Source organism: Prionailurus viverrinus, chromosome B3 (genome assembly GCF_022837055.1).
Source record: "Prionailurus viverrinus isolate Anna chromosome B3, UM_Priviv_1.0, whole genome shotgun sequence".
Classification (NCBI taxonomy): Eukaryota; Metazoa; Chordata; class Mammalia; order Carnivora; family Felidae; genus Prionailurus; species Prionailurus viverrinus.
Genome location: NC_062566.1, coordinates 10,713,744 through 10,857,922, shown reverse-complemented (window position 1 = coordinate 10,857,922; position 144,179 = coordinate 10,713,744). Strand labels below are relative to the sequence as shown.

Sequence of the window (144,179 nt, the reverse complement as noted above, 5' to 3'; positions counted from 1 at the left end):
ATCTCACAGTTTGTGGGTTCAAGCCCCGCCTAGGGCTTTGTGCTGACCACTTGCTCAGAGCCTGGAGACTGCTTCAGATTCTGTGTCTCCTTCTCTGCCCCTCCCCTGCTCATGCTTTGTCTCACTCTGTTTCTCAAAAATAAATAAATGTAAACAAATTTTTTTAAAAAGAAAGAGTATTAGTCCTTTGTGGGTTTCCAGTTTTTTCTTAAGCAAAGCGAGAAAATACAATAGTAGCATTTATTGAGACATATCTGAGTTATTCCACCAGATGAGAATCAAGAAGGACCCACCATCAGATAAGCTAAAATAAGGAAGGAATCCGGATTCCTGTCCGCTGAAGGTGCAACAGCCCTACCTGTGGGGATTTTCCATGGAAGAGATGGAAAGTCTGAACAGACCAGCAAAAGGTTAACTCCAAGGTGGAAGGCTGCAGAAGAATTGTCCTAAAAGAATGGAGGAGGCAGAGCTAATGGAGAAATATTCATACATAAGATGTAGAGAAGGAAGTTCCCATACGTCAGGAAATTTTGCATGTGGTAAAGGCAAATGACATAGTAAGGACTTTATGGATAACCTCCCTGTCTCCCAATATGCCTGATGATTTTTTTTTAATGATTCCACTTTATGGAAAAATTAAACTGAGGAAAGACTTAAAGAATTGGACGCACTTCTATTCAGGCGGAAACTGCACTTTCCAATTGGTTCTTGTTTGGATCACTTTCCACCTCTTCCTTTTCATATAGATACAGTTTCCCTTTGACAGCATTGGGAATGTAGAGAAAGTGACAAAAATCCGGAGGAAGATGAGATAATCTTAGGATGCTTCTCTGAGGAACATCCCTGCCAGCCGCCATCTTGATAAGGAAAATGTGGGCTCCCTGGAACTCCTCAGTGTTGATGACCTTGTTGGTTTGTCCACTGCCTGGCATAAAAGTAAGTGACAACCTTTCACTGAGTTAATGGATATTAATAGATTCAAACGGGTTAGGGTGCAATAGTCATTTCCACGCAGAAACGTATTACAGAAACAAACAAAAAAGACAGACCCCTTAGCAGTCATATAGTTTGGGATTATTCAATAGAATGCTTTGGGAATTAAAAACAACATTTAACCCACGCCCTTCTATACATGGATACACATTTATGTAAATATATCCTATTAGGTAGGAAGAGTTCATGTTTGGCGTGATTCTCTTCATCCTTCTTCTACAATAGTTGATCTTTGGAGAGAAAGTTATTAGCACGCATCCAAACTCTGGGTACAGAAATGTAGATAATGTATATGCCCAGGGGTTTGTGAACCTTAAAACACTACAGGTTTGAGTTGCGGTAATAGAATAGTTGCATGGCCCTCTTCACCCACAGGAAAGGTGATTCGAAAAGTTTCTGGATTTTGTTGAGTCGGGTGGGTAAGTTCAGGGATTCCTGTAAGGCTCTCTGTCCCGGATCCCTCAGCAAGGTCAGGAGGCCCCCGAGTCCCCAGGGAAATGGACCAGACACTATGCATCAAAAGAAAATATTAATGTAATTGTCTGGCCACCAAATAAATCTAGATGAGCTTTAGTAAAACGTGACTCTTGTTTAGGTAGAAGTGAAATATACTGACGATGAGAATTCAGATATTTTAATTTCATACTACATTACTTGTATATAGCAGTTTATCTTTACCTATGTTATATTACTTTATCATAATATCACTATAAGGTAGGTAAATAAAGGTTTGCTCGCCAGAATAGAAGTATTGTCAGTGATTTTGCTTTTCTCTCCTCTCTTCCTCCCTCCCTCTCTCCCTTCTCCCTTTCTCCCTCTTTCCCTTCCTTCCTTCCTCCCTCTCTTCCTTCCTCCCTCCCTCCCTTCTTTCCTTCCTTCCTTTCCTTCCTTTTTTTCCTTTCCTTCCTCTCCTCCTTTTCTTTTTTTTTTTTTTTGTCTCTCACTACCCCAATACCTGTGTAGCCAATTTAAATCAGCTTTGTTAAAACAACGTGGTATGGTTTCTCTTTTCTTGACAAGATATTGTACTTGGGACTCCCAGAGGAGGTATTCTAGGATTGACTTGGCCATGCCTTTGGTTGGGAGCACAGAGCTGAGTTAATTGCCAATGCAAGATGGAATCTGGTAACCCACATCACACGGGGACATCAAGATAATACAATTTATCAACTTCAGTCGTTTGGAATGAGGTAGCTTTCAAGGCAGGTGCTATGGAGAACTAAGTAGCTCATACACCTAGTGTTACTGAAATCACGATGACCCCAAGGATTGTGTGTTGGTTTGGCCGCTTTCAAATGCACAGAACTGTTTACAGAAAGCAACCTCGAGCTCCGCGCAGTGAACTACCAACTCAGGTATGAGCCGATCAGCAGGGTTATTATAGTAACAATAACCAAGAGGAAACCCCTGGAATCCCTTTCTTCATCAGAATGGTAAAGCAAAAGTATCACCGTCAACGGAATTCCAGGAGCCTGTATTATTATTAAAAATTGGGAAAATGCAGGCAAATTCCTACCACGTCCCTACTTAACTCCACCATTGGGCTAGTGCAAAAGACAGTGGGTCTTGGAGAATAACTATAGGTTTTCATAAAATGTATAAGGTAATCCAATTACAGTGGCTGTTCTAGATATAAATTATTTACTGGAGCAAATCAACATGTCTCCTAGAGTCTGACATACAGCTATTTATCTAGCACATTTTTTTCCTGTCTATACTGATTTGCAAGGACCACTAGCTGTTTGTTTTCACGTGTCAGGAACCACAGCACTCCTTGTCCAGGTTCATCTGTCAGGAATCTTCACTGTCTTGCCCCAGGGGTATATCAGGTCCCATGCTCTCTGACACAACCTAGTTCACAGAGGTCGTGATTGTAAGCACATCCCACAAAATGTCACACTTCTCCTCTTCATTGATGGCAGCATTGCTGATTGAATCTAATGAGCAGGTGGAAGCAAGTATTCTAGATAACTTATTCAGACACGTGCATGCCAGAGAATACAAAAGACATATCTCATGAACATTGGTGAGCCTGCCACCTTCGTGAAATTTCTGGACACCCAGTGATTTGGAGTATGATGGACTGTCCCTCTAGGCGAAAAACAGTTGCTATATTTCATGCTTACATGGCAGGTCTCTTTGGACTTTAGAGGCAAGGTAGGCCACCGTGAGTGTGCTAATAGGTTATTAAGTAACCTATAAAGTGGCCTGCTTTTAGAGAAAAGTCCTTAAAGTGGCAAGTAGTCTGTGAAAGTGAGAACAACCTACAAAGTGGCTGGTTTTAAGGAAAAAGTAAGCACTTTGTCACCTACTCTATAATACAGTTCACCCTGTTAGTTCATCCTTGTGACTTACAAGAGTCCCCAGTAGTCTACATATTTGAGGCAAATAGACATGTTTTATGGAGCATCTATAAGCCACAAGAGAGGAATTGCAGTGCAGACCCAGAGAGGTTTGTTAAAAAAAAATACAAACAAAGAAGAAGAAAAGAAAAAAGCCATGCCTTCCTGGGAAGATAACTTTTTTTTGGAGAAGTCCCACATTTTGTGCCTGGGTTCTGATAGTGTCGGAAAGCCTAATCATGAGACCTCATTGCTTATATAACCTGAGCTCTCTGTCATAAAACGGATGTTAGGGGCTTTACTAAACCATAAAGTTGGTTGTGCACAAGAGTTACTCCACCATCCAATGAGAATGGCACATAAGCGATCATCTTTGAGCAGATTTTGAAGTCATGTGTACATATCTGAGACACGTGTATCACCTACACGTGTTCCATTGTCTCCTCTTGCTCAATCTACACCTGTGATCTCACTAGACATTCAGCATTACCGAGGAGGAAAACAACCTTTGACCTTGATTACAAATGTTCCTCCACAATACATTGGTACAGACTACAAGTATTTTCAGTACCATTGTCCTCCCTTCCTTAGCCACAGCGACTAATTTCCAAGACCCCCGGTGGATATCTAAAACTCCAGATGGTGTGGAACCCTGTATGTACTGTCTTTTCCCAGACATCCACACCAATGATAAAGTTTAATTAACAAATTGGGCACAGTATCAGATCATCAATAATAACTGATAATAAAATAGAACTTCAATCATAACATACTGTAAAAAATATGTTATGTGAATATGGTTCCCTCTCTCTCCCTCTCAAAGCATCTATGGCCCTGTAGTCACTTCGTGCGATGATGTGAGATGACACAGTGCCTACATGAGGAGATGAAGGGAGGTGAATGATGGAGACATTGTGATGTAGCATTAGGCTATTATTGACCTTCTGACATATTGTCAGAAGGAAGATCATCTGCTGTGGACAGTGGCTGACTTCAGGAAATTGAAACCAGGGAAAGCAAAACCGTGGACAAGGGAGGGACGACTGTATGACAGCCACAAATAGGAAAGTTCCTGAAAGGTAGTAGTGAAGGAAAATCTTCACCGTGCAGAGAATTTTAAATTTATTTATTTTTGACAGAGATAGAGTGTGAGCATGAGCTGGGGAGGGCCAGAGAGACAGGGAGACACAGAATCCGAAGCAAGCTCCAGGCTCCAAGCTGTCAGCACAGAGCCCGATGCGGGGCTTGAACCCACAAACTGTGAGATCATGACCTGGGCCGAAGTTGGACGCTCAACCGACTGAGCGACCCAGGCGCCCCCGTGCAGAGAATTTTAAACAATGCATTTGGTGGTCCATTTTAGCTGGACTGAAAAATGGCCAAGGATATCGTTATACATTGATTCATCAGCGTAACTAAACAAAGACTTGAAGGAAAAAGACTGGCGATAAGGAGCTCTAGGGAAATCTTTACAGATGAAACTCTCCAGATAGACATAGAGACTGGATATTTTTGTCTTATGTGAATGTTCGTCGAATAACATCCATTTTACTCTCTCACGTGTCCACTCATCAAACAGCAAAGATTACAAAGTCCATGGATTAGGGCCAACTTTTCACACCAGGAATTCGGATTAACTCTCAGGACATCCCACCATTCTTGCTTCTGAGCAAGAAACACAGTTGTCAACAACAAAAATAGCTGTAGTGGATTTATGGACATAGAATTAACTAATTTTACCATATGTGTTAGCCAACTAGAATTTAAATAAAAACTTGAAATAAAAAAAAAGAGTTAACTCCTCTTCCCATGTACCCCATGACTCAGAAACACCTGGCCTGATAAAAAGGTGGAGTAACCTACTGAAATTTCAGGCTTATAATGTCAGTTGGGAGACGATATGATGAAAGATTGGGGATCTCATTTGTAAGATACAGTATGTTCTTTGGGCAGTAAGCCATATAAGATGTGGTTTCTCCCAAAGCCTAAATCCATGAGTTACAAAAATCACCAGGAGGAAATGGAAATAATTTCTCCCTCTATTAGCACTAAATAATCCACTCACAGAAATTGTGTTCTGAATTTTGCTGGCTTAGAAGTATCCATTCCCCCAAAGAGGTATGCTTCCATTAGGAGATACAACATCATTTCCTTGCGTTGGAATTTACGGCTGCCACCTGGCCAGTGTGGATTTCTCACATCACTACATCAATGGGCCACAAAGAGTGTGATTCTACTGGCTTCAGTAGACTGTCAAGGAGAAATTGGGTTGTTGTGAGGCAACGGGGGAAGGAAGTTATTGTCTGGACCCCAGGATATTCTGTGGCATGCCTCTTAGTACGTCCATATCCATCAGTAAAAGTTCACTGGTCACGACAGCAACCAATTAAATTCAGAACCACAGAGATTCAGTGCTGACATAGGAGAAGCTGGACAGGAAGTGGGTAATGGAAAAAGGATACTACGAATGCCAGCTATAGCTTTGTGACCAGTTACAGCAGCAAAGACTGTAGCAAACTGTTCCTTGCATGATTTTACATATACGTAAAATATATATAATATAAATATTAACAGTATCCATACAACATTAACATGGATCGACTAATTTTACTGTCCTCCACCCTCTTATCCTTTTATGACTTTTGTCTCCCCATTTGTATTTAGTTTATAAATTATTCAAATGGGGGATTGAAAGCAGCCCAGAAAAAGAATAAACATTTCTCAGATATGAGTTCAGTAACTTCTTCCATGGGGTGGGTACTATGACTATTGGGAACTTGAGCCTCTGCTTTGAAGATAGAGGTTGGGAGTACCTTTGTTTGCATGAGGGACCAGACCAAGGCATGAGACCGTTATTATTACACGGCAATACACACACCTGTAGGAGAGTGCACATGAATTCTGAGATTCCCAAAGGGTGAACATGCTAATTATCTGTCTCTGTCACTCGGCTACAAATCTACTCTTTCGTATTCCACTTTGTGATTCTAGAGCTTCGACTGAGGATATGACATTTTACAGACTTTCCTGAAACTAACTGCCTCTGTTTCCAACAACCAGAATCTCTAGAAGGAGAATGGAAAGTGAGAGAAGAAGGAAAGAGACTTTTTCAGCAGAAGTAGGGTCATGAACCTTTCAGAGTTTTGAGCACTCTCTTCCTGGGTCAACTTCTAAGTTCTTTGGCTCTGCAGTCATCATTTCTGATATACTAAAGTATCACCTTTTTTTTCTCTTTCAACCCTCCAATACCTCCTGATATGAAACCAATCCCCTACATTAAATTACATCTGTTAGAATGCCTAAGGTGGTTTCTGTCTTTCTGATCCAATCCTGAGTCATAAAATAACCAATAAAACATGTTATTATTTGGATTTGTGGATTGCTTTTAGAAGTATTCAATTTTTAAGTTACCTTTAGAAGGTCTTTTCTCGACCCAGTCAATCACTCATAATAAATGCTTAAGTTCAAAGTCATAGACTCAAATTGGGTAGGTGATACAATTTAGAACACTTAAAGTAAGAAGATGTTCTTCCAATAGACCCAAATGGAACTTTTTATGGCATGTGGTTGCTTTTTAAGCTTTGGTCTGTGAACTCCATGACTTCAAAACTATTTTCATGTTAGTAGTATGATATTATTTATTCTTTTCACAGTGTTAACATTCAACCTGGTGGTGGAAAAGACACAGCGATAAAAGTGCTGATACCAGTGCTTGAATCAAGGCAAATGACGCTAGACTGCATTATATTGTGCTCTTTACCACCCCACACACTCCCTGGTAAAAAGAAACAACAATTTCATTTAAGAAGGTCCTTGATAAGGCAGGAAAAATGACGGATGTTATTAAATTCTGCCCCTTGAGTACAGGTCTTTATGTTCCTTTTTAAATATTCTGTTTGACCAAATGGGAGCGTGCACAAAGTACTTCTTACGAATATCACACGGTTGTCTCCAAGAAAAGCACTAGTGTTTGAGGTGTGAGCTTAAGTGGCCACTTCTCCCCCCCGTCCCATGGAACGTTATTTTTAATTAAAGGAAATATGGATAGATAAAATATAGTTATTTAGTTTTAGATTATTTGGCAGAAAATGCTTCACAAATTAACTGGTTGAATGTATCCCTTCAAGAAAACCATTGACCACGTGTGTTAGCAAAGGCCAACTCGCGCTCTCAAGCAAATATAAAAATCATGGAAACTTTGTGTCCACCTCTATAGCTATGGTAGCTTCCCAAAACTTAAAGACATTTCTGATATCAATGGTAATTTTAATGAGCATGTGTTTCTTTTTAAATATATATTGTATGATAAGTTGTGTCCACATTTGGAATACCTACATAATTTAGCAAGGTAGCAGTTTACAAATGGCCAATACGTGATGATATAAAATCATGTGTGGCTGAGGCGCCTGGGTGGCTCAGTCGGTTCAGCCTCCGACTTCGGCTCAGGTCATGATCTCACAGTCCGTGAGTTGGAGCCCCGCGTCGGGCTCCGTGCTGACAGCTCAGAGCCTGGAGCCTGCTTCGGATTCTGCGTCTCCCTCTGTCTCTGCCCCTCCCCTGCTCATGCTCTGTCTCTCTCTCTGCCTCAAAAATAAATAAAAACATTAAAGAAAAATAAAATCATGTGTGGCTAAAACATCCAATCAACCTACAAGACATAACAAATCACTTTAATGTAACAGAGCTTTGATCTTTAAGATTCCACTTTCAATTAATATTTTTAAGACTACCATTTGTTGAGTTTGGGTGTAATGTCAAAGAAGAGTATTCACAATTGTCTTTTTTTTTAATTTTTTTTCAACGTTTATTTATTTTTGGGACAGAGAGAGACAGAGCATGAACGGGGGAGGGGCAGAGAGAGAGGGAGACACAGAATCGGAAACAGGCTCCAGGCTCTGAGCCATCAGCCCAGAGCCCGACGCGGGGCTCGAACTCACGGACCGCGAGATCGTGACTTGGCTGAAGTCGGACGCTTATCCGACTGCGCCACCCAGGCGCCCCTTCACAATTGTCTTAAAGGTCTATTAAAACACTTCCTCTTGCAACTCAAGGTCAATATGAAAGCTAATTGTTCTTTGTATACTTCAACCAAAAGAATATATTACAACAGGTTGATTTCAAAAACAGATATGACATCCAGTTGTCTTTTATTAAGCCAGACATTAAAAAGATTAGCAAAAATGAAAATCACTGATACCCTTTTCACTATTTTTTCATTTTGCCACCAAAAATGTTGTGTATGTGAGCAGGCACCTGGGTGGCTCAGTTGGTTGAGCATCCAACTCTTGATTTCAGCTCAGGTTATGATCCCAGTGTCGTGGGATTGAGCCCCACATCAGGCTCTGCCTGAGCGTGGAGCCTGCTTACGATTCTCTCTCTCTCTCTCTCTCTCTCTCTCTCTCTCTCTCTTCTCTTTCTCTCACTCCTTTTGCCCCTCTTCCCCACTCTCAGCCTTTCTCTCTCTCTCAAATAAAAAATAAAGTAAAAGGAATTAAAAAAAAATGTTATGTAGGGGCGCCTGGGTGGCTCAGTCCATAAGCGTCCAACTTCAGCTCAGGTCATGATCTTGTGGTTCACAGGTTCGAGCCCTGTGTCGGGCTCTGTGCTGGCAACTCACAGCCTTGAGCCTGCCTAAAATCCCGTGTCTCCCTCTCTCTCTCTCTCTGCCCCTATCCCACTCACACTCTCTGTCTCCCTCTCCCCATCTCTCTCAAAGATAAATAAACATTAACAAAATGTCATGTATGTTACCATGTAATGGGTTTGTGATAGTCATTTTTAAAATATATAATAAGAACTGCAAAATAATATTGGGTTTTAATTTCTACTATGGTAGATATGAATAAACACAATCCTTAGAAACAAAAGCCTTCTAGAAGCCTCAATAAATTTTAAGAAGGAAAGGGACAAGGAGACCCAAAGTTTGAGAATTGCTGAGATATGTCATTTTCCATGAAAATATAAATATAAATACTTCTTTAAATTGGGCAGTAGTACCACCAATCAACAGGAATCATTTTTTCGTTTATCCCCGTGCCTAGTTGAGAAGTCGACACCCTACTTGGGAGGCGGAGCCATATATAGGACTCAAGCGAAGTTTACGAATTGTGAGGATCCTGATGTTTCCTGACAAGATTTTATTACTCATTGGTATGCATTTTTAAGTGCATGTGCTTTCCTTTCTGAGATTCTTTTTAGAGGCTTCTGTTTTATTACCTGCTTTTTTGGCTCACATACGCACATGCTTTCATGCGCGTGTCACCGCCACAAATGAGAAGATTGTCCATAGCGGCACTGGCTCTCCACTCCTCGATTTGCCTTTTGAGTTATTTAAAAATCAGGCTGATGGCAGTATAGACTTATTACAACCCTCTCTTTAAAAGATATCTACGCAAAGGGAAATTTCCTTCCCAGTATCATGGAGTCACTCTACAGCCAAGAGTTCAAAAAAGTACTTCATCTATCTTTAAAGAAATCCGACTAATTATTGCAATCCAACCAAACTGTGAATTCACCTCTAAAAATAGCCTTTTTGGTGGCTATATTAGTTAAGATAAAACAATCCTTGCACATGTATATGTTCAAGGCTAACGAGAAGTGCCATCTGTAGAACTGGAATATTTTCACACTCCTCTCTATTATACAAAACAATAAACCCTCTCCAGCTGATTTCTCTCATTGTGAAATGCAAATTGCTTATAAAAGTCCTCAGGGCGCGAGAAGACACTTATCAAACAGACATTACACATGCATTCATAGAAACTCTGCAGCTCAGACTCCATTTTAGATGCATTAAGGACCAAAAAACATAGGTGCGAACCTGTTCTGGGAGCTATCATAATTACGGCCTGAAGTACGTATATTGGTTAAGATAAGTAGATTGCCCCACTGCTCCCACTAACTTTTGATCTACTATGCACCTGCCTCCTACCCAGAGAAGTAAAATCTTCAGCAGAGAAGAAAATAAAACAAAATACATTACGTGCAAGGTTTAAAAGACTACTCTAAATTATTAATCTGGTCTTTACCAGTCAACTACGTTTGACTCAATATTACACACTCAATATTACACATAACTGATAACTCAATATTACACACTGTTCTTACTCCTTGCTGGAGTTTTGCGCATTTGCCTGTGAGATACATTGACCGTTGGTAACAGGTAAAGCAAGTTCCATGGGGTTAACGAACTTGGAGAATCCACATCAACTTTCATCCTGAAATTCACTCTTGCCCATGGCACATGAATACCCAAACAGGAAAAAAAAAAAATTCACAGAAAAGGGCTCAGGCCTCAGTTTGCATAGAAATAGAGAAAAGAGGGCAAAGACATTCGAATCAAATTGAAATTGAAAATATGAGGAAGCTGTTAAGGTTCTGAAATAAAATTGAGGATATTCTAAATAAAATATCTTAGAAGCCAATAATGTGACATGTGACTATTTTTTTTATTTCCCATGATGCTTGGGTCTTAGATATTATAATAAAAATATACACTTGGGTATATTTTTACTAAATAATGAAAGAATACCTTAAGATACATAAACAACTATCTTTAAAAAGAAACAAAATAGAAATAGTCTTCACATAAGCTGTGAAATAAGGGGGGGGCTGGTTTAGAGAAAACCTTTAAATTCTGCTTTCTGAGGGAAATATTATGCATAATTACATCTCATCATGAGATTTCATTTCTTTTCAAAGGACCATTTCTAAAATTTGAATTTGCATACCAGCAAGCTAAAATTTTACAAACCTTACACTGAAATTCCGGTCCCTTGTTCTACCAGAGAAGCAATTAAGGACCAATCATTTTTAATGCATCATAAATAATCTTCACATTTGCTGTTAAGTTAATTAATATAATCAGTAAAGCCAATGCATCAAAATGAAGCTTATTTTGCAAACATGCAAAACGTTCTGCCTCATTGCCCCACCACCAAGATTAAATGACACTTTTCTAACAACTTTTTCCAAGTTGAGTCCAAATTTCATCTTTTCAGAAAGATCTCCAGAAGCAACACAGTGTATGTTCCAAACGATTAACCATCGGAAGCGGTGGTGATGCGTCTCGTTACCTAGCTAGCTAATTCAGATGCACTGGTACCAACCCAAAGTAAGAGGATTTGGTTCTTAAAAGTATATTATAAATAATAACATAATTAAGACAGTAACATGCGTGTTCATTTATACCTCACTTCTGCCAGTAAGGATCTGAGCCTGTTTACAAACACTCAACTAGCAAAAAGAAAAATATAGGTAAATAGATAGATCTATCTAGATAGATATAGATGGAGATGGAGATATAGATATAGATGATATAGGTATAGATATAGATAGATATAGATATAGATAGATAGATAGATAGATAGATATAGGTATAGATAGATAAAGATACGCTAGAAATCAGAACAAAGTTGGAAAAAGTCTCACCACAGCCGGGCTTATTAAACATCCACCGACCAACCAACGCATTAGTGTTTGGAGCTTTAATGTGATGTCTCCCAACCTGGTAGAATTCGCACCAATCAGTCTTCCTAATAGTTGTGTCCTCTAAGCTTTTCACTTTGTAGTGCTTGCCCAACTGCTAGTGATTTCAGAGGGAGATAAACAACCGGAAACATTTTGGTCTCATAATTATCCCATCTTGCCCTTTAAAGTGCCTGCCTCCCCCCCCCCCCCCCCTTCCCCATTCTCAGGTCTCCTTTCTGATGTCCCAGACTTGAATACTGGCCCTGGTGCTCATCAATCTCCAGCCCATTCATTGTAAGTCACGACGGTCTTTTGGGTGTTGAGTCTTTTCCCAGAGTATATTCTCTTCAGATCATTTTCCCAGAGAAGCCAGTATATTACCCCAGAACTGTTGGGCTAGTCTGTACTTCATTCTTCAGTTTTATCCATCCATTTGTGTGGTATCTGCAAATTACTAACCAAGGAACCATTTTACAGTAATCACAAATGCTTCTGTGGTCTCCAGCTCTGAGACATGTTGAAACACGCCCTCAATGAGATCGATTTCCTTTCCATAGAGTAAATACAGAGACAGAATTTCTAAGAACCGCTAGCAACATGAAGAGGGATGACTGTCTTTTTTTCCTCTTAATATCTAAAAATAATAATTATTATTATTACTATTGTTATTATTATTTATCAAAAGCAACCAAACCAGGAATAGAACATAGGTTGGTATCAAAATCTCAAAAGGTGAAATAATGAAAAGGAGCACAAGATTCTAGCGCAATTTGAGCAAGATGGGTGTGGTGCCCACCTCCAACCTATCTCTTTTGCAATTTTGGACTCAGGTTAAAATCAGAGATTCTGCACTGTGGGCGTGTCCTTCCTCATCCATTCCATCTGCCTGCAGAAAGGAAACAGTTCTTGGAAGAAATGAGCGAACGGGAGCAAGAGAACAGCCGGGACCAATTCTGACACATCCATAGATGTGGGGCGCCACACTGAGATGAGGGAGGGTCCTGGGTCCTGACTGAACCCAGCCCACCTTGCCACATCCCCCTGGCACAGGAAAGGCAAGAAAAATCAGAGAAGGCTGCAATGCGTCTTTCCAAAAGTAAAGCCAGGACTCCACTTTAGTTAAGGGGCGTAGCTTCTCCCTCTCCCTGAGCCCATAGTCCATTGGAATATTAGCTCAGAGAAAATAAACATGACTCAGAGAAGATTAGGTGTGACTCAAGGAGAAGTTCACCCACACCATATCAGAGCCATCAGAAGTCCAGACAGAGAGTCATCCAAAAATATGATAAAAAGAAATGCCATGGAAAATGTGCAAGCTTCCTAGCTACAAAAAAGACAAGAAAAGTTATACTTACCAGACAAGTGAAGAACCTAACCTATAAAAAAAAAGTTGGCAGGGGTGCCTGGGTGGCTCGGTCGGTTAAGCATTAACTGAAAGTCACTGAGGACTAAAGTCACGCCCTTAATGAATTAATAAATAAATTTGAGAACCAATGGTGGAGCACAGACGATGCTGAATGACAGGCATAATGGAAAGGAGAAGGAAACAATAATGAAAGCAGAAGGTACTAAGATACAAAGAAAGAAGATACTAATTAGGGAAGATGTGAAAAACGCAGTCTAGTATAGGTTGATCATGGTCCCCAACATTGGAAAAGAAAAACAATAAGATGGAACATACAAATTATACAGAGTCATAATCCAAGAATAACACACCGGGAGCATGTATCTTTTGACCCATGCATTCTCTTGTTTTAAAATTTTTATCTAGCTGTTTCAATACAGGGCATTCATGTTCTGGATCCCCCAGGGACACCATCACTCTTGAAGTTACCCAGCCTACTTTATGTATGCTTGTTATGCACCAGCCCTTTCTAAACCTTGAAGGGTATGACTCTTGACATAGAATAAGATTCTGTGAACCTAAGGAAAAACTTATTTGCCCATTTGAATGGCACAAAATAATTAGCTTGGAGACGGAGCCTGGTTAAATATTGAACTTGAAGGATACAGAATGATATATTCAAACACCCGGGCAAATAAAGCAAATCACTTACAAAAGAAGAGCAAAAAGGATCAGAATGGCTTCATACATTTTATACACATACACTCTTCAACATATGTATACATGTATGTGAATTTATATGCATATATGATATATGTATACATACACATACATGTGGCTATAGGCATATACTCTATGCCAGCTGATAATGAGGCAATGTCTACAAAGTCTTGAAGGAGGGGGGCACCTGGGTGGCTCAGGTGGTTAAGGGTCTGACTCTTGGTTTCAGCTCAGGTCATGATCTCATGGTTCATGAGTTCGAACCACACATCGGCCTCTGTGCTGACGGTGCGGAGCCTGCTTGGGATTCTCTCTCTCTCCCTCTCTCTCTCTCTGCCCCTCCCCTGCTCGCGTGCTCTGTCTCTCAAAATAAACACATAAACAACAATAACAGAAAGTCTTGTGGGAGAGAAAGTTTGGCAGCCAGATTTTATACCCAAGAACGAATTTGGCTTTCAAATATAAAATGTGGATACAATTGTCCTTTCAAAGTAAAAGTATCAGTCATGTGAACTAGCTACAGAAACATCACACCATTCACTCTTCTTTAAAAAGTTCCTTGAGGGGCGCCTGGGTGGCGCAGTCGGTTAAGCGTCCGACTTCATCCAGGTCACCATCTCGCGGTCTGTGAGTTCGAGCCCCGCGTCGGGCTCTGGGCTGATGGCTCAGAGCCTGGAGCCTGTTTCCGATTCTGTGTCTCCCTCTCTCTCTGCCCCTCCCCCGTTCATGCTCTGTCTCTCTCTGTCTCAAAAATAAATAAAACATTGAAAAAAAAATTAAAAAAAAAAAGTTCCTTGAAAACATAAGAGACTCTTAAAAACTGAGAACAAACTGAGGGTTGACGGGGGGTGGGAGGGAGGGGAAAGTGGGCGATGGGCACTGAGGAGGGCACCTGTTGGGATGAGCACTGGGTGTTGTATGGAAACCAATTTGACAATAAATTTCATATTTAAACAAAAAAAAAGTTACTTGACCGTGAAAAACAAGGAACAAATGAAAAAGCCCTGGGAGTTGTGATCAAAGGGTCAATGCCATTCTCACCCCCAGAGATAAATAATGCTTAAACAGTGATGGAAGAAACATTACCTTTAAAAAAGTGTATCCAGATGATTTGCCCTCTGAGCATAAGGACATGTGCAATTATGTAAAAGCTCAAGTAAGCAGCCCCCATGAGATTTTAATAACACCAAAACCAAACCTACATGGTGGTAAAATCCAGGGAAGTGCGACATGAAATTGGCGATCTTAAGTGGACTTGAACCCATTCGTGGATAGAATTAAGACTAAACAACTGTGAATAGCATGGCTAGGGTACAGAATCTGAATGGTATACATCCTGAAAAGAGAGGAACAATTCGATAGCTGGTCAAAGTGGGAGATGAACAATGAGGATTTCTCTTTAAATGTTACAGTACATTTTTTTTCCTTTTTTCAAAGCCAGGGGTCAGTTGCCTTCATCTAAAATTGAAACATGCCTTCAAAAGAGGGCTTCAACCTCTTTATGATTTCCTTTTTATTTTTTTTTCTCTCCTTAGAGATGTCATATAGAAAGTAATGAAAAATGGAATACTTATATGCATACAAAGTCCAGCAATTTCTCAAGTTTTTTTTCTTTAAGTTCTATTTATTATTTATTTTGACAAAGACAGAGAAGGGGAAGGGCACGGAGGGGGAGAAAGAGAGAATCCCAAGCATGTTCCCCACTGTCTGCCCAGAGCCGGACGTGAGGCTCGATCCCGCGAACTGTGAGATCATGACCTGAACCCAAATCAAGAGTCGGGCGCTTAACTGACTGAGCCACCCAGGTGCCCCTCTAGTTTCTTCTTATTCTATTAAATATTTTACCATGATTTTGTACAAGTAACGTGAATCCGTTTTTATAAAATGATTTCTCTCTTTATGCTATCGTATTTGAGCACTGACACATAAATATATGTGAAATAATAGTCATCAAATTACGGCAATTTCTAACACGTGCTTTGAAGTAATTTTCTCCCTTTTCTTTTTTTTAACTTTTTTGTTACTTTGAAACATTACTTAAATCACTAAAATGAGCTTGCATTGCACTTTTAAAAAATGCAACAAAATAACATAAAATAAGAATCAAGGCAAAAGTTTTTGGGCTTTTGCATTATGCCTTTAGGGTGTTGGTGTTTAGAGTTGTTGTTGTTTTCTTTAACCTGAATTTCAGATACAGCATATTCAAATATCCCAAGCTTCGAGTTCTTTTCATACAGCCTCAAAGGGATAATATTTGGTAGAGAAACTTTTAGGCAGCAACCACTGTTTTCTCAGACATGATCATGCAGCAAAAAAGGACAGATTTTAGCTGTCAAAATAAAACCCTGCCATTAGTTTCTCACGTGTGTGCTTCTTCCTTGTATTAAAATCCCCCCACCTCTTTGTTTTCCGGCATCTTGATATCGGCTGGTAATCTCCCTTTTCTCCACCATTGTTCTGTCATCTAACTCGCTGCTTCTCCATGACTTCCACACCTCGTTCCTTACCTTGGCCGCTTCTTGGCTAGGTGTCTTGCAACAGTTACCCTCACCAGCTAAGTCCTGATTTTTGTTCCAAGCATTGGTTCTTCCTAAATGCTTTTGCTGCAACCACCAAGGTATACAATGTACCAATGATGCCTGCAAGGCGATCTCACCCTTTATGGTACTGGGTAAGTTCGCTCATCAGCAGCAAGTTCCAGGTGAGCACACGCTTCTCAAGATACACGCTTATGCTTTAGTAGTCGTTGAAAACGTACATATTCTAGGGGTGCCTCGGTGGCTCAGTCGATGGGGCATCTGAACTCGGCTCAGTTCATGATCTCTTGGATCGTGGGTTTGAGCCCCATGTCGGGCTCTGTGCTGACAGGTCAGAGCCTGGAGCCTGCTTCAGATTCTGTGTCTCCCTCTCTCTCTGCCCCTCCCCATTCACACTTTGTCTCTCTCCCTCTTTCAAGACTAAATAAACACTAAAAAATTAGTAAAAATAAAAAAGAGAAAATGTATGTATTCTAAGGGGAATTATTTCACATATTTAGGAAAAACACATACAATGGGGAGCCATTATAGTATCACAGAGAAAAATGTGACTTTTAATGTTCCAAGTGAGTTTCCTAGGACAATAATCTGATGCCTAAATGTTTGAAATGAGAAAACAAACTGGGAGAGGAGTGTCACTTGGTAGAATACCAGATTTACCGATACCAGGATTGATTTGGGGCTTTGTCACTTACCAACCTGGAATTTCGGGCAAATCCCTTGCATGTTTTTGAGCCTCAGTTTTCCCATCTGTAAAATGAAGACTGTAACTCCTATCCGTGAGAAACATCACTAGGGTTCCCGGTGTCTGATTCTTGTTTTCATTCCAGAACCCATGGGACATGTGTTTCTTTCTCTTCATAGTGAGATGGGCCATGTGACTGGTCTGGTTCATGGGTGCAGGTCACACCCGCGCTGAGGCAGAGACACGCCCCACCCGCAACCTTCTAAGTGTCTTTCTTTCACGTAAAGAACTCAAATCCTTATTGACGGGGCAAGACACGAGACGGGAGAAGCCAGTATCTCAGATTTACAACATGGGTTTTTGCCTAAACTGTGGTGGACTTCACGTGAGTGATAAATTTCCTAAGTCTCCAAAAGCTTGAAATCGTTTGTCACACAGCACAAGCCTAGCCTGGCCTGACTAATACAGGGTGAAGGAATTATGTTAGATGCCGGAAAGTGAGGGTGGTGAGGAAACCAACGTGAACTGACTGTCCATGTTAGACAGCAGCCAAATAGACAGTAAACCAATGGATACCTGGAAAACAGACTCCTTGCCTAAGAATCTTGTCGCTCTGGAAGAAATGGGAAGGCACACCTTACTTGTAGGTGTTAGTGGCAAATAGCTACGTCTGGCAAGATATTACAAGAAAGAGATGAGCTTAGAAACGAACTGGCAAGTTTGCTAGCAGTAATAAGAATAGAGAGAGCCTAGAAATGTAGGGATCTTTCAGTATTGAAAAGTCATTTATATTTAGACACCAAAGAGTAAGAGATGAAATTTTAAAAGAATTTGAGGGACAAAGGCAGATGAAAAAGAAAAAAAAATTACATCATGTCAAAATTTCCCAGTTGACTATAATAACTCAGGAGAGAGATGAGATCAAGGGTGTGGCTTTCCGACAGAAGCCCCATGTAACATGGATGTGAGAGGTGATGGGGCGCAGCCACTAAGGGATTTTTTGGTGGGATCAGTAGTCTCTATGTCTGGGCAATAAAGGGGTACATTGTCAATACAGACTTTAAAAACAGTTCTGAAACCAACCCCGAATCAGCCTGCCTTTTTATCATCTCCATGTATCTGCAATTCTGTGGTACACCAGGGATAGAATTCTCATCTGTCCTGAGACCAATCATGCCTCCCTTTTTATATCATTAGCGTAAGGGCAGGGTAAGAGTAAGAAAGCAGATCAATATGTCAAATTAGAGAACTTTGTCTGTAACCAAATAGACAAGAGCTACTTTTGAGCTGTATTGGTTGAGAAGCTACAGGTCTGGAATAAAGGAGCCTGTGGCCGTTTGAGACTCAGTCCTGAGACAGGAATTCAGTAGCCAGGAACGAGACTTACAAAGGTGCTCAGCCCCCAAGAAGGAAATATTTCCTCACACCCACTTTAGAAGTGGCCAAGGGAAGGAGTAGACAAGGAAAAGCCACCCAGAGGGCACAATATCTACTACATAAAGAGAGGTATGCTTACATTACCAAAATGAGAAATACAAGGTCATAGAATGTGCCTTGAAAATGACAAGACCTTAGGTTTAGTGTTCTATGTAGCTGTTGGATTCAATGGTTATGATTATATACCATATTGTACATATGTTATATTAATTCATAATAAATATGTACGTTGGCTACGTTTGTTAACTGTACTTTAGATGTTCTATGGTTTTATGTGCTTTTTCTATCAGATATTGAAGTGTATGAAACTCTACTATTACCATGGATTGGTCTATCTCTCATAATTGCCAAGTTTGTTTCATGTACATTGAAGCTATGTGATTGTTCATACATGTAGTTTAAATTATTATATTTTTTGGCTCTGTTTTCACTTCAAAAACTTCCTCTTTTTTCCTAGTAATGCTTCCTGCCTTAGAATCTACTTGATCCGGTGGTAGCATAACAATTATTTTTCAATTAATGTGCGTATGGCATATCTTTTATTCCTTGGCTTTCAACTTTTCTATGTCCTTATATTTCATATGGTTTTCTTATAAGTTGCATTTATGTGGCCTTTGGTTCGTTATCTGTTTTGACTGGAGTATGTAATCCATTTACATTTAATGTAATTACTGTTGTATTTGGAGTTCTATCTATCAACCTACTGCATATGTTTTATTTGACCTAGTTCTTTTCTCTGTCTTTTTTGGGGGGATTAATCACGTTATTATTATTATTATTATTCTCTTCCTTCACCTCTCTTAGCTTATTATTATAATATTATTATACATTATATTATAGTGTATAATAATTTTATATTATATATATTATACATTATATTATACATATTAAAATTATTATACATTATTTTATTCCCCTCTAGTAGTTACCCAAATATTCCCATATAAATCTTTGACTCATTTGAATCAAATAGAAATGACGTCTTTTATCACTTCTCTTGTGATTCTAGAACCGTAGAAAACTATAACTGGGAACCTGCAAATAAAATGGTAGACCTACTGGGATTGGCACAGGAGCTTTGCCAGATAGAAATTGACCATCCTCAAACAGCTAAGGAGGGACGGACAAGAAGAAACAAGCATTTCCTTCTCCAGGACGTGCTGATTACATCCTCCCCTACTGAAAGTAAGAATGACTTGTGAATGGCCCCTCCCAGGCCACCGTGGTACCTCAGTACACACAGGGGCCTTTGAGCACCGCTGCCTGGGGAGGTAGTGTGCAGCATTTAGCCCATGGAAGAGCAGCCACAAGAAAACTAATTGGGACCTACATTAGCAGGGATTTTCTTAAGAACTCCAGCAATGGAAGTCCATTGTCTTCATGCTTTAGTGTTTGTGTGAATACTGCAGTACTGAACTTCCCATATGAAGACTTATTGTTGCTTGAATGTATCGACTGCCAACTAAATTGCAAGTGGAAATAACAGATTAAGGTAAAAGGTTTCAAACTGTGTTTTCAAAATTGTATTCTGAGTGTGAAATTATCTTCGCGAAAAACTGCATCAAAATGGATCCGATTCTCAGTGCATCTTAAGTAAAACACTGTTTAAAATATTTGAAAGGTCCCAACCCAGTTCCAAAGAGACACCAAAGATATTCTTTCACAACGGGGGGAGTTCAGTGCCTTACAATGCTTTATCCTAATATGATCAGGCATATTAGCTATTTTCTTATTCGGTCGAGAATAACAATACCGACAGGAGAAAGTACTTCCGTTACCTGAACCACCTAACTTATCACTAGTCGAAGCCTTTTAAAACCTGTAACAGCATTTGTTAAGTCTGACCAGTAAAATTAGCGCTTGACTAACTTCCTACCATATAGCCGAACTTTCTACCATACGGCAATATGATGCCATGAAAGACCTTAATATTTATCTGTCTACAACTCTGCAAACTTTTGATGCAAAGGGCCAAAAAATAAATGTTTTGGGCTTTGTCGTCTTGGTCATGATCCCTAAACTCTACCGTTCTGGCACAAAAGCAACCACAGACTTGCAAGTGAAGGAGCATGGCTATAGTCCAATAAAATTGAAAATCCAAAAAAAAATCCAACAAAAACGAACATTGGGCAGCAGCATATGGGATGCGCCTCCTTGTTTGCCAATCCCTGATCTAGTCCGGACTCCTCACTGAACATACAACAAAGCTGAGCCCCCAAACCATCATGGCATTTTGGTCGGAAACATTTTGGTCTCATAATTATCCCATCTTGCCCTTTAAAGTGCCTGCCCCCCTCCCTTCCCCATTTTCAGGTCTCCTTTCTGATGTCCCAGACCTGAATACTGGCCCCGGTGCTCATCAATCTCCAGCCTATTCATTGTAAGTCATGACTTGTCCAAGAACGCCCGATCATCAAGTTTCCCCGTACCTCATTAGAGGAATTTTTTCATGGTTGAACAATGTAACTAACTTCAGGAAGAGCTCTCTCATCTTCAATTTCTTCACCAAAAAACAAAAATAATGGTAATAATAGAACATAATTTGCCTCTCATACAGTATTTGGCCCAGCGGAAATTCTCAATGAGTGCACAGCAAGTGCTCTTGGCATAGAGTACTGATGTGGCATTTCCATAGGGACAAACCAAACCCACGTGATTCTTACCCCAATCAAGAGATGGGAATGTACACATATGAGTGTGCTTGTTCATGGAAACCTCAATCAGTGGTACTTGGACCCCCAGTGCCTTAATGAAAAGGGAAGAGAGATCCCGGGACAGTATTTGTATGTTTCATTGACAGCTACTAGCTGCCATATCTTTACATATTTTAGCCAGAAAATAGCAAACAGAAGTTACATGAGAATAAAAGGAATAACATTCCGGGGGCCATGCCACAGACAAATGTCAGAATTCAAAATTTGCTGGACAGGTTTGTTGACAAACCCAGTGGCTCCAGATGGAACCCCCTTGCATGACATCTTCATCCATGACGCCTGAGGTTTCTGAAGCCCTGTTGTGTGCCAAGCACCATGGTAAGATCGTCATGCCCATAAGCTCACTTAATGCTCACAAGCACAGCTGGAGGTCTCCATTCAGGCTTTCAGGCGGTAAACCCTCTCCTAAGCACCAGGTTGCAGCAGGGAAAAGTCACGACAAAGTCTCCACTCTTGGGTATTACCTTCTTACACAACGCATAGAATTCTGGGTGCTGATAAGTATTATTAAGAAAAATAAAGTAAGGTAAGAAGAAAGAGAATGCTGGGAGGATCTTTGGGAGGATGACCAAGAAAGCTGCCTCCTTCAGATCACCGGGGTGGCTCAGTCGGTTATGCGTCCGACTTCAGCTCAGGGCATGATCTCGGGTTCACGAGTTGAGCCCCATGTCAGACTCTGTGCTGACAGCTGGGAGCCTGGAGCCTGCTTTGGATTCTGTGTCTCCTTCTCTCTCTGCCCACCCCTCACCGCCCCACTCATGCTCTCTCTCTCTCTCCCTCTCTCAAAAATAAACATTAAAAAAAATTAAAAAAAAAAAAAAAAGAAATCTGTCTCCTTCAAGCAGAAGTCTGAATGAAGTAGGCCAGCAAGCTGGCGGCACTCCTGGAGAAGTGCCTTCCAGGCAGTGGGAGGAACATGTGCAGAGACCCTAGGTTAGGGGATGCTTGGCATGTGTGAGGAATCACAGAAAGGGCAGGATGCTTGAGACCAGGGAGAGCAATCGAGGCTCAGACCCCGCCCACACTGGGACGGTGCAGTGTCCCCTGTCTGAGCTGCACTTGGCTGCGGTCTCTCCCACTCTTAGCAGCAGTTTTCCTGGCCAGAGTCTCTCTCTCCACATTGGCTGTCATCTCTGCTTGGTGGCTCATCCGTCGCGGTAGAGTCTCCCCCCAAGGAATACAGCATTCCTGGGTTCTCATAGAAGACCACTCTCCCTCACCTTCAGAACCTCCTTCTCTGGATATTCGTCCATGGAGATATTTCTCCTTGTATCAGGAAGGGGGTTCTCCTGACCCACTAGGCCGCCACAGCAAGTACCACAGAAGGTGGCTAAAACAAGATATCTATTTGCTTCCAGAAAGGGAAGTCCAAGGCCAAGGCGTTGGCAGGATTGGTTTCTCCTGAAGCCTCTTCCCTTGGCTTACAGGTGGCCATTTTCTCACTGCGTCCCCACGTGGTCTTTCCACTGTACGTGCACACCCTTGGCCTCCCTCTGTGTGCCCAACTTTCCTCTTATAACACCAGTCAAATTGAGGTAGAGCACCCCCCCCCCCCCCCCCCCCGCCGCTAACAGCAACATTTTAACTCAATCACTTCTGTAAAGGCCTTACCTCCAAATACAGACCCATTCTGAGACACTGGAGATTAGGGCTTCACCATATTAATTTTGAAAGGACTCAGTTAAGCCTGGTACAGGGGCTTAATGGTCCAGGACCCCAAGTTTCTAGAGTAGAGCTTGGCTTCTCTTTTCTCCTTGCGGAGGACGACCAAAACCCCTGATTTCCCACACACCTGGCACAGAATCCCATCTGCGGCATGTGGACCAAAGGGCATCCAGCCTCCTTCCAAGGAAGTCGATCAACCTACGCTTTTCCCAAAGGAAATGACCAAGGGGATCCGCTGACCAGAGCCATCTGCTGGATTCTACACTCCCGGAGGAATTCGTGTTCTCCTGGCTCTTTACTCTGTCCTGAATATATCGCCGGACTCCTAGCCGGGCCTCAGTGCATCTGTGTCAAATGAAAGGAAGCTCTCAACTCTATCCAGAGAGGAAACTGGGAAAGTCGGTGCTCATAATTTGTTTTTGCAACCTAAAAGAACATGTATGTTGTCCCACGGGTGGGAGGGACACGGTCAAGGTTGAATCAGCGCGCAGGCTTTGACCTCCAGTGCTACCTGACAACTCGTTACGTTCTGAGACTCACTTGCCTCAGTTACAAGGAGGGTGACAGTGATTTGTCAGATTGAAGGAGGAAGGTGTGGTGGATTATATGTTGGAGTGTGGTCTCGTTGAGTGTTGGTTCTGGGATGGATGGTTTGAAAGGAAACTGTGGTGTGGCCTCTCAAAAAAAAAAGAAGGAAAATCAGAGCCCATCTGACACCCTGAGGGTAGACTTACTCCTCATGAGGAAAGCCACAGTTACCTGAGCAGAAAATAACAAATGATCACAAAGGGGGGGGGGGGGGGAGTGAACATTTTAGAGAGAAATTTTTAATGAAGGCATGGTGTCCATTTTACAGAATTTAGTTCAAACGGCAGGCTCTACATCTCCCAACTGGAACATTAGTTCTGTGTCCCCGCTGCCTTATCGTCATGTCTCTATTATGCCTCATCCTCAAGCTGCTTCCATCACATCGGAAATAATTTACCCCTGGCCAGGTTTTAAATCGAGGATATCCATCAACGCACGCTGGTTTTCCAACGACGATGTTATTTTAAATACAGGGGACTGCAAAGAAATGAGTTGAAAATGTTACACGTGGTTCAAGTTCTTGTCACACCACAAGGAAAACATATTCCACACCGAATTAATTTAGGAAGCGAGACATTCTGAAGCCTCCTCCAATCAACGGCAGGTTGACGTATTGAGATGGTCTGGATGAATCATGCCGCAGGATGCCAGCTTCTCAACCACGTTCTCCAGCGAATAGGAAACGAAGAGAAGGGGAGGTTCGAAACCCACAGCTCTTCAGACTTTGCCCCAAAGGGATACTGTTGGCGACAAGGTCCCAAAGGGACGGCAAGGCTGAGCGAGGCCATGGAGGGACCCTTGCCGGTCATTCCACGTCTAACATAAATTCGACTCTACTGATGTTGGCAGCCGGAGGCCAGCCCCTGACTGGAATTCTTCTGTTTTTCAGTCCTCCCTTTGTTCCGATGGCACTTCTCCCAACAGTGCTTGACAATGAGTGATGCTCTAAAACCCTGCTCTTTCACACCCTGTGGGTGACCTATAACTTTTCATGGGTAACCTTTGACCTGGGAACTGACAGTTTGATTTATTGTCCGGTGTTATGATTTATGAGTATCTTCTCAGAATAATTAACAGACAACAGGTGGCGGCATAATAATTTTGATTACCCAGCGGTTCATGAAGCCACCACAAAGGTGACTTCATTTTCTGAATAAGAGAAGGACAACAATTAGAAATTAAACAAAGAAATGCTTTTATGCCACAGTTTTTCAGCCCTTTGTCTGACACACAGAAGACTTATTTAGGGGGCCCTGCATTCCTCTTAGACACCAGGAAAAAATAAGGAACTTCTACTTTGTGAATGTAAGAAGACACTTTTCATCGCCGTATGGGTAGAGTTATTTTTCTTTCTTCCGTGAAGTCTTGATTAATTGAGCTACGTCAAACCTGTCAGCTAGATCATCTTTTAACATCCCGTTTTTGACAATGGCCATAGCCCAGGGAAAAATCGGTGGTCAAAGAGAGTTTGGGAAAGCGTTTAACTTTTGGTGAGGCATTCTAGCATAATTCTACCAACTGTCCTTCTAAATATCTCTTGCTAGGTAGGCAAGCAACACCCAAGAACACCTCCCCATGCAAAGCTTGTGTTTTATTTTAAAGCATGCAAATACGAATCTGTTTAAAAAAACAACAACACTGTTTTATTACGGTCTACATTAGCTTTAACTTCCTTCCCCATCTTCGTATTTCTGTGCTATTTTTCTCTGGCAGACCTCACCTCACTTTTATTCAAGTCAAGGCATCCTCATTAGAGATTTTACGTTACAGCCACCTCACTCTCCTAGAAATTGACATTTATTTCCGAGTGAATCGGCCATGCATTTAGGTGAGCACCTACCTTTAAGAATGCCCAGTGCCGTTGTTGTAATACCAAATAAAAATCAAGTCAGGTAAGATTTATCCCCCATAGCTCTCCATTTAATCTCTGCCGAAAATGGACCTAAGTGTTACTAATGTAATTGAAGTACACAGACCTCTGAATATGGAACAGTCCTGCCTCCCACCCAAATGCTAGGGGGTTGAGGACCTCCCGTGCATATGAAATGCCGTTTTGTAGGGCACCACAATAGTGATATTACAGGCTTATCATTTTAATTGACTTTTTGACATATAAAAATATTCCTACAATCCTGCTTTACATTATAGTTTAATAACAGCTTAACACACATCTATGAAATATTCATTCCCGTTACATTCAAATTTTAAAATATCTGATGGAGAGCCTGGTTAATAGATAAAGGAGAGCCCCTAGAATATTAAAGACACTTAGGTGTGCGGGTAGCGTCCTCGACTGAGAAGTAAATCGCAATGGCCACGCGGAGAGCAGATTTTTATTTGTGTTTTTCCTTCGTAAAGATTCCCTCGACCTAGAGTTGCGGGGAAGGTAAGGACGATTTGGGGGGAGGGTGTTTTGTTTTGTTTTGTTTTGTGTTTTAATTTTTCCTTCTGCTGGAGGCACAAGCTGCGCGTGTCTGTTCCATGAGCTTCACCGAACACAGCCACGTTGCTGAAGAAACATGGCAAAAATACCAGATGTGTGCATCGGTGTTCAAAGGGACGGCAGCGATGACGCCCGCCCGGGCAGCAAATTGATTGCCGCACAAATGCCCGGTTTGGTGGCCGTGTGTCTCCGCTCGCCACCCACCCCTCAGCTTCCAAGAGCCGGGTGGGGAGAGAGTTTACTTTGAAAACGTGATACATGTGTGAATCATGAGGTAATGTTGGTACTTTGTTTCCCCATCAATTCTTAAATTAATTATCTGGAAGCGAGCAGCGGTTAATTTTGGCCATAGACTTTTTGATTAGAAGCTCTGACCCCTTTTGCCTTTCTGGCGTCTCCTATACAATCCCAATGACACGCAGGGTAACCCTTGACTCCTGATCCAACTGCAAAGTCACACCCTGGCCGGCCGATCTTCCATATTCAGCAATCCTTTTGTGACAACGGGACACTGTCACCCACTCGTATCGGCCTCTGAGAAACCATCCAAGCCAGCCCTGCCTCTGCATGAAACTTTACTTCCCCGGGAAAAGAACCCGCGCCCCCCCCCCCGCCCCCGCCCCCGCCCCCCACTCTTTGCCATTACCTCTGTTTTACAAACTTTACACCACAGCCCCGTCCCATATGTTTGTGCAGAGCACAAGAAGGTTTCTTTAGAAAGCGCTGATGCTAATTATAAATTTAATTTGCATTTTAATTAGAATGGTAGCAAATTAAAAGCGTGGCAGCTGGAGAATTTTGAACGCTTTGCAGAGAGATTTGGTGTCAGTATCTCCCCGTTTTTGACTCTGCAGCCTTTTTCTTTTTCTCCCTCACTATCTTTCATTCGCACAACCGTATTGGCAACGTTTCTCCCCTCATTCCTCACGGTTATGTATTTTCCTCTTCCTCCATTCACCCCCCCCCTCCCCCCGCCCCGAAGATCGAGTTGTGAATTATTTCCTCTCTGGGCTGAGAAACGGGGTGCGTGTGTCCGGCACCGGCCAGCACAGGAGTGACAGAGGGGCGATTTGGAGGGCTTCTGGAAGCCCCCCTCTTGCATCACCCCCTCTTGCTCTCTGTGCCTGTCACACAGGTAAGCATCTGCTATTTGCCCTCCTTGAATAAGGGGGCTGTCTGTCCCCTGTTGGCCCCTGTTTACCCGAAATTTGGGGCTGCATAATAGCGTCTTTAAATTACTCGAAATCTTGGCCACAGGTCTTTGGCACGTTAATAAAATATTCATCAGGCGTGGCGCCCGGCTCCTTCACGTCTAAGGAAAGGCATTGTTCCGGGTATACCTCTGGGCAAAAGCCCTGTGCTGTCAGCCCTTCCGCCTTTGGAGCGGCACAGACCACAGCCACCGTGCTCTCAGAGCTGTCTCTCACTTGGGATGTGAGCATGTCTGTTTCCAGCGCTCACGTGAACACATTTAGTCAATTCTGTCGTTTTCCCTATGTTGTGTCTCCATGGTCCTTTTCCTTCCTTCTGTTCGCTTCCCCCACAGTGTCCTTGCTCAATAATTTTCATTAATTGATTGACAGCTCTGAGAGACCCAACTAACCTCTATCTCACTCTCATGTCTGTTTTTAAATAAGTACTTGTACGTCCAATGACCTTGTCGCCTCATCAGCTATCAGAAAATGAGCATGCAGATATGGAAGGAGCTGATTAGCAAAATAAGCAATAGATCTCGTTTCTGGCTGAAGTCCACGGTGAGCGGTGACAGGGAAACTTTGCCACCGTACATTTCTGGGAGCAGCTGAAGATAAAGAATACGCAATAAACAGGCGATGCCGAATCTCACGAGCATCCGCTCAGATGTCTGAGAAACAAGCCGTTGCCCATCCTTCTGCCACCCTGGAGGAAGAGGAAGAGGAGGGTGTAGGGTGTGTCCCTCAACACCTCGGGAGAGGAAGATGCTTTCTCCTCCACATCGCTGGCCTCATTAAACCTTGAAAGCCAGCAGTTACATTCGGGGAAATTATTCATCCTAATAGGAAGACACGGCAGCTTGATTCTACCATACTCGATGTGTGTGTGTGTGTGTGTGTGTGTGTGTGTTTACTCTCCCCCCTCAATATTCTTCATTTTGAGGCATGCTAGATACATCAGCTTTCAAGACCTACTGTTATCGTGTAACTGGCCCTACCACGCATCCACAAAGTAAGCAGGAAAATGTTCTCCAACGTCATGTAAGTCCAACACGTCACGAAGTAGTAACTAAGATAAGATAAAGGAAAGCAGTCCATGTCTGCTATTTGTAAAATACCTGCCTTGGTCTGTTTTAAACATGCTGGTTTCTACCTAAACCAATAATCACACCCTAAGAATGAGACTGAATTGGAGAGTTACTAATTACGTGGTCATAAGACATCGCATCTTACACACTGTAAAACAACAACAAAAAAAAAGACACATAAAAATAATCAAATTCATACATTAATTCCGAATAACGTTCAGTTGCTGTTACAACTCACTTTACTTGACTCGGCAACCATTTATTTTGCACATTTCATTTCAAGGGCTTTGTGATTTAAAAGTGACTTACGTCAGGGGTGTGGATGAGAGGTAGAATGTCCTGAAGGAGGAAATGTTATATAAATACTGTGGATACCTTATGCCAAGTTGGGGAAGCTGGAGAGAACTACATCAACCAAAGAACCTATTTTATCCATTTATAAGTTTGATCAAGATAACTTCGGAGATGGAGAAAGGGCTTCCACAAAAGTAAGAACTTTAAATTCGGATCCCCAGAGAGCCGAAGAGGAGAGAATTAACACTTTCTTTACACAAAAGGGGAAGTGACAAGGTGTGCCACAAGTAACACTGTAATGATGGCAAAGGTGTCTGAGATTTTCACCGTTTGGTCTTCCGATAATTTAAACCTCATTGTAAAGAATGTACTGTATCCCTAAGTTAAACAGCTTTCATTCAAAGTAAATTTGCTTCTTTAATTTGTAATTCTCATTTGTCTGAGAATTCAATCCCAAACTTTAGAAAGCAGGAGTGTCTGCGCGATACTGGCATTTAAAAAATGTTAATAAGCATATTGCCGTCAAAGAGTAATTGTTTAAAATAGTAGATAATGGTATGCAAAACGTTGGCCGTGACTTACCCTAATTAAGCAACACGATTACAAGGCAAAGAAGTGAAAATAAAAGTTCTAATTTCCTTGCCACTGTAGCACCCACCGCTTGCCTTAGTCTAAGCCCAAATGTACCCACTGTGGCTGGAAACCCTCCATGTCAATTCCATTGGCTTTCCAAGGAAACACGCGTTTTCGGTGGCATTTCGAAAGGGGCACTACTACGCTTTTCCCAGAGAAATCTTTTTCATTGCCACTTTGGAAAGGTTTAGTTTTTCTTCGTGTAATTTTTTGCAGCTGTACAAAACACTTTCATTAACCCAAGAATGGATTATTTGGAGTGCTAATTAATTGATTCTTCAAAATGCCAATTGACACACTCCCAGGGAAAACCTGATCTAAGCAACTATGTTAATCAAGCTATTGTACTTATGGTTCTGTCTGAATATCAGACCATCTGAAATGAGGAGAACTTTGCCATTCCTCGCCTGGCCCTCTCGTGGGCAGCTAATTAATATGAGCTGAATTTGACAGTTATACTTGTACGTTCACCGTACCGCCTGACAAGAACTCTATAAAATTACATTTCAGCGAAAGAATGGAAACAGTGTTAAATACCATTATTTGCCTTCCTTTGATGTCTCAGAGTCATTATGAAAGCAATTACAGCAGTTTCTCTGTCTGTATGTCTACGGGGTATTTATTATCTGTATCTGTCTGAATCCTTTGCCGGGTGGAGAATATATGGCATATTAAAGACAAGGGAATTCAGCCACAATTATCAGGATGGGAACAGAGAAAGAAACAAAATCAGAGTTTTGCAGATGATCCTGCCAGAAAACAGTAATTTAATATTAAAGCCTGGTGATCTGGGGAAAACTTGCAGCCTCTTTTTATTTATTTAAATTAAAAAAAAAAATCATCTCCAGGTTCACAAAGCTCATGAATCTAGGGCAGAATTAATTAAAACCAATAGGGAAATGGAAAACACAAAAACAAAAGGAAAGGGGGGAAAAAAACCAACAACAACTCAAGGCAGCGGCAGAAAACATATTTTGCTTCTTAATTATAAGTGGAAATTCTCCCTTTCAACCGGCCCTTTCCTAACCAACTGGCACAGCCCACAAGAGAAAATTACCTATGGTGTTTTTCACACATGGAGTGACAGACACCAAGAAAGCCCCAGGTTGCGGGTCCTCCCCTCCCCCCAAGACTTTCCCCACGCTGTTGGAATCTGGTATGATGGAGACGCATCCGTGCGTATCGGCAGAATTCTAACTCCTCTCTATCAAAGGTGCCTCCGGACTTCAAAGGACACTTTTGATTGACAAGCAAGGTATGGATGCTACCTGCCCCGTGGAGGAGTTTTTCTCCAGGGCAGTGTCTGTGGACTGGCCTCTATATGATTCAATTCAAAGAGTATTGATCGTGCGCTCCCTGTGTGATCAGCATTCTGTGGATGTTGGGGGAAAGGAGAGATGAAAAAAGCGTGTAGGGTGAGGTCTCTGTCTCCATGGGACTGTGGGGGGAGGGGGGGGGGGAGACCCCCGCTGTTTTTGAGTCGGACGTCGGGCTTCACGGGGCTTCTCTGCGTCACAACCATCCAAGGTAGCCTCTATTATCTCCGTTTGTAGACGAAGCCGCCCCAGTACGGGAGGGTGAAACGCTTTGTCCAAAGCCACACAGTTGAGTGGCAGACCAGGGCTTTCAACTCAGCTTCCGTCTGGCTCCCGAGTCCGTCTCTTTCCCCTAGCTCGCACTCTCCCAAATGGCCCAACGCACGTCGGGGTCGGGGGGGGGGGCGCAGCAATGGGCGAAAAAGGTACCAAACGCTGCCAGCTGGGAGTAGCAAAAGCGTAATTTAAAGGAAGAAGCTGGAGAGAGGATTCTGGGGGCTGGGCCTTGCAGATGGGAAAGCGCTCTGGTGAGAAAGCGGCAGGGGATCCCCAACTTCCTATCCTCCGTGATCCTTAACTAAGACGCCAAAATGATCTCTTGCGTGATGAGGAGGAAAGACAGACTTTTCGATCTGGAAGATACGGCGAAGAGACACGTGCTCGTGACTATGACCGATCTGAGAAAGAATAATGGGAGACAGGTTGAGACAGAATTAACCAAGTTGTACTGGAAGGACGTTGAAGAGATTGGTTGCTTGGAACTAAGGTCACTTAGAACGAAGGGCTGGTAGGCTTGATGGGCCATGCCTGTCCTGCAGAGCACAGGCATGGGGGGGGGGGGGGGGGGGGAGACAGCAGGTGCAAACTTGCTTGGCAAAGAGAACCAAAAACAATCCATGTGGTGCAACAGAGTCTTCCTCACTTTGCTACAACGAATGATTCTCATTTCCTCCTTCTCCTCCCTCTGCTTCTTCGTTGGCCACAAAGACGTTGGAGGACCACGGTTCATCCACAATGTTCAGAGCGGGCGGGATGCTCTAACCGTGCTGCTACCAAGAGCCCACGCAGGCTGGTATCCCGCCACATGCTTGCGAATAGAACATTATTTCGACTGTTGCAAAAACAGAGTCAGCCCCTGAGACCTTTAACAGCGGGCTCCACTGGACAAGGGGCTGAATATCAACTTGAGATGCTATCACCTGGAGTCAGAGAAAATACAGATGTTTATTGACAGAGAAGACCCTCGGAAGCATTTTATTTTTGCGCCATGTAATTTAGTCTCAGAAGAGCTCGTGGTGTTGGCAATCCGAATACACACAGAGACTCGGGGTCTGAATTGAACCAGGTTTCTCTTTTGTTTCCAGAACAACAAAAAGGTTTATAGGTTGTTCAAGTACGTGAGTAATGGACTATTTTATATATTTGTATGAATACATACGCAATCAAAGTAGAGAACCATTTGCAAGGAGGGAAAATGGCAAAGAACAGCAGGTTGAGAACAACGTGGGTTCAAAGTCAAATCTTCGATCTCTGCACGTCTCAGTTTTCCTCCCTTAAATAGAAATATCATTCGCCTCCCACAGTTACTATGATGCCCCAAGTAAAATAAAATTACCTACCACTGTATCTGGTACGTACCAGGAACCCAATATGCGTTATCACTCTTTCTCTCTCACTCTTTAATTGGCGTACCAAACTTTATTTTGAGTAGAGGGAGAGCTAGGCATAAAAGCTGCTAGAAACAATCAAAAACTGGGAACCGCTTTATCCATTTCAGCTCTTAAAGATGCCTTTCATGTGTCTTTCATCAAAAATTCAATTCCCCCTGTGATCAGTGATGATTTTTATTTTCATAAGGTTTATAGCCCTCATTAAATGAAATCCTTCAACATGTATCAGTCAGGAGGGGCTAGGTGATGCTACAGTAACAAACCATTATTGGAAAGAATTACTCAAAAATCTCAGTGTCTCAAAGCAATACGAGTTGATTTCTGATCTCTACCGCATGTCAAATTAGGGCTCTCTTCAGTCTCTGCCCCGCGTAGTTTCTCCCTTGGGTGCCGGCAGTGTTTCTTGTCCCTGGGGCAGAGAGGAGGAAAGCCGGAGGGTCACTCCCAGACAATTAGATGCTCCAGCCTGGAGGTGATTCGTGTCACTTTTTCTCACAAGGAAAGGGCCAGAAGTAGTCGCATAGCCCCACCCAACCCCAAGGCCCCACGCTCAATCCGACATTTTCCAAGAAGGAGAACTGGGTAAATGTGCTGGATCGCATGATTGGTCACTACAGGGGTCTTAGAGGATGTATGTTTCCAGTAGGTGCCCCCAAATGTCATTTGTTGAACTTAAAAATGTAACAGGGGCGCAGAAGGGCTGCAAAATCAATCCACTCCTTTATGACCGCAAACGTGTCTTGTAATACTTCCCTTTAATTCATCAGGTACCGGGTTGTCTTGATTTTCCAGCTGAGTTTTGTTTTCTTTGAGATCAGGGTTGCCACAGGCCCCTTCCAACCTGACTGTGAGCTCAGGTAAAATACCTCTCCTGGCCGCTGCCAGCACTCCCTTCTGCTCTCCTGATCAATACCTCTAGCTACAAAAAAGCATCAAACATCTCAAAGACATCCCAAAGGCACAGGTCGCCAAAGGGAATAAAAAGCAAAGGCCGCGTATATTAATGTTCTCCTTAGGCTGTCCAGACTTCCTTGTAGGCCTGAGGCCTACAAGGGGCCGGCGGTGATTGGGATGCTTAAAATTATAGCGCTTGAACAACGTTTCTTTAGGAAATAGCTTTTTGAGCCTCTAGAGAAAGGAAGTCTAGTTCAAAGAGGGACAGTTCCCAGTTTCACAACCTGTATTTTCTCACCAAGTAGGTGAGAAAGAACAAGAGAGAGAGAGAGAGAGAGAGAGAGAGAGAGAGAGAATGATATGAGGGATACTGAAAAATGTATCATAATAACAAAACCCTCTTATTAAGATTGAAAATAATGCAAATACTTGGTGTTGACAAGGGTGTAGAGGGAGTTGGCATCTTCGTCCATTGCTGGCGATGGCGCAAATTGGAAAAATCTTTATTGAGGGCAATTTGGAAATAGGTAGTAAAATCCTAAATACACACACACACACACACACACACACACACATACCCCTTCACTCCGCAACTTCACTTTTAAGACTCTATCTTGAGGAAATAATCAGAGATGTGTCTAAAGGTATATTTACACAGATTATCATTGTATCATTACTTGTAACAGTGAAATTAACTGGCTATATAATAAGGCTTCAATGAAGTAAATTTGAGATGCAAAATATAAACCATTGAAAACCACACCTCTGAGTATATTTCCATATGACTGGAGGCAAAAAAAAATTCTAAAGATATGTGACGTAAGACAAGACAGAAGATTAAGACATGACTAATTGGCATTTTTGCTCATTTTTTCTTGATTCTCTGCGTTTTGCACATGTACGGTATTTGGGGGAAAAAAGCAATACAAACAAAACACATACAAATAAACCTTTAATATGGCCCCTTAGAGTTAAGCAAGGTAGCTCTAAGTTAAGTACACATGTTTTCCCATGTGCTGTGTCCAAAACCATATGTCAGGTAGATAAAGAAGTAAAGTTATCTTCGTTTTCCCAAAGATAGAAGATTTTACACAATGTCTTGAACTAGTTTTATAACCACAACTGGTCTGTGTCTGATGATACAATCTATGTAAACTAGGTCTGTAAATTAATGAGAACGTACATCTAAAAGTCAACTGAAGCAGTAAAATGCTTCCATTATTTTGTATTAGGTCATATGTACTTTAATTTAAAGACCTCAAATTTTAGTTAGCATAAATCATGTGAAGATGTAAAATATGTCTTTTTTTTTTCCTGAAGGGTTAAGATGTTGTTAGACCCAGGAGATAGGAACAAATTGTTAATATATCACTTTTTTTAGAAGAAACACATTCTGACATTTGTTAATTAAACTTTTCTTAAGGTTTAATGCATTGTCAAGATAGGACATATTTTCAGGAAAGCCTTGTGATCTTACCAAGCATTAAAATAATCCCAAAGCTAGTTTTGACATTCTACCTAATGTGGATAAAAGAGTATTTTAAGCTCATGCAAATCTAAAGAAACAGGGAAATTTGATTCATCCTATTATTTAGGAGGTAACAACATAAGGAGAACAAATTTTTGCTTCTTTTCCTCTTTAAATTTATACCATACCATATCGTTTAGTTGGTGTAGATGGGGTCAAATTTGCGATGGTTAGCGAAGGTTGCCTTTTGCACTTCTCCCATTTTGAATAAACATGGCAATTATAAATTATAAATGTTACAACGTTTAAGAGGTTCCTTGCGTCTTTTAATTTTGTCTTAAGAATTTCTCCCTAGAGATCACTCATTTTCTTGGGGTTGTCGTTCTGTTCCATGAACTGAATTGAGACCAAAGTCAGGCTAAGACCCATGCACTGGACATTATCGGATTACAGTAAAGGTGTTACCAGAACAAAAGCTTCCCACAGTATGTGTAAATGTAATTAATGTGCGTGGTTCAGTGGGGAAGTGGACAAAGCACTATTTTCTCAGGCTTACAAAGAATCTGGGAAGCCCACTCCTGTGGTCATTTTCCAGAAGGCAGCATGGCGGAGTGGACAGAGGGAGCAGCGGAAAGCAGCATGGCTTCTCACCCTGTCATTTTCAGCCAGTGTCCCAATCTCCCTTTTTCACTTTCTTCGTCTATAAAACAGGCGATGGCTCAGGCTGCACCAGATCTTTGCAATGAATAATGTAAAGGGGGGGGGGGGGAGTTGGCACATGAAAGGCATTTCATAAATGTTCATTTCCTTCCCTCTCCCTGCCCCCTTAGCAAAGTATTAGACTATCAAGATTCTGACGTCAAATAGTGGATATATCCATCCGAAGATGAAGTACATCTTAAAACCGCCTTGTATGAAATACTGGTCCGAACTGATCGCCGTAAATAGATGTGGAGCAAAGGTTACGAAATATCTAGACATGTTGTATAATGATGACTTATTTTTTACAGAAGAGGATGGAAGCGGGTTGGGGGGGGAGAACAAACTGATGATGAATATCTATGCAAATCGTCAATTAGAGATCTGGTGTAGGGTCGGTACCTTTGAAAAGTTATGGAAACAAAACATGGTTCATTATAGCTCTGGATTCACATCTGATTCTACAACAACAGAAAACTTGTGAAAAGTAGTACTGACCTCTGAATCCTGAGTGAACTTAAAATATTCAGTTGGAATCTTTGTTTTTTGATTAGGTAAACGCTGCACAGTACGATCCACATCACCGAAGGACGTGAATTCTTTAATTTTTTTTAATGTTTATTTTTGAGAGAGAAAGAGAGAGAGAGAGAGACAGAGCATGAGCAGGGGAGGGGCAGAGAGAGGGAGAGACACAGAATCCAAAACAGGCTCCAGGCTCTGAGCTGTCGGCACAGAGTCTGATGCGGGGCTTGAACTCACGGACCACGAGATCATGACCTGAGCTGAAGTCTACGCTTAACCGACTGAGTCACCCAGGCGCCCCTGAAGGATGTGAATTCTAATCCTGGAGTCTGTTGTGGGTAATTTTCTTGCTGTCAGATTCATATGAGAGTCTAATCATTCAGCCACCAAAGCGACTTCAGCACTGAAGAGAAAGTGATGGAGGAAACTTGGACCTTGCCTTCAACTCTCCGCATAAAAACTAGAACGGTAGCTGCTTTAGACACTACTCATGGAACAGTAGTGTCTAAAACACTTGCGTGAGTTTTCTGTTTGTTAACGATCCTGTACAACAGTAACGGAGTGTCATCAATTCCCATTTTTAAAGACGTGGGACTATGGGTGTTCAAGAAGTAAAAAATCAAGACACAGGCAATTTACAATCCTGGATTGGAATCTGGATCTCAAGTATAAAGGAAACACGCTGAGAAGAAAGTGACAACGGAGAGAGTTTCACTGATGATGGATTGTGAGTTCCAGAGGCAGAACGGAAGGGTTCAGTCCATTGGAAATGGCCAGAGAAGGGGCAGAGGAGGGGATGTGAGGGGATTCATGACCGTCAGAGTGGGCGACCCAAGGGCCGGGGGCTTCTGGATGGAAGGGCAGCACCGAGGATACAGGGCAGAGTAAGACAAGTCCGCGTAGACTCAAGACAGACATGGTGGACAGGCTGCAAACACTAAGTAATGACATTATTGGGACATTTGGGGGCATGACAACAGGGACTACATAGAGATTTTATGTAGAAACAGAGAGAACAGAACACAAATCAAGTAAAACATTAATAATCCATAAATCTCAGTGAAGCCTGTATAGCGTTTTGTTGTTCTATTTTATTACTTGTTTGTAGGCTTGAATTTTTTTTTTAATTTTTTTTTAACGTTTATTTATTTTTGAGACAGAGAGAGACAGAGCATGAATGGGGGAGGGTCAGAGAGAGAGGGAGACACAGAATCTGAAACAGGCTCCAGGCTCTGAGCTGTCAGCACAGAGCCTGACGCGGGGCTTGAACTCACGGACTGCGAGATCATGACCTGAGCCGAAGTCAGCTGCTTAACCGACTGAGCCACCCAGGCGCCCCTAGGCTTGAATTTTTTTAAATAATTTTTAAAGTTCATTTATTTATTTTGAGAGAGAGAGAGAGAGAGAGAATCCCAAGCAGGCCCTGCACTGTCAGTGCAGAGCCCGATGAGGGACGCGAACTCACGGAACTGGGAGATCGTGACCTGAGCCTAAATCGTGAGCTGGTCACTTAACTGAATTGAGCTACCCAGGCGCTCCTGAAATGTTTTTAAAATAAGAACTCAGGGGACAAAGGGAGAATTTTTACGGAACCAAGCAAGAGGTCGGCTTGGCAGAAAGCAGAACCTGTATTCAACCCCAGAACTGACCAGCAGTAAACCTCTCTAAGCTCCTTTACTTACCCAAGCCTCCTCTTTCCCTCGTTGGATGCAATAAGAAAACAACACGGTCTTGCCTGCAGGCAGGGCTGCTCTGACTTCAGGCCCTCCCTCGGACAATCCTGTCCAGGAGAGACGTCTGTGGAGCTTGGCACCTTCAGCCTAAGCCCGAAGCTGTTCTCAACATTCCTGGATCTTACCCTGTTGGCATCTGGTGAAGGCTACCTTTCTCTGCATGATTTTCTAAGTACAAAAAAAATAAATAAATATAAAATAAAATAAAATAAAATAAAATAAAATAAAATACTAAAATTAATATAATAATATAATATAATATAATATATAATAGATGAGAATATAGAGGAAACTAATTACATCCAAATATAGTTGCAAAAGTCTAATTCTAAAGTGTGGTTGATGTGGCGCCTGGGTGGCTCAGTCAGTTAAGCATTAGACCTCGGCTCGGGTCATGATCTCACCATTCATGGGTTCCGGCCCCACGTCGGGCTCTGTGCTGACAGCTTGGAGCCTGGAGCCTGCTTCGGATTCTGTGTCTCCCCCTCTCTCTGCCCCTCCCCCTCTCATGCTCTGTCTCTGTCTGTCTCTCACTAACAAATAAACGTCTAAAAAAAATTTTTTTAATGTGTGGTTGAGCAAATATGCGTTCCTTTCCTGATGCGTTAAATAAGGGCTAACACTGGGTTCAAAAACGGCCATGATTTGAAATAATGATGAACATGACCTGTAGTTTGAGATATCGACCTCTATGTAGTGATGCAAAAAATATCAATGGTCCCTATTGACGACAAAGTACAGCTGGTTCTAATATTATCCTGGTTTATTCCAATCATTCAGAATTGAAAGAGATGCTGTATTTCAGTTAGCCATTAGGGCCTAAAATGACAGAGAGACCTCAGGCTAAGAATCCCGGGAAGAAGTTACACCACGCCAAGCTCTGTGTGGGAGGTACTAGGACCCCCCTATAATTATTTTCTGTGACTCTGAGAATTTCACTAACTGTAAACCCCAAATCAAGTGGTTGCTACGGTCCCCTAGTGCCCTGTGTCTACCGCTGAAGACTATTATGGAATATCATGGTGTATTTTCGCGACCTTCTCCAAAAGCTCTAAGAGTCAGGCTGGCTGTGTAATTATTCATCTTGAGATCATCTATTGTCTGGCCCTTCATTTATCATTGGTACGTTTTTGAAGATGAAGGCTATCTTTTTAAATCTTGTTCGTATTTCATGTTCAAATTAACAGTCCAGCTATTGTCTGCTCTCCAAAACCTGTCTCGACCAAACCAACTAAACAAATCCGACCTAACTTAGAACCCGCTTTGATGATTTTTCCCCAAAATATTATAAATTGATTTGTAAAAAGTCTTTCTGCTAAGACTTCTCATTTATAAAAAGAATAGATAAAATACAGAACATTCAGGGGTCTTATTCCACGACAGGAATTCAATTCTATCATGTGTCGACCAGTTCAAGCCTTGAGATTGAAGGCTGCCTAAATTCTGCCCTGTCTGTCCAGATTCCATCTCGTGTAGGTGACTTCCAAGAAGAACACATGGAATGACATAGCTAGGGAAATAAATAAATAAATAAATAAATAAAACGTGTAGGAAAAAAGTAAGGAAACAAATATATATATATATGAGATCATTATTACAGGTAAGTCTCTAGGAGATCATTTGAGAAAGGATTGGCCATCGTTAATATTAGAAGAAAAATTAAAACTTCCACTTCACACCGAAGTCAGGTTTTTCCAAGAAGCAAATGTCGAAGTAGTTGCTTCATAGAACCTTAGGAAGGAGCACCGAACGGTGACAAAGACAATATTTTCGGTAACTTCCTCGCATGCCCCTTGAGTGTGGACAGGACCTGCGACTTGTTTCTCACCAAGAGAATACAGTGCAGGCAGTGAGATATCTACTTCCTGATAATGCTACGTAGGATTACAACTTCCGTCCTGCTTGCAGACTACTGACTCTCTCCCTTGCGGGTTTTTATGGTCAGTCTTCTTACGGAGAGGCCCACGGGGCAGAGAGATGAGGACAGACTCCAGCCAACAGCCCTGAGCAAGGAACTGAATCCTCCCCATGAGCGTGGAGGTAAACCTGGTTGTTTTAAATGTCTATTTTGAACGAGAGCGAGCATGAGTGGGAGAGCGGCAGAGAAGGAGAGAGAATCCCGAGCAGGCTCTGCCCTGTCAGCCCAGCACCCGACGTGGGGCCCAATCCCACAAACTGTGAGATCATGACCTGAGCCAAGATCAAGAGCTCAATGGACTGAGCCAGCCAGGCGCCACTAGGTGGATCTGTTTAGAGGAGAACCGCAAAAGGTCTCCCAGCTCTGGCCAGCATCTTGACGGTAACCCTGCCGTGGCCAACACCATCACTGTAGTCCTGTGAGATCCCCGGCCCCGCTCAGATTCCTGACCCACGGAGACTGAGATAACAGACGTGTGTCATCTCAATCTGCTCAGGTTGTAGTAACTTGTTATGTGGCAGCAGATAACACACAATACACAGTAAATAAGACGCGTCTTCAGAATCTCTAAAGCAGGTTCTGCTCTTAGGCTAAGCTGAATGTGCCACTCAGACAGTGCTTTGGAATACTGGGTGGTGTTTTGCTTATGTCGCCGGTCACCTTCCAAGCTTTTGATCCTGGCATCTCAGTCTCTCATTGGTACAGATGCCAAATCACAAGCAGAAAAGCACACGGTTTATGTGTGAGTAACTTTTCCACGGAATCAGAATGATAGAAAATGTGTGTGTTCAGGTAATTAGAAAGTCATAAAAACATAAAAACGAAAGAGAAGCATGTGTATGGTTGGGCTCGTGACAGGTGGTGTGGGAAAATTCCACTAGCTGCTTCAAGCCCCTGCATGTAGTTTGTCACACGATCCGGAAGAACCAGTGTGTTTAACACGTACGTATTCACAGGGGAGCCGGGGCTCTAGGTGAGGATGTTCGACACGGGGAATGATCGAAGTTTTGGAATGACAGATCTAGAGATTGGGAGGGGGGAGAAATACACTCTTCATTTGGTTTTTCATTCAACAAGTAACTTTTGATTTACCTTCCAAGAACCAGGACCTTCTGGATGGCGGAGGAAAAAGAGGGGGAGACCCAGTTTTACCACCAAACTCACAATCCAGTGCAGGTGATAGCTCCGATACTGTATTGAAGAAATAGGCACTAGCATATACCCAGAATTTTTACATGCATTGGCTTCTTTGTTTCAGAAAACAAAACTTTGAGGGGGGTGGAAGAGTCATTGACCAAGCAAACTGCAAAGCTGGAATTTGAGCCGGAGTCTTCTGGCTTTAGAAATTGCTCTTGGCTGTGTTATCTTCTTCTGGCTTAATAAGAGTCTCTCCCTTTATAAAGGTATCGTGTTATCATAAAATATTTAGAAAATACAAGCACACAAATGGGCAAAAACATTCACTTGATGTCAGTGCCATTTTTGCACAGCTATCGTTCTGGAAAGTTAGAGACGTTACAGCGGGCAGATGGATGGATAATCATCCGTGTGAGCATAGTTTATTAAGCAAGTCGTGTTTGATTTTGCAGACCCTTTGAGGCTTCTTGCTATAGGGATTCTTGCCGGAAGCTGCTTAAAATCCGCAGCCCTTCTGACTCTCTTAAAAGCCTGACCTCATAGAAAAGATGCTATTTCCTTGTCCTATCGAAAGAAAGAGACGGGTTATCTTAACTGATCAAAAGGAGAAAGAAGCTCTTTCTAGACGGTTAAGAGATAAAAAGCGATGGGTCCCACTTAGGGGGGTGAGACACGCGGTGGAAGTGGGGAGCCCTCAGGGAGGGGAAGCTATGGGGTTCGCAGTGAGGCTGAACCCCAGACACAAGACCAACCCAAGTATGGCCAAAAAACACCAGTGCCTTTGCGTCCAAGGGACCGTGAGGTCATGTGAGCTGGGTTACAGGCATGGAAAAAAGCATTTGCCTGAACCAGTGACCTCTGACACATGACCTGAGGGGTCCTCCCAACAACTGGGGGCTCCCTAAGACCCAGGGCTTCCTGCACAGCTCTGAAAAGGAGAAAACCCCTATTACAAAGGAGAAAAAATATTCTTTAAAAAAAATCTGCATTCTAACAGCAGAGGCGCTGGGAGGCAGATGGAAAGAAAACAGCATGAGACTTCTGGCACCCCTGACTTTATGGATTAAGAGCCACCGAATCCACCCTAGCTCTGCCATGTCGGCAAACACCGATCTAGAGAGTACGATCTAGCAGACACCTTTAAGGGATGCTAAGACAGATAAGGCAGGATCTCTTGTAGTCAGTGGAAAAAATAATTAAAATAAAATCGTTAAAAATAAAAAAGCCTCTTAAGTCTTATATATATATCTGTGTGAGTGTGTGTGTGTGTGTGTGTATCTCCAGTGAATCCAACTGATGTTTTTCTCAACATTGCAAATGACAGTCAATCAGTTAGGCTTCTCTACAGGAATAGAACCAGTAGTATATTAGATAAGTATTTAGGTAGGTAAATGACAGATAGATGATAGGTAGATAGATAGATAGATAGATAGAGATAGAGATAAGTGATAAATAGAAGATAGATGATAGATAGATAGATAGATAGATAATAAGATAGATAGATAGATAGATGATATAGATAGGTGATAGATAGGTGATAGATGGATAGATAGATAGATAAGAGATGATAGATAGATGAATAGTTAGATATAGATAGATGGATAGATAGATGTCAGACAGATATTAGATAGATAGATAGATGTCAGATAGATACATAAATAGATAGATGTCAGATATCAGGTAGATGGATATCAGATAGATATCAGATAGATAGATGTCAGATGATAGATAGATACATAGATAGATATCAGATATCAGATAGATATAGATAGATAGACGTCAGATAGATGATAGATAGATAGATATCAGATACATACATACATACACACATAAAGATAGAGATGAAAAATTATTTCAGGGAATCAGCTTATGTGATTGTGGATTCTAGCTGGGCAGATCCTAAATTTTCGAGCATGTCTTCAGGCTGGAAACTCTCAAGCAGGAGTAGATGCTGCAGACTTGAGGCAGAATTTCTCCTTCTTCCAGAAGACCTCAGTCTTCCTCCTAAGGCCGCTCAACTGATTGGGCAAGGTACCTCCAGATCCTCAAAGACAACCTTTATTTAAAGCCAACTGATGGCACCTGTTGACCACATCTCCAAAATGCCATCAGAGAAGTGCCTAGATTAGTGTTTAATTGAGTAAGGGGCTACTGTCTTAGCCAAGTTGAAACAGAAACCTAACACGGGAATGGGGAGGCTAAAAGTAGACCTGGAGGCTGACTGAAAGCTCACCAGGTAGAGGAGGAGGAAGGGCAGAGTGCACGTCGAGGCAGAAAAACACAAGGTGTGCTTGAGGATCCTACATGGTTGGGATCAAGGAGGAAGGATGGGGCGATGGGCAGAGAGCAAGCGGGGACTTGCAGGCCAAAGAGCGGGGTGGGGGGTGGGTGGGTGGGGGTTGTGGCTCATGAGTAACTCAATCATATTTAAGTTCTAGAAAGATCATTCTGGGGACAGTATGGACAATGGTGGTAGTAGGGTAGGTTTAATAGGTTCAGAGGACAGATGATGGTCTGAATTCCAGCACAGGCAGTGAGGACAGAGAAGAGGGACACGACTGGGGAGCTACAGAAGAGGTGAGTCCACAGGCCTCGTGGACCTACAGGTAGGTCACCACCCATCCATCACTGTGCGCTTTCCCTCTCTGCTTAGACATGCTATTCGCCTCTTTGCCAACACCCTACTCTGTTGAGTCACAACATCACAGGAACCCCCTGGTCAAGGTCTGGTAGTGGAGGCAATGGATGCAAGAACATTGTGGCTCTAGTCATCTAGAGAACATTGAACCCAACACACAGGCAAATGCCAACGAAAACCATACACGTCCACATGCACATGCACACACAGGAATGTTCACTGCAGACACAATTTCCCCCACATTTTAATCTCACCTGCAAACTTCCACCTTGGGGAGGCCCAGAAACAGTTTAAGATTCTAGCTTTTATTTTTTTATTTATTAAAAAAAATTTTTTAATGTTTTATTCATTCTTGGAAGAGACAGACAAAGCATGAGTGGGGGAGCGGCAGAGAGAGAGAGGGAGACACAGAATCTAAAGCAGGCTCCAGGTTCTGAGCAGTCAGCACAGAGCCCGAGACAGGGCTTGAACTCACGAACTTGTGAGATCATGACCTGAGCCGGTCGGACACTTAACCAACCGAGCCACCCAAGTGCCCCAATATTTTAAAAATGTTTAATGTTTATTTACTTTCTGAGAGAGACAGAGAGACAGAGCATGAACAGGAGAAGGGCACAGAGAGAGAGAGAGAGAGAGAGAGAGAGAGAGAGAGAGAGACAGAATCCAAAGCAGGCTCCAGGCTCTGAGCCGTCAGCACAGAACCCAACACAGGGCTCGAACTCATGTATGTACCTGTGAGATGATGACCTGAGCTGAAGTTGGAAACTTAACTGACAGAGCCACCCAGAACACCCCAATTAAAAAAAAAATTATTTACTTTTTGAGAGAGAGAGAGAGACATGTAGAGAGACAGAGCATAAGCAGGAAAGGGGCAGAGAGAGGAGGAGACAAAGAATCTGAAGCAGGCTCCAGGCTCAAACTGTCAGCACAGGGCCCGGCGTGGGGCTCGAACTCACAGACTGAGAGATCGTGACCTGAGCCAAAGTCAGACACTTAACTGAGTCACCTAAGTGTCCCGAGATTCTAACTTTTAAAGCCATAACTAGAAACCCAGCCTAGGTATGATCTCTTCACCAAATGGAGTAGTATAGCAGGAGCGTGCATAGAGAAAGCGGGTTGATAAATATTTTAAATCCCAGTTGTGTTTCCGCTGCAATTCCTAGAGCCTTACCTCAGCAGCCAAAAATTCCTGTTTGATCAGAGTCTGATGGGATGTACCTTCTTCCAGTGATTTAGCAAAAACTGTTACTCACAGTAAGCACATGCTTCAGGATCTAATGAATAGACCTTGAATCTGAAATCTATGAAGTGCCTTCAAGATCAGCCTCGTATGTCACTGAGTTTCAATAACGCCACACCAGTAGGCAAACTGGGTCCCTCAACCCTGACCTAAATGCACCACGTCTGTCCTACTCTCTCCTCGCCCCATTCATCTTTCTCCTGAGCACATCAGATTATCTCAAACTCTCTTCTGCCTCTCTCACCTCTAATTTCAGAGAAGACATTTAACACTTGTAGACGCCATTTTGAAATAATTTTATTCAAAAAAAGGATATGCTGGGCACGCATACCAAGCGCTAAACTAATCTCCAGGGATCCAGAAATGCATGAGAAACAGTGTCTTGCCCTCTAGGAGCACACGAGGAAGAGGTATCAAGACAACGAGAATGCAGCCTTAGCCTGGGATTGAAAAGCAGGTCAATATGGAATGGGGTCGGCCATGAGCACGCGTCATGGCATCACACACCAAGAGTCTGGTGAGGGAGGGGCTCTTCTTGGGACTAGCTCAAAAGTGGGTGAAGAGGCTGTGTGACTTCGGCAGGACTGAAACCTCCTCCAGGGGACCAGGTGATGGCGTCTGACCTGGAAGCTTCTTGTCATTTCCAACTGAGGCCTGGGCGACAAAGGGGAAAGGAAATGGGCACTAGTGGGCCATACCGTTAGCCTCCCTTGTGGTGACCAATGGGGGAAGCTTTGGTGTCAGGTCGGAGATTCCTGACACTCAGGGACAGTAGCAGGGGTGAAGCAAGGTGTTTGCCTTCAGAGTCAGTGGGCTATGCACCTGTGGGGTATTGGATGGTGCCTCCCCTTTGAGTTTTTTTGCCTCCTTCCTTGAGCTGGGGTCCAATCTTTCTCTGTGGACAAAAGAAAGAGAGGGTGATAAGAATCGAAAAAGTACGCAAAGATGCCTGGATGTTGGAGGGGGAAAACATACGTTGGTGGGGCAGTACTTTCTAAACCTTGTGATTTCACATCACACATGGAAAAGATTACGGGAAGGGCACACTTGGGTACAAGAGATGCTTGGCCAAGGCCCACCCTGCTGTCCTGGGGACAATATACACCATTATCTTCCCACACCTGTGACCCATACTGATTGAAAAGCCGTGGAGAGATTGGCTTCCACCAAAAGGGTCGAAGGAACAGAGGCAGTGGTATCCAGAGGCAAAAATAGAAACAGAAGTAGGGCAAGCTTCCAGAAGGCAGAGGCTGGAGAGATGGAGAAGGTCAAGCAGGGAGCAGCCTACCATACCCTGTGGCCTCACCCAAAAAGTCCCTTCTGGTTTTCAGGTCCTAAAAGCAGCAGGGAAAGGGAGGAATGAGTGAATCCGTTCCTCTGTCCCCACTCTGTCCAGGCCCCGCTCTGGACTTCCTAACCAGTGATGGCCTCTGTCCCGCCCACCCCCCCACACAGAAGCCTTCCACATTCAGGAAATGAAGAGGAAAGAGAGGAAAGAAGCTCAGGGTCGGATGTGGGGCTGCTGCCCCAGTTCCACCACCTACCTTCCTTTGTCCGCACGTAACGCTGGGCCCCGGAGGCCTCTTCGGCCCTCCCTGGAAGGCCTCCGGCTGCAGGGACATGTCATGGCTTCTGGTAACTGTTTCTTGGAGGGTCTGTGGGGGAGAGAAGAGGGGCCATCAGGAGATCCCTCCAGGATCAGGATCCCGAGCCCTGCGGGCCGTCCTCTGGCACTGGGACTCCCACCATCTGAAAAGGCTATTTGCCAGCCTGGGGAGACGGCACCTGGGGGCTGGGGTCCCTCCGAGCCCATTTAGCAAATGTGGGCTGTGTTTCAGATGCTTCCTCCCGCCCTTCCGGCCTGCTCTGTGCACCGGGGGCGTGGCCTTTGGCCTTCACCGCCCCCGTCCGGCTTTACCCCAGAGGAGGTCCTGACAACTCGCAGTAAAGGACAAACAGCTAGCAGCGTGACATGCGTCTTCGCTACAAGGAAATGGTAGTTCGAGAGAGGCCTGCCCTTCACCCAGGGAAGGAACCTTTCGTGGTGGGCCGGCGTGTATTTGAGAGAGGGGAGGAAGCGCCTGGAAGGAGAGGAGAGTTTCTTGGCAAAGGCGGGAGCCTTCCCAGCCCCCTGAAATCCCGGCCAAGGCAACTGCTCAAGCCCCCCTTTCCATGATGCCCCCCGGCTGCCACCGGGAGCCATCAAGTCAGTGAGTTTCAGACGCGGCTGCCTGGCCTCCGACCGCTGGGGGCAGAGCAGCCCGGCCTGAGCGGGAGGTCTGGGTTGAGCCGTTTAGAAGCCCCTGCTTCCGGAGAGTTCTGCACCCAGGAACTGCACGGGAGAGGGGGATGTTCCGCAGGCCAACTGCCAAAGCACATTCAGAGCCTTGCACGGCCGCCCTGGAAACCCCAACCACAGCCAACTGCCACTGGAGGGTGGGGGAGGGGCCAGGAGCCCGAGAGGCCCCTGGTCCCCTCAACCGTCTCACTCACTGTCCTTGCCCTCCTGAGGGGAGAAGAGGCTCTTTGACCTGAAGGGAGGGACCTCACAGTTCCCACATTTCTTAAGAGGGAGACCAGGGTTCAGAGAGGCCCCTGGGTAGCTGGGGAACCAGCAAAAACCCACCTTCTCAATTATTAGGTCCTTAAAAACACTGCACCTATACACGTGTATATAGGGCTAAATAGAAATGCTGTACAGGGTTTGCTGGCACTTGGAGGTGCCCCTGGCCCACTGAGATGCCCCGCAGCTGGACACTGAGCTCGGGCCTTGGACCTAAAGAAGCTTAAAGGAAGCAGGCCTGGGGCATTAAGGCCATCTGGGCTGTGTCGACCAAGTCCTTCTCCCCACCCTCCACTGACCCCACCACCCCCGACCCGCCTGAGCCCCAGCCCTTGTGAAAGAGAGCCGTCGAGAGATGAATAGCCCCGGAGGAGGGGAAAAGTCTCGAAGGCGAAGCGTCCAGGGTGGATGGAGGCACAGAAAGTCAGAGCTAAAATGGGAACCCATGGCGAGGCGGGCCAGGGACCCTAAGAGGGAGGGGAGGTGAGGGGAAGTGGAGAAAGGGTGGGTGAGGGAGGAAAAGGGAGGGAGAAAGGTGGGGCCTGGGAGAGGCCAAGGGTGGGGGGGCAGCACGGCGTAGGGGGGAGTAGGGAGGGCTGAAGGGCAGAAGCCGCACGCTGGCCGGGGCTGGAAGCACGGCCCGGAAGCTTCCAGGTGGCTTCTTCCTTCCTAGGTCATGGCTGAGAGAGAGGCACAGGGGCCAGCTGGGGCAGGACAGGGGAGGATGGAAAGCCCAGAAGTATCCTCCTCTCGTCTCTGTCCCTGTGTCCGCTCTTCCCTACCCTCCCTCTCAGAAGCCCAGCCCTGGAAACAAGAGAAAGGAAGGGAAACAGGGTAAGGTGGGGTGGAAGGATGGGAAGTGAGAATCCTTCCCAGAAAGAAATTACAGCTTACCAGTAATCGGTTCAGTGACGAGGAAATACCCCTCTAATGGTGGACAGTGAAGCATCCAGGACGGAGCCCTGGGGGGAGGGGGCGGGCCTGCAGGCCTTCTGAACCTCTCGAACCCCAGCCGGGGTGACCCGTCCAGGGAGGGCAAGGGGAAGCCAGGTCTGAGAGAGACCAGCAAATGACTCCTGGCCTGAGGAGGAGGTCGAGCTGCCTCCTCCAGGAAGGCTGCCAGGAGAATTGTGGGTCCGGGCCATGTCAGGGACAGGCGAGAGAGAGAGGGTCGTCAAGGCACGGCCCCCTCCCTCAAAAACCCCTACCGGGCCGCTCCAGGAAACCCCCGCAAGAGAGAGCAACTACCACTTTTTCCTCCCTCCACCCTGGTGGTGTAACAGCTCTTTCTGGGCCCCTCACGTGGTGCTCCTGTCCCCCCAGCTCTGCTGGCCCCAAGGCCCCGTGCCCGGGGTGGAGACAGGCGGTGAACTGGAGACGGAACGGAAACTGGAATCAGAAGGCTGGAGAAGGGTCGTGGTCTGAAGGACGACACATGGCTCCCCACATAGGTCAGCCAGTGGCAGCCACACGGGACGATTCGGAAGCAGATTTCTCTCCGGGCGAGGGCACAGGGTCTTTGAATCCTGGCGTTGCTCTTGGAGCACACTCGCACGTCTTCACCCAGCAGACCGGGACCGGGGATTGTGTGGGAAAGTCCCTTCAGAAGACTTTCCCAGTAAAGCAACTCCCAGCAGCCCATCTGCTAGGCATCCTGGCAGGGGACGGAGTCCTGGCCAGGGGTGTCTCTCCCTCCCCTTTTGATCTTGCTGTGGCTGGTAGCTTCTGGCATTTGTCCAGGGTTTCACCCATGCATAAGGTCATTGTTTTATCAAATATTTGTTGAGCCCTACTAGGCAGTGGGGATACAAAGATGAATGAGACTGAGTTCCTGCAGTCGAGCATATCGTCCGTAGTGAGAGAGGGCACACGGATGTGCTGAGAAGGGAAACAGAAGCCCAAGGTCCGGACTCGATGGCTCAGGCGTGCATCCCCTGTCGTTGTGGCCTACGCACATACACGGCAGCCAGAGAAAATTAGCGCTTGGCAGTTGCTCTGGGGGAATCCTATCAATCAGGAAGTATTGAGTGTTCACTGTGACCCGCCAGGAAGTTGGAAGCTGGCATGTGCTTTGCTCAAGCAGGACTTGAGTCTAAAAAAAGAAAAGAAACAAATACGAAAAACCTCCCACAGGTTCACGCATGTTATCGGGGTCCTGATCTTGAGCAGCACCGAGGCTGGGGGGAAGGAAACCACTGCAAGGAAGCCATTGAACATGCCCCAAATGGTGTCAAAAGGCAGAAGCCAGGGGTTGGTCCCAGGAAGGTGGTGACAGCCCAGGTGATGGCCAATGGGGAGTCTTGGAGACCCAGGGAAGGGACCAGGGAAAGGGGCGCTGACGTTGGCGTACCACCAAGGTGGCACGTCCTTGCAATCGGAAACAAGGCCTGGTAGGAAAGGAGGTTGTCCCTTCCCCAGCTGGGAGTTTGAGAGGGAAGACCAGAGTCAGGTGACCCCACTCCCTCCCCACCACTCCTGCCCTTATCCATCCCTCCTGGGAAAGAGGTCCCAACAGAGGGCTATTTGACAAGTCTCAAACCCTGGAGAAGTTGGGACTTTGGGTAGACGTGGGCAGGAAAAGGGAGCTAGAATCTGCAGAAAGAGATGGAGGGAGGGAGAGCACAGCCAGGAGAGGCACCGGAGAGAAAAGTAACGTACTTGAAATATCATGACATACAAAAGAGGGGATCAGAGAGGGCAAAAAGCGTGTTGGACTTAGGGGAACCAGAGTCAGAGGGAAATCAGGGCAAGGAGAGAAGTGCCCAAGTAGCCAACTGGCTGGGCCTTGCCTGGGGAAGACAGCCGTCGTGGAGCACAGACTTCAAGGGAGAGGCAGAGGCTCAGAGGAGGCTGGGGGAGCTGAGTGGACCAGACGCTGAGTTGGCAAGAGAAGCTTTCCTACTGGGAGTTGAAACGTAACATGTTCTATGCTGTGTGTGCAGACATGTGGTCTGCCCCCTCTGCTCCTAACCCAGGACCAGCCTCTCTCGAAGTAAACACCAATGAAGAAAAGCAGTGGAGGCTGGAGCAAGCAGTCTATAAGCCAAAGGTGGCATTGTGCAGGCATTCCTTGGGGAAACGCTCATCTCCAGCCTGTCGGCAGGACCTCTGGGACCTGCTGGGACCCCGGTTCTGGGCTGCCCCGAGGAAAGCCCAAGTGTCTTTCCTGAGAGCCTCCCTCCCTCCCAACCTTGTCCAGGTGCCCTTCGTGGGAATATCTGAGCTTCCCACATCCCATAGTCAGAGGCCCCCAGCCTCCCAGCCTGAGGCATGGTGGCCAGATCTTCTCAGACCCAACTCTGGCAGCCCAATGGCTTTTCGTTTAAACCCAGAAATATCACACCTTACCGATAGCCTGTCTCCCACTGAGGGGTACACAACTGGATAGTCCAGTTAGAGAGGCAGGTTTGGGGCTGAGCCAAGGGGGACATACGGTGATTTCCACAGAAGCAGGATCTTTGATCCCTCCACCCTTCTGGAAGTTTCCCTCTCTCCTCCCCTTAAACGCAGGCTGCCATGTGAATCTAAAACCTGAGGGGGCTCAAACGGAGGTTGGCACAGCCTGGGGCAAACAGTTGGGAAAGAGAAGCTACACTTCCTTGGGGGAGACGTTGGAGATTGTGTGCCCAGGAACTATATGGAATAAGCCCTTGTGATGTATGTGCTCGACACTGGTTCCCAGGAGCCCCAGGAGCCCCTGCCCAGCATCCTTGCCCTGGCCCAACCCTGTCTGCTTTCTAGTCCACTCGCCCTAGAAGGAGACCTGTTGTAGGCTCAGAAGACCCTTCAAGTGGCACTGAGTTCCCCAGATCCTCATCCCAGACATTTCTGACTCTAAGGCGCTCAGTAGAGACCAGAGCTGGGAGAAGGCTCAAGCTTCCCTGTGGCATGGTGCCTGAGAAGGGTTGGAGGCTTGGGAAATGGTGAAATTACCATTCAGTTCAAGAAGCGAGCAGCAGCTGGGATCGGGGCTTGGGTTTAAGATTTCTCTTCGACAAGGTTCCCAAGGTGATTTTCTCTGGATCAGCTGCTTTGACTATTTGAGCGGTTGGATATCTGCCATGTTGGGGTCTCCACTGTTTCTATTTCTATTGAACTTGGTGTCACGGATTCGGCAGTGAGTGGGACACACAGTCCCTGTTCTCAAGTGGCTCACCACCTCCCAGGGAAGACCATGGTCCTAGCTATCGGGGGGAAAGGGTGATGGCCACAAGTGCTCACCACAGCCTTTGTTAGTCCTCAGATATCAATTTGCCATAGTCTTTCTTCTAGGGCACACCTCACAGAGAACTTAAATCACTTTAGATGATGAAGATAGTTAAAAGGTCACCAGAAAACCACTTTCACTTTGGGAGTGGCAAGCAGTAAGCTTAGGCTCTGCTCGTCGAGATCTCATAGTCTTGAAGGAGCTGCTGTTTGGGTGTCCAAATTCCCATAAGCTCCCTTTATGCTCTACTAACATTTTAAGGAACAGGAAACACTCTTGTTGGAGGCTGCATGTCCAATGTGGGAAACCTTTAAAATACTAGAGACTCCAGGCTTGTGAGGGGTTCTGAGGGTCAGATGCTCCCTGAAGCCAGCACAGGACTGGGGAAGGGAGAGCAGGGAGCCCCAAGTTCCAGACTCAAGGGTGCTCACAAGGGCTGAGATTGTGCCTGGAAGCTCCCTTCTTGGCAGCCCCAGTTGAAGGGCAGAGGACCAGGGGCTGGTCCCAAGAAGATGGTGACAACACAGATCATGGTCGATGAGGAAGTCTGGGGGGCTCGTAGAGTGGGTCAGCAAGAGGTGGGGTTATGTTAGAGTATCCCCAAGAAGGTGATTCCTCAAAATCAGAAACAGGGCCCGGGAAATGGTTTAATGGAAAAACCTATGTATATTTGAACATAATTTAAAAAAAAGAAAGAAAGAAAGAAAAAGAAATAGGGCACTGAGAGGAAAGAAGAAAGATGTCCCCACTCCAGCTTGGGGAATGGACAGGAGTGAAGTGTCCCGGCCCTTATTGCGGTCTCTGACTTCACTGGCTTCCAGTGACTTCTTCTGGTCATGACTGAGAAGAAGGGCATAAGTAAGGGGACTGGATCCAACTCAAATACCCAGAGGACACAGGACACCGGAAAGATAGAGAAATTCTGTGATTACATCTGCAGACAGAGACAAAGAGCAACATCTCTGTACATCCAGAGACGTACAGAGAGAGGAGACAGAAGGAACAAAGACAGGGTGACAGATCTGATCAGAGTCAAGGGTCAAGAGCGTGCAGGTGTGACCATGGTCCCCCAACTGCCAGAGCGCCCCGGTCGCAGAGGGAGGAGGGGCAGGGACAGACACGCAGATAGGCAGCAGCTGGCCATGTCCTGCCCCCAGGCCCCCAACTCTCCAGGAGAATAATCAAAATTCTTTTGGATTTTATGGTTCAAAAAGATATGCAATGAGAAATCAGAAGTTTTCAGAGACGCAGAGAAAAATGCTGGGGGAAACGTTCCCAGGACGGAATTGGCAAGATTCTAAATGATTCAGAAATGTATAAGGCACTTGCCTTCCAGGCAGGGATTTATCTCCTCACTACCAGTTGCCCTGCTACCTCCTGGTGGTAGAGGGCCCCTCACTAAGAAGGGTTGAAGAGGAGAGAAGGAAAGCAACGTGGGGCTGGCTGGGGAGGAAACTACCAGTTCCCTTTCTGAGTCAAGCTATGCATCAGTCTGTGGATGAGCTGGCCCTCTTGCACCCACCTGCAGGGGTCCAGGGATGCGTGCCGAGGGAGGCGGCAGGCAGAGTACCTGAGAGGTGCCCTTTGGCATTAGGAAGCCCAGCCCTTGCTGTGGCTCTCAGATGCTGCCCCTCGGCGGCCAGAAACCCACAGCCCTGAGCCCAGGCTCTGCATGGCCTTTAGCAAAGCTCATTTCCAGCTTGGACATGCCTACGGGCCCCTCCGGGCCCTGCCGACATCTGTGGCCCAGGCTGCCCCGATGTCCTTTGTCCTGACGGACTGTCCTGTCCAAAGGGTTTTCTTTCTCCCTTCCACACACTCCTATCTCAGTATTTCCTGCACAAACAGTGTGATGCGCTCCCCTTCTCAGAAGCAGAAAAAAATCATACTACTTGGATACATGTCTTCCCCGGAGACATTTATTAGCTTACCACAAAATGGGAGAGTACATGGTCGGGGAGTGGCAAGCGTCTGGTTGTTACACAAGAGTCAGCTGCTCTTCTGGCTCCTGTGAGAGCTCAGCCCAGGAACTTTATTTTACCCCCGCTTGAAACCCAGGCAGCCCTGAGCGGCCAAGAGCCAACAAAGCCTTCAAAGTGTTGCTGGCGCCCTTTCCTAGACGGAAGCTGTAGAGTGTTCAGGAAATGACCAAAAAGACAGTGTAGTTAAATAAGCAAGGTATCCCGACCAGAGGTCTTGGAACTGCTTTGGGCACTGATTCCAACGGGTTTTTTCTTAATCTGTGGCCCTTGAACACAGCTAATGTCGAGACATGTTCTTCTAGAATATTCTATAGACCCCGTCAATATATCTGCTGCACACGAGAAACAGAGCCAAGTCCCTGCCTTATGAGACCTTCCTGCCTTCATTTGGCTCACAGTTGGAGTAGGGGAGGGAGACAGTCAAGTGTGTAATCTTACGACCGTATGTTAAGTGCAAAATAGTGTCCCGAGGGCTCTAACACCCAGAGGACCCCTAAATCATTGAGTCAGCCATAGTGAAAGTTTGCATGGCCTGGCAATTCCTTCAATGGAAATGCTTTTTGGAGGTCATTGGCCTGTCTTCAGACTAGTACAGGGACAATCAGGCAGGCTCTTACTTCATGGAGTGGGAGAGGTTTTTCTAGGGTCAGGGCTTATGGGATTGAGGTACAGTGGTTAGATCAGAACCTCTTTGCTATTTCCAGTTGAAGCAGGCAATGGAGGGGAAAGGGTAAGGGGCTTGTCCCTTATGGCCTGCCCCTCTCCAGACAGTGGAGAATTGAGGCATCCAAGAAAGAAGGAAAGGGGAAATGCAAACCGCCTAGCTCATAAATCTCTGTACTCAAGAAGGGCATCAGGAGAGGAAGGTGGTTTTGTCCCCCTCGGGGTGTCCATGACCTTTTCTTGCCTCGTCGTCCTTAAATTTTGTCACCCTAGAAACAGCTCTCTTATTTTAGTACTTAACTAAAGTCTACTTAAGACCAATACAGATACAGAATTATACACTGCGAAATGAGACAAAATATGAAAAGAAATAGCAAAGAAGAGCAGCAGAAAGGGTGGAAACATAGATCTTCAGAGTCAAGAAACAGAGCAGAGCCCTGGAGAGAGAACCCAGGAGGTGATGGCTAGACATGGAAGCACAAAGCAAGGCTGCCCGGCCAAAGAAGACAGAGCCGGCTGGGTACTGGGGGCAAGGGGAAGCCAAGGTTCTTCCTACAGTGAACACATAACGTGTACCCATCATGCTTTGGAAAGAACTCTGATGGCAGTAAGAGGTGGTGATGGCTGGGCACTCGGAAGCAAATTGCTGTCTGACTTGCCCGTTCCTCCTTCTGACCCTTTACATACATTTCTGAGGAAAAGGGAGTCCATAAAGCATGAGCCTTGTAAGTTTGCCAGAGAGAGAAAAAAACTGAAACAAGGAAGTTCACGAAATGATGGAGCTGGGGGCCAACTGCTGCCTGGCCCTTACCCTGCCCACACTGTGGACAGAGTGTAGGTTGGAGGGCAGGGTGTGGGTCAGAGAGGGAGGACTATATAGTCAGGGAGAAGTTAATGGAGTACTTCAAGTCCTTGTGAATCCCCCTACTAGGCCTCCTTCCTCTGGACTGTGTCCCCCGAGTCCTTCATCCTGACTTGGTTCCCAGCCAGGCCATAGTTCGGACAGGGTATTGAAGAGAATTAAGCTGACTGAGACCACAGAGTCTCCCTTCAAAATAGGCATTCGCAAAACAAGTGGACTTGGCCTGGGCCTCTGTCACCAAGAGAAAGAACTATAGTAATTAGGGCCAGCCTTGATTTCCCTTTACTCCTGGAAGGGACATATATCCAGCCAGGAAGTAGGGTGAGCTGCCTGCTCCAGGTGGGACAAAGAATGACTTTCCACGCATGGTTTGGGCATCCCATTTGCATGCGGTAGATTGGTATAGCTCCTTTCAGAAAGAGAAGGCAAGAATGCATTGCCCTGACCCTTCTTTCACCTCATCCTTCTCTCTGCTCGGGATTGCTTCCCCCCGTCCTTGGCTCCTGCCATTCCTGGATGACTCTTTGGGACTGGGTCTTCTGGCAAGACTTGGCTCCCACCGAGCCTTGGGGCATCATCCCGCCGCTCCGTGGGCCTCTGGGAATCTTGTATCCGTGCCGGACGTCACCTCGTACCGTGAAGGCAAGAGGATGTCTATTTTGAAGGGAGCATTTGTGGACTCTGTTCTTTCCCACAGTCATTTATGAAGCCTTTGAATGCAACGCATACATTTTTTTTAGACCAAGGGCAGAAGGGGTTTGTCTTGATCTGTAGTTCTGGCTATGTTTGCGTGGGAAGGTGAGACCTTCTGGGGACTCCTGCCATCTCTGAGTCACTGACTGACTTAAAGTTGCCTGGAATCTATTAGGATCCTTCAGTTTCAAGTACTCCGACACAGAGAAGCTGTGTCTTACCTGGCAAGCTGACATCCAATCCTGTTTAAAACTCACGGGTTCCTATTACCACCTTCTCCCCCTGGCTCCTTTGCTATTTCTGCTTCCTACACTCCTGCATACTTATCTCTGATATACATCAAATGCATTGGAAATCAGACATTAATATTCTAATGTCATTCAAAACACATCATGAAAGTTCAAGTATTAGTCATATACTCGAACAAGTCTTGGGGATACAACAATGAATGAGAAACAGTGCCTTTTCCTCTAAAAGCACTTAATCTTGTAAAATAACCTCCAAACCTTCCAGGACTCTAAAGGTGAAGTTGAATTTGTAAGTTAACACAGGGACTCAGTCTCTTTGGATGACAAATGAAAGACACCCTTGAAGACTCTAATCCACGAATGGCTGGGTTGGGTTTAAGGAGCCCCTGGGAAGTAGCTTGCGGAAAAAGTAGAGAATCTCCAAATTCATAGGAATCACAGAAGTCTCAAAGGACTTAGCCTTTCTGGAGGTGGGATCTATAGTTGAAGCCGGAAGCTGCCGCATCAGAATTCTTAGCTGGAAGGCAGAGAACCAGGTAGGGAGAAGGTCAGATGTGGTTTCATGAAGATGTCATTTCACCAAATGATGGCTGTTGGAGCAAAGAAGAACGATCATAGAAAAGGCAAGGCCAGAAGGGAATAGGAGAGATAGAACCCCTCCTGAAGGCAAGAAGTTATTCCTCACTCTTCTAGTTTATAAGCTGGTTTGCGGCCGCACACCCCAGGAATAGTCAGGTGGCATCTAACTCCACCTCTGCTTTCCAATCCCGCCTCTGTCATCCCTGCGTCCTGTATTCCTGTGGGAAAAAAGAAAGTACAAATGAATAAGCTAGAACGTCCCCATCAGAGAAGGAGAATCTCATAGGTACAGAGCTAGCTATCCAGGATGATACACAGAGATGCAGAAAAAGAACAAAACGCAGAAATAAAATCACGAGAGTTGTAACAGAAGAAATACGGCAGAAAAATTGGAAGCATCCCCTGGGAGAAAATCCAGGGCAAAGAGCAGTGAGTCAATAAATAAATAAATAAATAAATAACTGATAAAGAATGTCAGCAGAAGGCAGCAGTAAAGGTGTCTCTCTCAGAGACCTGACAAGGTTCAGGGAGGGCAAAACAGAAGCGGAGCTCTCATCTGTAATACCCTGTCCCACCGAGGCCAGTACCCCTAGCACCCTAGACCTGTCTCACGTATTCAGAGCTTCAAAGGCCTCCAAGCAGAGAAAAGCCCTGAGAAGGAGAAGAGGGAATGGAAATAAAGGGCAGATGCGGGAAGTGTTTGAAGAAACGGGGGAGGGAGAACACATTCTGGCCATTGGTGCTAAGCGCAAGATACCTGAAAGGCTGGAAACATACCCCACAATCATCACATTCCCCCACAAGCCCCTGGTAGCTGCCAGATGGAAGCAAAGGCGGGGGGGGAAATGTGGTAGGATGAGGGCCAGACAGTTTGGGGCCACCAAAAACTCCCTAGCTCGTTTATCTCTTCTACTTTTCAATTAAATTATTCAAACTCAGGCCTGATGCTTTATCCGATGTGTTTATTTTTTTATTTTTTTTTTAATTTTTTTTTCAACGTTTATTTATTTTTGGGACAGAGAGAGACAGAGCATGAACGGGAGAGGGGCAGAGAGAGAGGGAGACACAGAATCGGAAACAGGCTCCAGGCTCTGAGCCATCAGCCCAGAGCCTGACGCAGGGCTCGAACTCACGGACCGCGAGATCGTGACCTGGCTGAAGTCGGACGCTTAACCGACTGTGCCACCCAGGCGCCCCATATCCGATGTGTTTAGATGCTACCCAAGATCCAGGCCCTCTTTGCCCTATGGGAGGGCAAGAGGAAGTGCCCTGTGATGCGTGTGCTCTTGTGTGGGTAGTCAGGGGACTTGTCCCACTTTGGTATGGTGAGGGAAGGATATGCCATCATTTGCGATCTCTGGCCTTGACCTCACGTGGGCTCCCAATCCCGTGTTCTGCTTGGTACCGAGAACCAGACCTCTGAGCTCACTCCATCCGATCAGCCTCTGATGCCAGTAGGAGAGAGGGGAGTCAGTTGAAGCTGGTAGATGCCTTTGAGCTTTAATGAAGTCTTTGAAACAACAGCACTGAAGTGTTAGGGACCATTTCTTCTCTATTTTTCAACCCATTTCGACCCATTGCAGTAAACATCCATTTTACACTTAGTAAATCACACTGGGATGTCTGCTTTCTTAAGAATTTTACCAAAACGTTGTTTGAGGCTAAACCCAATTCCAGAAACTTTCAACTGCAGTCTGATCCAGATTTCCCTGTGGCAAGCTATGGGCACGGGAAGGGGGAGGCACAAAAGGTCTCACATTGCTTGAAAAATGGTCCCATTGCATTTGAGGTCAACAATCAAAAGACCAACCTAAAAGCTGGGCTCAGAGTCTCCATCAGCTGGGATTTGGGATCAGGCTTGATCCTTTACTGCAGGAGACATGCACCCTGGTGGGGGTCCTCTTGGTACAGATGTAGAGTTGTCAAGAATCCACAGCAGTCTCAGACTGTTCAGAGAAATTGTTCTTGTTTTAGGGTTCATACAACCCTCTTTTTCCTCTTTCCCCTCAAATCTTCTCCTGCCTTTGTACTTTGGTTGGCCATTCCCTCTGACTTAATAGATACATCAAAAACCCTTTAGAAGCCCTCATCTAATATCACTGAAGATTCTCGCTTTGGTTAACAAGCATTTATTGAGTGTTAGTCAGGCTTCCAGTGGTGTTGGGAATTAAGAGTCAACTGAGAGTTGGTTTTTCCCCACTGAGAAAGTCCCCATTGAGAAAGGGACGGGTGGACTGCAGAAAGGGAGGCTGGGCCAGGTGGGCAGGGTACCCTTTGAGGATCTTTCCTACGGGACTTTACAAACAACGCTGGTTCTCACAGACACACACACAAAAGACAGTGGGTGATTTCCTGCTGGAGATCTCCTAACTGGAGAATAAAGAGTCAGATGGTGAGGATGACGAATGAGGAGCTTGATCTCTTCAGCTGTTATTTTTCCCATAGTTAATCATTGCAAGGGAGGGGGAGAGAAAGGCCGGGCAGCTAATAAAGAGTGTGGGAATGGGATATCCAGACAGTTTTCCGGGGCGGGGTGATCCTGGCTGCACCAACTGCTCCTTGGGTAGTAACATGGCCACCTGTCTGTTTCCCTCCATACCCTTATTCTTCTGGTGGCCAATTCAGGCCCCAGCCATCCCTGCTTGCCTGAGGAAATATTAGACGAGCAAGATAAAAGAGGCACACTCACGTCCTGACTTTGGCAGACTAGAAAGAAAGAAATGGAGAAACAAATAAATTTTTTTAAAACAGCAATGCAGGGATATAATGGCAGAAACATCGAGACGTGGAGGAAGACAACTAAATATGGAGCAGGGGAGAAAATGCATTACAGGGAAATCTGAGCAGCCGGGGACGCAGAAGAAGGGGGAATCGCAGGGAGGTGGAAGAGGAAGGACAGAGAGTAGACACAGACATAGTAGACATAGGAGCTACCGGGGCGCTCTCTTCCCCCGCTGGGCTGTGGCCTGGGCAACTTCATTTTTTTGGTTCCTGGAAAGATAAAAGAGCTGTGGAAGAGACGCAACGAGAGACCATGTAGGGAGCAGCCGAGGAAGCTGTGTCAAGAATATGGAAGAGTCTCAGCGTCCAAAAAGTGTCCATTCCTCCCTAACTTACCCACCATATTCACCGACTCACCCCGACTATGGGTCAGGCGTCTGATCCGGTTTAGCCTGAGGGAATAAAGAAAATAAAGAAATCGGATTGAGTGGAGGGTTCAGGCTCTGGGCGTTTCGAGTGGCAGTCTCCACCTGCCTGCGTTATCGGAGTCTAATGTGAATCAGAAGGCACCACTCCTGATGCTTGGGCAGCCTTTGAGGGATCGGACAACTGGAAACCATCCATCCTTTTAATTTTTTACCTAAGAGTGATTGCCGGGCAGGACTGTGGAGTGGGGAGCACTGGATGACATCACGAAATGCCTTTCGGAGGTCAAGGTTCGTGTTACCACGTTTAGTGCTCTTGACCAGATTTAAGGATCCCCGCTTTACCAAGATAGAGCAAAAACTCTTTTTATGTAAATACAAATGTGGTGTATAACAAGACGGCAAAACAGGGCTCCTGTTTTCATCCAGATTCCAAAAGGTCGAGAAAAACTTCGGTGGAAAAGTTTGGCTGTTTTTTTTTTAAATAAAGAACCAAGGGTTACAAAGAAGGTGGTCAAAAATCGATGCCAAGCCTTAGTCCCGCGTGCAGAGTAGGACATGGCTGAGGCCTGGGAAAGGAAAGGAGAAAGTCCCTGAAGCGACATGGCGTTGTACCTCCCCTCCCCTCACTAGGAAAAGAAAACCGAAGGGGGCTCACCCAGGGCCCTTGATGTGCATTCCTTGGATTTTGCAGATCACGGCACACTGACCCACAGATGGCAGCTAGGAAGGAAAGGGCTGAGGCAACAGGGCAGAGACTCAGCCTTCACTGGGAAGTGGCTCCGTGACCAAGGATAGGACGTGGAGTGGGATGGTTCACTGTGTTTCATTGACCGGATGGGTTGCTCCAGGACGAAACGTGGCCAGGAGCCCATCGTGCCCGGGATGGTTTCCAGAAGGGATAGGGTAGTGGTGAGGAGGAGTACGTGACTGAAAAGGAAGAAGAAATTGCTGACTTGAAGACACGCTTTGCCCATGGCTGGGGAGCACAGTCAAATGTGCTCAGTGAGGTTTCTAAGGGACACTCAATCATCCCCTACAGAAGCGTCAGCCCCGAACATGCACCAAGCCCAGAGCACGCACAACCAGATCCTGTGAAAACCAACTCACTACCCCATCCCTGAATGCTGGGGTGTAAACTAAGGCCAGGAAGGGTGCGCAGAAGCAAAGCTCAAGCCTCGTGGAGAAGCCAACCACACCCACTGCTTACCGAAAGAGCGAGAAGGCTTTAACGGAAGTTCTCTGTTTTGACTATTACACAGGCCTGGGTATTTCAGTTACTGAAATGGATCTGCCTTGTGACTAAAATTGACTGAAGGTAGTTATCTGAGAGTTTCTGGAAAAATTATGCAACCAGCCGGCACTTTTGCTCAAAGGAGGGAAGGAATAGCTTCACAGAACAGATTTTCAGACGGCACTTGTCCTTGAATTGTGGGTGGGGGGCATTTGGGTCTTGTAAGGTGTCAGAGGAACTTTCCTGACTCCTTCCCCTGTCCTTTGGTTTCACAGGCTTCCTTTCAAACATGCCCCACTTTGCAGGACATGTTTCAGCCAGAGAGAAGCACTTTGAGTTTGGGGGAAGGATAGGACACTTTTTTCTCTAATTCCTTGATCCTGCCACATATCCCTGACTCTGCTGGAACACAGCCCTCCCGCCATACCTCTCACTGCGTGATCCTTCGGGTGCACCTCAGACTTGGCTCCTTTCGGAAAGTCTCTGGAATTTCTCCCGGTGAAAAAAAGAGCTCCCCCCAATGACTCCCCCGTCACCCCTCCACCCCCTGCTTATGTCTGTGACTTGGAAGTCAGTGCTCTCATTGCCAGTTAATTTGTCCTCAGTCTCTCCCAAAACACTGTGAATTCCTTGAGGGCAAGGATTCCGTCTTATTGACTCATTTATTTCACAGGTTGGAGAACTTCTTGGCACATTGTAGATGCTCAGTTAATGTTTGTTGAATCAATGCATGAACACACTCGCACCCATACTCCCCACCTTTTACTTTGACGGGTTGAATGTATGCATATTTAATTTCTGGGCAACCGCAAGAATTTCACTTTTAGTGTATGTGACTTGAAAGTCACTTTATCTTAAGGGGACAAGATGTAGAAAATTAAAAATGGAGAAAAAGGATACAGAGAAGAAATAGATTTGTTGCTGAGGGTGCGGTAAAGATAAAGCAGAGGGAAATTAGACACCAAGGAGTGGTGGCCTGGGGGCTAAGAAAGGCCGGGTTGCTCAGCTGTAGGTCTGAAGGCAGCTGGCATACTGTGCCATGAAATTGTTTGGGGTAGGGCTATTATACAAGATTTATGTAAAAAAAAAAAAAAACAAAGCAAAAAAAAAGTAGACATTGTTTTAGCATGTGTTTCCAATTTCTTCTAGAATGTGAGGCAACACTAAGTATCTGAAGATCCATTGGGGTTAGGTGAAGTGGGTTATTTGTGAAAGGAAAAGGTGCTGAAAAGATGCTAGGGCAGAAGCCAGCTTGTGTGGTCTTCCCCAGATTTGGAAATAATTCATATAAAACCTCAGGGTCGTAGTCCATCCCTTAACAGTGCCCCAGGGTAGTATCTGGACCTCATGGGATGGCTTCTGGATGTACCTTAAGGAAGCTACTCCCAGGGGCTCAAGCTCCCAGCCCCTGTGCCTCAGTGGGACTATGCCTGTAAAAGCTGTTAGAATATCTGCTTACACTGTGACCCAAAGACCGAAGTTTGTAAGAATCGTCCCTGGGACACTCATATAAGGTGCAAAGGAAAAAAGACAGAGCCCCAAAATAAATGAGGAACATCGTGTCTAAGTTAAAGAGATGGGAACTTGAAGGCAGCTTTCATTAAAACAAGAAAAAAAAGAAGTCAATGAGGTAGCATTACTTGAAACTAAATAATTGTATAGAGCAAAAAAAATTTTAACTGCTAGAACCATCATACCTGTAATATCTGTAATTAGTAATTGCACTGTGGATTTTCGAAATGGTTGTAGAAAATGCCTTTTTAGCTCTCTTGGGGAGATTAAACACAAATCAAAGCTCTGTCCAACTAAGGGATGTTGAAAATCCTCTGTGCCTGGTTAGTGAGTCAGAACCATGGAGGAACATTGAGTAGGAGGAAAGCAAATCAGAGATGCAACCACACAGGCTATGAAAATGTGGAGGGGGCAACTGACACAGTATAAAAAGATGGCTTCAGTAGGTGTATTATCTGGGGGGGGGGGGGGGGGGGAATGCAGTCCAGTGATTCGCGAGCATCTCCTTGAAGTTAAAATGTAGTAGGCTCAGAAAAAGTTTCAAGTAAGCCAAATATGGCTCAAGGATGACATGCGAAGGAAACAATCACAATTATGGTCATTATTAGACTTCCAAACTATGAGGCGCTAAGTGAACTCAACGTAAGCCAAAGCCCCGTAAGGCACTAGGAGCAATAAAGGGTCTCCATAGAATCTTCCAAAAGATTGCAAAGCCAAGAGTGCGGCCCCATGTATGCAAGGCCTGAAATAAGGGTGGTGACAAACATATTCGAGGGGAAATGAGCCAAGAGCATTGGACAGTGTTGAGATTATCCCTCTTCATCTGCTTTGGAATGGCTTTCCAAAGCTGTAGCCTAGCCAGTTGGGAGGCTGCATTTGATCAGAAGTAATTATACCCTTTTGATGAAATATTTTAGCTCTCTTTCATTGCATTGCAGTTTCCAGGGTGTTCCTCCTATGAACCTATGAACCCAGAAGACAGGCCAGGAGCACAGCATGTGGCACAAAGCTCCCTTCTCGCTGTCCGGTGGAGGGCTTTTTACACTACATGGCTGAAATGCAAAAGATAACCAAATTAAAATCCAACATTTGTATCTTTCAAATTCTCATCACCGTACTTAAAACTGCCTGAGATAATCAATTCTCTGAAGTTTCATAAATTTTTGGACAAAGTTTTATTCTTTACCAAACCCTTAAATCACATATATTTTCAAAAAAAAATAGGAAATAAATTGATAGGAGTTATGGTTTACCTGAGTGATTTAAAATTTGATACATATACCTCACAAATAAACGCAATAAAAAAACCATACGGATGCTAAGTGCAGCCAATATGAATGGTCAACTTATCTTCTGAAAAATTTAAACGATAGAAAAACTAACAGTCTACGGGGCGCCTGGGTGGCTCAGTTGGTTCGGCGGCCGACTTCGGCTCAGGTCATGATCTCGCGGTCCATGAGTTCGAGCCCCACGTCGGGCTCTGTGCTGACTGCTCAGAGCCTGGAGCCTGTTTCAGATTCTGTGTCTCCCTCTCTCTCTGCCCCTCCCCGGCTCGTGCTCTGTCTCTCTCCTCAAAAATAAATAAACATTAAAAAAAAAATTAAAAAAAAAAAAGAAAGACTAACAGTCTAAATAAAACTCCAAGGGAATGATTGAATTTTGAATTTGTCAGATTCTTTTAATTCTCCAAAATCTTGTTCAAATTTCACTTCCCATTTTCTCAGGAACATATAGACACCCAAGCTTAGATGAGATTATCACTCCATCCTTTAATTAATGATAAATGTTGTCTTAAGTGGTACAGGGTGGATGAATTTCACAGAATAATACGGTTCCCTAGTTCAAAATAGTCTAAGTATTTCTCTGCCTTAAGTGAACACTGGGAGAGGGTTCATTTTTTTCCAGAAATGCTCAAACCCTTGCTCCCTGTGTTGCAAGAAAGCTCCTCAAGTGTAGATTTGTGTCTGATACATATCTCTCTCCAGCACCCAGCAAAGGGCCAGGAACAGAGTCAATAGCCAGAACTGATGGCTCCTCTTGCCAAGTCCAGAGGGTCTGAACGCGGGTCCATGCTAGTAGCTTCTAATTGCTTCAGCTATTGCAAATGTATCATGATCAGTGATGAAGACTTTGTATCTCTTGAGCTCTTCTTTTTGGAAACCCGTTTGGGCTGGGGCAAGAACCCAAATACCCTTCGCTCATCTTAGCGTTTGCCCTGGCCCTCATTAACACGATACTGGACCACACAGGAGACAGTTGACAGTCACTAAGCTAGACTACTTAGAGACTGCATGCACTCAAGCTGTCCCCAGGCGCAGGGAAAGCCTGGAGATACTCGGGTCGGCCGTTTCATTGGAACGCCAACCTTGAGAAGAGATATACGGCAAGACATTTAGAAAACCCCGTGGCCCACTGCAGAATTCTGAGATGTTGCGCCTCTGGATTGACACTATAATGCTTTGAAGAGAAGAAACGAGGATGTCCAGTTTTGACATCCTTCCTAACAGCACAATGAATGTGATGTTTAGGTTATACCCCAATGAAAATAGCTGAAGATAAGAGAATTTAGATCTGACTTTAATTACAACCTTTGGGTCCCCAAAGAACTTTGGATACCGTCGAAGTTTGGGGTTTGTTTTTTTTTTTTCATTATCTGTTATATATCTAGCTGCCTCGCTAGATAGTGAATGTCTTAAGAGTAAGCGCTGTGTTTCATTTACCTTTGCCGGTTCTGCATCACCTAATAAGTTTAGTTTTCGGGATAGCCACCCAGCAGGAACTTAAGTACGTTTGTATTGAATTAACATATAGTCAAATCTGAGCTTGCCACAGTGTCAGATATTGACTTGTTATTTGCATATCCAATAATCTTTGCGGCATCCTCATTGACAGCAGCATGTCAATTGCACAGGCAGATCAATTAAGACCCAGGTCAACCACAGATGTCGGCATCAATGCCTGAAATCGCAAAAGTTGCCGCTAATAAAGTTTGGATTATTGTTGTGGTGCAACCGTCAGCCAGAATAGTTTTTAAAAGGAAAACTTCCAGTATCTAATTGGATGGAATATTTAAGGAGCGAACATTCAGTGTTCATTTTTTTTTTAATGGAATACAAAGAAAATAGAGATAGCTATATGGCCCCAGCGTGGTGGAGTCTTTTCCACGCATGAAGCGATTAAAGACATCATAAAGAAAATTCTTGGCAAATTTGATTACACAAAAATATTAGTACTTAGAAGTAAAACTAAGTTAATATTTTTTTTAAAAATAACAAAAATCTGCCTATTCCCGATACTGTCCTGTGGAGGGAATTGGAACAAAGGTGATTTAAAAAAAAAAAAAAAAAGAAATAAGCAATTTATAAGAGCTTAAAATCTTAAATTGATGAACTAAGAATAGATTTGAAAGAGAAATTTAAATCCCTGATCCTATCTTAGAATGAGCCTGTAAATGACCTCTGGCATGTACATTTCCTAATGACTAATCTCACCGAGGTTTAGGAGAGTGAAATAATAATCTTTAATTAAAACTAGTATTTAATGCTCTGGTTCATTCAAGAAAACCCATTGCTAGACTTTTTTTTTTTTTAACATTATTTGTATTTGTAACCAAGTTAAAATAACTAGATGCCTGGCTTTCTTACTGACGATGAAGGTAAGGCCTTGTATGAACAGAAAAGTCTTTGGGGTTTCAGCTTAGAAAATTTGAAAAAGTAGTTTCTGCCTATAAAATGTATTTTCTCGGGGCGCCTGGGTGGCGCAGTCGGTTAAGCGTCCGACTTCAGCCAGGTCACCATCTCGCAGTCCGTGAGTTCGAGCCCCGCGTCGGGCTCTGGGCTGATGGCTCAGAGCCTGGAGCCTGTTTCCGATTCTGTGTCTCCCTCTCTCTCTGCCCCTCCCCCATTCATGCTCTGTCTCTCTCTGTCCCAAAAATAAATAAACGTTGAAAAAAAAAATTTTTAAATGTATTTTCTCAATACAGTTACAAAGCCCAGGCTCTTACATACGGTAAGGGTAATCACCTTTCAAAATAAATACTAGTTCCGCCCAAAATACCCGCCGTGAGACATTGATTGTGCTTGAGAGGGAGGTTCTACAGTTGCACTGAATGGTGCACTCACTCACTGGACTATGGTCTTTGTTTTCTTATAGAGGCACAAGACCACATACTTTGAAAATCATCCCTGTTAAATGTTTGGTTCATACCACAGCCTTATCCGAAAGCAAGACACTCCTTTTTGCTCTTTTAATTTTAAGTTTATTTATTTATTTTGAGAGAGAGAGAGCACAAGCCAGGGGAGGGGCAGAGAGAGGGAGAGACCGAATCCCAAACAGGATCTGCACCATCAGCACAGAGCCCCATGTGGGACTCGAACTCACAAACTGTGAGATCACGACCCGGGCCGAGATCAAGAGTCTGACGCTGAATTGACTGCATCACCCAGGCGCCCCATGACGCTCCTGGTGAGAACACCAAATGATAAAAAATGAAAGGGGGAAAAAAAAACTAAACATTTCAACTAGTTTCATTTTTGCTTCTTACTTGGCCATCTAGGCCTGCCAGGGGTAGCAGAAAGGAAGGAGACTTTGTTCTTCCCGGACAGTCAAGGTGGGAAAGCCTGTGGAGATCATGAAACACAATCCCTTTATTCTGCAAAGAAACTGAGGTTAAGAGTGACTGTCCTGACACAAAGACACTTATTGAAAGTTTTAGTTTCGTTCAGCTTGTTTGCCATGAGGTTGTTTTCAAAACAAACATCATATTTTACTTAAATCACTCTGGATTTTAGACATGACAAACCCATCTGTGTCTTGGGGGCGTAGTGGGGAGAGCTTACTTAAAATACGGCATGTGCCAGTATTAGGATAGTCCAAAAGAAAGCTTATTAATGCTAACCAGTATGTATTGCGTGGCTCTTGCCCAACACTAAGTTCATTGGCGAGTTATAGAAAAAAAAGAACACAAGCTTTGAAGCCAGACAAATGAGAATGTAAAGCTTCATTCTATAGCTTACTAGTCTCAACAATTACCTTGGACGTTATTGAACCTCTCTGGACCTCAGTTTCCTCATCTGTAAAACATACAGAGAGAATATTTTCGAAATTATTGCAAGAATAGGATGATAAAACCCCTGAAAAACAATTTCGGTAATCGATACCCAATAGATATTGGCTGTCCTCTGTGGTGAAGGGGTTCACAGAACCCTTGCTCATTCTCTACAGGCACATTTGTCACTAGATTAACTTTCTGTCTCTGTTCTGCTGGGATAGCTGATAAAAGGCAGAGAGTCAGTTGTGTTTCTAGGCAACACTGTTTATGGTTAAAGTGACCCCTAACTGGAGAATTGCATCCCCACAAAGGGGAAGTATAAATGAAGAAGGTGTTATGACTCGTCTATCAGGGCATAGCCCTGGCAGCTAACCTAGAGACCGTTCTAGAAGATGCTGGTTCCTTGTGGGAACCTGGGGCTTCTAAGCTGGGGCAGCTCCAGCACTTGCCTGGGTGGGGCTAACTACTTCTCTCGCTCAGCATCTCTCACTTGAGGGACCAAAAGAGATTTCCCTTGGACACATGTGTGGGTTCTGGAAGGACTATCCTCACTGCAGAGAAATGCCTGATGCTGCTCTATGGGCACTCTGTATCCTTTCTGCACCCCTCTGAGAGCCAGGTCTAATCTGTGGTAGTCACAGAGGTTTGTTCCCATGGGGCCAAAAGGACCTAAGTTGGGTGTTGCGTCTTCCCACGGCCATGTGTTGCGTCTCCCGACAGGTGGGAGATACTAAGGACACTAAGGATACTAAGGACAAGAAGACTCAGAACAAACCTAAATGTTTATTGCCTAGGGGTAAAACCATGGACTGCACGCAGCCAACTGTATGACGAACCAGAAGGGGTCATTAGAGAGTGAAAACAAACCAGAAGAGGGCTATGGGGACACAACAAGGGAGAGAAATGGCATCGGCTTAAGAGATGATATCTTTCACAGGATAGCCCGTCAGCCAGGTGAGAGTGAGACACTTATGGGGGGGGGGGGGGGGGGGGCAAAACATTCCAAACGCAGGTGGCACAGGCAAGAAGACCAATGAACTGGAGCCATGGTGGGGAAGTGAGGGAATAAGGGATACGGGATGAGACAGCAGAACGTAGTCAGCGGGGTTCTCAAGCTACTCACAGGGCTTGTGTTGTATTCGTAACGTAAAGCTGTGTTCTCCAAAATACACAGGGAGAAAGAAAGTGCCAGTAAATCATGAGACAGACAGGAAAGTAGTGGCGGTATCTTAATAAGAGAAGGGCTCCATGCCAGGTGTAAGAGGGCCAAACATGACTTGGCACAAACAGAGAAGGCGAGGACCAGCTGGTCAAGGGCTACGTAAAAAAAAAGGACATTCAGTGAAAAAGCCATGTTGTCACGTTATGGTGGGACCCATAATCTTAGTCACAAGGACTTTCTACGGCAGTTCCTTTTATTTTTTTTTTTTACTATTTTTTTAGAGAGAGAGAGAAAGACAGGGAGAGGGAGGGGAACCGGGAGAGAAAAAGAGAATCTTCAGCAGACTTCGTGCTCAGCATGGAGCCCGACGTGGGGCTCGATCCCACAACCCTGGGATCGTGACCTGAGCTGAAATCGAGTTGGTGGCTCCATGGACTGAGCTACCCGGGTGACCCTACAGCAGTTACTTTTTAAATGTATTTTCAACCCATAACCACATAAATATATTTTATTTACTTTGTAAATTAGTTTTTTGATTAAAAACAATCTTTTTAATGTTTATTCATTTTTGAGAGACAGAGACAGAGCCTGAGCTGCGGAAGGGGTGGAGAGGGAGGGGCAGAGAGAGAGGGAGACACAGAATCCGAAGCAGGCTCCAGGCTCTGGGCTGTCAGCACACAGCCCGATGGGGGGCTCGAACTCACAAACAGAGAGATCATGACCTGAGCCAAAGTCGGACGCTTAACCAACTGAGCCACTCAGGTGCCCCTGTAAATTATTTTTTTATTCAAGTATAGCCTGCATACAGTATTACATTAATTTCAGGTGTACAACTTAGTGATCCAACGTTATGAAATACTCATCAGGTTAAGTGTAGTTACCATACGAACTTATTTGTATGTTTGTACCATACAAACTTATTACAATATTAATGACTATACTTCCTATATTTCCAATATTTCCTGAGTATATTTCATCCCTGTGACTTAATTCATTTTATAATTGGAAGCTTGTACCTCTTAATCCCTTTCATCTATTTCACCCCCCACTCCCCTGCCCCCCTGACAACTACCAGTTTGTTCTCTGTATGTGTGAGTCTATTCCTGTTTTTTGTTTGTTCACTCATTTGTTTTGTTTTTCAGATTCCAGACATAAGTGAAGTCATGTGATATTTGTTTTTCTGTTTCATTTCACTTAGCGTAATGTCCTCAAGATCCAACCATTTTGTCACCATGGCAAGATTTAATTCTTTTTTATGATGGAGTAATATTCCATTACGCATATATAGCACATCTTCATTTATCTATTTTTTTTAATTTTTATTATTGTTTTAGACAGAGAGTATGAGTCAGGGAGAGGGACAGAAGGAAAGAGACAGGATCTTAAACCGGCTCCACACTCAGTGCAGAGCCCAAGGCATGGCTCGATCCAACAACTGAAATCAAGAGTTGGTTGCTAAACCACCTGAGCCACCCAAGATCCCCTCTTCATTTATCAATTGATGGACACTTGGGTTGCTTCCATATCTTTTTGGCTATTATAAACAATGCTGCAATAAACAAACAATAAACAAAGGATCCCTTTGTAAACAATGCTGCAATAAACAAAGGATCCCTATTTGTTTTCACTCGGTAAATGTCCAGATTATATGGATCATATGGTGTTTCTATTTTTAAGTTTGTGAGGAACCTCCATATTGTTTTCCACAGTGGATTCACCATTTACATTTCCACCAACAGTGATTAAGGATTCCTTCCTTCACCACCTCACCCATACTTGTTACTGTCTTTTTGATGGTAACCATTCTGACTGGTGGAAGGTGGTATCTCATTTTATATCACCACCCTGTCATACATCTGTTTCCCAAATGTAGAACAAAACTTAAGTATAACAAAAATTTCCCAAAAGAACATTCAGCCCTATCTACTAGACGCAATGGAAGCTACGTTCATTGATATTTTGGATGTATTTGCCAAGGCAGTAGACTGGCTTACAACCAGAGTCTTGAAATGCAATCTGTAAATCCCCATTCTACAGTGATGTTTACCAGTTGCAAGTGGAGAAATCAGCAATCAATCTTATTCAGAAATGAAGTTTAACACAGGGTAGACATCGGAAAGTCCAAGAAAGAAGGAACTCAGCAGTGCCAGCAAGAATGTAACTGAGGCTCCTGACTGTAGGGAAGGAGGCACATAAAAAAGAAATGGGAGTGTGCATTAAGAGGGTGTGAGGCATTAAAACCGTGATAAAAGATTTGCATTTGGAGTTATAGAAACCGGGTGTAAATCCCAGCTCTGTCCGTGTCTGAACTGGGCAGGAGAGGGTTGTTGGATGGTGCATTAGATAGTTTGCAAAGAGCTTCGACCAGTCCCTGGCATATAGGAAGCACTGATTAATTAAATGCTAGTGGCTGTTAAGCTGCGATATCAGAAAAGAAGAGTAGCCTGCATTGGTAGAAGACAATAGGAAGAGGAACCGACCAAGATGTCAGAAAGGGAAAGTGGTGGATTTCAGCTCTAGAAGCTGGAAATTCTTGGAAGCTTGAAAGCTGGGTCTAACCAGTCACAGATGCAATAGAGAGCAGTTGAAGGTCAATAGGGTTAAGAAAGTTGAGGCTCCGAGATGAAGCTGGGCAAACAGCATAGATGTGACGCAAACCATCAAGGGAGGCGCCACGTGGAGGGGTACCTGGGAGCCAGTGCTCAAGTAGCCAAAGAAAAAGTAGAAGAATGTTCTGGAGAGAGGTCAATGATGGCAAGGAGTTTAGGAGGAGAATGGATTTAAAAAAAAAACCAAAAAAACAAAAAAACAACCCCGTAATAAACCTGTTATTTGGGAATAAAAATAGGCTTCCAAATTAGCTTAAGTAAATTACTGGCTCCAAATCACATGTTCTTACTACCAATGCACGCAGCGGGATAAAATCCTTTGACACATGATTAAATGCATAGACTTTGGTAGATAGAAAACTTCATGACACAGGACCACAATACATCCTAGCGTCCAAATATCCATACTCCTAGCGCTAGGCATTCAAAAATATTTATGGAATAAATGAAAATGCCCAGCTTCGCCACTTCGCCACACAAACCAAAGGAGCCTCAGACATGTCATTACTAAGATGGATATGGTAACACCCACCTCATGAAACGACATAATGTCTATGAGGTACCTGGCACATATAAGGCACTCAGAACATGGGAACTATTATTTTTAGTGTGTGTCAAGCACTGATTTTTTTTTTCAACATTTATTTATTTTGGGGACAGAGAGAGACAGAGCATGAATGGGGGAGGGGCAGAGAGAGAGGGAGACACAGAATCGGAAACAGGCTCCAGGCTCTGAGCCATCAGCCCAGAGCCTGACGCGGGGCTCGAACCCACGGACCGCGAGATCGTGACCTGGCTGAAGTCGGACGCTTAACCGACTGCGCCACCCAGGCGCCCCAAGCACTGATTTTTAAATGCTTCTTCAGCATTGGTCTAAAACTATATAGTATAAAACATTTTCTATTTCAGGTGGGAAATATGTCCCATTTTTTGAAAGAGAAAAAATGTATTTAAAACTGAAGTATCTAATGTAGAAGTCATTCTATTGTATATTAATTAACTATTCTATAATTATTAATTAATGATTACATAACTAATTAATATATTAGGTATCCCCAAGACTAATGCATGTGACGGTGATTCCCTGGCAGCTGGTCCGCACAAATGCACGGGTCTCGGGTAATGTCAGAAACGTTGGGCACATAGGAGATTCGGACCCTATTTTTTCCTCTAAGAGTGAAAAAAATGTATGAAGAAACGAGTAAGAAATATAGTTTTCTCTTTGATAGGCGCTCAAACACGTTGCAACCATGTCAGTCTGTCCTTTCCAACCGGAAGAGTGACACGGGCAGGGCTTCAGAAATCAGAACTAGAGAAACTCTCAACTCTACCTTTTGGTGACTGCGCGATATTGACATGTGTTGATTTGGGGGACTTCCGTTTCATCATTCGTAGAAAGGGAAGAGAGCTACACCCTTCTGGCTAAAATTAAAATACTAAAATACATCTGAAAGTACTAGGGACGCTCACTGAGGTTAACTCCCACTCTTTTTCCTCTGCATTCTTGTCTGGCTCCTTTGAAGGAAAGGGGGTGAGATAGAACATCAGGGAAAACGGATGTACATTTTGGATGCTGCGAAAACTTCACATACTCACAATCTGGTAAAGATACAAACTTCAGGGGCGCCTGGGTGGCGCAGTCGGTTAAGCGTCCGACTTCAGCCAGGTCACGATCTCGCGGTCCGTGAGTTCGAGCCCCGCGTCAGGCTCTGGGCTGATGGCTCGGAGCCTAGAGCCTGTTTCCGATTCTGTGTCTCCCTCTCTCTCTGCCCCTCCCCCGTTCATGCTCTGTCTCTCTCTGCCCCAAAAATAAATAAACGTTGAAAAAAAAAAATTAAAAAAAAAAAAAGATACAAACTTCATCTTTCCTGTGGCAAACCTTGCTCAAGATATTTCACGCAAATGTACGTAGAGAGGCAATGAGCAGTCTAATCTCACAAAACCCGTGACGATGTTGACATTTTCAAATCGTTCCGTTTCCAAACTCACTCACTATAAATCATAAATACACTGACTGGTGATGACTCCACTTGGGATGCCCAGGTGGGGACAGCACCTGTCCAGGGTGCAACAACTGTGGTCCAAAGACCTCCAGAAAGGTAGTGACCTGGGTACGTATCCTGAAGGTTGTATCACACTCTGCTAATATGATTATATTTACCGTGGCACTGGGTGAGCACTAAATTGCAAGGTCAAGTTGTGCCTTTGTTAATCAGAAGTACAACACTGCTGTTCCCATTTCCATGCTTGGTGCATTCCTAAACACAGCATCAGGTTTACATATGTTGGTGCCACATAAGGTGAAAGCAACATTAGCACCAAAATAGAAAAATCTAATAAGACCTGTAAAGCATAAGGAGCCCAATCATCCTTAACAAAATACTAAATAATTTTGTGGAAACCTCCTGTTATTCCTTAAGTACAGGAATACGCAGGCTCATAATGAGATTTCCCCTCGTGATTTTATTTGGGGGATGTTGAATTCATAAGATTGACTCCTTTTTTTTTCTAATTTAGAGAAAGAGGGGTGGGGGGTGATCCCAAGCAGGCTCCACTCTCAGCTCAGAGCCTGACAAGGGGCTCGATCTCACAACCCTGGGATCATGACCTGAGCATGAGTCGCACCCTCAACTGACTGAGCCACTTAGGGGCCCCTGAACTCTTTATCACATGTAGATAGTAGATCTAAAGCTTAAGAAACTCTGTATACATAAGTTTCATTTGCAAGCAGCAGCTATAATTTTTTTCCATTAATTGAAATATGAGCATTTATAGTTCTCTATTTTTGTAAAAAGAAAAAAACCTTCCTTAAAGACAAGGAAGCCTTAAATTAGGAATTTTGGAGGCATCTTTCATTTGAGAATCTGAATCTGAAACAATGATACATTGTTTTCCCCTCATAGCCAAAATATTTGTGCTAAATTTTGTCTGTGTCAAGAATTAGAAAGCGGATTTTCATTTGCTGGATCTTTTTTTTTTTTTAATGTTTATTTTTGTGAGAGAGAGGGAGAGAGTGCAAGTGAGCCAGGGGCAAAGAGAGGGGGACAGAGGATCCAAAGCGGGCTCAGCGCTGAAAGCAGCAAACCCAACGTGGGGTTCAAACTCACAAACTGCAAGATCACGACCTGAGCCGAAGTCAGATGCTCAAGCGACTGAGCCACCCAGATCCCCCGCGCGGGATCTTTTTAGTATATGTATCTATGGGTTAAGAAGGAGGTCCAAGAATATTTTTAAAAAAGATAAAGCTATAGCTGAGCCAGCATTTATCCTTATGGATATGCATACCCCTTCTAAAGAAAATAAAAGTTTGACAATTACGGAGTCAGGCCACTTGCTAAGAATATTCATTGCCTATTTTTCCTTGTGATAAAACTGTTTTCCTCTTTTCCTTATTTCATGCATAGAATGAGCCAAAAACGCTGAATTGTCACATGGAAATGGTGTAAGTCCACAAAGGAAGCAAGAGTTATGATTAGATCCACGACCTTGGTGCTTAGAGGATTGGTAACAACACAAGGGCTCTTTCAAGCACCCTCCAACCCAGTCAAGTATCGTTCATGAACAGACTGCCTAATATATTTAATAGATCACCTTCCATACCTCCTTTATTGTATTTACGTTCTTGAGGAAAAGATATATTGCTTGCTTGTAAAATCAAATGAATAGATTTTCGGTGTCTATTTTGTTCTATTTCCTACTTTTTCACGCAATTACATTTTTGAAATCTATCCACGTTGCTAACGTGTGTCAATATCCTTTCCGCAGTATACGATTTCCTCATATGCATATCCCACATTTTACTTATCTGTTATTAATGAACACTGGGATTACTTCTAACTCTTCTCCTTATAAATAAACAAATACTAGGAAGATCTCCCCATACACATCACTCTGTGCACACTTGAGAGTTCCCTAGCAATATATAACCAAAATGGCAAGTGAATCATAAAATATAGCCACATTCCGTTTCACTAAATACTGCTGATTGTTCTTTAAAATGACTATATCAATTTATATTCCTATCAGCATCACTGTTTAGCCACCCCCCCCACCAACATTGAAGAATATCCAGCTTTTAACAATATCTACCTTTTTTTAAGTTTATTTATCTTGAGAGAAAGAGAGCATAGGCAAGGAAGGGACAGAGAGAAAGGGAGAGGGAGAATCCCAAGCAGGCTCCGTGCTGTCAGCGCAAAGCCCGATGCAGGGCTCCGTCCCAAGAACCGCGAGATCACGACTTGAACTGAGACCAAAAGTTGGACGCTTGACCAACTGAGCCACAAAGACACCCCAACAATATCCACTTTTAACAAGCGGTGTCTCAAAGTAGCCTTGACTCTGTTTGTCTAGTTATTCGTGAGTTTAAGCATATGCCTCACACACCCATCATCTGGATTTCCATTTTTGTAAATTGTCCATTTGTATCTGGGACTCCAGTTCCCTTTGTGGTACAGCATGTGTGCTTACATATGATAGATATTCATCATTTGACAAATGTAAAAATGAAGAGTGTTATTCCTAGTCGTTTGTTACTTTTGTCTGTGATGGCCTTCACTGAATTAAAGTCGTGATATAGTGAAATCCATTAATGTATCTTTTTTTTTTTTTCAACGTTTATTTATTTTTGGGACAGAGAGAGACAGAGCATGAATGGGGGAGGGGCAGAGAGAGAGGGAGACACAGAATCGGAAACAGGCTCCAGGCTCTGAGCCATCAGCCCAGAGCCTGACGCGGGGCTCGAACTCACGGGCCACGAGATCGTGACCTGGCTGAAGTCGGACGCTTAACCGACTGCGCCACCCAGGCGCCCCGATTAATGTATCTTTTACAGTTTTATACTTTGAATCTTGGTGACAAGCTGGAGTCATAAAATATTTTCCTATGTTTCTTTCGATCACATAGTCTTAACGTTCACTTTTTAGGCCCTTAATCCATCTGGATTCATTCTTTTACATGATGCAGAGTAGTTACCTACAATAAACTGATCTTCCCAGCACCCTTTATAAATGTTTATTTATTTTTAGGAGAGAGAGAAAGGGAGGGGCGGAGAGAGGGCGGGGGGAGACAGAGAATCCCGAGCAGGATCCATGCTGGAAGCACAGAGCCCGACAGAGGGCCCGAACTCACGAACCGTGGGATCATCACCTGAGCTGAAAGCCAGAGTCAAAGGCTTAATCGACTGAGCCACCCCGGCATCCCTTCCCAGCATCATTTATAAAGTACTTCATTTCCTCACTGATTCCACAGATTTGTCAAATCTGACAAAACTCTCATATATCAAATTCCCATGTGCATGGATTAGTTTCTACTCTAAATTATTCCACTAAATTTTAAATATCTGCATTCTTTTCACATTTTCGTTATTCCTATGGCTTTGTTCTATGGTGGAATAGCCAGTATAGCTGACTGCATCCCACATGCCAGCACTCCCATCCTTGCTTTTCTTTTTCCAAATTTGTTTTGTATGTTCACAATTTTTTTTTTAATTTTTTTTTCAACATTAATTTATTTTTGGGACAGAGAGAGACAGAGCACGAACGGGCGAGGGGCAGAGAGAGAGGGAGACACAGAATCGGAAACAGCATCCAGGCCCTGAGCCATCAGCCCAGAGCCCGACGCGGGGCTCGAACTCACGGGCCGCGAGATCGTGACCTGGCTGAAGTCGGACGCTTAACCGACTGCGCCACCCAGGCACCCCTGTATGTTCACAATTTTTAAAATTTGTTTAAATCCTATGTATAAGGATCAAAGTTTTCTAAAAAAAATCCTTTCTGGGCTGTAATGAATTTATAAGTTAACTTTAGACAAATTAACACCTTTATAACACTCTCATCTCTCCCAGAACATAGTAATATCTCCATTTATGTATATGTGTGTGTATGTATACATATATATGTGTGTGTGTTGTTTCCAAGGTTTTAAATTTCTCTCTGTGAAAGTTTTGTGCATGCCTTATAAAATTAATCCCTAAGTCATCTGTGAATTTTTTGCCACTTAAAATGGTATCTTATTTACTATTATGTCTTCTAGTCTATTATTTCTGGGATAATGGACAAATGTCGGCAACTGTATATAGACCTTGAATCAAGCTATCTGGTCAAATGCCCACTCGTTTGATACTCTTATCAGTTGATTCTTTCAGATTTTACATGTAATGTACACGGTAAAAATAAACGTTTTGTTTCTTGCCTTTTGTCTCTTATATAGCTTCCTCTCTGTTTTTATTTCCCTGTATCGAACCTCTAGGACTAAGGTAAAAAGGAATGAGGACAGGACAGGACGCCCGGGTGGCTCAGTCGGTTGAGCGTCCGACTTCGGCTCAGGTTATGATCTCACTGTGAGTTAGAGCCCCGCGTCGGCCTCTGTGCTGACAGCTCAGGAGCCTGGAGCCTGCTTCGGAGTCTGCATCCCCCCACCCCTCTCTGCCCCTCCCCCACTCGCGCTCTGGTTCACTGTGTCTCTCAAAAATAAATGTTTTAAAAAAAAAATTTTTTTTTTAACTAATGAGGAGGTTGGGAACCCAGGGAACATTTCTCAGGTTTCCAAAATAACAAAGTTTTCTATTAAGTTTTTGTGAAATAGATCTTAGGACAGACATTTGTCCTGCATTTTTTTGAGTTAATCATAGGCTTTGTCTTCTTTTGGCCATTAATAATGAATTACACTGTGAGATTATCTTCTGTTCAACAACCCTCAAGCATCTGGGGTAAATCCTACTGTTCAAGTGCACGGAGATAGCTCTCCACTGGGCCTGTAACGTCCTTTTCTCGAACTGACCTTATCCAGTTTTAGCTCTAGCGGCTTCACAATAATGAGCTAGACAGATATTTCACTTTTCTCTTAAGGACATGTATGAGATAAGGTTATCTATTCCCTGAAAATGTCTAAGCCTACTTTTAAATGGTCCTTTATTCTTCTGTTACTTATCCTTAAGATATTGAAACCCACACTGACACTTCTCCCTTATCAATTTTTAAAATCTTATCAATATGTTTTCCTCCATTAACTGAAAAGGAAAAAAAGCGGGGGGGGGGGTGAGGGGGGAGGGCAATCTTCTTCTATTTTCGTCTTTCTTCAACCCTCCACTCAACCCTCATCTTCCAGGCTGCTAATTTCTGGAGTTTTGGTTCTGTATCGCGAAGGAAGAATTGCTCTGTCTGTTATTTAGGCAACAGGATAATGTAGCACATTCCTTACTCTGCGTTCCCAGTCAGTGCTGCTTTCTGAATCTGTTGTCACTGGCTACATCGACAAGAATTCTTACAAAGAAAGTTACCGTGCGACAAACTTGATGAAACCTTTTCTTTCTAAAGACCTTCGTTTCATCCTCACGTGTCAATGTCACACATGGACACGAAAATTGAATTTCAAGATTGGAGTTCAGTCTTTTGATAATTGTTCTCTTACGCTTCTTGCCTCCGAGATGTCTGTGGAGGTGTCAGTAACAACCCATTCTTTATTCCCTTGCTGGCATTCCATTTTCTGTCTTTGAAGGATCTTGCGATTTTCTGTCTTTGAAGTCGTTAACCTTCCTTCTAATATCTGTAAATCTGGACATGTGTAATCTGAGATCTCTGTCTCTAGTTAAATCTTATTTATTATTTCTAAACATTTCCTCTTCTCATCTTCTCGTTGGTGATGTTTCTACTTCTCTCCTCCTTTTCTCTAAACATTTCTTTTTCTGTACACTTATCTCCATCCTGTGCACTTGGGGAGAGGTCCTTGACCAACCCATTCAGATCTTGCATTGGGTTTTTGACTCAAACTATTAATGTTTATCTACAAAATTATTTTTTATAACCAATATTCCCGCCTGGTTCTTGGATGTTGTGATCTTTTGGGGATCCTGTTTCTAATAACACACTCCCTTATTCCTCTTAGGTGTTTTTCATGGCTGTGAGGGCGAAGCAAGAGGAAGTAAAGTCCAGATTGCAGTGACAGAATTTTTCTGCCTTGATGAAGGCCTGATTTCCTCCACTCCTGGTCACGCATGGTCCTCGGGGAATAAAAATGAGTTTATAGGAAACAATTATGGGACACGGGAACAGCGAAAAATTCCAGGAAATAAAGAAAGAAATAGATTCCAAGAAATACAGATATAAAGGCAGATCTCTGTCTGCCGCCATAGCACTTGGGTACCAGTTGTGAATAAACAATCTTTTGTATACGCAGAGGTGTTGGGGGTTTAAGCCCAGGGCAGAACTGCCTGCGTAAAATGAACACATGGGTGGTCTTGGCCAACCAGGTTGTACTGTATTCTTTATATAGAGGATTATTTTATGTACTCCGGATTGAAAAAAAAAATATTTTGTCAAAGAATGACATTTTAGTCCACACAGACCTATGTGTTTTTTAACTGAATAATGCTAGACTCTAAAATTTATTTTGTTTCAGACTTTAAAATAATCTTCTGTCTTATCCCCGCTCATTGCTGGTTGGATCAAATGTATTCCCTTGCCAGTAATTCTAATAGCATGTCCTAATTAACTCATTTTATCTTTTGGTATAAATCAATTACAATTAAAATAGAGTTTGTTGAATCTCAGTGGAGTATTGTTTCATGTTAAAAACATTTTTACTCAAGAGATAAGTGTGATTAACTTCAGTGAGAGGTTAAGAGTTCAAATTATTCTGAGTACATTTCATTGCATTTCTGAACGCGGGATGATAAATCTCCATTGGTCTTATTAATTTACCCCAATGTCAATTTCAAGCCTTTTTCTCAGATCGGTTGCATGGGGCTTACACCGGGCCTATCACACAGGACTCCCACAACACACTCTCCTAAAGAGGCATGAACGATACACTCCTATGACTGCCACTTGGCCTTCCTGGAATGATTCTTACCTAAGCTAGTGTGTTTGAGACTGCTCCGTATAAATACATGGACCAGTCACCTCTTCCTCTCTTATCAATGAATAGTATTCCACTGTATGTATATATATGTATGCGCCACGATTTTTCGCTCATTCACAGGTATCGGGGCTGTTTCTAGATTTGGCGACCACGAATACATTGGCTACAGCCATGGTTAGCTGCAGGGATACGTTGTCAAATCCCATGAGCGGCATTGCTAATCAGGTATTTAACTTTCTCCGGAAGTGACTTTTCCACCATCATTACCGGTAGAAAGCGAGGCTAGTGGAAAAGGCGTTCTCTTACAAAGTCGCCTCGCACATAGAGCAGAAATGAACTATTTCCTAGAGTTTCATTAGTCAGCTCTTTGTCAGCACTTGGTGTTGTCAGGATTTTTGTTGTTGTTTCAATGTTAGTCGTTGTAACAGATGTGCAGCGTTAGCTTCTCATGGTTTCAACTTGTCTTTCAGAGACTAACGGTGTTGAACAACTTTTCATATGTTTGTATGCCATCCATATCTCTTCTTTGGTGAAGAAAGACATCAATGACAGGTCCATTCAAATCTTCCTTTTTAAAAAAATTTTTTAATGTGTATTTATTTTTGAGACAGAGATTGACGGAGTGTGAGCAAGGGAGGGGCAGAGACAGAAAGAGACACAGAATCTGAAGCAAGCTCCAGGCTCTGGGCTGTCAGCACAGGGCCGGATGCGGGGCTCGAACTCAGAACTGTGAGATCATGACCCGAGCCAAAGTCGGACGCTCAACCAACTAGCTACCCAGGCGCCACTCCATTCAAATATTTAATCCAATTTTCATTAGAGATTTTGTTCTTATTGTTGAATTTTAAGTTTTTTGTTTTTTTATATATAGTCTGGATAGAAGTCTTTTATCAGATAGGTGGTTTGCAAATCCATTTTCCCACCAGGTGGCTTGCCTTTCCATTTTCATCACAGAGTATTTCAAAGAACAAAAGTTGTCAATGTGATCAAATGCAACTTAGCCTTTTCTTCTTTTATGATTTGTGCTTTTGGTGTTACACGTAAGAATGCTGCCCAATGGATTACAAAGATTTCATTCCATATTTGTGCCCCAGGTTTTATAGTTTTTTTTTTTATTTTACAGTTGAGGACGTGATCCATTTAGAGCTAATTTGGGGGGGGGGATGTGAAGCATGAGTTAAAGTTTGTATATTTACACACGAGTGTCCAGTTTTTTAGCATCTTTTTGAAAAGACTGTCCTTTCTCCATTAAATTATCTTAGTACCTTGGCTGAAAGGCATACGTGTTTCTACTACTGGATTCTCCATTCTGTTCCATTGGTGGTTACATCAATCCCTTCAGTAACACCCGCACTGTCTTGATTATTATAACTTTCTAGGAAAGCTTGAAATCAGGCAGTGGGAGCTCCCCAACTTTATTCTCCTCTCTCAAGAATACCTTGATGCTCTAAGTATGCCTTTGTTTCCCATATAGATTTTTAGAATCAACTTCTCAATTACTACAGAAATGCTTGCTGGGGTTTTGATGAAGATCTCCTTCATCAGGCTGAGGGAGTCCCCTTTCTTTCTTTTCTTTTTTTTGTTTTTTGAAGATGTTTTTTAATTTTTTAAAATTTACATCCAAATGAGTTAGCATCTAGTGCAATAATGATTTCAGGAGTAGATTCCTTAATGCCCCTTCCCCATGTAGCCCATCCCCCCTCCCACACCCCCTCTGGTAACCCTCAGTTTGTTCTCCATATTTAGGAGGCTCTTCTGTTTGGTCCCCCTCCCTGTTTTGATATTCTTTTTGTTTCCCTTCCCTTATGTTCATCTGTTTTGTCTCTTAAAGTCCTCATATGAGTGAAGTCATATGATTTTTGTCTTTCTCTGACTAATTTCACTGAGCATAATCCCCTCCAGTTCCATCCACGTAGATGCAAATGGCAAGATTTCATTCCTTTTGATTGCCGAGTAATACTCCATTGTGTGTGTGTGTGTATATATATATATATATATATATATATATATATATACACACCACATCTTCTTTATCCATTCATCTATCGATGGACATTTGGGCTCTTTCCATACTTTGGCTATTGTTGATAGTGCTGCTAGAAACATGGGGGTGCATGTGTCCCTTCGAAACGGCACACCTGTATCCCTTGAATAGATACCCAGTAGTGCAATTGCTTGGTCGTAGTTCTATTTTTAATTTTTTGAGGAACCTTCATACTGTTTACCAGAGTGGCTGCACCAGCTTGCATTCCCACCAACAATGCAAAAGAGATCCTCTTTCTCCGCATCGTCGCCAACATCTGTTGTTGCCTGGGTTGTTAACGTTAGCCATTCTGACAGGTGTAAGGTCTCATTGTGGTTTTGATTTGTATTTCCCTGATGATGAGTGATGTGGAGCAGTTTTTCATGTGTCAGTTGGCCATCTGGATGTCTTCTTTGGAGAAGTGTCTACTCGTGTCTTTTGCCCATTTCTTCACTGGATGATTTGTGTTTTGGGTGTTGAGTTTGATAAGTTCTTTATAGATTTTGGATACTAACCCTTTATCTGATATGTCGTTGCAAATATCTTCCCCCATTCTGCCGGTTGCCTTTTAGTGTTGCTGTTTCCTTCGCTGTGCAAAAGCTTTTTATTTTGATGAGGTCCCAGTAGTTCATTTTGCTTTTGTTTCTCTTGCCTCTGGAGACGTGTTGAGTAAGAAGTTGCTGCGGCCAGGATCAAAGAGGGTTTTGCCTGCTTTCTCCTCAAGGGTATTGATGACTTCCTGTCTTATATTTAGGTCTTTCATCCGTTTTGAGTTTATTTTTGTGTCTGGTGTGAGAAGGTGGTCCACGTTCATTCTTCCGCATGTCGCTGTACAGTTTTCCCAGCACCACCTGCTGAAGAGACTGTCTTTATTGCATTGGATATTGTTTCCTCCTTTGTCAAAGATTAGTTGGCCATACATTTGTGGGTCCATTTCTGGGTTCTCAATTCTGTTCTGTTGATCTGAGTGTCTGTTCTTGTGCCATTACCATACTGTCTTGATGATTACAGCTTTGTAGTATAGCTTGAAGGCCGGGATTTTGATGCCTCCTGCTTTGGTTTTCTTTTTTAAGATCTCTTTGGCTATTTGGGGTCTTTTTCTGGTTCCATACAAATTTTAGGATTATTTGTTCTAGCTCTGTAAAGAATGCTGGTGTTACTTTGATAAGGATTGCATTGAATATGTAGATTGCTTTGGGTAGTATCGACATTTTAACAAAATTTGTTCTTCCTATCTAGGATAATGGAATCTTTTTCCATTTCTTTGTGTCTTCTTTAATTTCTTTCATAAGCTTTCTATAGTTTTCAGTTGTAGAGATTTTTCACCTCTTTGGTTAGATTTATTCCTAGGTATTTTATGGTTTTTTGTACAACTGTAAATGGGATTGATTCCTTGATTTCTTTTTCTGTTGCTTCATTGTTGGTGAATAGGAATGCAACCGACTTCTGTGCATTGATTTTATATCCTGCAACTTGCTGAATTCATGAGTCAGTTCTAGCAGTTTTGGGGTAGAATCTTTTGGGTTTCCCATATAGAGTATCATGTCATCTGCAAAGAGTGAAAGTTTGACCTCCTCCTGGCCGATTTGGATGCCTTTTATTTCTATGTGTTGTCTGATTGCAGAGGCTAAGATTTCCAATACGATGTTGAATAATAGTGGTGAGAGTGGAGGGAACCCCCTTTCTAATAATAGTTTGCTAAGAGATTTTATAATGAGAGAATGCAGAACTTTGTCAAATGCTTTTTTTTTTTTTTGCATGTATTAAAATGATTATCTGGTTGGGGCGCCTGGGTGGCTCAGTGGGTTAAGCGCGTGGTCATGATCTTGCAGTTGTGAGTTCAAGGCCCACACAGGGCTCTGTGCTGACAGCTCAGAGCCTGGAGCCTGCTTCAGATTCTGTGTCTCCCTCTCTCTGTTCCTTCCTTGTCCCTGCTCTGTCTGTCTGTCTCTCTCTCTCTCAAAGATAAATAAAGATTAAAAAAAATTAATGATTATATGGTTGTCTTTTTTTAAGTTTATTTTTGAGGCAGAGACAGCGTGAGTGGGGGAGGGGCAGAGAGAGAGGGAGACAGAATTCCAAGCAGGCCCTGTGTCAGCACAGAGCCCGATGCGGGGCTCAAACCCAGGAAACCACGAGATCATGACCTGAACCAAAACCAAGAGTTGGACACTTAACCCACTGAGCCACCCAGGCGCCCCGATATGGTTCTCTTTTAATCTACTGATATAGTGAATTACATGAGTCTATTTTTGAATGCCAAGTAGACCATGCATTGTTGGCGTAGGTCTGGTTTGGTTGCAATGCATTATACTTTTTATATGTTGCTGGATTCTGTATGCTAATAATTGCAAAATCGCCTCTACTTTTCTAGCTAAAACAAAAGCTTAGACTATTGATTTGAATTCTCGCTTTCTAATATAAACATTCAATTCTATAAATCTACCTGCAAGAGTTTATTTCATTGCATACCACGCTTTTTTTAAGAATAAAACCTAAATTGTATTTAAAACCTACGATGTATAATGCCACGAAAAATGTCAAACAGAAAAATAAAGTCTAAGGTCCTGAGCTGGTTCTGGAGCAGAGTCAGGTGCTGGCTGTCCCTGCAGGGGTGCTGGGTCCTGAGGTGGCTTCAGGCCATCTTCAGGTACAGGTATAGACATGGGCTTTGCCTACAAATGTGCTGGGTTCTGAGCTGGCTCCTGGTCTCCTGGAGAAACAGGAGTCGGGGATGGCTCTCCCTGCAGGGCTGTGCTGTCCTGAGCTGGCTCTGGGACTCCTGCAGATGTGTGAGCTGGTGGCGGGTCTCTCTGGAGGGGTGATGGGTCCCAAGGAGGCTCCAGGTCTCTTGAAGGAGTAGGAGCAGGCGTTCGGTCTCCCTGCAGCAGGGCTGAGCCCTGAGTTGGCTCTAGGCTTTGTGCAGGTGTGGGTACAGGTACAGGTGGTATGGATCCCCCAGCAGGGGTGCTGGGTCCTGATCTAGCTCCAGGAGGGCATGAGATCTGACGTCTGGGGAATTGGCAATTCTGTTTTGGAACAGGATGAACCCTGGGGGCCCTTTTGCCTCCCCCCCCCCCCCCAGCAAAGGTCCCTGTTTGCGGCCCCAACTATCCCTACACGTCTCTGATCCTAGGACAAGTCACAGAGAACCTGGCTGTGAGGTCGGGGGGCCCACTTTTACACACTTTGCTTCCTGTGAACCTTCTGCCCTCTGATTTCAGAGACCCCTAGGCCTGGGTGCGTATGGCCTGTCCCGGACCCGGGAATGGATTCCAGAAGACCCGGACACTGAGTTACAGCGGATCCCCCTACCATATTTTTATAAATTGGTAAACAATTTTTTAGCAATACGGGGTTTACAGAAAGATGAGAGGAAAGCAATAGAGTTTTTATATATCCTCACTCCCTCCCCTCAGTTTCGCCTGTTTTTAAAATCTTGCCTAAGCGAGGTTCGTTTGTTATAGTTGAGAAGCCAATAGTAATACATTATCATGAGTTAAAGTTCGTACATTCTATGGGTTTGGACAATAGTGTGATGGCGTTGTATCCATCATTATAATATCATACAGAGTAGTCTCACTGCCCTAAAACTGCCCTCTGCTCCATTTATTCATCCCTTCCCCTCCCACCCCCAGCCTTAACCTTTGACAACCACTGATCATTGTGCTGGCTCCATAGTTTTGTCTTTTCCAGAATGTCCTATAGTTGGAATCATACGATATATAGACTTTCCTATTGGCTTCTTTACCTTAGAAATATGCATTTAAGGGGGCGCCTGGGTGGCTCAGTCAGTTCAGCCTCTGACTTCGGCTCAGGTCACGATCTCGTGGTTTACAGGTTCGAGCCCCACATTGGGCTCTGTGCTGACAGCTCAGAGCCTGGATCCTGCTTCGGATTCAGTGTCTCCCTCTCTCTCAGCCCCTCCGCACTCATGCTCTGTCTCTCTCTCCTTCAAAAATAAATAAACATCCAAAAAAAATTTTTTAATGGAATTATAAAAAAAATATGCATTTAGGTTTCCATGTGTTTTCAAGACTTGATGGTTCATTTCCTACCACCACCAAATAACATCCCGCGGCCTGGATGTATTAGAGATTATATTTACCCATCCATCTACTAAGGACATCTAGTTGGCTTCCAAGTTTTGGCAGTTATAAACATCTGTGTGCAGATTTTTGTGTGGACATGAGGTTTCAACTCATGTGGGCACGATTGCTGGATGCTATGGTAAAAGAATGTTTAATTCTATAAGAAGCTACCGGAATGTCTGTAGCATTTTGCATTCCCACTAGCAATGAATGAGGGTTCCTGTCACCCCACATCCTTGCCAACATTTGGTATTGCCAGTGTTTTGAGCTGTAACCATTCTAATAGGTGTATATGGTAGGTATCTCATAGGTTTTGTTTTTAATTTGTTATTTATAAGCATGTTGTTTAATTTCCTAGCATTTGAAGCTTTTCCTGACATCATTCTATTATTTTTTTTTATTTTTTTTTAATTTTTGTTTATTTTTGAGAGAGAGAGAGAGGGCGTGAGTGGGAGAGGGGCAGAGAAAGAGGGAGACACAGAATCCGAAGCAGGCTCCAGGCTCTGAGCTGTCAGCACAGAGCCCAAAGCAGAGCTCGAACTCACCAACCATGAGATCATGACCTAAGCCAAAGCTGGGTGCTTAACTGACAGAGCCACCCAGGTGCCCCGACATCATTCTATTATTGATTTCTAGCTTAATTATATCATGGCCAGAAAAAAATACTTTGTCAGGGTTCAATAACTTTAAATCTGTTGAAGTTTGTTTTATGGCCCAGTGTATGGTATATTTCTCCTTTTAGGTCTATCAGTTTTTGCTTTATGCATTTTGAAGGTCTGTTATTAGGATTGTCATGCTTTCTTATTGAATTGATCCCATTATTATGCAAATTATTCATTTCTCCTTGGTAATATTCCCTTCTATAAAATGTATTTTGTCTGATATTGACATAGACACTTTAGCTTCCTTTTAATTCATGTTTGTATACTATCTTTCCCCCGTCTTCTATTTGTTGCTTGTGTCTCTCTATTTAAAGTGGGTTTTCTGTACATAACAAAGTTGTGTCTTGTTTTTTTATACAGTGTCACAACCTCTTCCTTTTAATTGGGATGTCTAAACCATTTCTATTTCATGTAATTAATGAAATGCATGGTTTTAAATCTATGTAATATTTTTAGTTCTTTTCTGCTTCTTTATCATCCATTCGTCTTTCCCTTTTTTCTGCCTTATTTTAAATAATATTTTTTACTTCATTTTTCTCCCACTACTGCCTTTTTAGTGGTTGCTCTAGGATTTATCATATGCATATTTAATTCATGACAGTTTACCTTTCAATGACATCATAAGAATTACTCAGTATTTCCAACTCTTCTTTCCCATCCTTGTGCAATAAATAAAGTGTCATGTGCTTTATTTTATATATGACACTTTTTTTTGAGGGGGGGGGGACAGGGAGGGGCAGAGAAAAAGAGAGAGAGAGAGAATCTTAAGCAGGCTCCCCACTCAGCACAGAGCCTGATGTGGGGCTGAATCTCACAACCATAAGATCATGACCTGAGCCGAACTCAAGACAGGGGCGCTTAACCTACTGAGCCTCGCCGGCATCCCTATGTACAACGCATTTCTATTTTTGTTTTAGACAATCAGTTGTCTTTTATTTAATTAAAGTTTATTTTGGGATAGTTGTAGGTTTACACACAGTTGTGAGAAATTAGTAAAGATTATGTGGATACTTTCCACAGCGTCTCGCATTGTTGGCATCTTATAAAACTAGACTGTGTCACAACCAGTATATCAATATTGTCACCAAACAGAACCTTCATGGTGCCTTTTTATAGACACACCCACTTCCTCCTGCACCAAGCCTCCTCCTGACCCCTGGAAACCGCTAATCTCTTTTCTTTGTCCATTATTTTGTTATTTCAAGAGCGTTATATAAATGGGAACATGCATGTTACCATTTGGAGCTGGCTTTCTTCCTCCGGCATAATTCCCTGCAGATTTATCCTAGTTGTGGTGTGTTAGCAGTATGTTCCTTTGATTGCTGCCTGGGATTCCATGGTATGAACACGTCACCGTTTGTGGAAACATTTGCCAGTTGGATATTTCAAATTTACCGTATTATGAAAGAGTTACTACAAACATTCATACGCAGGTTTTTGTATGAACATAATCTGCCCCCCTCTGGAATGCATGCCTAGGAGTGCAATTGCTGGGTCACATGATAACCACATGTTTAGATTTTTAAGCAAGTGTCCAACTGTTTTCCTAAGCGGCCATACCATTTTACGTTCCTACCATCTTGTTCGTGATCCAATGTCTCTCTCTCTTTTTTTCTTTTTTGATTCTCAAAACCATTGTTTATTTGTAAAAACAAAAAGCTTTGTAGGTTTCAACCAAGGTCTTATAAATAGGCCAATAACAGGCTTAATTTTATCGATTTTTGTGTGTGTGCAGAATTGTTGCATTAGCAACAATTTTTGTGTGTGTGCAGAGTATGCATTAACATGTTACTCCATTATCTGGAAATTTCATAATAAGACTGATTTCTTGAGCCTCTTTCAAATATTATGTTCAAGTTTGCTCCCTCGGTTTCAATTTTATGACTTTTTAAATAAACTCCCATAAGTTCTGTCTCTATTCTTACAAGAATTTGCTATTATCACTATTTTTCATTTTAACCATTCAGATAGAAGTGTAGTGATAGTCCATTGTGGTTTAAATTTCTATTTCCCTAATAGTAAACATTTTTTCACATATTCATTTGTCATCCTATATCGTCTCTTGGTGAAATGTCTCTTCATATATTTTGCCCGCATTTTACCTAGATAGTTTGGTTTTAACTCTTGAGTTTTAAGAGTTCTTTTCATATTTTGGATACTAATCCGTTGTGAGATATGCTCTGCAAATATTTGCTCCCAATCTGTAACTTCTCAATTCCATCTTGTTAGGTAGATAATTGGCAGAGCAAATCTTTTTAGTGTTAATGAAGTCCAATTTATAAGATCTCTGCCTAGCCTCAGATCTCAAAGAGTTTTCTCTTTTCTGAAAGGTTTATAGTTTTATATTTTATCTTTAAGTCTGTGATCTCTTTTGAGTTCATTTTTGTGTAAAGTGGAAAATTTATTTTTTTCATTTGGGGTGTATTTGTGTGTGTGTGTGTGCGTGTTCTTTTTTGTTTTTGACTTTCCACTAACCCCACCACCATTTGTTGAATAGGCTCTCTTCCCTCCATTAGATTTCTTCTGCACCTTTGTCAAAAACAGTTGCACATATTAGTGTGAGTCTGTTTTCTGTTCCATTAATCTATCCATTATCTTATAGCCGTATCATACTCTTTGGACTAAAAAATAAGTCTGAAAATTAGGTCGACTGCTTCTTCTTCTTTTAATCTTCTTTTGCAAATTTTCTTGGTTATTCTAGCACCTTCTATCTCCTAGACATTTTAGAAGAACATCATGTGCATATAAAAAAAAACCCTTGTAATTGAATAAGAATTGTGTTAAGCTGGTACATTACATTGAGGAGAATTGACATTTACTATGTTGAGTCTTATTTATGGACAGGGGTATGCTCTGTCATTGATCTGGAAATCCTTTAATTTGTTTCATCAGCAGTTTGCAGTTTGCAGCATACAAGTCATATAAATGTTTTGTTATATTCACATCTAATTTTCTAAATTTCATTGATTATAAATGGTATTGTATTTTTTTTTTTTTTTTGAGAGAGAGAGAGCATAAGCAGGAGAGAGAGGCAAAGGGAGAGAGAGAAAGAATCTTAATCAGTGCAGAGCCCAATGCGGGGCTCTATCCCATGACGCCGGGATCGTGACTTGAGCTGAAATCAAAAGTCAGATACCCAACCAACTGAACCACTGAGGCACCCCAATGGTATTGTGCTTTTACTTTCAGTGACCACACACTTGTTGGTATCATATTTATGTAGAAATACAATTTATTTTGTGTATACTTATATAGATATAAAATCAGTTCTAGGATACAGTGACCAAGCTAAAGTCCCAGGAGTTTTCTGTTGCTGTTTTTTTCTCCATAGACTCTTTGTCATTTTCTATGTACATAATTCATGTCACCTACAAAGAGAGGCAGTATATTTCTTTTCCTTTCTAATCTGCATGACCTTTTATTATTATTTTTTTTTATTGCCTTATTGTGTTGGCTAGAATTTCCAGCACTACATTGAATAAGAGTGATGAGAGAGGACATCCAGGCCTATTTCTCAGGCTTACGGGGTAAGCAGTCAGTCTTTCACTGTTACACAAGCATAATGTCGGCTGCAGGATATTTTTTTTTTTTGTAGATGTTCTTTATCAAATTGAAGAGATTCCCTTGTATTTCTATTTTTCTAAAAGTTTTTCATCATGAACAGGTGTTGAATTTTGTCAGATATTTTTTCTGCATTGATCGATATGATCATGTGGGGTTTTTTTTTCTTTATCCTACTAATATGATAGAATACATATTTTTGAATATTGGATCAGTCTTGTATCCCTGGAATAAATCCCACTGGGTCATGGAGGTTTGTTCCTTTTAAAAATGCTTGAGTCGGGGCGCCTGGGTGGCGCAGTCGGTGAAGCGTCCGACTTCAGCTCAGGTCACGATCTCCCGGTCCGGGAGTTCGAGCCCCGCGTCGGGCTCTGGGCTGATGGCTCAGAGCCTGGAGCCTGTTTCCAATTCTATGTCTCCCTCTCTCTCTGCCCCTCCCCCGTTCATGCTCTGTCTCTCTGTGTCCCAAAAATAAATAAAAACGTTGAAAAAAAAATTTAAAAATTCTTGAGTCAAGAAATGAGATTATTAATTGGAGACTTTATAAACATATGCATTTAGTGCTATAAATTTTCCTTTCAGCAATGCTCCCACTCTCTTTCCCAAATTTTGATAGGTTGTATTTTCATTTTCATCCAGATCATTTTTTTTTTTAATTTTCCTTGAACTTCCTTTTTCATTAATGGGGTTTTTGTTTGTTTTTGTTTTTATTTTTTTTAATTTTTTAATGTCTATTTACTTTTGAGAGAGGGGGAGAGACAGAGTGTGAACAGGGAAGGGGCAGAGAGACAGGGAGACACAGAATCCAAAGCAGGCTCCGGGCTCTGACCTGCCAGCACAGAGCCTGATGTGGGGTTCGAACTTAGGAAGTGCAAGATCATGACCTGAGCCGAAGTTGAATACTTAACCCACTAAGCCACCCAGGTGCCCCTGTTTTGGATTTTTTTTGGTTTTTGGTTTTTGGGTTTTTGGGTTTTGTTTTGTTTTTTGAGAAACGTGTTGTTGACAGGTATTTTGAGAATTTCTTGTTTATTTTCTGTTCCTGTTTGCTAGTTCGATTCCACTGTGGTCACTGTATGATTTCACTTCTTGTAAAGTAAGTAAGGTTCGTTTTATGGTATAGGATATAATCTGCCTTGGTATATATTCCATGAACACGTGAAAACGTGTATTTTTGGGTTATAGGTTGTTATGTTCTATAAATGTGGGTTCTACAAATATGTGTTCTGATAGTTAATGATATTCAGTTTTTCTATATTCTTGCTGACTGTCTAGTTGTACTATCAATAGCTGAAAGACGCAATGACATCTCCAACTACAATTGTGGATTTGTCTCTTCATTCGGTTCTCTCGGTTTTTCACGTATTTTCGTCATTTGTTCGGTACATACATTTAAGATTGCTGTGTCCCGGGGCGCCTGGGTGGCGCAGTCGGTTGAGCGTCCGACTTCAGCCAGGTCACGATCTCGCGGTCTGTGAGTTCGAGCCCCGCGTCAGGCTCTGGGCTGATGGCTCAGAGCCTGGAGCCTGCTTCCGATTCTGTGTCTCCCTCTCTCTCTGCCCCTCCCCCGTTCATGCTCTGTCTCTCTCTGTCCCCAAAATAAGTAAACGTTGAAAATAAAATTAATTTAAGATTGCTGTGTCCTATGGGTGCATTGATCCCTTTATCAACACGTAATATCCTTTGTGTCAGTTTCTGATGCTTTGAAGTCTGCTTTATCTGATATTAATATGGCCATTCCTGCTTTTTTTTGAATAATGTTATATATATATATATACATGTATAGATATATAATGTATAATATATATTATGTATAATCTATGTGTATTCATTCCTATCCTTTTAATTTAGCCTGTCGATATCATAATACTTGAAGTTACTTGCTTCTTGCAGAAGCATATAGTTAGGTCACTTTTAAATCCATTCTGGGGGCGCCTGGGTGGCTCAGTCGGTTAAGCGTCCGACTTCAGCCAAGTCACGATCTCGCGGTCCGTGAGTTCGAGCCCCGCGTCAGGCTCTGGGCTGATGGCTCAGAGCCTGGAGCCTGCTTCCGATTCTGTGTCTCCCTCTCTCTCTGCCCCTCCCCCGTTCATGCTCTGTCTCTCTCTGTCCCCAAAATAAGTAAACGTTGAAAATAAAATTAATTTAAGATTGCTGTGTCCTATGGGTGCATTGATCCCTTTATCAACACGTAATATCCTTTGTGTCAGTTTCTGATGCTTTGAAGTCTGCTTTATCTGATATTAATATGGCCATTCCTGCTTTTTTTTGAATAATGTTATATATATATATACATGTATAGATATATAATGTATAATATATATTATGTATAATCTATGTGTATTCATTCCTATCCTTTTAATTTAGCCTGTCGATATCATAATACTTGAAGTTACTTGCTTCTTGCAGAAGCATATAGTTAGGTCACTTTTAAATCCATTCTGGGGGCGCCTGGGTGGCTCAGTCGGTTAAGCGTCCGACTTCAGCCAAGTCACGATCTCGCGGTCCGTGAGTTCGAGCCCCGCGTCGGGCTCTGGGCTGATGGCTCGGAGCCTGGAGCCTGCTTCGGATTCTGTGTCTCCCTCTCTCTCTGCCCCTCCCCTGTTCATGCGTAATTTACATAATTTACATATAATGGAATTATTGATGTGTCAGGCCGTAAGTATGTCATGTTATGTTTTGTTTCTCTGTTTTATTTTCTCTGCCTTCCTGTTATCACTTCACACAGCTATTTTACTAATTGCTGCAGGTGTTTTATTACATCACTGTCTACTGGTGTCCTCATTTTATCAGTTTGAGTGAAGTACAGAAATCTTATCTCCCTTTATATCTCTTTATTCTTCTTGCCTAAAGTTCAGTTGTCTTAACTAATTCCTCTATCTACATTTAGAGCCACATCAGAGAGCGTTTTCTCGTTTTAACCGTAAAACATAGTTTAGACAACTCAAGAGGAAAATGAAAGTCTATTGTATTTCCCCATATTTTCATTTACCACGTTCTTTTTTCTTACCTGACGTTGTGATAGTCTTCCTTTATCATTTCTTTTCTGTGTATAGAATATACTTTAGCCTCTTTCTTAGAGTAGGTCTGCAGGAGCCCAATTCTATTACTTTTTCTTCATTTGAGAATGTCCTGATTTCCTCTTCATTCTAAAGAAGGTTTTTCCTGGATACAGGCGTCAACAATTCTTTTAACAATTGAAAAATATTGTATAATTTCCTTCTGGCACCTATGGTTTATGATGAGAGATGATAGATAAATAGATAAATAGATAGAGGAAGAGGTAGAAATAACATTGTATTGCAAGCAATCATTTTTACTTATATTTATTTTTAACTCTATGTGGGCATATATATATGTGTGTGTGTATATATAAATAAATAAATATTTATAAATATATGTACATTATAAATGTATAGAAAGATAGAAAGAAATTTGTACCTTTCAATGTAGTCAAACTGTGGTTTCTTCTTTTGCTTTTATGTTTGAAGACTTATTCCTGACCTAAGATCAGATCTTTATTCATACTTTCCTCTATTTCCTTTTACCTTTTATAATAACTTAGAAGACTTTTACTTTAATGGTCTTTAGTTATATAAGTAATATATTTGTGTTTAGACTCTAAACAAAAACATCATACCTAATTCAAAGGATAATCACAGGCGTATATTTTGGTAGACTCCAAAGAACAATTTATAGTGTTATATATAACACAGAAATAATAAAAGGAATGACAGGAGAAAGAAGAATTGGCTAATACAGCCTGCAAAACAAAAGTGTGTGTGTGCATGCGTGTGTTTGTACGTGTGTTTGCTAACGCAATAGAAAATCCATAAGCTTTTGGTGTAGGATATAATCTGCCTTGGTATATATTCCATGAACACGTGAAAACGTGTTCTAATCCTACGGCCTACTGAAGGCCTACTTAGACCCATGCCCATTCGTGAAACAATTCATTTATCAGTGTATTTCTCATCCATTCTTTCGTACAGCAAATATTGTCTGAGTGGCTACTTTGTTCCATGTCCAGAGGATATAGCAATGAGCCCCATGGACACTGACCTTGCTCTTGTGTGGTTATCATGTTGACACTCAGCTCCTCCTTTGTGTTGGTGGTTTATAAACTTCAGATGTGCAAAATGCTCACCTAGCCTCCAGTTTCTACTATGATGTCACCTGAAGGTGTTAGGAACACATCTCCCTAGAAGCGGGGTGGAGTTATAAGAAGAGCATCCAGTTCAGTTTTCTCTCCCTGGTTCCTCCAATAGACTAGAAATATCAGAGCTTCCTAAGGGAGGGAATATTTGCATTGGCTATTGACGAGTTAACTGGAACTGTAACAGGTAGACGCTGAAACAAACACAGACACGCGAAATAACCTGAAAAGCACAAGCTTCCGCAGAACAGGGAACAGCATAGCAAGGGAGAGCAGGGTGGATAATGGGAGGGGAAGCCCGGAAGAGCAGTATACCTGGAGGGCTCAAAGGAAGCAGAAGGGCTTTGGCCAACGTTATGAATAACTTTCTGATATAACAATAACAAACCTTCCTCAAAATGATGACAGTTTTCATACTCTTCCAGATCTGGAAAAGGACAAAGTCCTCCATAGCATTTTGTGAATCTAGAACAGCCTCGCTTCAAGTAACAAACAAGCCGGCAGAGAAAAGCGAGTTAAGAACCTATCGCACAAATAATGATAATAAAATAAGTTTAAAGTGTAATGACAATTTTGTTTTTAAAGAATCCCCCGTAGCAATTAAGTCTGGAGCGCAGACCTCAGGGGTACGTTAAGAAATCAAAGGATACAGACTATATAAATTCTTAAATAAATGCCCAAAAAAAGCCACTTCAGATCTCTTCCTGATTTAAAGAAAGAAAACTTTGGTAGAAAAGGAACAAGTAAATAAATACTCCCCAGCATTGTGTCTTTGTATATTAGAATAGCCTAAGTCATGGATTACAGAATTCTTATGGAAATTTATTCTAAAATCTTTCATTTCAATTCTGTTATTAAAAACTTTTGGGAGCGCCTGGGTGGCTCCACTAGGTGAGTGTCTGACCCTTTTTTTTTAATTTTTGTTTTTTATTTTTGAGAGACAGAGAGAAAGTACGTGAGCTGGGAAGGGGCAGAGAGAGAAGGGGAGAGAGGATCCGAAGCAGGCTCTGTGCTAACAGCAGAGAACCCCATGTGGGGCTCGAACTCACAACCCGTGAAATCATGACCTGGGCTGAAGCTGGACACTTAACTGACTGAGCCACCCAGGCACCCCGAGCGTCCAACTCTTGCTCTCAGCACAGGTATGGGATGGAGCCCCTCATTGGGCTCATTGCGTTGAACGTGGAGCCTGCTTAATGAAGACTCTCTCCTTCTCTCTCTGCCCCTTTCCCCAGCTTGCGTGCTTTCTCTCTCTAAGTAAAAAAAATAACAATAAAAAAATAAATAAAATTTAAAGAACTAAAACACCCGTTGGAGTCAAATTTCAAGTATGTAAGAAAAGTCATTTCTTAGGATGGTCAGCAGCTGGATCATATTGGTCACTCGGCTGTCCACTTGCAATACAGGATGGGCTCTTTCCCTGACCTTGTTAACAGTACCTGGGGCCGCATCTCGAGTTCTCTAATTTTTTTATACTCTACGATTTTTATGTCTGAACGAAAGAGACGATTTATTGTGAACATGATTGTACAAGATTTTGAAAGTTTTCTCTCCTAAGGAATTTTGAGTTTCTAAGTTTGATAGTCTCCTTTCAATTCGTCCTCATAAGATACGATGATGTTGGTAGACTCAACATAAACGGGATTAAATAGCTAAAGGTAAGTATAGTTCCTAAAGGTTGTGCTTAATCTTCTGAATGCTAGCCCCAGAGAATTTTATGAAGTTTGGAATTATGACCTAATCTTATCCCTATTACCGTTTCTGTTTGTATTTTTAATAAAATTTCATAAATAGCTGTTGGCTATAAAATGTTCTAATTATCTAATATATTCTTTGTATTCATATCCACTATATCAATTTCTTTTTTTAATCGTTGCCAAGCTTTTAATCCTTTGCACATAAAAGTCGCAAGTTTCAGGGGCGCCTGGGTGCCTCAGTCAGTTGGGCGTCCGACTTCAGTTCAGGTCATGATCCCACAGCTCGTGGGTTTGAGCCCCAGGTCGGTCTCTGTGCTGACAGTTCAGATCCTGGAGCCTGTTTCCCATTCTGTGTCTCCATCTCTCCCTGCCCCTCTCCGGCTTGCGCTCTGTCTCTCTCTCAAAAATAAACATTAAAAAGTAACATGTTTCTCAATTATTGTATCGTTTATATTATTTTATACTTGACTACTAGCACTCCAACGTATAAAATATGAACTACAAAATTTTTCAAAACGTTTGCATGCAGAGCACTTTACAAAAAATGAGTATTAATAAATCACAGTATGTTCAAAAAATGTATTATTTGTATTACTTACATTGTATTCCTTATTAGATATGATAGTGATCTACATGATCATCTGATCACCAATTACACACTGGGTCCAGAAAGTTCCATTCCAAAGCCTTCAGCCTTCCAAAGACCAAGCTTAAACTCAAATTTTGGGCAGAGTATTAGAAAAATGGCTGAACTTTTGTGCAGTCCTAATATATGTGTGTGTGTGTGTGTGTGTGCGCGCGCGCTTGTGTGTGTGTGTGTTATGGCAACAGATAAAAGGTTCGTTGAAAAGACAAACTGTATAATCTATAAAAGCTAATCCTGTTTTGATGTCATTCTCCGTGAACATCTTGCTTACATGTTTGATTAGATCTATTATGTTGAGGGGCACCCGGGTGGCTCAGTCGGTTAAACATCCGACTTCGGCTCAGGTCATGATCTCACAGCTCGTGAGTTCGAGCCCCGCATCTGGCTCTGTGCTGACAACTCTGAGCCTGGAGCCTGCTTTAGAATCTGTGACTCCCTCTCTCTCTGCCCCTCCTCCACTCGTGCTCTCTCTCTCTCAAAAGTAAATAAACATTAAAAAACCATTAAAAAAAGATCGGTTACATCAAAACAAAAGCCAACATCATATTCAAAAATAACACACTAGAACTCCCGACAAAGTCAAGACTTGATTCACAGATGTCTACTCACTATTGTTCACTAGTCACGTTATTTGACCAGACGGAAGAGTAATGTCTGACCAGGGCTAAGGCAGCCAAGGGTCTGCTTGAGTGAGTCTATACTCCAGACATTGCTTGGAAACCAAAAACGTTTGTTCCGTCACAGCAATCAGGACAGCCTAGCCATGCTAAGCTAATGGAAACCGATCTCAAAAAATAATTCCCCGTAAATTTCCTTCTACCAGTTTTCCATGTTCATTTTTTGGAGTGTGTTTTTTTTTTCCCCAATTATTTTTGTTATGCGAGGATAGAGTTTGCAGGTTCACATTAACTATGAAAAATAGGGTAAAGAATTCGAATTGCCCCTGTTGTATGAAGCAATAACAAATATTGGTACCGAGCACTCCTCTAATTTAATCCTCATGGAAAAATCGTATACGACATGAATCAGTAGGCCCATTTTGTACATAAAGGCGATTGAAGCCATAATTTGCTCGACATCTCACAGCGGAAAGATGCAAAGACCATCACACTTCCAGCCCAGCATCTCCTCTACCCTAACGCGCACTGGTCATGTTAGCACCTGTTTTCCTTGGCATCAGATCTGAACAGCTTAATACAGAGCAGCGAGGTCCCTGGAAGTCAGAGGATTTGCTGGGGTTTATGCCAGAGCAAAGTTCCATGCATTTCCCAAGACAGTCACTCGGCCCAGCACCTGACTTTATCCTGGAGCAGGGGGTTGTGGCTCCTGGCAGACAGGCAACCCCACACTAAGATCAGCCTCTGCCCGGCCCTGGATTTCTGCCACCCTCTCTCCATTCCTATAATCACCTCTCAATTTAACACACGGTCATTAATGATGGTGCCATGAGAATGTGATAATATTTCCCTTCCTTTATTGGATAAGTGCATCTGCCGGTCTTACCCCAGATTTCTAACAAGCGCAGCCTTAGATTAGCAAAACCACAGTTCTTTTTTTTTTTTTTTTCCTGACCCCGGCTTCCATGCAAAGCTCCTAGCTTTCTCTATTCTAAAGTTCACTGAAGTATTTTTCTGCTTTCCTGCAGTTTTTAAGTAGATAATAAGTTCCAAAATTCACCAGCCTTGCGCTGAAAGAAGCTTGTCACGGTGGTTGGTAGCTAATGAAGGCCCCTTTAGTTTATCTTCATCAATTGTCAAATATTTGAGTCCGTGAAGTGGTGTGATAGGTACAAAGACAGATATTTGAAGGGATTTTAACTCATTTGAGCAATTACATGCTTAACTGCCCTGCGATAATCTGCCGGTCTGAGTCTTTTCTACACAGCACAAGTGGGGAGCGTTAGAATAGCTGGATTTAGAACATAAAGGCTTAGTCTGAATGGAAGAAAGGCACCAGAGAGATTAATGGCCAGTAACAAACAGTAGGGCTGCCCACAAGTTATATATCACATAGTTACCTACCAGCAGTGATGGGGGCCCGCTCGCAGAGAGCCCGGGTGGGGACAAAACAGGCCCTGCACAGAATCCTGAGTGCCAACCACTACCGATTGACTGGGAAGTAGAGAATTCTGGTTTTTTTTTAAGTCTCTAAAACATACAATAGACACATGCCGACAATATACACAGGCATTCCCAAACGCCACGTATACACTCATGCACGCCCCGCGGCATACGTTCGTACGTGCGGTAGATGTGTATTTTTGAAAAAGAAAAATAGCTTTTGTCAACACACTCATGAATTCAGAGGTTCCTTCCGAGGCCACTCTTCCAGTCGTTAGCTGAGTCTACCAACCCATCATTCCCGTCCTCTAGAAGTGTAATGTTGTTCAAGCAGTAGAAATTAAAAGAAACATAACACCCTAGAGGGCCGAAATGATTTTGAAAAAGATGAACAAATCGAATTACCCGATTTACAAAATGTCCCACAAAGCCAGAGCAATCAGGACACGGTGGTATTGTGTAAAGACATACATACAGATCGATGGAACAGAAGAAAATCTTGACATAAAGGAAATAATTTCATGAATGAATATCCTGTCATTAAAAACATAATTCTAAGAGAGCAAATGTCAGGAAAATGGATTTCGTTATTGGCGTTGCTGTGGTTACTAAATGTTGATTTTTCTGCTGTCTTTCCTGGATTGTTTGATATTTTGTTTTTCCAGCAGGAGACGTCTAGAGTGACACCATGTTGATTACATTGAAAGGCTGCGATGTCTGATGAGTTGTTCTTCCATTTCCTCATTTGTTTATTCGCTAAGTCATTTTTTATTCATTTACCTAATGTTTCCTAAGCACCCTTGAAGTATGCAGAGGAGAGAGGGAGCGCACACAGGAGTGGGGGTCAGGGGAAGCTGGGTGGAAGGGTGGCTTCAAAGACTACTAGGAAGCCCAGAGAAATGGGGAGTTGCGGGCAGTTTGTGCGCATGAGTTAAAATATGGGGAAAGGACACAGCAAGTTGGGACTCAGGGCTCTCTACTCTGGGATGCCAAGTGTGGCAACATGACTGAAAGCCATGCCTTTAACGCCATGTCAACAAGACCGGACTTAACCTGTGAGCGGTGATATGCTGTCGGAGAATCTGGGGGTAAGAACGGTGCTTCACAGAGGCTAACCTGATAAAATTGTGCCAGGAGAATGAACTAAGAGTGGGGAGACCAGTAAGATGGCTTCAGCATTCATCCGAGCCGACCCATAATGACAAGGAGCTGGGCACGGTAAGGAGAGTGGGGATGGAAAGAAGGAAAGACCGGTGGATTTAACGATATTTGTCCTCTTATGTGATGTAGAGGGTGGCAAAGAGGAAGACACAGAAGATGGCTCTAGCACCCTTGAGCCTGGGTGCTCGAGAGAGGAATTGGTGCCACTACCAAAGAAGAACGTGGAGTAAAGGAATGAGGGCTCGATTTGCCAAAGAAGATAACTGTTTTCCCTCAGACACATAGTGTCCATGATGCTGGCTCTGGTCCACAGCTGATCAAAGAGGGAATAAAAGCCCGAAAGTGTAGTCATGATAGCGGGCACAGATCTTATGTTGTTTGCGCTAGCATGGTGGTTGACGTTGGGCCCCCTTTGCCTGAGCGTCTCGACCAGGCTCCAAGACCAAGTCCATGGGGCACACCAGGCCTGATGTTCATTGATGATTTCCTCTGTGAAAGCATGGAGCTGACAGCCACGCGTTCCTTCATCTCATTTAGTGGCCATGGCAACCCAGGAACACATACTCTTATTCCTCCATGGCCAGGAAGTGTCATAATTAGGTCTCGTCTGACTTCTAAGGAGGAAGAGGCTGGTAAGAGGGGAAAGGGAGAGATAAAACAAGGAGAAATCTCTGTAAGAAAACTCTTGGCATTTAGGAGATGAAGGTATTTGCCTTCTCTGTACCTCAGTTTCTTCCCCGTCAAAATAGGTGACAATCTTGCTTCTAGCTCACAGATGAGAACGAATGAATGAGAGAATCCCACACTCACCAAGAAAGAGTCGCTTAGCCCTTCTGTACAGAATAATACAAAAATAGATGTGAAAAATGAGGACATAGTCCACTCATTGATGGTTGTGCATAGTTTTTACTTAGTTTTACTTAGTTTTTTACATAGTTTTTACATAGTTTTTACTTAGATTCTCGAATCCTCTGCACTTTCAAGATGCCGTCTGTGTACCTACTGGTTAAAATGTAGTAGCGCCCAAGGAATCTTTACTGAATCCATGGATTGACAAACAAAAAGCCAACAACTGTATCTATACACTTCTGGGAATCGAAGATGGATTCAGGCTGGAAAGAAATTAAGATTAGTAATTTCAGTGTCCAGTTGCTTAACATTCTAGTGCCACCTACTATCAGTCTCCATAGGAGAGGACAGGATAAGAGGTAAGTGGGTGGCCAGGGATTTGTTGTTTCTAGGTAACAGATGGAAAATCTACATTAGAAGGGAAAGATTAGCAGTGAGCAACTAAATAGTGTGAGAAGGTAGGGGAGCATCTGTATTTAGCCACAAAGTGTGCATAATGAGTCCCAAGGTTTTCATCTAATGGAATCTGATACCCTTTATTTAGAGACAAAGTGACCTCCAAAGGCATGCCTCTGGCTTCATTTACCCATAGGAGAGACAAATTTTTGTTTCCCTACTACTTTTCTTATTCAGACCACTTTGAAGTCAATATATTTGGACTTAGTGTGCCATCAGTAGGGTGGAGTTTCTAATATTGGAACATCGCTGCCCAACTGGCCCATCCAAACATTGACTGTATGCTTCGTATATGATGTAGTGATGACTATGTGGAAAACACTAATTGTGACCAATCCCTTCCCTCCTTCCTCCCTCCCTCCACAGGCAAGTACTAAACAATCGGTGAGTGCTACTATTCCTATGGAAGAGCTCCCAATAACAGAACACACGAATATGTCTTCCCCTGACCCAGCAAGGTCTAAGTCCAAAGTAGTCTCACCCAAGCTAAAAAAATTTAGAAATGTCTTTCATCTCCACATGCCATTAAATAGGACACCGTGCCCTTTAATATATTGAAACCTTTTAATATAAAATGCTTTGTTTCCACAATATTTGCATAAGATGGCACTTCCACTTCGGCACGACAATTTGAGAAACACGCCCTTTGGAAAAAGAGATGAAAAGCAAAATTGTCGCCCTCAAGGACCCAATCATCTAGCAGGGATGGCAAACGAAGAAAGAGCAGAGCTCGATAAAAGTGATCACGGCACTACACACTGGTCTGCGGGCCAGAAGACGGGGCTCCCGTCTTCCCTTCCTTTGTGAGCATTCGTACCCAATCAGAGGATCACATGACCTAACTTAGCACCTGCCAGAGAAGTTGAAAATGAACGAAGAAGGTGTTTGATCCACCATGACAATGTACCACTTCGTTTCAGAAAGTTGTACATATGGCACCTGGTTTTGAACATTACAGTACCACTCGGGGCCCCTTCCAGGTGCTGTTTGCCATCTGCCTCCATCCAGAGTGGCGTTGCCCATGCCCTCAGACTGGCACAGAGTCAGACAATACGTGCTCTACCCTCCTCTGCACCTCACCCAGTCGAGTCTGTGTCCACGGCACAACTAACCAGCAGTTGGGTCCTCCTTTTGCACGTGGGAGCTATTACACCACCTTCAGGCCATCCCGGCCACGTTATTCCTCCCCTCAATTGGCTGCCATCCCTTGGGATGGCCACATTGATGGACGGGGCTCTCCTGTCTTCATGCCATCGTCATCTGTGTGATTTTTCATTTGCAATGATCACCTCCAGCTGAATTTCAGAGTGCTCTAGGAGCAGTAATGAGATTCCCAGGCGCTCCTTGGAACCCAGCTGATTCTCTTGGCAGCCGCACACAAACTCCACATAATCTGTTTATTCCTATTGTTCAAGTGGCAGCATATGGTGATGGCAAAGAGAGTACCTATGCACTGATGTTGTGAATTGCCATCATTGGCAGTCATCTGACACACTTGGACGGCTGTGTACGGGTGCAACATGGCACGCGGGATGCCGCGGCGGTCAACAAAACAACACATGCCTCTGCTCTATGGAACCAAACCCTCCTAACTCATACGGGCAGCACTCACTGATTACGATTAGCCTGCCTGCTAACCCGCAGACATGATTCCCTCCATGTCACCAACATAGCCCACATTTCAAAGCACCTCCATTCCTACAACTGGGAAAAGACTTCTTTCTCAAGGTAAACCTGATGGGTTACTTCTTTTCTGGAAGTCTTCAAGATCCCATCTATTTCCTAAATGTTATTATAGGCCAAACTCCATGGTATAACCCGGCGCATGAGTCATCTCCATTATCTTGCAATCCTCCTTCCATATGGAGCTATTCATTGATCCCCGATTGCACCACTCTCTAGGGCCCCACAGTGCTTCTGCTTAGGATGTTTCTTCCCCCCAGAATGCCATTCTTCATCCTTCCACATAAAAGAAAAAAAAAAAACCTACTGTTTGGCTTTCAAAGCCCAGTTTAGATGCTGCCTCCTCTTTATAGGATAGGGACTCACTATGGTCCCCAGAATGCTGTATACTATACCTGCGTCTCCACAGCACAGCTTCTGCCATCCCATCATTATTTATCTGTACATCTGACCTTTGAGCTGGCCTGGCCTCCTTGAGAAAAGAGTAACATCCTTCTAATCTTCACTCTGTTCCCTAGCCGACTGTGTGGAACACAGCAGACCCTCTGTCCCCATGTTGTGAACTCCGGCTGTGTCTAGATCTGGGAAAGGCAGGCAGGGTTAGGATTTCCTTCAGAATTAAGGTCAAATGGAAACTCTAATTCATACAGAAGCTAGGGGAAGAGCAGAAATTAAGTGAATAAAGTAGCCTCAGTGGAGACTAGAGCAAACTGACCCACTCGTAACTTGAAACACCCATGACTTATTCTAAGAAAGTGGCCACGACTCTACTCACAGCTAATGATGGCTGTGCAGGACAGTGGATTCGGTGTTGCTAGAGCTTTGGATTCCCACACCCACCCTCATCCGTCAAACAAAGAGACTCCAGAAATCCAAATTCTTTGTTTGAACTTCTCTGGTTTTCAAGTGAGAGAAACTAACTTTAAAACTTCGAAAATAATGTGTAGACCAAAGTACAACACCTTTGCAGGATTTCAACCTCAGCTTTACCTAGCCTGTTTTAATCAGGTTCCAGGGTTGAGCAGGGCAAGTGATGTGTCCCCTCCCCCAGCCAAGTGCCTCTAAAGTGCAGAGGAGAACACAGAGTCAATTAATTACTAGTGTTAATAGCCTGACACTTTTCAAGTGTTGGGGAGAAGCTATGTCGTCAAAGGGGTAGTTTAATACACTAGTCTAAACGTTACCTTTTCTCCACCTAATGCACCCTCAAATTGTCACCTCCAAATATTGAAGCATAAATGTATCGAGAATTTACAACACTGAATACCAGTGGAACAAGGTCAAGCTCTAAGTCTAACGTTTCATATGTTTGAATTCTACATCTGACATCCCCATTCCCTTGGGGCACAACTTTTTAATTATTATTTGTAGATCATCTTTTTTTTAACCACCTGAGAAGTGCAATTATCACCCTGAAATGCAATGTCTGACGTATCATTTTTTTTTCTGAAATGGAAATTTTACATCCAAGTAGAAACCCAGGCATACAATTTATTACTTATAGCATCCCTGACAGCCACTCAGAAATATGTGTGTCCAGAATGTGAAAACTAACTCATAATTAATAGTGGAACTCAGATCATTTTAAAAAGAAAAAAAAACAGACCCAAACTCTTTTGCTTTCCCATAAGATTACTATTTCCCACTCATTACCATAGCTATTTGTATTCTTAACGCCAGTCTTTGCCCTTCGTAGCATCGTGGTCCTGATGGTGAAGTGTTAAGATGAAATTTAATGAATGTAAGGTGCACGTTTATTTTCCATTCCACACTTCGCAGATGGCATATTCTCCAGCATACTGACATCTTACCAAAATAGACACCCATGGCATGATTGGAACTCCAGCTAAGTTCCACCTGCAGGTGGTATAACACCCAATGGGTTTTAAATCCAAGAGCGCAACATGGGCAGTCAAGACACTTAGGACTCAATCATGGTTCCCCAAGATGAAAGATGTTCACCTAGTAGTACATGTCTGCGTTAACAAATGTATACGTTGAATCAATTATTCTAGGAGAGGGAACGGAGTTAGAAGGGTGTGGGAGAAGAAGAAGAGACTTAGCCAAAACTTTGATGGCAGATACCCAGCCAGAGAAAATGACTGCATATAACGTATTGCAACCCCTGGGTTCTGACTAACTGGTCTATGCAGTATAGACAAGATTATGCCACGTCCAATAAATGTGTTTCTTGAGTAGTCGACGGGATTTGCCCTTTCCAGGACACAGTTGCTATCACACGTGATTCTTGGAAGAGTCGAGCTGAAATCATCCGTTTGCCCAGCTACTAACGTAGTAGCATCTGTTTTCATTGTGACTACCACTATCTAACTGGTGCCAGAATCCCCCATTTGACAGGTCAACAAAGGGTCGTCCATTCCGTTCTTCTGCATCTCCTATAATAGGGAACCCTTGGAAATATCCTTCCTGTATTGAACCTTCCTGTCTTAAGTTTGCATGCTTAAATATAAATCTGAGCTATTGAGGACATGTAAAATAAAATAAGTTTCTCACCCACGTGACATCTATATATGCTTTCCCCAAATAGATAATCGTGGCACTCATGAATTACAGCACCTTTTCAGTTCCTGGTTAAATGACCCCGGTTCCTTCCTTTGCTCTGCATGTGATGTGGCTTCTTGACCTTTGCCTGACGGAATGACTCTCCTCTGGAAAATAGTTCATAATCACAGACCTAGTACCAGTCAGCTGTGAGCCTTTTGCAAGCAACTGATTATTAGGTAAACGGAGAAAATGCCTTAGACTGGATTTCTCTGACTTCACTTCTACTTCTGAAAAAGCATTTATGGTTATAACTGTTCTTTTTTCTGCCGAGCCATACTAGTTATGCAAATCAGAATATCCAATGACATTTTGATTATTTATTCCTTTACCCATATTTATTAAGATCTACTCCATTCCAGGCATTGTGATAGATTGGCACTGGGGTCAGAGTTCATGACAACATTTTCCCTGCCCTCAAGGAGCTCTCATTTCTTTTTTTTTTTTTTTAAGTTTATTCATTTTTGACAGAGACAGAGTGAGAGCATGAGCTGGGGAGGGGCAGAGAAAGAGGGTGATACAGAATCCGAAGCAGGCTCCAGGCTCCGAGCTGTCAGCACAGAGCCCGACGCGGGGCTCGAACTCACGAACTGCGAGATCGTGACCTGGGCCGAAGTCAGACGCTTAACCAACTGAGCCACCCAGGCGCCCCATGGAGCTCTCATTTCTAATTAGGTCATTGACTCAAATGAATTCCCTGGCAGCTGTTGCCTCCACATCCTACAAATACCGGAAGACTGAAGAGAGAAGTTCCCCTTCAGAAAAGCTGTCACCATCTCCTAGTCTCAGGGTGCCCGTGAGTACTGGCTGCTAGGTTGCCTTACTACAATGCAGACAAAAAGCAGAAGATCACTCCCCTTTTCTAGAGTCCACGAGCGAGGCAGGAAGTAGGAAGCTGACAAAAAGTAGGTACTGTCCATGGGCAACGACCTTCGTCAAAGGAGCCAGGCCAGCTGGGAAGTAAAGATCCCTCATCAGAACCCCACTGCCCCTTGCACGTACCTCTATGTGGCCCTTGTCATTTTGTAAAAACAATTGTCCACTTGCATATCTGATACCCCTGTTACAGCCAAGGCTCTTGAGGGGAATGGTCGTGTTGCTTTCGTCCATATCTAGCCAGAATGTGGCCCCCAAAGATGTTCACGGAACGATCGCTGAACATAGGACTGAGTTTCCATCTCTCTCTACACGGTTTCTTGGCAAGGATCATTCACCGTTCCAAGTTGCCATTTCCTGTTACCACTGCGAGGATTCAATACAAATACTTTGCCTGTGGAAAAGGACGTTCTGGAAGTAAGGGCTCGCTTTTACGTCTTCTTCATTATCCCATTCCTTTAGCTGTAATTACTTTGTGATTCATGAACATTACAACAGATTAGCAACTGGAATCTCTCAGAATATACAATAATTTTCGAAGTCATCATCGGATGTTTCTGACAAAAGCATAAAGTGCAAAGATGGAAATAATATATTGAAAACATAGCCTGTAGTTTTTAAGTACTTGATGGAGTCACTTAATGGGTTATGCTCTAATTTACATTTTAAATGAACTTCACAAATTAATCATGCAAGGTAGCCTTCTAGTGGATATGCTTATGAATATACGATGCATTTTATATGGCGCATTCAAGAAGAAAGGATAAAGATGTTTGTCGCGTCTACCAACAATCCTATTGATGCAATTGGTTCCATGAAGTTGTCAAAATTTACCAAGAAAAAATAAGTGACCTCTACATTTATCATTGCTAAAGGTTCCTGCTAATTAGCATCTAGAGATATCGTGTTATAGATGCTTCTCTAAAAGCTATCAGCCCTCCAACTCCGTATAGTGACATGGTATCTATCAAAGTCTCAGGGTGCTTGCAGTTCGACAAAAGGCACTCCAAAGAACTGGCACGTATCACCCTATTTGCATTTTTGCATCTCATTATGAACATAATTGCATACCAACACAGCAATTCTTCTTGACTATCTCAAAAAACATTATCAGCAACGTCTGAAAGAAATGCTTAAATGTCAGCTATTGACAAGCCAGAAAAGCTGACCTTTGAAGGTTCTCAGTCTTCCAAGAGGCGCCGTGCTATGACTCACTTCTTAACTTTCTGTCTGTGTTTGATAACAGCAGGGATACAGTGGCTTGGAGAACGGTGGTTTTGGGCGACGAACTGGAGGGGAATCACGAAACTGCAAAAGCTGCAACCAAGTTACCATTCCTGCGAGTGGTTATGGGGGATCAGTCTAATGTTTGCCACGTCAATCCTGAAAACCTCCGGAACTCTGTAGAGCGTGAACATCTACATGTTTGCAGCGGAATTTCTGCAAAACTATCTAGTGCCTTCACATTAACAACGAAAATGAGTTTAGCCATGATTAATGTTATGACAAAGCACTTCACAACCTTTCCCCTACAAGCATGCAACCCATTTTACACATTGTCACAAGTAGAGGCTGAGTGTTCGACAACTACCAACGGCTAATCTAAAACCGCCCGGAATCATTCGCACCCTCTCCTTTAAGATCTCGTCTCCCTAGACTGGACATCAGTTGCACGGATCTCATATTCCATCCTATGCCTGGATCGTGTCATCATCCCATGTGTGAGCTACCTCAATTTGCACAGCAATTTGGTACACGTTTTTCCAAAAGCACTAATCAATTTTAACTCCCATTGAAATGCCATGGAAATGGCTGCCAATGTCCAGAAAATGCTAATCAATTTTGAAAATCTACACCATGGCTTGCATCCCAGATCTTCCACCCAATCCGCATCAAATAGAAATGATAGAAAATGATGTTAACACGTTCAGCCGCTTGTTTGCTTGTTGTAGCGGAGGCATTGGTCATGCTTCAATGGCAAACTAACTGCCTGTCTGGAAGTTCATCCCGCTTGTACTACTTTGGCCGTCTGTGTGGCAACAACATGAAGTGGCTGTCACACTCGGGTTCAAAGACGGGGATTTCCAGATGAATCCTCCCCCCCTCCGCCACCACCCCTTGTATCTTGCTTTTGAGGAACATAAGGGATGATTTATTTCTTAGATGGGCAGATATGCATTTTTAATGCTTCTAATTCTCCAAAGATCATCCTCTCGTGGAAAAGCCGCTGCTTTGACAGGCACGGCACACATCTATATTTCAGACCCGTTGCGTAAATCTAGACAGTACAGAAAAGCGAGGGAAGTTTAGGGCACTAAGCCCATGTAAAGGAGCTTCTTCGTGCCACAAACAAATTCACAAAAATGGCTTCTAGGAATTTAGACTAGGAAGGGATCCCGGAAACCAGCCAGTCTAACGTCCCCATCATGAAGGTGCGTCTTCAAAGACCTCCCAGAAAGACATTCCTTCCCATGAATAGCATTCCACTACTCCCCAGGAAGGGAAATTTTACTAAGAGGCCAACCGCATGGCTTCAAAAATTAATTATCAATCCAGGCTGCAAACCTCTTTGAAAACCTCTCCTAATTGGTGTTAGGCTGCTCTACACGTGCAGAAAGCAAACGGCTACCCCCCTTCCCGACAGCGATCGCTCTCCCCCTTAGTCTTCTTGGCCCCAGGGAAAACAGTCCTGTGCCGTCTTTCATTCCCATGAGATGAGACTCCCGGATGCCCCCTCGGTCTGCTGGTTGGCTTTCCCTGTTTACTCCCCGGAGAGTCAATCACCCTCTTGAAACACCCACAACTGCCCCGGGACAGAAACCCGTTCTTCCAGTCAGATCATTGCTTCTGGGACTCTGAATGTTATGGTTCTACAAAAATCTGAGAACAGACAGGAACACCTTGTTGGCACTTAAGAAGTTCATACTCAGCCTGACTCCTTCAACTAAAATCAGTTTCAGTCACTATTTTTATGTCATGCTTCCCTCTCCTTCTCCTTCTCCTTCTCTCCCTCCCCCTCCCTCTTCTTCTCCTTCTCCTCCTCCTCCTCCTTTTTCTTCTTTTTCTTCTTCTTCTTCTTCTTCTTCTTCTTCTAAATGAAGCCAAAAAGCCCATAATCTCAAGAGGTCTTCAGAGGCAAACAGAGGGACTAGTCTTTACCCTGGGTCTAGCAGAGTGTTAGCACATCGTGAGCATCATCATATCAGAGATAACAAAATCTAACCGCTATTAAGCACGTACTCGATAGTTGAGATATGACTGCCTACGGCCATTTATAGGATTTATCTCATGCAGTCTTTCTCAAGAGACTATGAAGTAGTGACGATTATCATCCCCATTTGGTAGACGTGGAAAGCAAGACCCGGAGAGGTTAGGTAACTTGCCTACAGCCACAGAGCTGGAAAATGGTTGAGCCTGACCCCAATGCTCTCGTTAAGAAAATGGCCTCTGTAGCAAAAGTTCAGAACCTGTTTGTGACCCTGAGCTAAACGTTGTCTCTTTTATTACGTGCATGTTTTCTTACTGAACTAGGAGAGGAATCTAGGCTCCAAGGTGACGGTAGCTTTGAGGTTCCAGAGGATCATGCAAGCCCGCGTGGTGTTCTCCATTCTGCAGTGGCCCCCTGGAAAAGCAGTAAGGGCTAGGGTGAGTCGAGAAGGCACCAAACATCCATGATTCCTGATTCCTCTGCAGGTCACAGGGCGGGCCGTCTTTAGCCAGACGCATAGCATTGCTTCCGAAACTAGACCTGCCCAGTGAGGAACACCAGAGATCCCTTCCTCCTGGATCCTAGTGCTCCCCGCGTGACCGTGCAGTCCACACCCTGCCGGAGACGGGGGTGTCCAATGCACATGAAAGTCTGCCAGTCTCAGGTAACAGATATCTGTGTGGCTGTATGTTTCATTCTAAGCTGCCATCTAGAAATCCACTGCGAGGTTGTCTTATTTCAGAGGGAAAATGATGGCCGGCAGGTAAAAATAGCAGAACTGAAAGGAGGCACTGCATTTAATTCCATCTAATTGATGCTTCTGTGGGTGGGAATCGGAGTTCATCTCCTAGACATTAATTAAAGCAGAAATGCAGTGAAATGTCAGTCCTCTGGCTGTAAGGGCCCTTTTCAGGGGGATGCTGGGAAAGTAGGTCTGGTATTTCCCTGCTGTCACAGGGCTCATAATAGAGGGCAGCAAGCTTCATGTGGCCTCAGAAAGTACCCTGTCTCCCAATCATGAGGCTTTCAGCAGAGGAGTGGACCCTAGGCCTGTAGCCCCCGCAGCTGTATCCATGGGAATCCCCCACCGACGGGCAGAGAAAGAACACTTTGCAATTAAGGGCTCTGAAGTCGGTCCTGTGCATCTGCTGAAGTTCCCAAGCACTTCTCCAAAAGCTATCTTTTACCCACCCACACCGTCGGCAGAAACAAAAACACTGCGCTCTTCTCTTTTAATGAATTATCAATTGACGGGCTTTAAAGAGAGAGGGGCAGGGGGGTGCTGGTTTTAAATTGGGGGAAAAGAAAGGAAAAGAAAAAAAAGTTAAGCCGGAATAAGGCAACCTACTTTTCCTAAATTTAGTAGGCCTTGACATCTCTGGAGAAGCGTGCCTGTAGGACACTATACAAAACTCTGAAGGCAAACTGAGCAAATAAATAATTCTGAAAAGAGCACTACATTTTGAGGCCAAATCCCAACCAGACCTGAAGCACAGAAGGCAGTGTGAGGTCAAGAGTGAACCGTTCGGTGCATGTTGGGCTTTCTTTGTGGAAGACATAAAATGGGCTCTGCCATTTTGTTCCAGAGATGGGGGGGAGCCGGGGGGGCAAGGGGGGAAGAGCATCTGAGAGACAAAGAACATGAGCTGTTTCTGTGGGGACGCATGAAACATTCTTGGCAGTAATGCAGAGAAATTACTTTTATGGAGCCCTGCTCATCTCAACTGCTTTTTGCTACTCGAGCGACAGACACAAAACCGGGTTTACCATTAAATTGGGCACTAGATTTTGTCAGACCAGGAGTCAGCAAACCTTCTATGAAAAGAAAGGTTGGCAACATTTTAGGCTTCGGGGGCTCTGCGTTCTCTGTCTCGTCTACTCAGTTACGCCTTTGCAGCTCCAAAGTAGCCAGAGACAATATATGAAAGAAATAGCCTGGCGAGGTTCTGGTAACACCTTCTTAATGGACACGGAAATTTGTGTTTCCTAAAACGATTATTTTTCACAAAATACCATTAGTGTTCTTTTGATTTTTGTAATCACTTAAAAATGCAAAAACTAAAGGCATTCGTAACTCTCAAGCTGTACAAAACAGGGAATGCGTGGAATTTTTCCACGGGCTGCCATTTGTCAACCCCCGTCTAGACCACACTGAGCCAGTGTGAGCCTTTCTTACCTGTTCTCAGAACCCAATTTTGAGCATTTAAAACTACAGCTGGTGTGACGGTAGTGGCATTTAATTTTATTCTCCTAAATACTGACGCTGGAGATAGACTGTTTCTTACGGCTCGACAGTGGCATCCAGGTGATGTTTAAACATGTGCAGCAATTATGTTCACTATCGATCTGCTGCCTATGACACGGCAGACACTTTGCAAGACAAGGCACACATGTTAAGGCTGCTAAATCACATGTGAAGTGCGTGGCTCTCCTGTGATTCCCGTGGCAAGCACGACAGGTGCATTTCCGCTGGACATCATCTCGGGTGGTCCACACTGCAAATCTGTGACGGGTGCCATTGCACAGCTCCGTTTCACGGATAAGAAAGCTGAGGCTCGCAAAGCCCGGTGGCTTTTACGTAAGACCACTCCACGTGTACCTAGCAGAGCTGGAAGACGAACCCGTGCTTCCCTCTCCTCCACCTAGGGTGCTCATCCCCTAGACATCCACACTCATAGTCAAGACCTTGATTCAGTCGTAACGACGACCAAACTTAACCTGCCCTTGCGTGAGGCCACTTCTGGCCTCTAACTTCCCAGGAAACTCGTGTGCTTTGTTTACTCTTAATGTGTAGTGGCAAATGAGTGAGGCCGAGAGCCTACACGTTCTGGGGGAGGCTTGGTAAGTACAAGAACACAGCTATGAAGTTATTGGCATCTCGCAAGTAGTTAAAGGCACTTGTCAGTTCAACTGCCAAATATTTATATTTAAAGAGCTACCCTGTGCTAAACATTTTTCTAGGCATTGAGAATGCAGCAGTAAACAAAATAGACAGAAATGTCTGCTCTCGGGGATTTATGTTATACGGGGGGGAGACAGGCAGTAAACAATAAAATAAGTAAAACATATGCTATGTCAGATGGTGATAAGTGCTGTGGGAATAAAACAAGCAGCGAAGGGTGATTGGGAGTGCCAGAATGGTTTGGGAGTGGGAGAGCGAGACAGGGACAGGCTTTTAAAGAGGTTCGTCAAAGAAGCGTCACCACGGAGGTGGTGTTTGAGGAAAGACCTCAAGGAGAGGAGCGACTCAACCATGTGTCCTTCCAGGGAAAGGGGACTGTAGGCGGAAGGCCCTGCAAGAGCAAAGTCTGAGAGTCCATGTGAGGACCTGCAAGGAGACAAGGGAACAAAGCTTAATAAGTGTGGGAAAGATGAACAGGACCCGGGGGAGGGGTGGCCTGGGGGTTGGGAGGCGGCAGGCAGAGCATTTGGAGATGTGGTGCCCAATGGACAGCTTCTCAGGGGATCATTGAAGCATTCTTTAATGTTTATTTACTTTGAGAGAGAGAGACAGAGAGAGCACCTGTGTCCACGGGAGAGGGCAAAAAGAGATTGAGAGAGAGAGAGAGAGAGAGAGAGAATTCCCAAGCAGGCTCCACACTCAGCACAGAGCCCAAAACAGGGCTTGAGCCCATGACCACGAGAGCATGACCTGAGCAGATATCAAGAGTAAGTCGCTCAACTGACTGAGCCACCCAGGTTACCCTGATCATGGAAGCATCTTAAGCAGAGGAATGGTATAACCTAATCTAGTTCGTAATGTAACAGGACCACTCCAGAAGCTGTATGAAGAATAAATTGTAGAAAGCCAGGATGGAAAATTACTGCAATTGTTCAGAGGGCAAGGGGGGATCTTGAACAAGAGGGGTAGCTGTAAAGATGGAGACTCAGACAGTTTGGGCCATTAGAACAAAACTCCATAGCCTAGGTGGCCTATAAACAAAAGCATTTATTTCTCACAGTTCTGGAGGCCTGGAAGTCCAAGGTCATGGCACCAGCAGATCTGGTGTCTGATGAGGGCACTCTTCCTGTCTCATAGATGGAGCTTTCTGGAGTCTTTTTTTTTTAAGTGTACTGATCCCATTCACGGGAGCTCCAACTTTATGTCTTAATCATCTCCCAAAGGCCCCGCTTAACACCATCGTTCGGGGGGTTAGCATTTCAACATATGAAAGGAGGGCATAAACGTTCAGACTCTCACAGACAGTAAGAAGGGATGGGACTGAAGTCTAAGACAGCAGGTCGCGCCGGCCACGAGTATGGGGCGGGAAAGGAAGAAGGAACCAAGGATGACCCTCCCTCCCCCTGCCCCACCCCCTGGACTCCTAGCTTGAACAGCAGGGAAGATGGAGTTGCTAGTAACTAAAGTGGGGAAGACAATGGCAGGAGCAAGTTCGCAAGTGGAAGATCAAGGAATTTGGGGACGTGAAGTGCGAGTTGTCTATGAGACACCAAAGCAGGAAGGCCAAACAGAGAGTGGGGAGATTCCAATGTTCCCAAGTGTGGCATATACCACGTGTTCAGGATTAGGAACAGGGAAACAAAGAAAGACAAACCCTCCATCCGGGTCCAGCGTGCACACTGAGAATACATCTCGTACAAGCTCCATTACACCTGCTAACTTACATTTTTCTTCAACAGTGTGGAAGTTCGGCCAGGGTCCACCGATTTGAGTATGACACTTTTCGGAAATTATGCACACTCTTTTTACTAAAATGTTTGACGAGATGAACCGGAGGGTTTGGGCTTAATTTTATTAGAGATTCTTTACTATTGGCACCTTGGGGTTTTTCTCTTGTGTCTTAAACCCAGTGATGGTCTTTTTGAAACCTTGATATTTAAAATTTAGTTAATATCATTGAGCTCAGGTTACCACAAGGAGTACTAATATAGATTGATCAAATTACCAAATCCATGTAAATCCTTAACATGGAAATAAAAACCGTTTTTAGAATGATGCCCCAATCCACACAGGTGACGTGTTTTTGCATTTTCTCTCCGTGAAAAACAGAAAACGGTGTCATCTATTTTTCCCATGATCCTTCGCACTGATATCGCACTGATATCCACGGTTTCTAAAGGGAATCCACTGCACGGGTGGTTGAGACTTCCTTCCACTCTGACAATACTGAGATAGCAAAATTAATGTCAGCTGTTGGTTCAAACTCAAGGGATCACAGTCTGCCTCCCGTTCACCTCCCATACACCCCAAATGCTCATTTGCAAAATCTCTTCAGAGGCAAAAGTCACAGTATCACTTCCTGACTTCCCACCCTCTTTCCTCACTTTATAGAAACAGAGGCAAACACTTCGTAATAGGTTACCTTCCATTCATGCCGACTACATTCAATATTAGAAAATGGTCTTCAGCGAACTGTGATTTAGGATAAAGTTTACGTTCCAAGAATAGCTACTCTACGGCATGAAGAAAAAATCAAGAGTCTAAAATGTGCCAATATGTATTAAATACAATTGGGCATTCTTTGTTTCTCTCGTCAGTTGCCAATGTAAAAATCTCAGGATTGGGGATGAGTCTGTATGGAAAAAGGCAGAGATTTTCTCTAAATACGACCATTCGTTGAGGGAAGAGAAAACAAACTCACGAAGGATATCATTTGTTGGTGTTTCTCTCCTGGAGTTGAACTGAACCCCCACGCTTAGAAATGAAAGAGTAATGTTTTATTCACCCAAATTTGGCCTTGGTGCTTTTTCACAGACAGAGAAAACGCGGGTCAGAGAGGAGACTTACCCGACAATCTTCTGTGCACTGAGTTGGACACGAGGCCTCTAGCTGCAGAACAAGCCAGCGCAGAGGAGCCGAGAACAGCAGTCCTGGCTGTACGAGCCACACGGTGGGCCAGCCCCCCAGGTTGAGAGTCGAAGCGTATTCACGCGCCTCGATCTTGGCTTCTGTGCGAGATACCATGTTAACGGTCCTGTTGCCCACTCCGCCCCGGCGTGAGATTTAAATAAAAACAAATTACAGGTCTTAACAGTGATAGATGGACTGCTTTTACATTTGTGTAGAGTATTTTTGCTCTAAGATTAAAGGCTTACGCATTTATCTGCATAAACTAACCCCTGGAGTAGGGTGCCGCTGACATTTTCCAAGAAAAATGAATATCCTAACTTATTCCAAAGAGATGACTTGGTATTTGTATGGCCAGAGTGACCTTTGCAAGTGCCCTTTCAGATTAGGTGCACTACATGGAAAATTGTGCTCTTACAGTACTCCATAAATCATACCTACCAATTTTCTTTAAAGGGGTATGTAAATATCAGTGTACCAGGTGGGTAAACAACACTAACCTCGTACAAATGGCTTGAAAATTGAAGAAAAGCACCTTATTTTGCTGCTGAAATTGCTTTTGAAGCCCAACATCGGGGCTTGGTTTGTAGAATGCATGAAATGATTTGTGCACAGGGAATAGAAAATGGGCTGATGATAACCATCCTCGACACAGTCCTCGTCTCTCTGAGTTCTTTCTGTGATCAAAGATATCATCGCTATGTATTCCTTTTCTTTGCATATCCCAAATGCATGTACATTTTAAGTGACATCTTCATTATCTGCGCATTTCCAAGACGGTCCGACAGCTTTTCTAGCTGGTTAATATTTCTGGACGAAGTTCACGGAAGTCTTCTTATTTTGAAGTAACACTTCATTTAAAAGGACAAAAGAAAACCTTAGACAGAAAACTAAACAGAGAAGCTATCGCTTTTGAAACTCCCAAGGTCTTAATATGAATAAGTATTATTTTGGCGATTTAGTGAAATGCATTAATTGAATTTCCTCGTTTTGAAACAGAAATAGACAAAGGGGGGGGGGTATGATCCTGCTACTGAAACATTTTAATGGAATGTCTGTGGCATAAGATGCAGCTTGTACTGCACCCGACTGCCATGGATATTGTGAAATTCAGTTTTGTACAGTTTTCACAAGATGAAAATCCTTGACTTTGACCCATTTACGAGCTCGTGGCAAGAATCATGGAGAATATCCTGAGAAGAATGTTACATATAGTAAAATCCACATCTCTTACAGACAACTTGCCAAAGGGGTAAGATTTTTATATCACATAGGGTTTAAATGAATAACTCTTAACACTTCTATGTATATAAATAGCTAGAAATTTACAAGAGCATTTCAATTAAATATATCTTACCCACCATTCAGCTTGCCAGTTACTTCTGAATGCTTGGCTTATCTTAAGGGGACAAAATAGACGATGTAAAATTTTGCTTTCTTTACAATCATTTTTATTTTCTATCTTTCCTCCACTGACAAAAATATTTCTAGAATAAAGATTTCGGTTTTCTAGTCCTTCAGTAATGAAAGATAAGTTCCTGCCTTTTTTAAAGCAATGCGTTTATAAAAATCAGCTCTCCAAATGGTACAAGTAATGCGGTCACCTAAGTTACTTTTCTAGTTCTTTCTTCTCTGGCTAGTAATAGTTGCTATGTGTGAGTAACTTACATTGCTTTATTCGTACTAGGAAAAAGAAGAAACAAAAATGCTTAGTCATGCATCGGGGCATAGGTAGGTAGGGTGCATGGAGCAGGCTGCCTTCTTTGCCTTAGACACATTCAGTGCTGGGCTCTGTTTTTCCTTCGTTCCTATGCATGGTATTTTGCAGCCAGTACCTATCCTCCTATGTTTTATCAGTTTCCTGTTGCTTATAAGCATGATTCTGGACATTCCTTCCAAACAATATTTCCTAGCCTTCTTATTAAATAGCGAAGGTTGTAAGTTTTTACTTTAGGGGCGCCTGGGTGGCTCAGTCCGTTGAGTGTCGGACTCTTGATTTCAGCTCAGGCCATGATCCTGGGGTTGTGAGATAGAGCCCTGCATTGTCTGGCTCTGTGCTGTGCATGGAGCCTGCTAAGATCCCCTCTGTCTTCCTCTCCCTCTGCCCCTCCCCCATTTACACAGACATGTGCTCGTGTGCTCTTTCTCTCTCTCTCTCAAATAAATAAATAAAATAAATAAAATAAAATACAGAAATCTTTCACTTCAAATTTTTATAAGTGGAGATTAAAAATACAGTGAATGTGGGAGGGTTCAAGATGGAGACAGAGAAAGAACTCGACCTTAGCCCCACCCACAAACACCACAAATCTACATCGGTATATGGAACAGTTGTCTCTGAAAAAGGACCTGAAACCTAGGAGAACAGAGCTTGTCCCTGAGGAATGAGAAGTTTGTGCCCCCCATCGGGCACCCCAACCCTTGGGAAATGCACTAGAGGAACGAGCCCCCAAAGCAACTGACTTTGAATACCAATGGGGCTTACTTCCAAAAAGATTGGAGAGCTATAGGAAATAGAAAATCCACTCTTAGAAGGCTCACATACAGACCCACTCACCCCAGGACCCAGTCAAAAGCAACAGTTTGAAGGGCACCTAGACCGTATGTGAAGGAAACCCATTTGTTAATCGTAAAGCATCTTTTCGACAAATAGGAACCTGTTGGGTCTCTCTAGGGATGGGGAAACTAGCAAGCTTCATCTTTGCACGCCATCTAGCCTGCTAGCTCTGATAGGTGTATCTTGCCCCTGCATGCCAGGTCACTCAGGCTGACCACGCGCCCTGTCCCTGCAGGCCACCCCACCACAGCCAGCAGGCATGCCCAGCCCACACTGGGATGCCTTTTGAGTGCCTGGCCTTGGTGGCCAGGACGGATTGCATTTCTAGGCCCTACAGACCTAAAACAATAGGAGAGACAGTCGTGGGTAGGCTACCACACCCCAGAGTGAAGGTCAGTCTTTAGGTTTGTCACACAACCACAAGCTAGAGAAATGCCCCCCGGAAACATGGGCAGAAAGACACCATTTTAATGTCCTTCCTTGGCCTTGCCACATACCACCGACACCTCCCAGATGGAAACTTATACACGGGCGTAGTGCCATCGTTTTTGCAACTGTCACCAGGGGACACCTCCAAATCTCTGGTCTGGAAGTCAGCAGGGTTGATGATTACAGACGCACAAGAATGTGTACATTTACATACCTGAAAGCTAATGTCTGAGGAACCGCCTTACAAGTAGCTGGAAACTAGGCAATTTCTGAGTCCCCTCCCTTTGGAACACTGAACGGTCTTGGCACACTTTCAACAACTGGGACCTGTCAAGGACAAATCAGATTATTAGACAATCATAAAAGTCCAAGGAACATCCAAAAGCTAGGCCAAGGTTGAACACGAAGGTTCATCTCCTACAAAAGACCACTGCTTCAAGACTGGGAGATGTAGCTCGTTCACCTAGAACATAAAAACAAACAGAGAGGCGGGCAAAATTAGGAGACAGGTGGATATGTTTGAAACAAAAGAACAGGGGCGCCTGGGTGGCGCAGTCGGTTAAGCGTCTGACTTCAGCCAGGTCACGATCTCACGGTCCCTGAGTTCGAGCCCCGCGTCAAGGCTCTGGGCTGATGGCTCAGAGCCTGGAGCCTGTTTCCGATTCTGTGTCTCCCTCTCTCTCTGCCCCTCCCCCGTTCATGCTCTGTCTCTCTCTGTCCCAAAAATAAATAAACGTTGAAAAAAAAAAAAAGAAACGAGAACAAGACAAAATTTCAGAAAAAGACACTAATGAAACAGAAATAAGTAAGCTCCCTGATGAAAAATTAAACGTAATGGTCATAAAGTTACTCACTGCACTTGGGAAAAGAATGGATGAGTACAGTAAGAATTTCAACAAAGAGACAGAATACATAGAAAAGTACACAGAAGCGGAGAGCTGAAGAAAACAAACACTGAAATAAAAAATGCACTAGAGGAGCTCAACAGCAGACTGGATAAAGTGGAAGAACAGATCAGCAAGCCAGGAAACAGGACAGTAGAACTCATCCAATCAGAGCAGTGAAAAGAAAAAAGAATTTTAAAACATGAAAATAGCTTAGGGGATCTCTGGAACAGCATAAAGAAGAATAGGGTCTGCATTATAGGGGTCCCAGAAGAAGAAGAGAGAGAAAGGGGTAGACAATTTATTCGAAAAAATAATGGCTGAAAACTTCTTTAGCCTGGGGAAGAAAACAGGCATCTAGCTCCAGGAAGCACTAATAGTTCCAAATAAAATGAACCCAGAGAGACCCATACATATTATAATTAAGATCCAAGATATATTATAATTAAAATGTCAAAAGTTTAAAAAGGTAAAGAGAGTATCTTAAAAGCAACAAGAGAAAACCAATTTGTTACCCACGAAGGAACCCCCATAAGGGTATAAGCTGATTTTTCAGGAGAAATTTTTCAGGGCAGGAGGCAGGTGGAATGATATATTCCAAATGCTTAAAGGGAAAAACATTTCAACCAACGATACTCTACCCAGTAAGGTTATCCTTCAGAACTGAAGGAGAGATAAAAAGTTTTCCAGACAAGCAAAAACTAAAAAAGTTTATCATCAGTAAACTTGTCTCGTAAGAAATGTTAAAGGGACTTTCTAAAGCTGAACAAAGGGCACTAACTAGTGCTAAGAAAACATATGAAAGTAAAAATCTCACTGGTAAAAGGAAATATATACAAAAGGTTATATGAAAATTGAAAGACAATAGCAAAATTAACTATATCCATGATAATTAGCTGAAGGATACCGAAAATTTAAAAAATTCAAAACTTGACATCAAAAACAGAATACGTGACAATGGGAATAAAACTATGTAGCTTTTAGAATGTATTCAAATTTAAGATGCTATGCACTTAAAATAATAGACTTTTACATATACAGGATGTTATATGTGAACCTCATGGTAACCACAAAACAAATATCTATAGTATACACACAAAAGACGATGTGAAAGGAATCTAAACATAACACTAAAAACTCACCAAACCATAAGAGAAGTCAGGAAGAGAAGAAAGGAACAGAGAACTATAAAAACAGCTAAAAAAAACCCAATCAACAATATGACAATAAGTACATACCTATAAATAATGACTTTAAATGTAAATGAACTAAATTCTCCATTCAAAAGACAGAATAGATAGGTCTTTTTTTTTCATATTTCCTACATGTTTCCTACAAGACTTACTTTAGATCTGAGGACACACAGACTGAAAGTGAACGGATAGAAAAAGATATTTCAAAGTGACAGAAACAAAAAGAAAGCTGGTATAGCTATGCTTATGTCAGACAAAATAGACTTTAAAGCAGGCTGTAATAAAAAGCATTCAAAAAGGAGATTTGCCTAATGACAAAGGGGTCAGCCTAACAAGAGGATTTAACATTTCTAAATATCTATCCCAACATAGGAGCACCTAAACATATAAAGCAAATATTAACAAGCCTAAAGAGAGAAAATGATAGCATTAAAATAATAGGGAACTTTAATACCTCATTTACATCCATGGCCAAATCATCCAGACAGAAAATGAGCAAAGAAATATTAGCTTTAAATGACACTTTAGACCAGATGGACTTAAGAGATAGATATGGAACATTCCACCTAAAAACAGCAGAATACACTTTCTTCTCTAGTGCACATGGAAAATTCTCCAGGATGGATCATATGTTAGGTCACAAAACAAGTCTCAACAAATTTTAAAAAGATTGAAATCATATCAATCATGTTTTGTGACCACAATGGTATGAAAGTAGAAATCAATTATACGAAGAAAACTGGAAAAATCACAACTATGTGGAGATCAAGCAACATGCTACTGAGCCATCAGTGGGTCAATGAAAAAAATCAATGGAGAAATTAAAAACTACCTGAAAATAAATGAGAATATAACACAACAGCCTAAAATCTATGGGCTGCAGCAAAAGGAGTTTTAAGAAGGAAGTTTATAATGATAGAGGCCTACTGCAAGAAACGAGAAAAATTTTCAATCTACTTTACACCAGAAAAAAACTTAAAAAAAAAGAACCCCAAAGTTAGTAGAATAAAGGAAATGACAAGATCAGAGCATAAATAAATGAAATAGAGAATAAAAAGATAATAGAAAATATCAATGAAGCTAAGAGCTGATTCTTTGAAAAGATAAACAAAATTGAAAAACCATTAGCTCATCTCACCCAGAATAAGAGAGAGAGCTCAAATAAATAAACTCAGAAATGAAAGAGAAGTTATAATTGACATAATAAAAATACAAAGAATTATAATAGACTACTATGTAAATTATGCACCAACAAATTGGATAACCTAGAAAAAAATGGATAAATTCCTAGAAACATGCAATCTTCCAAGGCTGAATATGAAGAAATAGCAAATCTGAATAGACTAATTACTAACAAAGAGATTGAATCAGTAATCAAAAACCTTCCAACAACCAAAAGTCCAAGACTAGACAGCTTCCCTGGTATATGCTACCAAACATTCAAAGAAGATTTAATAACTCTCCTTCTTAAACTCTGCCAAGACATTTTATCTCTAAACTCATTTTGGATCCCATCACTACCCTGACACCAAAACCAGACAAGGATACTACAAAAAAGAGGAAATTATACTCCAATAACCCTGATGAAAATAGACAAATAAAATTATCAATAAAATATTAACAAACTGAATTTGACAACATTGTAAAAGGATCATACACTATGATCAAATGGGATGTATTCCATGGGGCAAAGATGGTTCGATACCCACAAATCAATGTGACACATCATATTAACAAAATGAAGGGTAAAAAGTATAATCATATCAATATATGCAGAAAAAGCACTTGACAAAATTCAGCATCCATTTATGATTAAAATTTATCAACAAAGTAAGTATAGAGAGAATGTACTTCAATATAGTAAAGGCCATATATAACAAGTTCACAGCTACTTGTGACAAAGATGCCCACTCTCATCATTTTTATTCAATATGGTATTGGAAATCCCAGCCAGCACCATTAGGCAAGAAAAAGAAAGAAAGGCATCCGAATCAGAAAAAAAGAAGTAAAACTGTCACTATTTGCAGATGACATAATATTATATATAGAAAATCCTAAAGACTCCATCAAAGAACCTGTTAGAAGTAATTAATGAATTTAGTAAAGTTGCAAAAAACCAAATCAATATTCAGACATCTGTTGCATTTCTATACACTAAAAACAATCAGGAAAAGAAATTAAGCAAACAACCCCACCGACAACTGCATCAAAAAGAATAAAAACAAAAAACTAAGAATAAAATTAATCAAGGATGTGAAAGACTTATGCAATGAAAAGTAAAAGACACTAATGGAAGATATTGAAGACAGAAATAAATGGAAAGATATTCCATGCTCATGAATTGGAATAAGTAAAATTGTTGAAACTTCCATGCTACTCAAAGCAATCTACAGATTCAGTGCAATCCCTATCAAAATTCCAATGGCATTTTTCACAAAATTAGAATAAATAATTCTAAAATTTGTATGGAACCACAAAAGACCTTATATAGCTATAACAATCCTGAGAAAGAACAAACCTAGATTTATCATACTCTTTCATTTTGAACTATACTCCAAAGCTATAGTAATCAAAACAGTATGGTATTGGCATAAAAACAGGCACATAGATCAATGGAACTGAATACAGAGCCCCAAAATAAACCCATACATATACAGTAGATTAATCTGTGACAATGGAGGTAAAAATATACAATGGGAAAAGAAAAGTCTCTTTATTTTTATTTTTTTTAATTTTTTTCACATTTATTTATTTTTGAGAGACAAACAGAGAACGAGCAGGGGAGGAACAGACAGAGAGCGAGACACAGAATCTGAAGCAGGCTCCAGGCTCTGAGCTGTCAGTGCAGAGTCTGACGCAGGGCTCGAACCCACGAACCGTAAGATCATGACCTGAGCCGAAGTCAGTTACTTGACCGACTGAGCCATCCAGGCACCCCTAGAAAAGTCTCTTTAATAAACAATTTTGGGGCAACTGGACAGCCACATGCGAAAGAATGAAACTAGACTACTATCATGCACCATACACCAAATCACAAAATTGGTTAAACACTTGAATGCATAACTTGACACTATAAAATTTCTGGAAGAAAACATAGGTGGTAATCTCCTTGACATTGGTCTTAGCAATGATTTTTTTTAACCTGACTCCAAAGGCAAGGGTAACAAAAATAAAAAATAAATGGGACTACATCAAATTAAAACTTTCTGCACACTGAAAGAAACCATCAACACATAATAAGGCAACCTACTAAGTAGGAGAAGATATCAGAAAATCATATATGTGATAAGGCGTTAATATCCAAAATATGTAAAGAACTCATATAACTCAACGATAGCAAAAAGGAAATAACCCTGATTTAAAAATGGACAGAGAAAAAGAAAAATTAGCAGAGGATCTAAATAGATATGCTTCAAGGATACCCAACAAGCCCATGAAAGATGTCCAACAACACTAATTATAAGGGAAGTGCCAATAAAAACCACAATGAAATATCACTTCACACCTGTTATAAAGGTTAGTATCGGGGTGCCTGGGTGGCTCAGTCGGTTAAGTGGCCGACTGTGGCTCGGGTCATGATCTCGCAGTCCGTGAGTTCGAGCCCTGCGTCAGGCTCTGTGCTGACAGCTCAGAGCCTGGAGCCTGTTTCAGATTCTGTGTCTCCCTCTCTCTGACCCTCCCCCGTTCATGCTCTGTCTCTCTCTGTCTCAAAAATAAATAAATGTAAAAAAAAATTTTTTGTAAAAGATTAACATCAAAAAAGATAAGAAATGGCAAGTGTTGGATAGGATGTGGACAAAAGGGAACCCCCATACACTATTGATAGGAATGTAAATTGGTGCATTTACAGAAAACAGTATGAAGATTCCTCAAAGAATTAAAAATAGAAATACCATAGGATCCAGGTTTTCCTCCTTTGCAGTGTTTATCCAAACACTAATTCAGAAAAGATGCATGGACCCCTATGTTCATTGCAGCATTATTTGCAATAGCCAAGATATAGAAACAACCTACGTGTCTATCAGTGGATGAACACACACACACACACACACACACACACACTGGAATACTACTTAGCCCCCCCAAAAGGAGAAAGTCTTGCCATTTGCAACAACCAACAATATGGATGGACAAATACCATAAGAGTTCACTTATACGTGAAATCTAAAAACAAATAAGCTAACAAATCAAATAAAAAACAAAATCACAGATACAGAGAACAGATTGATTGTTACCAGAGCAGAAGAGGGTGGGGGTAGTAAGTGAAATGGGAAAAGAGCTCAGTTCTATGGTGATGGATAGTAGCTAGACTACTGGATTGTAGTGGTAACCACCGTGTGCTATATGCAAATAATGAATTCTAATGATATATACCTGAAACTTACATAATATTATATACCAAGTATACTTCCATAAAAAACTGGAGTGAATGCAATTCCAAAATGTAACCCTATTATTTTTACTTTGTTATTGTTAATGAAGTCCCAAAAGTCTTGATTTTTAAAAATAAAGTTCTTTTTGAACACAAAATTTCAGAGCACGAAAATTCATAAGTCAGTACAGCTAGTTTTGTTGAATAATACATAGACCTCTGGACTAAGTATCAAATTAAAAATAAGTAACTTATGCTCCTCGGTCCACATTCTTTAACTGTCTCTGAGGTGGTTGGTAAAACCTTCTCCAGTCTACACCACCATATGCCACGTCTGGAAAATGATATTATTGGAAAGAAAGAGATTTTCACTGAAGAAAAAAACTGTCCATCTACCTTCAATGCCATTCTGCATTTTCTACAGCACCTTATATTTCATAGAACTTTCTTCTTACACCCACTCCTGCCTTGATTCATTCAACAAATATTATTGAGTTCCTACTCTGTGCCAGGGACTGTTCTAGGCCCTGAAGTTATAGAAATGAACAAAAGAAAACAACAATGAAATGTCTGCCTCAAGCAGCAGAATTGCTAAAACTATACAGTGAGATCAGCCATGTATTACAACAGCATTTTCTAAGCATATTGTTCAAGAAATGACCTTGTTTTTCATGTCACCTGAAGTTCAACATATTTCCAAGAATCAAAGAGAGCATTTTGTTTGTTTAAAAACTGAACATGTAAAAGAATATTCAGTATTTTGCTCTTTACCATATTTTCAAATTGTCTTCATTAATAAAACATTTTGATAAATATAATATTTATTATTTAATTTACTTCTAAGAGGGCTTATCCATTTTTATATAATGGCTAGGTTATATGAATCATTAATATTCACCTTTTACTAGTGTATTTCTATTATTAATCATGATGCTTAGCCTTGACTCCTCCATACATTTTTTCCATCTGATTTATCCAAAATCAGTTTCTAACGTCTAGATTTTCTACTAAACTTACATTAGGTGTTGTACAATTCAGCAATCACTGATATTTTTTTTAGTACCATTGACTTGGTTTCCCTTATTGCTTTGAAAAACCTTGATAGAATAGCTAATTTCTCATACTTCTATTCCCCCAGCAGCTAACATAATGCAAGCAGAAGGAGTTCAATAATCACATTTCTTTTTGACTAAAAGGTTCTGGGTCAGAACCTTTTGTTTTTAATTTATTACCAAATTCTGGATTCATTAAAACTGCAGGGGATTTGGGGTGCCTGGGTGGCTCAGTCGGTTAAGCATCTGACTTAAGCTCAGGTCATGTCTCCGTTCGTGGGTTCGAGTCCCACATGAGGCTATGTGCCGACGGCTCAGAGCCTGGAGCCTCCTTCCGATTCTGTGTCTCCCTCTCTCTCTCTCTGCCCCTCCCCTGCTCACACTCTGGCTCTCTCTCTCAAAACTAAATCAACATTTTAAAAAAAGTTTAAAATAAAATAAAATAAAAATAAAAACTGCATGGCTTTTTAGAAGAGCTAAAAAAGGAGGACAAGTTTTTAAAAGAAAGATTCTCACATTAGGGGGAAAAATGCATTTCACGAGAAAGTCTTGTTAAACAAAACGCAGTAAAACCTTGGTTTGCGAGCATAATTCGTTCCAGAAACAAGCTTGTCATTCAAAACACTTGTATATCAAAGCAAATTTCAAGAACCATTGGCTCAGTTGTGATCATGTGACATTCGACTTCACCTACTACTTGTATTGCAAAACATCGCTCGTTTGTCAAGTTAAAATTCACGAGGAATGTTTGCTCGTCTTGCAGAACACTCCCAGAACAAGTTATTTGCAAGCCCAGGTTTTACTGTAGAATAAGTTTGCCCATGATGGTCAAAATATATATGCTTGAATTGAAACTTTTCTCCCTCCCTAATTAGATCTAGAAAGTGACTTTGCATATTTTGCACATTTTATATCAACTAAGTATGGAAGCCAAAAAGATCTCTAATAGAGAAACAGAGTTTAGATATATTTCCTTAAAAATTCTGTTGACTTATCTACACCGTTTTGAGAGCAGAAACATCAAACCCCCAATTTTCGAAGTGTAGGGTACTAAAAATATGTAGGTTAAAAAAAAAAGCACAGACCCTTTAAGGTCTCATTTTGTATTTTCAGTTTTGTTTGCCTCTTCCATGAATTTTGCAAATTCAACAGAGGTAAGAGGGCTAGACCTGACATAAAATAAAAATAAACAACAGCATCCTAGTCCCACTGGTACTTGGGGCTAAGTTTTACATATATGTTTGGACGATAAGCAGCGCATGATATATGAGTCCATATTGAACCCTAAAGCCACCCCGTTCACCCCCATTCATAAGCCACCTGTGTTAGTCTGATTCTCTCTCTTTAGGCAACGTCCGGTAAATGGACCATGAAGAGGCTACCCTGTGCTATTTGGCAAACTGAGAAAAGTGACAACGTCTCCGTTTTATATCTCCAGAGGTGTTCTTAGGTAAAATTCAGGAAGGAGGAGCGTCTTTATCCTCCCTTTCTTTTTCTAAACCATGTCTTACCTCATCCCAACACCATCTACTGTTATCATGCTGCCCGCTGGTCTTCTCGATCCCTCCACCGTGAAACCTCAGCCAGATTTATCTACCCTACTGTCTTCCTAAACAAAACTTGCTTGTCCTGAGCTCCAGTTCCTCCATCCACGTCCATCAGTTAGCTGTCCTACAAAAATATTTAGACAGAGACGCAATTACACAAAGCTCTGAATGGCTAATCACGATTTAGTGAGTTACCTCTCCCCGATAGTTCATTGAAGCAGGTGAATTCTTCGTTTTAGGTACAGATTTTTTAGGTCTTTCTCTAGACCAGGGGTGGGCAAATGTTTTCTGCAAAGGCCCACGTGTTAGACGTCTTAGATTTTACAGGTTGTGTGGTCACTGTGGCTCAACGCTGCCATTGTAGCTTGAAAGTTGCTGCAGGCTGCACATAAATGGGCAGGCGTCCGTTCCCATAAGACTTTATTTATGAAACAGGAGATGGGCTGGTATTGGCCTGGAGACCATGGTTTGACAACACCGTCTACACTAATTCAACCAAATGGGGGGTGTGGCTGTAAGTGGGGAGGGCAGACAGCTCTTCCAACCCCCACATATCCATACCATATAGCTAAATATCCCCCACTGGAAAGTTACCCCCAGAGTCAGTGGGGTGCCAATGGACCCAGCCAGTTTCTGGCAACAATTATTTAAGTTATATTGAAGACACTCAATGTCCAATGTCCCCATGTAATTTCCCTCCTACCTTCTGTTGTTTTATGTTTTTAATGAAACAGAGCCAGGGAACCATTAAGGAGAGGCAGCCAAACCTCTCTCTTTCCCTTGGCCGTTAGGAAGCTCGCAGAAATAACTTGTGGTCTATTAACTCTCGCCTTCTTCAATGCTGGCGAGACTTTTTCTTCTTCTTCCCCCTTTGATGTGACTTCTTTTCCCCGATTTGCTGTTAACGGCTCACGGCTACTGTATAATGCTCACTGTGGTCGGTAGTGATCCTTTTGGGAAAGCAGTGAGAAGTAAAATGTAGACCCAGGAAAAGTACCTGAGAAACATTTTCTGGTGAACCGGCAGTTAACTTCGTCAACCGTGTCAGCCAAAACGTACTTCAGGCTAGTGTGTCTGGCCGTATTGCAAGATGAAAAACGTTTCCCCACGATTGTGCCAACAGACAAAGGAGTCTCTTAGTCCAGACGCCTTATGGAAGGTGTTATCACCTTCTTTGTTTGTAAGTGACCTAACTCTGGACACTCAGCAATCACATCTGACCTCTGGGAGAGGCGGGACTCTGCCCTCTGTCGGGAAGCTCCCGCTACCGTAAAAGTCGGTAAGAAATTCCCTACTGGTAGCACAGACTTGCGACTTCCTGGGATCATTCAAGAAACTCCAAGCAAGGGCCTTCTGCGGAGAGCCAATGTGTTGACATGGCACAGGAGGAGATGGGCAGAGGGATGGCAACAGCAGAAACCATTGCTGAGCTATCTGAAGAATATCCCTAACATGGGGTGCCCCTTCTAACTTATCTCAGAAACTTATCTCACACGGCAGCCAGTGACCCAGCAGCTAAGAGACCTGTAAGCAATCTGTCCTCTGTCTACAACACAGCCATGGGCTCAACCGCTAGGCCATCAAGGATAACGTAAAACCTTAACCAAACGCTTCCCCCCAAAAAAACTCACGCTCAGCTAAGAATATTTCTAGAATGAGTGGGTCACTCTCACCTCTCATCTCCAGGCCTGTCACTGCCTCCTCTCTAACCATGGTTACACAGCTAAGCTAAGCTGTGGCCGACTCTTTTGGGTAATTGATTACTGCAGTGCAAATTTATATACATATATATTATACATATGGGTTATTGTGTCCAACTTGGTAGTTGGACCCAATAGAGGCACCTTACGCAAACAAGTAGGTGGCTGATGTCCTCAAACTACAGTATCTCCAAATTACTGCAGATACATGTTTAGGACTTCAGACCTGCATTTCTTTAATGTTTATTTATTTTTGAGGTGGGGGAGAGGGGCAGAGAAAGAAGGGACAGAGGATCCGAAGCAGGCTCTGTGCCGACAGCACAGAGCCCAATGCGGGGCTCAAACTCACAAACTGTGAGATCATGACCTGCACTTAACCTACAGAACCACCCAGGTGCCCCAGCCTGCATTTTTGTAATCGCTTGTGTTCCTTCCCCAAATCCTTCTTTTATGTACCGGGTAAATCTATGCAAATTTTTGTAGTCCTAACGACTCTGTCTCTCAACTACAGATGGGACTGTGAACCACTTCAAGGAAGTCAACAAACCCCAGGGCCTCTGGGGCAATCACCAGGCTTCTCGGGGACCCTCAGCATCCCTGTAAACTGGCTGAAGCATCCAGGGTCAACTTCAAACCCACGATGATAGTTACCGATCTCTGTCACACCTGGCAGCAGGCACCCCAGCAGAGGAATAGAAATGGCAAGAAACACAAAACAGAGTCCCTAAAATATGTGGCACCACCTACACTATCCCAAGCCTGTTATTTGTTGTTTTAATATATTGCAGACAAATCAATCACAGTCGAGCAAATAGCCTGGAACACATGTACAGTTTTCTACGAGGCTTTAAAAACATGAATGATACGGCTTGGGGAAAAAAAAAGTCTCTCTTATTTGTTCCATCCCTGAGACTCAGGGGTGCCCAGACTAAGAACCATGCACTGGTAAGGAGCCCTTCCCCATGATACACCTTGTCACGGGGGTGATTGTAATTGACCAGAGTTTTTCGAAGGGGGTGCAGGAGACGGAGAGGAAGCTGGCGGGGTGCCGTCAGGTGCCGTAGTGATAGCACAGTTCTAATGTGGCATTGTGTTGTCAGGCTTGGCTGATTCTCAGATCAAAAGAGCCATCAATCTTCCCCAGATCTATATAGATCTGTCCTGGGTCAGAAGAATAATCAATAACTCTTAGTTCTCACTTCACAAAAACAAAGGAGCTGTTGGTTTGTTTACCTTTCAGATCGTGTCTTGATTAGGGATCATTAGTGGCCATTATGGAATGAAGCTCTATGTGTATCCCTAACTCAGTCGAGTTTACATTTCAGGACGCTGCGTGTCACACAGAGGCAAACCTGCACACCACGTTCGGAGGGAGCTCCAGGGAGCAAGGAACACACGCCAGGGCCAGGACGAAGGCACATAATGAAAAAGCTATTGAGGATTAGAGATGAAGGGACATTAGAGTTAATTTAGCAAAACCCCACATTTTCCAGAGAGAGAAATTGGGGCTTCAAAAGGGCATTAACCTGCTCAAGGTCACCTTGCTGGATAAAGACAGTATGAGTTAGAGATGATGCACCTGCTGTATATATATTTATTTCTTGCCGGCTGTACACGTTAGTTAGGATTCATTTCTATGGGTTGGAGTTTTGTAGCTCCCTGGCCGGTTGTTTTCTCCCCTTAGCAAGTAGTAGGCTGTAGCAGAGAGAAAATAAGCTTTGAAGGCAGACAGGCTTGAGTTCAAAGCCTGGTCTGTCATGGACAAACTGAATAACCTTCCGTGAGTTCCTTACCTCCAAGAGCCTGCTTCCACATGGCTGTCCTGAAGAAAATAACATGGGCATCTTAAGGTTGTTGTAAAAATTTAGTAGGGATAATATAATATATATAATATATATAATGATAATATATATATTATATATATAGTATATATATAGTAGGGATATATATATATTAGTAGGGATTATATATATATATATATATATATATATGTAGGTAGGTAGGTAGATAAGTAGGTAGGTAGGTAGGAATATGACAGGTGCACATGCGTTCACAGTTGAATAGCACATGCCTATAAGTAAACGGGTACGTACACATGATACTTGAACAATATGCCCAAATATGCAAGTGTTGTTTGATCACCAACAGAACAGTGGTAAAATTAAATATGAAGATGTAAACTTTATCAGCATTTCGGTAAAAGAGAAACAACGCAAATTATTTCAGATAATAAAGTCAACACAATCGCCATTAGGAAAAAAACTACAACAACAACAATAACTGCTCTAATATAACAGAATCCCACTGAATCAAAACTCCATTAAAATGTCATTTTCTTCAGAGTAACATTCTGCGATTTTTTTTTTAATTTTTTTTTAATGTTTATTTATTTATGAGACAGAGAGAGACAAAGCATGAACGGGGGAGGGTCAGAGAGAGGGACACACAGAATCTGAAACAGGCTCCAGGCTCTGAGCTGTCAGCACAGAGCCCGGCGCGGGGCTCGAACTCATGGACCGCGAGATCATGACCCGGGCCGAAGTCGGCCGCTTAACCGACTGAGCCACCCAGGCGCCCCTTTCATTTTTTTTTAATTTTTTTAATGTTTATTTTTGAGAGAGAGTGAGAGAGAACGTGAGCAGGTGAGGGGCAGAGAGAGAGAGAGAGAGAGAGAGAGAGAGAGGATCTGAAGCAACTCTGAGCTGTCAGCTCAGAGTCCAACATGAGGCTTGAAACCATGAACTGACAGGTCATGACTTGAGCCGAAGTCGGACTCCCAACCAACTGAGCCACCCAGGCGCCCCTGTGATTCTTTTTTGTCTTCCAACTTTTATTTAAATTCTAGTTCGTTAACACACAGTGCAATACTGGTTTCAGGAGTCGAATTCAGTGATTCATCACTTACCTACAACACCCGGTGCCCATCACGACAGGTGCCCTCCTAAATACCCATCACCATCTAGCCCATCTGTGTCTTGAACCAAAGAATGGCATGATATAGCTAGTTGTCCTGCATATTGAAATAGGCGTCTACATTGCCCTCTAAATATCCCAACTGGGGAAGTGTCCAGAAAAATTGGCGAAGTGAATTTGGGTGGAGGTCAGTAATCAGCTCAAGTTTGTTTATATTCTCGTTTTTCACTTTAGTTTCATTTTCCTGTGCCACATCCCCCCTCGTGGGAGGCAATAGAGTCAGTCAATCAACAGAGGGAGAGGAAGCCCAAACAGGCCCGTGACAATTCACATCACGCGGTGCCCCTGGCTGGTGACCCTAACAGCTTTCTCGCCACCTCCTGCGTGGGCTCCCTATAAATGGCTTCTGCAGCTACTCTCCTAACTTCAAAACATTTCTCCAGGCTGGGCGTATGTCCTTGTCCTGGCCTCCCAGCCGCCTACCAGAATCTGCTTGGCCACGTTTCTTTTCCACTAAGTCACTTAGCCCCAGATTTCTAGGTCTCTGGATGACAACCCAACTGGACAGTCGACCTGGCTCTGATTTCCTTTTTCTTCCTGAAATACTGCCTTTGCATGGTCTGGGTCAGCAATCCCAGGATGCTTCCCACCTTCATCTGGGTCGGGCCCGGGGTATATTGTGTGGAATCCCACTGTGAGAGCAAGTCTGCCTACTAGAATTTCCGCTGCTCTTTCTGACCCGTCCACCACGTGCTGCATTGCAAGGGCAACATCTCCCTTGGCGCTTAGAACTCATTCACCCTATACCTGCCCTGTTGTCATTGGAACACAAAGAGGATAAACTGTGGCATTGTCTAAAAGTGAGGGAAAAGAGAATCCAGCTGTAAATGATAAAAAGTTCAGGACTCAGATGCCGTCCCCCCCCCCCCCCCGCCACCATGCGTCCTTTTTTACTGCTGTTCTTGGGTTCCAGCCATCCATCTCATGGCAAGACAGCAAGGATGGAAACATCATCCCGCTCTGCAGATGGTGAGCCTGATGCTCAGAAGGTTCACCCACGTGCCCATGTCACACAGCTAGGAAGTCACAGGGACCAGATGTGAAGCTGGGCCATGACTACTCCTCTGGTCAGCCTCTCCCACGAAAGACGGCTAAGTTTGTAGAAGAAGTCTGGGCTGTTGAGAAGTAAGGTTGGGCTGGGCAACTCTGAACAGTGGGGAATTTCAATCTGGGCCATATGAGGAACTGAGGAGTCAGGAGAATTGTCCAGGGGAGAGAATGTTTAAGGGTTCTGGACACAGTAGTGGCTCTCACACTTTACTTTTCTCAGATATTCGGCCAGAAGCGGCCTTAGCTTGGATCTCTGTGATGATGAGGACAGAACAGGGTGAAAGGAGGAAATAGACAAGAGATCCATATAAATCCTTGAAGAAACTTTTCAACAAGCAAAACCATGGGAACAGTGGCCCAGAGGACTTACTGAGCTCCTTGTCGTGACGTGTATTTTAAGCAGAGGCTGTGAAAAACATTTAGTGAGACTGTCAAAGCACAACTAGATGCCTGCATTGATTGATGGGCTACTATGTGCCTGGTATTCTTCTGGAGACTTTCCACCTATCATCCCAGTCAATCTTTCCTTCAGCACCCCAAACCGGATACTACCCCATTCTAAAGATGAGAACAGTGATGGTGAAGGGGGATTAAGAATTTTTCTCAAGGTTCTACAGCTCCCTGGGAAAAGAGCCAGGAGTTGAACCCAGGGAGTCAGGCTTTAGAAGCCATGCCTTGATCAAAGGATTTCGGGCAGCCCCGCTAACATTGATGTCATACACAAGCCTCTCTCATTTCCAGGATTAGAGGTAATAATTTCTCCATCTCCCCACCCTTCCAAACAGTGTCCATTCATCATCAAATAGTGATACTACGGTCTTATTTCTTTATCATGTCAATGCATAACACATTAAAATGAACAGTAACCGCAAATAATGATGAGTGTCCATTAAAAGAGAACAAATTAAAGCCAGACGACACATCTTTACCAACACCTCAGCAATGCGCATGACAGGTCTCTGATACTTAAGGACATATTCAAAGAAAATGGCACTTTGAACTATAAATTTATTTGCACGGAGTAGCGAAGCATCGCATGCCCTTGAGTCTATCTCATAGGAGATGCAGAGCCTGGTTTTGACAGCTAGTTCTAATAATAAAAAGGTTTTAAATGTAAGGTATAACGGCATTCCAATCAGCGCCTAATCAGGGTTATGCTTTTCAAATTATATTGTGTCTGCTTTCACCTCCTGCCTATTATCTGCAATAAAAACAGAAGTGCTTAAGAAAATCCTTGATCTATGCACATATATTTTTAATATTAATATGTCAGGCCAGTGGCAATAAGGATATTAGGGAAATGACGGAATTCTCCCCCAGCTGGACATGTTAATTGAGAAGCCAAGTTTTGGAGGCAAAGTTCACATTTGTGCAGATGGCTGGACAATGCCGGGTGTCGGCTAGGTCAGTGTTAGCCCCAATCCTGGCTCTAATGGCTCAAGTCTCTGCTTTCTCTGCGTCAGCTGGTCCCTCTGGGCTGTGTAGGTTGGGGAAGTCTGTCTCTCCATTTATTCTGCCCTTGACTCTGGGGTAGTAATTTCTCTCGAGATGTCAATGTGCTTTCTCTAGAAAGAAAGAAGAAAGAAAGAAAGAAAGAAAGAAAGAAAGAAGAAAGAAAGAGAAAAAAGTTTAATTTTTTCTACTTGGAGGGAATATAAATTACAGTTCCCGCTGCCCTTCCCCCCTCCCATCAAAAATAAAAAGAGTAGCCACCCTACTTGGGCACCAAAGAACGTTAGAATCATCTCAAAACAAGGAGTTGAGCTCTTGTGGACTCTAGTGACTGGCCCAATGTGTATTTACTTTTTTATCTGGTTAGCGTTAAAATTTATCCACATTTATTGTCAGTTTTCCACCTACCATTTACTGTCTTTAATGTGATTTATGTATCACTACTCACCCTTCAAATACAATAGTATGGGACCAGCAGTCTTTAATAGTTTCAGTTTCCTAAGTAATATAATTATTTATTATCTCTAATTAAAATTCAGAGTTTGGCTTTCAGCGTGAGTCTGGATGGGAAGCTTGCTTTAATGAAAAGAGCAACCGTGAGTCTAAATTTCTTTATGAAGGAGATAACTTATGTAATCACTGGTAACCTTTTTCAAGAATATTATCTCACTATTTATAAAACAATGCCTTCTTTACTTTAGAAATTTTCATTTGCATATGAAAAAGACGTATTTATTGATGCTTTTGACTGATGCACATTTTTCATTCAGGGATGCTCTTTCCAAATCATTCATATATCACTGAATTTTTCTTTGAAAACCTGAAGCTACCGTCCTTTAAAAGATATTCATATATATGTCCATATATGCATACGCATAAGTAGCCTTCAAGAAAGCTTTCAATTGTTGATTCCTTTGAACAATTTCTGGTTTGAAAACGCAGAACCCTTTCCGCTTCTGAAGCCACGTGTAATAAGCAATGACTATATCCTTTCTCCCTTCCAGAAGCCTGGACCTAAAATCCTTTTCTTCCGGAGAAGAAATCATATTTGTGTCTAACCATGATGAGTTCTAGTTAAATATATTTCAGGCTCTTACCACAGTATCATCGCAGACTCTTGCATTTTAATTCACAACATCTTAAAAGTGGTTTAAGTCATTTCACTAATAAACACATTGGGGAAAAGGGGAACCAGTATGTAATATCGATGCAACAATTTGCTTGTGAGATTTTTCTCATGGAGGCAAATAAGGCAGGGTTTAAGTACAAGGGTTTTTAAGCCTCAGTCATAGAACTCATCATGTCCCTCTTCAGACTCTTGATTTTGCCAGACCATCAGTTTATAATGAGTCACTGCGATGAAACAGAAACCATGGTTTAACCACCGCCTACAACAAGGGGAAATGAATAGATCAACGACTTTCCCCTCCCTCTTCTCCCCTTGGATAAGCCTCAAATAATTTCCACATCACTTCTAAGATTTTTTTTTTTAATTTGAAATTGAGGACCTATTGACTGAGCTTATGAAATAAAGTGAGCAAGGTAAAACTTTTTTCTTTTCCCAGAGCCCTCCTAAAATTTATCAGAACACCATTCTCTCCCGTGCCATCTAATCACACCCATGTGCATTCTCTTCTTAATTAAGCAAGTTAACTTATTTGGCATTTATGTTTTATGCATGAGAACCCACAGCTTCCAGATTACTTCATTCCTGGGCCGTGTAATTCAGAAGCAAAAAGATCCATATAAATATCTTTATCCCGGTTGTGTGAGACAATATCATTGCCAGAAGAGGAATGCATATGCATGCCCAAAGGATCTATCCAAATTAATCAAGATCAAGATGTTGCATTGCCTTAATTTTTGGTCAAGGCAACCATGATGTTTCTTTCATTAGGGGAAAGACTTTTGATTAACTAAATTTCTTCTCTGGACCCAGACACCAAAATAATAAAGGAAGGTACGTGTCATACCTGATGTATATGGGGGAAGAAAAATTTATTTTTAGGGGCGTGTGGGTGGCTCAGTCGATTGAGCATCTGACTTTTGATTTCGCCTAAGGTCATAATCTCTCAGCTCACGGGATGGAGACCCACTCTGGGCTCTGCACTGACGGTGCGGACCCTGCTTGGGATTCTCTCTCTCCCTCTCTCCCTGCCCCTCCCAGCTCACGCTCTCCCTTTCTCTCTCAAAATAAATAAATAAAGACTTTTAAAAGATTATTTTCATAACTTATATCTACCTCCACTGTTGCTTTATTTACCCGTGTATGTTTTAGATGTCAGCGGCGTGCCAGACATTTTGGGGAACCTGGAGATGGGATAATCTCAGTCTTAGGACTCAGGAAGTCGTAGGCGGTGCTGACATAGGCTCCACTAAATCTATTGCGATGTAAAGTAAGGTTTCCTGGCAGAGGGAGAACCCAAGCTGCAAGGCCTTCCAGGTGGAGTTACTACTTGGGTTGTAAGGCAGTTGGCACAGAAGTCAGGAGAAAGGTCCTGGGGTCAGCTTGTCTGAATTTAAATCTCAACTCTGCCACTTAGGAACTGTGTCACGTCTGTTTCGGTTTCCTGGTTCATAAGAGGAAGATGCTATGAGTTCCCACCTCACCTGGTCTGGTCAAGAATGATGAGTCTAAATTTAGAGGTGGGGGTGGGTGGGAGGGGTGGGCAGGGAGGGTCATGAGGAAGGCAAACAGGAACCTCTATGAGCCACTATGAATAATATTATGAAGATGGGGCAGGGGGGTGGAGACAGGTGATGGCATCCAAGGCTTTACTTTTGAATGTTTATTTATTTTTGAGGGAGAGAGGGAGAGTGCAAGCACACAAGTGGGAAAGGGGCAGAGAGAGAGAGAGAGAGAGAGAGAGAGAGAGGAGATAGAATGTGAAGCAGGTGGGACTCGAACCCACGACCTGAGCCAAAGTCGGATGCTTAACCGACAGAGTCACCCAGGCGCCCCAACAGCCAAGGCTTTAAATCGTGACTCTGCTTCATGATGCATACTTAAAATCAGAAACCAACGAAGAACTCTGCCCAAATCAAAGGGGAAATAGGACAAGATCGATTTTGGTATATATTGATAAATCACCACATTTGCATTTAGAGAAAAAAAAATCTGCTTTGATGTACTACTATTTTGTGGGACTGTTCATTATTTCACTCAAAGATAATGCAGTAATATTGATTGTTTCATTCGAAGGTGTGACTGCATGAGGAAGGGTGAAGTTTCTTCTATACAGCATGTAATTCCATTCTGGGGGTCAACATCTGGGAATCGGTGCTCTCTGGGAGTGGAGGCAGGCGTGTGCCCTGGCCGAAACACAACTGTAAACTAATGAAACATTTCCAAACAGGGAGTAAAAGTAATATGTCATCAACCCATCACTTATTTCTGAGACAACTGGACAAGCGACAGTTCAATTTTAACTATTTGCTTTAATTTATTTTTTAATTCGCTTATTCTATTTTGATGTACAGCGACGAACCATAAAATTTATATTAGAATGATGAAGGATCATAAGTATTTTTTGTCTGTTATTGTTTTGTTTATTTACACGTCACTCCGCACAGCGACAGTCTCAGTCTTTTGTAGGCATTTTTGTCGTCATGACTTCACGTTTCAGGACACTTTAGATCAAGTGAACCTGTTTTTGTAAAATACCGGTGGAACGGTTTAGAACAATACAAAATGCTCCGTTGCATTCGAGCTTCATGCAGAGTCTTTTTCGACGTAACATTCCTTCCTCCTTCCCTCAAAGCAAAAAATTCATCGCAGCTGACCTCACCAAATATTTTTCCATCTAATCATCGAAATGATTCCCGGCACCTCTGTTAAACATTAATGTATTTTGCATTACTGTCAATGGTAAAAATAAGGTATTCTAAAATTAATTTTAGACTGGGTCTCTTTCAGTAATAGGGAATAAATATTGTTGCACTGTTCTCAGTGTTAATGCAAATAACAGAAGCCTTGGCGTGTCCACTGACAATTCATTAATCCTCTGGTCAACTTGATTAACATTGATTCACCATATACATGGGCTGTTACAGAATCTGTGCTGTATGTGGTCAGTAACAATATAATTACTTACTGTAAGTGCGTCCACAGATCTGCTCTACATTTCATTATTATTACCACAGCTTATTCACATGAAATTATGGGAGATCTTCAAGTCCACAGTCTTTGACCACAGACCCAAGCAGGTGTTTGCTTAATATTTTGGTCAAAGATCAGTGAGTTAAAGGTTAGGCCAGGGAGAGTGAGAATAGAGGGGTCACCACACTTGCAGGAGGCGGGGTGAGACTTGATCTTCTCGGGTCTGGAACGGTCGAACCCCAAGGTCACCCATTAGTGATCCTGCCTTTAAGGACTGTGAGATGTCAACAATAAATTCACCATGCCAGAACCTTTAACCCTCTTAATGCTGTGAACACCGGGAGCCAGGGCCAAAACCCAGAAGGAGAGGACCCAGGGAGAATTATTCACACAATTGTCTGAGGGATGTGGCATTTATGTCCTTTAGGCTTGCCTCTGTTGGAGCGGACAGCTAGGAAAAAATAAGACTGTTGTTTGATGGCCAAACTTGCCATGCAAACAATACATCCATGCACAGATGTAGACCTTATATAAATATGGTACAAATAGCATTGTTCAGCTGCCACATTTTCATCCCGTCCCAAGTGTATCCAAGTGACAGAGTCTTCGTGTAAGATCTGTCCCTTCCACCGTGCTTAGAAACAATCAATCCATTAAAGATAACGGAATTAACATCGAACGGTACAACATTTCTTAGCAAGAAAGATTAACGCAGGAAATTTTACAGATTTTAAGAAAGCCTGGTGCTTGGATCTCAAACATAATTTTGCTTCACATACCCATTGGCTATCAAGTAGCCAGCTCCAAATTTATTGCCAACACTTAAAGAGCACAGACAAAGACAGCGTATCTCATGCTGCCATGAACCTTATTGCAGGGAGTGTGGAAGCGTCCCCCTCGGTGGTCCCTTACGTCACAAGCTGAAGTATTCTGGGAGCAGTGATCCCTGCCGAATACCTTGCATTGGGCTGTAATCATTTCTAAAATCCAATCATTTATCAAATATGCCACCAAATGCTTTTCAAAGTCGATCCCCCCCCCTCTACTGCATACATGATCTACAGTGGCGATGCTCAGATTTCAATCAGTAATGGACATGCCGACGCTACCGACCCAACTTTTCACACCCATGAAGTGGTTCCTCCATTTCTCAAACACAGATTTGGGTTCAGCCCACTGTGGAAAAGCAGATCGTCACCAGCATGCTCCTCATACACCTGTGAGACGGAGAAAAATAAGAAAAACCACTCACCCGTCTACAGAGCTGGAGGCACACCGCAGTCCTAAGAACAGAGCATCCTAAAGTGAGGCAGCACCGAAACCAAGAAATGAGGGGCTACGCCACAGCCCATGGATATTTGTTCCGCAGTGACACCCGTTGGAATAGGAGCGGCAACGTTCATTTGCTGTTCTTTTTCCCACCTCTGAGTTATGGGCCACCTGGTTTGCCCGCAGACCCAGCATGCATCACATCTAGTGTTTTCTTTGGACGAGTGTCCCAGTTTGGATGATAAATTATAGGTTCGCTCTACCTAGAGGTATATTTGAGTAGTCACCTCGTGAAGGGGAGGACCCACGCACTGGGTGCTGAGCAGCTCTGTACAAGGGACTAAGACTCCACCCTTGACCTAAGGAATTTCCAGTACAGCATGTGGGAGAGCCAGGGCACGAAGTCTCAGGTGCACAATGCGATGGGAGCAGAGAGGAAAGAGAAATGAATCCTGATTAGGCAGATTCACAAAGGAGCGGAAGCAGGAAAATGAGACTGGGGTGTGGAAGGAATAAGCACTGGTTGGCCCGGGACTCAGGGTATGTGCAGGAGAGACACCCCAGAACAGGAAGCCTGGGGCATGTGGTAGGGACTTGGAACATCACTTAAGGAGTTTAGACATATTTGGAGTAACTACAGGTCTGAGAGATTTTTTTTAATTTTTTTTTTTTTTTGAGAGAACGAGAGAGAAAGAAGATGTGTGAGTGAGCAGGGGAGAGGCAAAGAGAGAGGCAGAGAGAGAGGGCGAGAGAATCCCAAGCAAGCTCTGCACTGTCAGCACAGAGCCCGATGCGGGGCTTGATCTCACAGAGGGTGAGATCATGACCTGAGCCAAAACTAAGAGCCCTGCACTTAACTGAGCCACCCAGGCGCCTCCAGAAGTCAGAGATTTTTCGCGGGGAATTACATAATCAGATGTCTCTTTCAGAGAGCTGTCTCTTCCCACCGTACGTATATATCAAGGGGAAATACAGTTTCGCAGTCTTTCCCAGTCAATGAAATTTTCTGATCTCTTTTTTTTTTTTTTTTAGCTCTGGAAAAAAAAATTGAGTTTGCCTAAAGAACATACAAAAGGACTCCAGGAAAACGGTCGTGCACGCTTGCTAGATTTTTTTAAGAGACACGTGAATTCAATGTGTTTCTGAACGATAGTTCACACCCCACTGGTGCCCACAACTTATGTGGTGGGTCCAGGGGACCGAGTGAACTAAAAGGGCTGAGATGCGTGAAAGGCCACCGTCGCCGGAGTCTTGCAAGAGGGTCAACTACCACACATTCCTTCTTTCTTGTCTCTCTTTCCATCCCACGTTGCCAAACAAAAAACGAACAAAATTTTAAAACAGTAACAACAACGATTGACCTGATGGCAAGCCCAACAGGAAAGAAACAAACAAACAAAATAAAGCCCTTTTCTCTAAGTGGATGAAAGCTTTCCTAAAAGCCTAACGAACTGACAACCAAGAGCTTCTCCAAGAAAATTACGGAGTTATTAGTTTCCATGAATCTGTATCTAGGGGTGTAGACAGACAGGAAGAAAGCAAAAGACACTCTGACCCCTTGTGAAAATATTGATAGACGTTCCAAAAAAGACCCAGAATCGTGATCAATTAAAGCCCAACTCCTGGTGAGGTTTTAGAATATTTAGCGTATCTTCCAAATGGTCTGCCCCCTCGTCAGGCATACTGTGAGTGATGCTGGGCACACCTGTTTATTTTCCTCTCATTACACAAGTGTATATTTTGGGTTGGAATCATTAGTTCCAACAAATGAAATCCCTATTTTTATTCAAGTAAACATAAGAGATGTGTAAATGATGCTGCAAACTGAGAATATACACCCAAGACAACACAATTATGACAACAAATTATATAAACTTTTTTTTTTCTTAAGCTCAAGTTATATGTTTCCATTTTGGTGATGCGTGGATTGTTGGGATTTTCTTTATTCCCCCAACTTCCAACATCCTTTGAAACTAACACGCTTTTTTTCTTTTTCTTTTTTTTCTTTTTCTTTTTTTTTTTTTTTTTTTTGCTAAAAATAAGCAGTGGCTCTAAAATGATCGAGAAAAAAAATATGCTTGTCTAACCATAATTTTTCAGAGAAAGAAAAAAAAAAGCCAAGCCACTTTGAAAACAGAAAGACAAAGAAAGTATATTTCACTATAAATTATTCATTGCACTCATTTTGGATCAATATTTATAGATATTCACGTGCTTTTTATAAAGCTTGGGAGATTCTTTTAAATGTCATAATTTCCTCCTCAAAGCCAATGTCAGAGGCACAGCTTAGCACCGGCAATAAATGAGGACCACTTGAGGCACATGCCCTATTTTCTCCAACCTTCAGCATCAGGGCACTTGATGCACTGTGGGTTTCTGTCACTGTTCTACCAGAATTCTCCATCTCTGACCTACTGCATTCTGCCAAGTGGCTGCATTTTGCAGGAAGCAACAAACAGAGAAACTAGTCACTCTTATTCGTGGAATAACAACAAAGATGCGGCGGCTGTCCGTCGGGGTGCTTAACCGTGGAATTTGGAGGCAGCAGAATTTGCATTCAGTCCCATGAGCCCACATGAAGCGAGCATGAAGGTTTCTAGAAAATCTGTCTGGTGGGGGGAGGGGGAGCCCCTGGCTACACCTCACAGCTGCTTTTGGAGAACCATTTCCTGCTGGGGTTTGCTGAGGACAAGTCTGAAGAAGAGGTTTAGAAGAGAGAGGGGAGTCGAATCAGAGAATGCCCTGTCCGTATCAAATATTACCTGCTTTGCTGCTTTTGTGCTCCCCAAAGTTCAGATTTTTCTACTGTGAAAAAAAAATCCACATCCCGAGGACTCTCTTCCCAGCCCTTGGCCGGAAACATTGCTGCGGTGAGAGAAAAGTGGAATTCGAACAACAAATGCACCTACGCTGTTTAAGAAACAAAAAAAAATGTTCTTGCACCATTTTCTTTGTACCTTTTTCATTAGGACAGTAGCAACTGTTTAAAAGTATTGACACTAATCTGAAAACAGTAGTAATCGTTAGATTACCCACCCTTCCTAATGCAAAGCAATCAGGTCAGGAAAAGAATTTGGGGGATTCTAAGCACAGCAAAAAATCAAAGGGAACATCGCTGTTGTCACGGCCGCCAGCAGGAACAGTTTTCTTTTCTATTCTGTCGAAGAGGTGAGGCCGGTGAAGTTGTACAATCGTGGACGGTTTTGTAGGAACGAGAAATGAAGTCTAAATCTCAAAATCTAGGAGATAGTGCAGCCAGGTACCCTCACCTGGGTCTTGCAATCCTTGATCTCCCTGTGTCTCAAATGGGTGCCCCCAAAACAATGGTCGGCCTTTCAGAGGGCAAGAGAATTCAGCAACAAAGCCGGTGTTTACAATGAATGCTCCTGTGAAAAGCTCGCACCCCCTTTATTCTTGGTCTTAAAACGGTCACTTCATTAAAATGGTTCTTTTCAAGAAATGCACTGCCTCCTCAAAGTAGTAACAACAATTCAGCCACCGATGGCATGACCGTCTATAATCTGGAATACTTTTTAAAATGATTTCAGCTGACAGAATGCTTTGGCGATCTGACGGGAGTTACATCACTGTGAGCAATCACTAATATCAAATAATACATTTAGACAAAAAGGGCCACATGCAAACTTTGATACATATCAGAAGAGTTACAAGAGCCCTTCTAGAAAATGATTGATGGCAATCTGAGCGCGATTTTTCCTGAGCAGGCTAGAGGCCACATTCTAGCAAATAAAGAACAAAGCATCCCAGTTGTATTTATTTTTCCAATATACAGATGCGTCCCCAATTTCAGCTGTTTTCTTTTTCCTCTCTCTCGATCAAAAAAAAAAAGAAAACACCAACTCGAGGCCAATGCCAAAACACACCCTTTCTATTTCTATCTGAGCCCCCCCCCGCATCTCCGCATCTCCGGAGAGCACTGATCCTGTGCAGCATGTTGCTGGAAGCCTGGAGACATTTCCTCGGAGTCCTCCTTACAAGACTCCAATGCCTCAGTGACTTTCTGCATCAGTGGTTCCATCTTTGGGGCACGAAGATTGATTTTCTTTCTTCCTCCAAGTGCAAGTCCAGACTGTGTACCCCCTGCCTACAACCCAGAGGGACCGACAATACAACCACCAGGATCAACTTGAAAAACTCGTCCAGGGGGAGCCTTCCACCACCTCTGTGCTACTCACTAGGTTAAGTGCTCCATCTATCAATGAAGGCCAGCCCTGCTGACCCGAGTTCCCACAAGGGCCGCGTGCCGTAGCTCTCTGCAGCTGAATTTTTGTCTCCGGCACAGAAAAGCCTTCCACCCAGCCTACCAGCGCGTGCATGAACGTCCAGAATGGAAT

At 43.0% G+C, this 144,179-nt stretch overlaps 1 protein-coding gene across 2 annotated transcripts; it reads right to left on the bottom strand.

The window, feature by feature from the left end:
* Positions 1 to 44,662: 44,662 nt before the first annotated feature.
* Positions 44,663 to 46,770, bottom strand: LOC125168361 (uncharacterized). 2 transcript variants are annotated; one of them, XM_047863432.1, is made up of 5 exons: positions 46,300 to 46,770; positions 45,926 to 46,036; positions 45,675 to 45,715; positions 45,204 to 45,276; positions 44,663 to 45,035 (listed from the first exon to the last, which is right to left on the bottom strand). In XM_047863432.1, exons 1-5 carry the CDS (start codon positions 46,582 to 46,584, stop codon positions 44,928 to 44,930), a joined length of 618 nt encoding a protein of 205 aa, XP_047719388.1. In that variant the 5' UTR covers positions 46,585 to 46,770; the 3' UTR covers positions 44,663 to 44,927. The 2 variants fall into 2 exon arrangements, with proteins under 2 accessions (XP_047719388.1, XP_047719387.1); XM_047863431.1 differs by having other exon boundaries at positions 45,688 to 45,715; positions 46,300 to 46,768.
* Between the last annotated feature and the right edge of the window lie 97,409 nt (positions 46,771 to 144,179).

What these genes read in the sequence shown, in the direction of transcription:
- LOC125168361 (XM_047863431.1), bottom strand. Translation starts at nt 46,584, where the DNA reads ATGGCTCCCGGTGGCAGCCGGGGGGCATCATGGAAAGGGGGGCTTGAG. An exon ending in TTACGTGCGGACAAAGGAAG is followed by an intron (nt 45,716 to 45,925) that starts GTAGGTGGTGGA and finishes TGCTGCTTTTAG; the next exon opens with GACCTGAAAACCAGAAGGGA. An exon ending in AACCAGAAGGGACTTTTTGG is followed by an intron (nt 45,277 to 45,687) that starts GTGAGGCCACAG and finishes TTTTGTCCACAG; the next exon opens with AGAAAGATTGGACCCCAGCT.